This window comes from Pogona vitticeps, chromosome 3 (genome assembly GCF_051106095.1).
Source record: "Pogona vitticeps strain Pit_001003342236 chromosome 3, PviZW2.1, whole genome shotgun sequence".
NCBI lineage: Eukaryota > Metazoa > Chordata > Lepidosauria > Squamata > Agamidae > Pogona > Pogona vitticeps.
This window is the reverse complement of record NC_135785.1, coordinates 82,587,470-82,731,648: the sequence shown is the minus strand read 5'-3', so window position 1 is coordinate 82,731,648 and position 144,179 is coordinate 82,587,470. Positions and strand designations below refer to the sequence as shown.

The window sequence follows — 144,179 nt, the reverse complement described above, 5'->3', positions numbered from 1 at the left end:
GTGTAGTTATATCCTTAATTTTATTTTTTTGGACCAAAGATGTCTTAATTTTATTTGTATTAGGCTTTAATCCTTCTTTTGTCAATGCCTGTCCTAGGAATGTTATTTAGCAGATGTAAAACTGCATTGTCTTTATTCACTGTTAGATTCATTTCTAGAGTCTTGAATAAACCCTCTTAATAATGAATGGAAACGTATATGTGGAAGGATTTTCTGATTTGGCTACAGTGACACATGCTTTAGTTATATCCCACTTGGATTACTGTTAGCAGATTCTATGTGGGGCTGCCTTTGAAGACAGTTGGAACGCTTCAGCTGGTTCAAAATGCTCCCAGACTGCTGAGCGCCAGTTACAGGGAGCAAGTAATTCCCCTGCCACAACAGCTGCACTGACTACCAATCTATTTCTGGGCGCAATTCAAAGTGCTGGTTATTACCTATAAAGCTTTATGCAGTTTGGGTCCAGGCTAGCTGAAGGATCATATCTTCCTGTATAAGCCTTTCCAGCCCTTAAAATCTTCAGAGGAAGCCTTTCTCTTGGCCTCACTGCCATTGCAGGTATCTTTGATGGGGACGCGAGGGAGGGCCTTCTCTGTGGCTGCTCCCAGATTATGGAATATTAGTCTGGCAAATTAGTCTGGCCCTCCCCCTTTTATCCTTCTTCCAACAGTTAAAGATCTATCTCTTCAGGCAGGCTTTTAATAACTCTGATAGAGTCCCTGGATGCTGGGGGTTTTTTTGTTAGTTTGTTTTAGAAGTTTTAAAATGCTTTTTAATTATTATTGTATAACTAATTAATGATTTTTTAATTATTATTATATGCTTAATTGTTTTTTACCTTGCAATTTATTGTGTTTTTAGTGTGACTTACTTTTAGTACTGTGAGCTTGGATCTCCTCACTTTGGATCTCCTCACAGAGAGAAAGGCATCCTAGAAATTATATAGATTAATAAATAAATAACATTTGAGGCTCCCTAGTCAAAGTGGCCACTGGTGATGGCCCTGTTCTTATACCAACTGACCCCCTTTGGCTTATCTGGCTGCAGCAGGACTCCAAAACATGCTGGGAGCTGCCATTTTAATCTTCCACATAGTCCAGAGTTTGAAAAAGTTAATTTTTCAATTATGGTCCCGCAGCTAGTATGATCAATTATACAGTCCAAAAATAACTTTCCCAAGCATTTATTTATTTTATTTATTTATTTATTTATTTATTCAATTTATATGCCGCCCAAACTACCCAGAGGTCTCTGGGCGGCTTACAATAATTAAAATTCAATACAGCAAAAGATAAAATAATTAAAATACAATTAAAATACAATTAAAATTGCCATCAGACCCACAGCTAATATTATTTCAGTTAAAAGCCTTCTGGAACAGGAAGGTTTTGACCTGGCGCCGAAATGTCATCAGCGTCGGCGCCAGACGAATCTCAGTCGGGAGGGCATTCCATAGTCTGGGGGCAGCTGCCGAAAAGGCCCTTTGTCTACAAGCCGTCCCTCTTACCTCCTTAAGGGACGGCTCTTTCAAAAGGGCCCCCTGGCTAGATCTTAACTGCTGGGTAGGTTCATATGGAAGGAGGCGGTCCTTCAGGTATCCAGGGCCCAAGCCGTTTAGGGCTTTATATGTCAAAACAAGCACTTTGAATTGGGCCCGGGCAGCAACTGGTAGCCAATGTAACTTATACAGAATCGGCTTGATATGTTCCGTGGCAGCTGCACCACTCACCAGCCGCGCAGCTCGATTCTGGACCAGTTGCAATCGCCGGACCGTCTTCAAAGGCAGCCCCACGTAAAGCGCATTGCAGTAATCTATGCGGGATGTTACCAGTGCATGTGTGACTGTCATGAGACTCCGCTCGTCCAGGTAGGGCCGTAGCTGGTATAATTTCCGCAGCTGAAGGAAGGCGCCCCTGGCCACCGAGTCCACCTGGGCTTCCAGTGTTAGACTGGGGTCCAGGAGCACCCCCAAGCTGCGGACCCTGTCCCTTAGGGGGAGTGTAACCCCATTCAGGGCAGGGAAATGGCCCTCCAGCCTGTCCGGCGAAGCACCCACTAACAGCACTTCCGTCTTGTCTGGATTGAGTTTCAATTTATTAACCCTCATCCAGTCCATTATCAGGTCCAGACACGAGTTCAGCACAGAAACTGCCTCACCTGGATTGGTGGAAAACGAGAGGTAGAGCTGAGTATCGTCAGGATATTGCTGACTCCTCAGCCCAAACCTCCTGATGACCTCTCCCAGCGGTTTCATGTAGATGTTGAACAGCATGGGAGACCCCAGATTTCTGCCAGTGCCATTCTGAATTGCATCTGTGTGGAGGATACCTATCTATAATAACTAAAAAGAGGAAATGCTATTGATTTATATGTGTAGATGCAGATTTAGAAATCTTTACTAAAATAGGAATAGGAATAAATACACCATAGTGGGGATGATTGTTATGAAATGATATGCGTAGTCAGTCTGCTATCCAGGTGATAATGGTGGATAGGAAACTTTAACTCCCTGGTTTCTGGTGCTTCTTTATTTTTAAACCAGATCGAACAGCCTTTTAAACAGAGGACCTGGAGGCATGTGCTCTGACAGCCCTTCAAACAGAGGACTGTCCTCTGCCATATGAAGCACATGCCTGCTCCCAACACTAATTTTCCTAAAAGCCCCAGCTGCCACCCTCCATTTTTCCATCCTTAGGGAACTGCACAAAACTGCATACATTATGAGCTAAAGTAACCATTGGTGGAACTTGAGATAAGTTTACAGCATTCCACCAGGGTTAAATTTGTCCTGTTTTTCAGGCTTGTGTTTTGAGCGATAAGTATGCCATAAATTATCATAGAACTATAGAGCAAATCTCATTTAATGCAATTAATTGAGGGATACTTTTCTCTTAAGCCACTTAAGCTGATTGGATTCACAGACTGAAGAAAAAGGCAACCCAAATGATGAAAACTAGAAGGATCTGCCATTCAGATGTTGGTGAACTGCATCTCCTGCCACCAGCCCTTATCCACATTGCCAATAGTGTGGGATGGTGGCAGTTGCAATGACCACAACATCTGGATTAGCAGCATGGAAAGGCTGTTGCTGTCATGCCGTTCTTACAGGCTATCTAGAGGCTTCTGTATGTTGGAAACAGGGTTCTGTTTGGCTCATGCTGACTACTCTACAAAATAAATTCGAAATAAAACCTGTCCTTCACCTTCATCAGGTGTCATTCAAGACATTGCTGCTTTCTGACAGTAATATGGCATTCTTTGCATATTTTCAATGACTGATGTTTCCCTGATTAGTTTTAACTCTTCTTTCAGCTGAGTCAAATCCAGCTTTCTGTGTGATATGTTCTGCATAAAGACAGAACAGATCGAGAGATAAAATATCCAACACCTTTGCGTATTGAAAACCATTATGTTTCTCCATATTCTGATTTAATAGTAACTTGTCTTCTTCTGAAATCTTCAGTACTCTCCAATAGCCAGTGAGTACTTGCAATATGATCTTGAGCACTGTGGCAGAATACCCAGATCCCACCTGTCCATCATGTGGAGCTCTAGAGGTGGAGCCTATGGGAGGACTGGAGGGCGGAGTCAGAAGGACAGTTAGAGACAGTTGGGAGACTGAGAGTGAATGAGAGAGGAGAGGTTTTGAGAGTTTTATGAGGGAGATTGGAAAGTTGGTGCAATTGGTTGATGTGTTAAAGAATAGCTAAAGGATAGAAGTAAAATAAAATGGAAAGATAGTCATCAAATCTTTTTCCAGTGATTGATGTGAAGTAAAGAAATGTGTTAATATCCAAGTTTAATGAGTGCAACAGAATAAAACATCTATGAACCTACTTGTGTGATTCAACAACCAAAGAATAAATAATCAGTTATATTTGCAACATGTGTCTATGCAACATTATTGGGGGTGTGCGACAAGCATCTTTCATTTTTTTTAAAATCCAATTTAGATGTCAGGCATTTCTTATTCTATATGTATTAAAAGTCCTTGTTGCAACACCTTGAGCAATACTTTGCTTGCAAGGGAAATTACTCAATGGTCCTATATTTACTGCACTCCTTGGCACCTCCTTTCTTGGGGATGGTGATTATATTGAACATTTCCAGTCTATAGGACATTGTTTTGTTTTTCATATTTGTTGGCATATTCATGTTAGGTTTTGACAGATTCAATTTCTGTGACTTGAAATACAGTTATGTGAAAAAGAAAGTACACCCTCTTTGAATTCTATGTTTTTACATATCAGGACATAATAAAAATCATCTGGTCTTTAGCAGATCTGAAAATTAGGTAAATACAACCTCAGACAAATAACAACACATGATACATTACACCATGTCAAGATTTATTTAACAAAAATAAAGCCAAAATGGAGAAGCCGTGTGTGAAAAACAAATTACACTCTTACTGCTTCCATAGGAATTAAGAGGTTAAGTAGCAGCCAGATGCTGCTAAATATATGTCCTTGAGTTAAGTGATCATTAACAAGTGTGAACACCTCTATAAAAGCAGAAGTTTTAGCAGTTTGTTGGTTTGGAGCATTCAGGTCTGTGTTAACACAATGCCAAGGAGGAAACACATCCACAACAATTGTGGAGAAGCAATTGTTGCTGGCCATCAATCTGGGAAGGGTTAGAAGGCCATTTCCAAACAATTTAAAGTTCATCATTCTACAGTGAGGAAGATTATTCATAAGTGGAAAACATTCAGTACAGTTGCCAATCTTCCCAGGAGTAGATATCCAAGCAAATTCACCCCAAGGTCAGACCGTGCAGTGCTCAAAGAAATTGCAAAAAAACCCCAAGAGAGACTCTACAGTTCTCAGTATGTTAAATATTAAAGTTCATGATAGTACAATTAGAAAAAAACCCTGAAGAAATATGGTTGGTTTGGAATGGTTGCCAGGAGAAAGCCTCTTCTCTCTAAAAAAGAACATGGCAGCATGACTTAGGTTTGCCACATTGCATATGGACAAACCACAAGATTTCTGGAACAATATCTTTTGGACAGACAAAACCCAAGTCCAGATGTTTGGCCATAATGTGCAGCACCACATTTGGTGTAAACCAAACACAGCATATCAGCACAAACATCTCATACCAACTGTCAAGCACGGTGGTGGAAGGATGACAATTTCGGCTTGTTTTGCACCCACAGGACCTGGGCACCTTGCAGTCATTGAGTCAACCATGAACCCCTTTGTATATCTAAGTATTCTAGAGTCAAATGCGAGGCCATCTGTCCAACAGCTAAAGCTTGGCTGAAATTGGGTCATGCCACAGGACAATGATCCCAAGTACACCAGTAAATCTGTAACAGAATGGTTGAAAAAAAAAAAAGAATTGAGGTGCTGTAATGGCCCAGTCAAAGCCCAGACCTCAACCCTGTGGCAGGACCTTAAGAGAGCTGCTCATAAACAAATATCCACAAACCTCAATGAACTGAAGCAATTTTGTAAAGAAGAATTGGCCAAAATTCCTCTACCACAAGGTGAGAGACTTATAAAATCATACAGAAAACAATTACTTCAAGATATTGCTGCTAAAGCTGGTTCTACAATCTGTTGAATCATAAAGTGTATTTAGTTTTTTACACATAGCTTCTCCATTTTGGCTTTATTTATGTAAAATAAATCATGACATGCTGTAATACATGTTGTTCTTCTCAGGTTGTGTTTTTCAGACCTGCTAAGGACCAGATTATTTTTATTATATCCTGATATGTGAAACCATATTCAAAGACAGTGTATTTTCTTTTTCACATGACTGTAGGTATGCCATCTACCACTCGTAATTTATTTCTTCCCAGTGCTTTCAAATCAGCTTTCACTTTACTTTCTAGAATGACAGGTTCGTCATCATAGGATTCTTCTTCAAAGGGATCTTTTATCTTTTTATCTCTTCTGTATAGTTCTTCAGTATACTGTTTCCACCTTCTCTTTATTTTATCCTGTTCTGTGAGTGTGCTACCCTGTTGGTCTTTCAGCTTTCCTAATCTAGGTTTAAATTTCCCTTTGATTTCTCAAATCTTCTGGAAGAGAGCTCTTGTTTTTCCTCTTTTCTTATTCTATTTCTTTGCACAGGCCATTATAATAGTTCTCTTTTGGCTCTCTCTCTGTGAGAGAGACTCCAAAAAGCTGCATTTAGGTTTTTGACTCTATCACCTTTTTCTTCTGACTTGTCCTTAACAATGTTAAGTGTTTCTTCTGTCATCCATTTAGGTTTTTCTTTCCTTTTTTACCACAGGGATTGCCTTTTTGCATTTTTGCCTAGTAATATCTCTGGTTTCAGCCCACAGTTCTTCTGATTCATGGTCAATTGAGTTTGTTCTTCATGTGGACTCTAAATTAATAAAAATGTTTTTTAAATTAAATTTTCGCAGTAGGATTCTTTTAGTACTCTGCTTCAGCTTTACTCTGATTTTGGATATTAACAGTTCATAATTAGTTCTTCACTCTGCTCCTGGTCTTGTTTTGACGGAGAGGATACAGCTTCTCCATCTCCTGTTTACTATGTCATCTCCTATCTAGTCTATTTGACGTCTGTTTTGGCCATCTGGTGATCTCCATGCATATGGTCATCTATTTGGTGACTTTAACCATGTATTTGCTCTCAGCTTCTCTGACCTACTCAACCCCCCTCACCGTGTTAGGGGGTGCATCCAAGAAAGGGAGCCTTATACCTAGACATTGTTTAAAAAATTAATACTGTAATAGATAAGAGAGTTATTAGTATGCATGATAAAAGCCCTCTTATTGTTCAAACTTTAAAGAGAAGCTATTATATAAGAAAATTGATCTGTAGTTCCATCTCATTAATAACATTCTGCATTGTTTATCATTTCAGGACCATTTGGTATTTCCCTCTGATCTGTCTGCCCAAAACCACTTAGGAGAACCAGAAAGCTGTTAAACACTCTATACCTCCTGCTGAAAGGCAAAAAACAACAAGGGCAATGTGGTGCCTCGCTTAGCGATGTTAATCAGTGCAGCAAAAATCACCGCTAACTGAAAACATCGCTAAGCGATTTTTAAAAGCCCATACGAATGCATTGAAACCCCTTCAATGTGTTTCTATGGGCAAAAAACTTACCTTTAAGTGAAAATCCTCCATACGGTGGCCATTTTCTCTGCCCGGTATGCGAGGAATCCGTCCCAAAACACAGCGGACAGCTATGTTTTTTTCCGGCGGCCATTTTCGAACCGCCGATCAGCTGTAGGGAAAAGATCACTATGTGATAATTGGTAAGCGAAACAGCTTACCGATCATCGCAAAGCGATTTTTTCCTATTTAAAACATCGCAATGCGATCGCTTTTTTGATCGCAAATTCTTCATCGCTAAGCGGTTTCGTTGTTAAACGGGGCGCTCGTTAAGCGAGGCACCACTGTATATATTTGCAATATTAGAAAAAGTGGTGCTGCATATTTAGAGAGAAATATGAGTAATTATCAACATTAACATTCCATATTTAAATACAACATTTTGTTGGAAAATCAGTGATGATTCTGTGTAGATACATGAGAGAATGAGGTTCTATTTCCAGCAGGAAGAGTACAATTATAATCTTTCTCAAAGGCAACCCAGAAAGCTGCCTATTCAACTTTTACTCTCCTCCACTTTAATGACAGCACGGCTATCATGAATTCTGTGCTAAAAATAACCCTTTCCTTATGTAGCTCTGTGAAAAGCTGTCTCTGCATGTTTCTTCTGAACCTCGGGTATATGTAGACAATCTTTTATTAATGTACATAATTTCAGCTTGAATTCTATGCTGCATCTGGAGACCACTGGGAATCTCAGTCAAAACACACACACTATCTGATTAGCTTCTGATTAAAAATGCTTGTGGTGGAGAATCCTTTTTAAGTAAGACACATTTTGATCTCCCATCTATTCTAGACATTTTTTAAAAGCCTGCTAAAAATGCAGTAAATATGCCTGGAAAGTTTGCTGTAGGAGGATACCTGTTTCATTCCATTGTCCTTTCATCACTGTATATTTTCTTTTAGCTATTTTTTCCTGTTGTTTCACTGAAGTGGTAACAAAGAAATTTCTTCATCCTGTTGGAAAGTGGTCTTGTTTCTTGTTCAGAACTGGCCCTACCATTAGGCAGGGTGAGTTGATGGAGCAGAAGCTGAGAGTGAAGATCGATGGTACAGTTTTGGAAGATTGAGCTCTGTGTGACTCAGAGCTTCTTTTGCACCTATTAAGCTTTCCTGTTTTCCTTGGGCACAGTGAAGAATGTTGTCCCATCTCCAGTGCTGAGCTTAGATCTAGCTGCCAATTCAGTCGGCTTCTGTTTCAGAATGGGACACCATCTTGTTTTTCACCTTCGTCAATAAAATACCATGTGTGGGCCCTCTTCCTAACCTATACAACGTACTGCCTAGAAAGGCCAACTTCAAAACAAAAGCCTGTTGGGTGGTCCAAATCTCCACATGATGTGTCTCTCTCAGCCCGACATCTCTGTCTACCACCCATCCATGTCTGCATATTAATTGTCAAGAAAATACTGGTTTCAGAATCCTTCTGAAAAAGGCTTTTTGCATTCAGTGGGTTGGGAAGAGGAATCCAAAATCAGGCATCTGGGGAAAACGTTGTCTCTTGTGCTTCTAAATGGGGCATTTTATAATCTGAGTGGTGGCCTCAGCCTGCCATTTCAGGGTCGACACCGCTGAACTCTGTGATGGGCAAGCGATGCTTTAGCTCCAGCTGTGTGAAAAGGAATGCTGGTTTTTACTCTCATAATTTAGACAGAGATGACTCAGCAATCAATGCAGGACCAGAACACAGAACATTGGGGTTATAATCCTACTTTGCATTCTAAATTGCCACCATCCATCAATGTCATTCTAATCTCTGTGTCTGAAATCCAGTAAGTCACAACTAGAACAGAATCAAAGGATAGGTTTTGACTCTCCAAAATCTCACTGATTCAGTGGGCCTCCTCTAATTGTGACTTACCAATATATTTCAGCTTGTTTTAGCAGTGTGTTTCTGTTGTAGGGGAAATGTCCAGTGACTGCATGCTCAAATGCAACCCACACGAAGATGTTGTTGTAGAGTGTGTCTGAAAAACAAAAGTATGCCATGCTCCAGTGCCAATACTCTTGAGTCAGTTCGCATGAACCTTGACCTCAGACTCTCTTTGGTCTGCCACCACTGATCTGATTGTTCACTAGCCCGCAAGATAGCAGGATAACCTCAGGATAGGTCTCGGTAGTAAAAGAGGGGAGCTGGTCATGCACCTTGTTCCGTATGTCTTCTTAGCAGCACTAAATATGATCCAGAAGCAGTACAGGCAACATGAGGGATCAAGATAGCTATAAAAGGCAGAAACTGGGAATTTGATCCAATCTCCAGCTCAGCAATCCAATAATGTTTAATAAGGGGAAGATAGTTTGGGGTAGGCGCTGCGGATTAAACCGTAGAAGCCTCTGTGCTGCAAGGTCAGAAGACCAGCAGTTGTAAAATCGAATCAACTCGACGGAGTGAGCTCCCGTCGCTTGTCCCAGCTCCTGCCAACCTAGTAGTTTGAAAGTATGTAAAAATGCGAGTAGATAAAAAGGTACCATCTCGGTGGGAAGGTAAAGGTGTTCCATGTCTAATCACGCTGGCCACGTGACCATGGAAACTGTCTTTGGGACCAACGCTGGCTCTATGGTGTGGGAACCGGGAATGAGCATCGCCCCCTAGAGTTGGACACGACTGGACTAAATGTAAAGGGGAACCTTTACCTTTACCTAGTTTGGGATAGGTAGGAAAGATAGTCTGAGTCTGACATAGAGCAGTACCTAATTTGCTGTGATGGACCAGCCTCAAAAGCTCCTGGGGAAGGTGAGGGTGGGCTGCAGCAAAGAAGCAAATATGTTGCTTCCAGATTGTTATATGCAGTGAGGGGCTGCATATGGATGGATGTGACAGGATGCTTGTACCACATGAAAATGGCTGTTTCCAGTCACTATGAGGGACGTTCAAGCCTTTAGGATCATAGTGGCATTATGCATTATGATACTGGAGTTATTATTAAAATTTTATCCCACCCATCTGCCAAAAATGCCCCTTCAGGCTAACAGATTGCCATAAAATGTAATTTTAAAACAAAATCTTAATTAAAACAGCATCATTGTTACACAAGATCAAAAATGCCATAAACAATGAGAAAAAATAATGTTAATTACATTGGTGACATTTATGGATTAAGCTTCTTGGTGGTTCTGGATAGGTTTGTGGGAATGTTCAAACACCCTCACGAGCTCTGAACTTGCGTTTGAAACCAGAGCAATTAAACAGCCACACACTTTGACAAAGACCCCCAAGGAGCCTCCATTTTATGATGACTATCTCCTGTATATTCCTGTGATGGTTTTCAGATTTTCTCATGGCTTAAAGACAAGAACGAGGGGGAGTTCCACAAGGCCTTGAGATCTTGGAAATACTCACTCGAGAATATGTTTGCATTAATATTGTGCCAGGAATCTGGCTGGTTCCCTTTGAAGCATAATTCCCTGAAAAGTACTGTCTCAGTGGGTGCACTGTGGGACAATGCATGTTAGGGAGTGAGTAATCCAACAATCCCATTAATTAGCATAGGCAGCACATTTTTTCCTGCCCAGAACTGTATATCTGTGCTTTAGTACATCAGACATTCTCAATAACTGCTATCATACCTTTAGTTTTAGTACTTCTCTGTACATGATTTGAAATATTTCATTGCATGGTATATTTATTTTAACTCCCCAAAGATCATTGTTTTCCCAAATAAAGTTCCAGTATATTCTATAATAGTATTCTGGTATTTTGCCAGCTACAGTGAGAGTGTCCGCCCTTTGCCCTACCAGATGTTATAAACTTCAATCCACAGAAGCCTCAGCAAGCATAGCCAGTGATGAGGCATTATGGGAGATGTGGTACTCTCCAAAAACATCTGGATGGCCAAGGGTTTCCTACTGTTTAGTTTAAAAGTAAAAGAAAAATAAAATAATGTGCCTTTTCTATATACAACAGTAAGGAGTAAAACAAGCACTTTACTATTTCCTGTCTATAAATATGGAGTGGACTATTTGGCAACTACTACAATATATCACATTATTCTCATATAGGAAATTACCTGAAGCTGTCCTTCGTCTTGCATATGACACTACTTGTGCAGTTTAAAATCAAATATGGTTAAAGCCTACTGAACCATCATGAGAGGAGAGTTCTTCAGTTTAATTAGAAGTTGAGTGTGAACTGGTATTCATAGAAAGGTTGTGACTGGGGCAGGGGGGTGCCTGAAATTTCAGGATAAGGTTCCCCGCCCATCCCAGTCCACAAGCCATCCCTGGTTGTATTACAGTGTCACTATAGGAAGAAAGAAACAAAACCAGAATTAATGGACTCTGCCAACTGCTGACTTCAGGTTCTCCTTTTCTTGGCCAACGGGTCCAAGCAGGCTTGTGGATCACCAGTTACTACTGCAACAGTATCACAATACCCACTTTCTTCCCTTCTTGCCAAAAAACTATTCCGGAGGGATTCCCATACCCACAGAGCCTATTTTGGTGGTGTATGGAGGGCTGCACCTTCCATACACCACTTCACAGTACTGTGAGAGGGAGGATCACCATCTCACAGTACTGCTGAAAAAAGCAATTCCATCAGAAGAACTAACTCATCAGTTCTTGACCAATACAATACAGTATCTGTGACACTCAAATACGTACCCAGATGTCATATCAGTAGGAATTTTCAAACTGAAGCCAGAATGGTTACTTATAAACAATGCTATTTGCAATGTGAAAGAAAATGTAAACATTTTTATTTGGCAGTTTTCAAATAGGTGTGTAATGGAAAATTACAGTCCCACTCCCATCACCTAAGACAGATGGAATTCCACTACATATTTACATAGTGAGTGCAAATTAACAATTTAATTTGTTGTTCTTTAAAAAATGCAACTCCAAAGAAGCACTAATCTTGACATTTATGGATGAAGATACTTGTAGTATTTAATTCTAGCAATCTCAACTGTTAAAGGCATTCCGAAGACTGGAAGTAGAGAATCACTGTCATGCATTTAGTTCATTAAGTCTTTGTTATCAGTGGAGGAAGTCCCAGAACAGACTCAACCCTGTGTTGTTGTTTTTTCTGTGTAGGTGTGTTACACAGCACTTAAGTCAACAATTATATGTTTATAAATCACTGTGTTCCCTTTAAAACTTGATGCAAAGAGAAAATCCTTTTTGTCAACAGAGACATGTGTGAAAGATCTTGGTGCTTGTATATTTAATTCTTGAAACTTCACAAACTTGGCCTTTGCTGCATCCCAGAAATAGACTTGAGTAAAAGAATAATCACTTCCAAGAATAGCATACTGATAATTCTTTATCTGAAGAGGCTGAAATACCATAGATCCCCTTGATGGCATCCTTTGTAAATCCACAAATTTAGATCCTCCCCATTTCATGATTTTGGAATCACCAATGAATCTTGTTAGACAGACATAAGTGTCCTCTTTCACTGTGAAGTGCTTTACAGCATAAACATCTTCCATATCTGGAATATCAACTGGGTCAACAAAGTTGTTTGCTCCTTTGCTCCACTGATAGATGACAGGGTGCTGAGAACTGCTTGACAGGATCAAATGAGGCTTTCCATCTATTTCCAGGTACTCCACATCAGTATCTCTGTACCACTCATGCAAAGATTGGTCAGAATAAAATCCATTTCCATTCCATTTGTAGATTGTGGTGATGCCAGCTTTTGAACTGTCTGCTATTGCAAAGTAGGAATCTTTTCCAATGGTAAATGTTTCAATGTCATTGGGCTTTCTAATTTTGAGTATCTCAATGTCTTGAATTTTTATAAATTTATTGGCATGAATGTCTCTTTTGTAGATATGGGAGCCACCGAAGAGTTGTGCAACAATGATGTACAGGAGGTTGTCCACAATAACAGGTTTGCATACCACTATTGATATCCCTGCAGAAATAAAAGATAAAAGATAGCATCATTACCTGGTATTAGGATCAGGCAGCATGCAGTTCATGGAACTAAATTACCCATACCTGTAATATAGTCAAAATTCCTAAATGTCCCTTCTACATGGTCCCACTGAAGGAGGATACATTTTCCAGTAAAAGGCTGAGCGATAACCACATACTCATCATTCTGGTATGAGAAAGTGTCCACTGAGAGAGATTGATATGGCAGCTTTCGAAATACAACAAATTCTGAAAGAGTGCATACCAAAAAATGAAATTTATTCCGTTTCTGTAGTTCAGACGTCATATTAGTGGCAGATATTGGTAATGTTCTCAAATCCATTTGATTAAATTAGTCAATAGTTCAAAACAAGAGTTGATGTTTCATTAAGAAGCAAGTAGTTACTATTTTTAACCTGATTGCATATAATTTATTCAGTTTTTAATTACCCTACCCAATCTCAAACCATGTAATAAAGCTTCTGTCAATCTAAGAAAATGTTACTGTGTGGTCCTACCTTGCTTTTCCAAAAAAAGAGATGAAAATGAGATCATGAACAAAGTGTCATATTTTCCAATCAGCAAACAAAACACCAGCTTTTGCGCAATAAATCCCACATGATGAAAATAAAATGATACCAAGCACAAATGAGATGTAGAGGTAATGAGTGCTGCTGGGGGGGGGGGAACTATGTGTTCAGGAAAATGAACAAAATATGCAAAAAAGCGCTTTATTTCAAAATAATACTTAACAAGTCTTTCTGAAAAGTTCTCCTGCAAATGAAAAGCTTTTCAAGTTTTGAGTAAGAAATGTTTATCAGAAAAGGGGCAATCTGCATAATGGTTTCTATAACTGAACTGATAGTTATCCACGTTATTTAAATCCCAGCCATTAAAATCCCAGTACTGTAATTTAAATATCACACATTATTTAAATCTCAGTCACTTAAAGTATATGGATTCAAAATACACAGTTACTCTCATCTTCTGTTAATAACAGTTCTGTCACTCTGAAGATCAATGTATTTATTTTCATAATACTTTATCTACACTGTAGAATTGTGCTTTGAATTTTAAAAACGTGACCGAAGCATTAGTGCAGTAAATATCTTTAAAAGACTTACCTGTAATAATACAGTCAAATTCATTGGGGGATAGGTTGTTGATCTTGCGCTTCTTATACTCTGGTGGGCTTTCACAATAAATGTCTTCTATTGTTGCATTTGTTCTGCTCATCCATGCTACTAACCATTTCAGTTTGCAGTCACATTTGAATGCATTTCCTCTAAGGTCTCTGGGAATAAAATAGGGTGATTGGTTGGTGCATCAACAACAATCCACCTGCCCATTTTCATAGATCTTCATGAACCCAGATGTGTTCCTGGTTGCCACTGAAAATGTTCACTCCCACTAATTTAGGAGGGTTTCCTTGCTATTGCATTCTCTTGCATCTGTGCTTTGCCTTGCTATTTACTACAGCACTCAACCATTACTATGAAAGAGATTTCACGGCACATAGTATGTCTTAATTGTGGACTCTTCCTTTGGATACTTTGGATATTTTATGGACAACAAATGTCTACATCCTATCTGTTTTGAAAGTGTGCAAGTAAATCCCTGATTGTAGACCCAGTTTGGGTGTTCCATTCCATGCCTCTGTGTCTGTGCACATCCATGTGGATCAAAATGTGGACAGCAAGGAGCTGGGATTGGTGGAGGGGCCGGGCTGCCTCCAGCATTAGGCAAAGTGAGATGCCCCTTCAGCAGATTTTGGATGTCAGTAAACTATTAGCTAATTTTTTATTGTTGTTGTTCACCAGCAGAGGGAGAGATGCTTGTGGAGTTTTTGTTTGTTTGTTTGTTTGTTTGTTTCCTTCCTCGTGTTCCAGAGTAACTTGGTTTGCTTTAAGTACTTCATACTTTAACAAAAGTATAATCATTCCCTCTCACTGCAGGCACAGTGCTCTCATGCCAACAGAAATGGAGCCAAAATAAGACTATTAAGAAAGGAAAGGAACGTATCAGTATGCTCAGGATGACTTCAAGCTTAGCAAAAGTACAAACAATATTTTTAGAAGAACACCAAAAGGGGTCACTCCCCACAATATACAAAAATAGTTCAATGAGCATGCCTTGCTTTAGAGTCAAATCAGCCCTCTGCTGGCTTCCAGGAACATGATTCTCCCTCTTAGAAACCTCTTTTTAAAAAATGGCTGAGGCAGGGTGTTGGCGACTGGCAGAGGCAGCCTATGGGTACTTCAGTGCCCACCCTGCTGTAATTATTACTAGTGATCAACTGTCGCAGCTCTTCCAAATCATAATGTGAGAATTAAACAGCTTTCTTACACATTGGTTAATGAATCCAGTCCTTTGAATATGTCTTTGGGGAGCGTTTGGAGGTTATTGTTTGCAAGACTCCTGCAAGGGAGAAAAAGGGTTATTTAATTGTTAGTTGAAGATCATCCTTTCCTTTCACTTCTTGTCTGAGAAAATAACTTTGATTACAACTACAACAAACTACAACCTTTGTGAGTTTTTTTTTAAGGATTACTTTTCATAAAACCTTGTTTACAACATCACAGTGTTTCCACAGTTCCTTGTTAAAATGGTGCATCCACCATTTTTATTGCTCCTGGCCATTTCCTGCTCTTCAGAGTGACTGCAGGAAATGTTTCTTCTTTCTACGGTGTAACAGGGTAAATTACTTTACAGCTGCAATTATCAAGAGATAACTTCATAGCTTTTGTTTTAAAAAGCAAATAAAATTATCTTCTGATGACCAGTAAAGTAGATAATTATTTTAAGATTTAACTATAATGGTAACAAACTAATTTTGGAACTTTGGAATGATACGTAACTACAGTACTTATCACTTCTAAAAGTGAACTTCCATGCTTTGGGCAGGAAATCTAAAAAGAAAAACAATTCCGCTCTAATTAAATAGGGTGATATAGATTTTGAGGCTCCTAATAGCATATGCAAGAATTGATTTTGGACTCTCTCAATATTGGTGAGGTCAGCAGAACCCCAGATTTCTCCACCAAATATTTTTTGATGATGAAGAAGAATATTTATTGATTACAGTCAAGTGGCTAAAATATGCAAGAGCAAATAGAAGAGTGCACAACAGATAATTAATTGTGTACTAGTTATAATATATGGGGAGAATCAGTTACAGCATTTTTATAGCCATCCTTTGAACCGTTGGATCGTCTAGGGCAAACTGGTTTGGACAGGCTCTTTGGGTTTCAGGGAATCCTTCATACATATTTGTAAGCATTTGTAAACATTTCGTCCCTTCGGTTGGGACCACAAAGTTTCTCTACGCTCAACAATAAACCACCCTCATGCTAAAATCAATCAACCTCAGGAGACTATAAGGGACCTAAGGAGACTATAAGGGAGCGCTGTGCCATTGCTGCTGGACAAAATGTTGCTGCAGAGCATGTAATAAAGCAGAGCATGTAATAAAGGGAGTCTTGATTGGAAAGAAGTAGCTTGATGTAAAATTCATTGGGTCTCCCTTGGTATCTGAGAATAATTGGGCTCAAGAGGTTAGTGCGTAGATCTTGTAAAAAAGATAATACAGTAAAACATGGCCTACAGTTTCCACTTTGCCATCCTTACGTGGACACAGGCAATCCGAGATAGGTATATATTGAAATTTTCCCTCCATAAGCTTAGAGGGTAAAACATTAAGCCTTGCTAATGTGCAGGCTCTGCTGGTCTTTGTTGTCATTGTGCTAGTCAAATATGAGGATATTGTAAAGGCCTTATTAGTAACAACACTGTATTTGTCCAACAGGCTCATATGCTCTTGAAGATCTACAGTGGGGTCTCTACTTAAGAACGTCTCTACTTAAGAACAATCCAACTTAAGAACAGCTCCATTTGCTAAATTTTGATTCTACTTGAGAACAGAAATCCAAGATAAGAACAGGAAAAAAAACCTTTCCTGCTCTTTTTTTAAGGTCATCTTAGGTTAAAAAAATTCTCCCCCTAGTGGTAGAGTACGTATTAACCAGCTTTGCATTAGTTCCTATAGGAACTAATGCTTCAATGTACGAACGCACCTCTACGTAACAAAAAAAACCCAGCCAGAACGGATTAATTGGTTTTCAGTCCATTCCTGTGGGAAATTTTGCTTCAACTTAAGAACGTTTCAACTTAAGAACGCCATTCCAAAACGGATTAAGTTCTTAAGTAGAGGTTCCACTGTAGTTTCTATGGACGGAAAAGAGCAGATACGGATTAAATGGTTTTCAATGCATTCCTATGGGAAATGCAGATTCAACATAAGAACTTTTCAACTTGAGAACCACCTTCCAATACGGATTAAGTTCTTAAATAGAGACCCCACTGTATGTCTCAGGTTCTTTGCTTTGGCACCGGCATGCCCCATCACCAAGAGAGCATTGGTGGAAAAACCCATTTGCTTTATTTCTTTTGTGAGTTGGAGTTTTCAGCCTGATTGAAAGGAGTAAAAAAAGTGACATCTGTGCCAAGTCTTCAGAGGAGAAGATAAGCATTAGCCAGTAATTATACATAAGGACTTTGGTGTGTGCTCTCATTTTTCCCCACCAAATATTAGCGTTGGTATTACCTTTGCCTCTGAAAATATAATAGCATGAATGTAATCTGATAAACTCACTAATCTTAGTGTACCTTAATACAATCACAGCCAAATACCATCTGTAACTAAAGATATCTAAAGTGCTGGCTTAAAGTATCTGTGAAGATTCTCAGTCATCCAGGTAAAGTTATCTGAGTTGCCATGACTCAAGTTCCAGATACAGCTTATCATCATCAAAACCAATATTATTATTACTATTAAAAACAAAAATAAAAGAAGAGCTAACAAAAAAGAGAGAAGGAAGGAAACATTGACCCCACCTGCTCGGCCAGCATTAGCCCAGCAGTACTTTAGATTCGGCAGCCTTGAATTCTGACCACAACTTGGAAAACTCTCCTTTTTTCCACTTCCAACTCCCAGAATCCCCCAGCCAGCATAGCTTTTGGGTGATTCTGGGGAGTTGGAACTGAAAGAAACAACTTCTCCAGTCTCTGAGATTCTCCCTTCATGCTACACACAGAACTGTACTGCCATTTATCCTTATCTGTTTGTATTTTACTCATCAAAAACAAACAAACAAACAAACACTAGGTTGACAGAAAATGTAACAAAAACTAAACAATTTTAAAGACAATAAAATGTACAGTATATTGTACAGGTTGCATGTTGTATGAAAAATAAATATCTGCAAAACATGGCAATCTGAGGTAATAATTTAAATAATTTTAGTTGGAAATGGGTTGAGAAGTGTAGGCACCATTAATTGCCTTTTGAATATAATAAGATCAAATTCTAATTACAGATTTTTTTTTTAAAAAAAAGAAATGACTGCTTGGTCTTTTGTTCTATGGAAATGTTCGTTTGAGTGAAAGTAATGTATATATTTTCTCAGAAGCCAATCATCTGCCATGATTTCATAGCACACTTGAACAGCGTTATTATTAGTGATCAAAAATCTACTGTTATACTTTATATCAACACGATGCCATTTATTTAGACTTTCTTTTGACTTTATTTGTGTCTTTATAATAAATAAATAAAGTTTGAAGATTGTTTATATTTATAGGTGGTTTAGAGCTATACATTTCAACATATATGCAAAAGTTATTTTATAAAATAGCAATATGCACAAATTTGAATATATACAATGTCCATGGAATACACAATACATTGGACTATGCAGTAAAGGTTTGCAAGAATAGGCTCATTTTCAGGGTGCATCTAAAAGTACAAATTGTTGGAACATGTTCAGTTTTGAAAGGAGGGGCACTCACACAGTGGGTACCCCCAAGCTAATTGCCCTGTTCTGAGGCAGAGAGGGCTTCAGGAGCATGTGGTACCCCAAGACAACTTCAAAGACCACATGGGTTTATAATGAAGCAGGCAATCTCTTGGGTCTTGCATAATACAATCTACTGTGTAATGCAGTGTTAGTTTTTCCTGTGTTAGTTACTTTACTGAATAATTACAGTGGCTGTGCTGGCTAAAGAATTCTAGTAGTTATAGTCCAAAGAGTAATGGCCCCCAACTCAACAGGTGACTGTATCTGTCATCCAGGCAGAGATGCAGGAATGGGCAATGCGGCAGCCGCCATTTTGGGGCAGGCTGTCTTCTTCCCAGGAGGCAGTGTAGTGTCCCAGAGGGTCATGGGGCAGTGGCCGCTACAGCTAATCAGGTGGGCCAAGGGTGGGCATTACCTCCCACAGGTGGTCTGGATTGGAGGATTTGAATCCAAACCATCTCTGGGGTCTTAAATGATCAGGTCAGATGGGGAGTAGGGTCAGGAAGGTGTGTGACCCTCCCCGGTTAATTCCCTTTAAGGGGGTACGACAGAGAGACATTATGCGGCTCAGCTCAGGAGACCCTAGGGGTGCTGGAAGGGGCCACACAATGGCAGATTGAGGTTCACCTCATTTTCTGGTTACCTTGCTTACAACATCAATCAGCAGAGAGGGGAGCTAATGTTGATCCATCTTCCATGCTAACACCAGTACTAGTGGCAGCTGTTACCAATAAAGCTGTGGCCCATTTTACTTCCAATGCTTGTGGTTTGTGTGATTATTACATACTTGCCTGGGATCTCAGCCTTCCTGGCTTGGTCCACAAGTAACATTTTTTTAAAACTCTGGTTTAGCATCATATTCACAATCACAAGCAACAGCAGTAAGCTTTATGTCCACACACTCTCCTGTCTTCTTTGGCTGTATCCCGAAGGAAGATAAGAGGCATGTAAAGAGGCTACACCTATACCCAGGCTCTCTGGGAACTCATGACTTGGCAGGGTGGGTAGATGGGTGTTTTTCATGGGCATTTATCAGGGAAATTTGGGGAGGGGGAATGCTATGTCACAGTCTGAACAGGGGAAAGAAACATGGATATTAAAGCAGTGACCTGCAACATCTGTGAAATGTTTGTTTTTCTGCTTAACAATGTAGGAAGCTGCGCCTGCAACAAGTGTAAGCTGGTAGCCCTGCTATGCTCAAAGTGAGAGAAAGAACAAGAAAGCAGTCAGTCCCAGGCATGGAGATAATTGAGAAATACTAATGGGTGACACAGAGAAAGCAGAACTGCTCAACAACTACTTTGCCTGTGCCATCTCCCAAAATTAAAAAAAAAAGTGCTTGACCTACTAGCGCAGACTGAATAAAAGAGGAAGGCAGGGTCTGCTGCTCAAGATAAATAAAAAGGTGATACGGGAACATACGCCTACTTAAAATGAATTCAAGTCTCTTCAACCAGGTGAATTGCATCCAAGGGTAGTAAAAGAATTTACAGATCTAATATCAGGGCCTTTGTTTTTCAGAATTGTTAGAGAAGGGGAGATCCCTGAAGAAAAGACATAAACAAACAAACATCTCCCCATCTTCAAAGGGGAGGGAGAAGATTCAGGCGGCCACCAGCTTGGCAATGATACCTGGAAAGGTTCTAGAACAAATCATTGATGTCTAAGATCCAGCACAAGTTTCTCAAAAACAATCCATGCCAAACTATAGCATCACCAGCTTGGTAAATGGAATGCTGTGAAAAAAGTATATCTCAGTTTCAGCAAGGCTTCTGACAATGTCCTTTATATTTTTGTGGCCAAGCTGATAAAATGTGGGCTAGATAATACTATTGTCACAGTAATTTGTAGCCATATGCAGAGTGCTCACCAGTGTTTCCTCATCATCCTGGAGAAAAATGACAAATAGGATGCCACAAGATTCTGCCCTTGGCCCCGTGTTGTTCAATATCTTTATAAATGACTGAAATCAGGGAGGGAAGAGGATGTTTATAAAATTTTCAGATAACACCAAGCTGGGAGTGGTAGCTAACACTTTGTAAGAGGTAATCAGGATTCAAAACAACCTAAACAGATTGCAGAACTGGATCAAAATGAACAAAACAAGTTTCAACAAGGAAAAATGTAAAGTTCTGCATCTGAGCTAGAGAAAACAGATGCCTAAATATAAGATAGGTGACAGCTTGCTTGTCAGTAATATATGTGGAGAGGGTCTAGATGTTTTAGTTGACCACAAGCTAATAATGAAATAATAGTATGACATAGTAGCAAAAAAAGAGAGGATGAATACTGGGCTGTGTCAACAAAAATATAGACTTTGATAGTTCAGATCAAGGGAAATAATGATTCTGCTTTGGCCAGACCTCACCTGGAATACTGTGTCAAGTTCTGGGCACCACAATTTAAGAAGGATATTGACAAACTGATACAGTCCAGAGAACAACAACCAGGATAGTAAGAGGTCTAGAAACCACGTTGTATGACAAACACTTGTGAGAACTGGGTATGTTTAGCCAGAAGAAGAGAAGACCGAAAGGTGGATGGTAAGCACTTTCAAATATTTGTAGGGCTGTTATATGGAAGATGCAACACGTTTGTTTTTTGCAGATCCAGAAGGTAGGATCTGCACTAATGGATTTAAAATACAAGAAAGAAGATTTTACTAAGCATTACAAAAACATTTTCAACAGTAAGAGCTGTTTGACAATGGAATGGATTGCCTCAAAGGGTGATGGACTCTCTCTCAATGAAAGTTGTTAATCAGAGGTAGCTGCTTGTCAGGGTACTTCAGCTGTTGATTTCTTACTTTGTCAAGGGGTTGGGTCCAGTGACCAAAATTGTGGTGAACAATTATGCACCAGCTCAAAGTTACATTAGCATCAACCAAATTTTGTCCAATGACCCTTGGAGAGCTCTGTGTTCTAAACTAGCCACAGCTTCTTGCTATATGGTCTAAATTAAGGGAATGCTGGTTACTTTAAACTACAGTTTGTTAATAAGTCAGGATCACAAACAAACTGCAGTTTATTTATTTATTTATTGAGCTTATATGCCGCCCATTTAGACATAGTCTACTCTGGGCGGCTCACAAAACACGTAACTCTGGCTTCTTTGAATAATCTGTAGTTTAAAAAACTAATCAGAAGTTTAGTTTAAAAGTAGAAGTAAACATCACTAATCTGTTTTGATACCCTACCAGAATGAGACAAAGTGTTGCGTGTGCCTGACGATTACTGACTATAATTCATATAATACAAAACCACAGTTTAATGTGAAATCTAAAAGGTGATAGTATCTGCTTTCCTGCCATTTAATAAAAAATTCTATCATTTTAGTAAGTATATTTTGTAGAAATGTGTGCCTATATATTCAGGTGTAAGACATAATTTTAACTGACTACAGGTTCTGCTCCATAAGGATTCCATTAGATTTATCTAATCTTCTGGTCACTCAAAAGTGGCCAGAAGATTGGAAAAGATCAGTCTACATCCCAATCCCAATGAAGGGCAGTGCCAAAGAATGCGCCAACTACCGTACACTTGCACTCATTTGACACACTAGCAAGGTTATGCTCAAAATCCTCCAAGGCAGGCTTCAGCAGTATGTGGACCGAGAACTCCCAGAAGTACAAGCTGGATTATGAAGGGGCAGAAGAACTAGAGACCAAATTGCTAACATGCACTGGATAATGGAGAAAGCCAGAGAGTTCCAGAAAAACATCTACTTCTGCTTCATTGACTATGCAAAAGCCTTTGACAGTGTCAACCACAGCAAACTATGGCAAGTCCTTAAAGAAATGGGAGTGCCTTACCACCTTATCTATCTCCTGAGAAACCTATATGTGGGACAGGAAGCAACAGTTAGAACTGGATATGGAGCAACTGATTGGTTCAAAATTGGGAAAGGAGTACGACAAGGCTATATATTGTCCCCCGGCTTATTTAACTTATATGCAGAATACATCATGTGAAAGGCTGGACTGGATGAATCCCAAACTGGAATTAAGATTGCTGGAAGAAATATCAGTAACCTCAGATATGCAGATGATACCACTCTGATGGCAGAAAGTGAGGAGGAGGAGGAATTAAAGAATCTCTTATAATGGATAATGGGTTTTATTGTCCATTATTCACTTTTCTGAAATACAACATTAAGAGATTATGGAATAATAATCCCTTAGACACTTGCAAAATACACGCACCCTTGCAAAATACATTAGACACAATAATTCACATTTATCTCACTCTGGCTAAGGACAAGAGGATTCTTTCAAGGATGGTCAAAGCTTGGCCATTCCTAGTGGAATATTTAATGTTTTTCCTTTGATAGCAAAGCCTCAGCATATCACAAATTATTTTTGAAAGTTCTCTATCCTTGTAAGAAATTTGCCACAAAGTCATTATTTAGACAGTATTAGTTCACCATTTCTTTATGTGAAAATTGTTTCGTGGTTCTTTGGATCCTAGCTTTTAGTACTAAGGTTATTTACAAAACATATTTGGATTATTCACAATACATTAAACAAGTGCTTGTTTAATTACGTAATCAAGTTTTTAATGGCAAGACAGCTTTAAAAATGAGATTTGTTCACATTCAAACATTCGATATAATTGAGGTTGTAGTCCTATACACACTTGTCAAGAGCAAATACCATAGAACATAATGGGGCTTGATTTTAGTAGACAATGAATAAGGTCACACGGTATTTTATTTCTTTAAATAAGGCAGGCAGTAAAGAAGACCACTAGCACTTTTACTTACAGATGAATTAAAGATTTCAGTCCCCGGAAAGAGGTGTTTGAAAGAGACTTGATGTTATTGTTCTCTATAAACCTGTAATAGTCATAAAGGCAGTACAGTCAAATTAATGCGTATATGTCAAATATTCAACATCCTTAAGGAATCTTGTACTGTAAAATGTTGAACTCACAAATATTCTAGATGAGGAAGGCCCATGAAAGCATCACCACTAATGACATCAAATGTATTGGCTGTAAATAATCTATACAAAGAAACACAGGAGAGAAGAAAAATGTAACTTGGTCTTAGAACAAATGTGAAATCTTCCCTGATAGCTCAGATACACTTAAAAATGAAGAATTATAGATGCCAAAGGTTTTATTCCATGCCCTGCATAAAGGTCATATAAGTGAATGGGAAATGCAGACCATATTCTAGATCCTGAGTAGAGATGGCCATGAACCTTGGTTTGGAGGCTCGTGCCAGTTTGTATGCATGGCACCACAGGTGGTGCATGTTCCCTTTCCCCTTCTCCCCAGGTGTATCCCCCACTCACCAGCACCCACACACTCTCCTCCTCCTCTTCGGCTGTTCAGCCAGTCTCTGGCAGGAGCATGGGCTTCCCTGCCCCACCTCCTTGGCTGATCGCCAACTCAGACAAGAAGGCAGGACAGGCAACCTCATGCTCCTGCCAGAGACTGGTTGAACAGCCCACAAGGAGGAGGAGGGGAGCTTGCTTCAATGGAGGAGAGGGTCATTGGCTGGTGAGGCGGAGGAAGGGAACGCATGGCACCTGTGGTACTGCACATTCAAACTGGCACAAACCTCTGAACCGGGTCTCTACTCCTGCGCATGTAAATGGACATGGGTTCAAGTCTTAGGATACACTTTAGCAGTAATATCTAAACAGATGTTTATTTAAAGCAAAGCAGTTTTGCTGTGCTTTCTAGTAACAGCCAATATGCTGTACAAAGTTTTAGGGAATTAACTTTTTACTAGGTTGGGGACATGGTTGCTTCATGTGCAGTCAGACACAACCACCTTAACCTCTAGTACAGTGATGGGACAACTTTAACTAAACTATGATTCCTGAAATTAGCTTCTAGACAAATTTAAGTAAGCAATATAAATCTGACAAGTGCTTAGATGCAACTTAATTAAAAGTAGGCCTCAAAATCAAGACTTTATTTTCAAACCTTAAACATTTTAGCCTTTAAGCATAGTTGAAAAGTTATTTTTCTTCTAAATGTTTTTATCATGGCAGACATTGAGGATTGTGGTTTGAATGCTGAATGTTATATATTTGTTTTAATTCTAGGGTTCAATTTGTATAAAAATATTTCTGGATTTTTTAGAAATAGAAAGGAATGGCAGAAGTTTAGAAATGAAGCAGGGGAGTGTTTCCTTTTCAGTTTCTTGTACCATAAGGATTATGGACTGCTAGTTTAATAAAGTCTTGTTTATTGGAGCATCTTTCCCTAAGAACATCAGCCTGCGCCACTCAATCCTCATTGGCAATGCTCTTATGGGCTGCCACCCCAAGAGAAGCCAGGAAGACATCTATAAGAAACAGGGCCTTTTTTGTTGTGGGACCCTCCCTATGGAATGAATGGGTTTCTGGTTGAGCTGCAACTGGGCCCTCTTTCTCCCAGCCTTTAAGAGGATGCTCAACACTAGGTTGTTTGAAGAAGCCTTTAAAGGCTTCCTCTTTTAATGTTTTGTTATATTTATGCCGCTGTCTTGCCATCATCTGGGTTTGTTTAGTTTTATACTTAGATGTATTGATTCTTTTCTGATTAATTTGACTATTTTTTAATCTCAATTATTTGTTTTGTGATTACATTACTTTGTTTGTATTCCTTTGATATAATCTAGCCAGAGTAGTGCCAACAAGTCAACATTAAAAACTATCTTAACTCTAAGAAGGCATTCAGGGTTCCAAACAAGATTGTTAAAAGCCTTCAGGTATAACAACTACTATTCTCACCATCCCCACACTGTGTACCCAATGCGTATACCCTTATATAAGCCTATGAAATAAATAAACAAAAAACATTTCTGTCTTGCGTTTTTTAGTACAGGAGAGAAGTGAAGGGATGCCTGGCCTAACCACGAGGTTAATTAATAATGGAGGAGGAGCAACACCCTCACCTTTCTAAGCATGAAGTCTATAGAACATGGCATTCAGCCCTGATTTGCCATTAAATGCAAGAAGAAGAGTGGAGGATACCAGTCCCAGCCATTACCCCTGAAGTCCACTGCCAAGTATGATTTCAGTCATTTTCTTAGCAGAACTTTGCTTTCATTGCAACATGGCTGCAGTTGGATGGGGTGGCAGGAAAGAAATTGTTCTCACTCACTGGCTTTGCAGCTGTGATGCAATTCTGTTTGTGAGTTGTTATCAAGCAGGTCTACCAGTTCTGGAGACACTCACGGAAAACTAGGGGCCAAGTTCTCAATGTTTGTTCATTTATCCATTAAAAATCTTATGTATGTAACCCACTAACATACTGTACATACATTTTTGTGTATGTAGAAAGCTAGTGGAAAGAGCATCCCATTTATACTGAGATCTCTCAATATGGAGTTGGACCTTCTGAACCAGATCCTTGTTGTCTACTGCATTTCACAGCAGCTTATGGGGGACTGAAAATTGGTGTGACTGGAGTTGAGAGGAGGTTAACGTGGAGCTATACTGCACACAAGAAAACGTGTGTAGTATTTTGCTTCCCAGTCACTGGCACCACCTTAAGCATATAGTTGAAGTGTCATTATGAAAGTGTAAATGTAACCTTAGAGCTGGAAGGGATCCCAATGGATCATCAAGTCCAGTTCCTGTCACGGAGGCACAGTGAGGAATTGAATTCGTAGGCTCCGACTCCAGAGCCAGATGTCTAGAGCTGTTCTCTAGATTCTGTCAGGAGTTGCAGATCAAATACAACTAAAGATGTGGGTAAATAGCTGTTCTTTACCACATTTGGTATTGCACTCTGTTCTTCTTACAATATCCTCTGCCTTTTAATTTTCATCTTAGCCTCTTCCATATGCATTAGATTACAATTCCCTCATGCCCAGTAAGGGCAGCTGTTGGACACATTGTGTGAGGATGGTAGAGATTGACGTCCTTATGCTGTACTTGAAGATGGGAACCAAACTGGGATGGCAGTTTTACATGTTACTTTGGAAACACACTCCACTTCCTAGGACTCTGCCAGCTGATTCAAGAAGCAGATACATTTCCTTAAGAAATGGTTTCTTCATACCCTTCCATCTCCATTTGGCAAATTAGCATGCTTTTGTTTTCTACGTGGTCATTTAAGTATACTGCAGCTTTCTTTGTATGTTTGCAGCATGCAGCATGGGGAGATTTTCATGTCTGGAGGGGTAACGTTCTAATAGGAGGTCCTCAGACTTCAGGATGTTTTCTCAATAGGTCACAAGCAATTAAGAGTCTTCTCTGGACAGACGCACCACTGAAGATTCTAATGACAGCAACTATAACAGTGGGGGAGAGCCTATAGGTGTTAACTGGATGGCTATAGGCACCATCTGTCACCACTGGTTGTGTCGCCTGACGGGAATTGCAACGACATCTGGAAGGCCACATGTTTCCCACCCCTTCTTTACTCCAGAGTATTAAAAAAAAACTGTGACTGGAGAAACTGGACATATTTATCTTTCCATATTGTTGTAGTGCTTCTGTTGTCGAATTATACAGATAAAGGTAAAGGTTCCCCTTGACAATTTTTGTCCAGTCGTGTTCGACTCTAGGGGGCGGTGCTCATCCCCGTTTCCAAGCCATAGAGCCAGCGTTTGTCCGGAGACAATCTTCCGTGGTCACATGGCCAGTGCAACTTAGACACGGAACACTGTTACCTTCCCACCGAGGTGGTCCCTATTAATCTACTCGCATTTGCATGCTTTCGAACCGCTAGGTTGGTGGGAGCTGGGACAAGTGACGGGCGCTCACTCCGTTACGTGGATTCGATCTTATGACTGCTTGGTCTTCTGACGCTGCAGCACAGGCTTCTGCGGTTTAGCCCACAGCGCCACCACGTCCCTTATGAATTATACAGATACAGTACATGGAACAAAAATGTCTGCTTCTAAGGTTGCAAATGAGGTTCTGATACAGTATGTCAGTATCACAGCTGGATGCAAAGCATCCATGTATGTTAAAATGAAGAGGCTCCTCTTCCACCTACAAAAGGATCCTGAAGCAGTATGTTGCCTGTCAAGAAAAGGTGCCATGTCGCTGAAAAGCCTGCCTGAAATGAGCCACCCCTCATGCTGTATGTGCCATATAAGCCAGATCGGAGTGCAGGTGGTGTCACAGACCTAAATGGCGACTCCTGATGTGCTTTTCCTTCTGCAGGCACACAGACAACAACTGAGTGCAACAAATGGCAACCTACTCTTTTTCTCCAGGCACAGATGCTGTGTGGATTTTAGCCCTTTTTGTAAAAAGGCTCTTATTCTAAGAAAGCTTGTGTGGGATAATGTGTACAGGGACAACATAAAGGTTTCCATGGTAACTATATTTACTCATTTGTCCTGGATTCAAAACCTTACTTGGCTGTGCATGCCTTCTTATCAGCTCCCCTGACAGTCAACCAAAAAAAAAAAAAAAAAAAAAAAGGAGAAAGGGTCATAGCATCAACTCTCAGGGGATCAGGATCTCTGACCTAAACAGACCTAATGTTCAGACTGAATCCAGTGTTTTACATTCAAACACATTTGTGCACTGGACCAGTTCATACTGTATATGCCATGAGGATGTACACATATCTAATTTTCTATCCAAAAAATTGACTTGAAATGCTTTGTGACAGGTTTCTGAACTAGGTTTCTGTTGTGTTTGTGGGCCATACCGTTCTATGTGTTCTTTTCATAGCGTATAGATTTTTCTCTTCTGATTCAGAATTCACTTCTTAAGGAAATATATCAAGGTATACTTACTACATGAAATATCCATCATATTCTATTTTTATACATGCACTACTTTGCCGGGGAAGAATAGATCGATCTAACCTCTCCCCAAAGAAATATGAAACATCTACCTGAGTGTGTGATATGAGTTTTGTTTGAACAATTACCTTATTAAAATTTATGTCTTAATTCTGAAAAAATTGGCCAATCTGTTTAGTCAATAAGAACTCTAATAGACACTAGTAGCAAATTCTGAAAGTGTGGAAAATTCAATGGTGATGACCCATTATGATTTCCAGGCTTCTGAAACATACTTGATGCGACTAAGAAACAATGTAAGGGTACCATACCTCCCACAGCAAGAATCAGGCATCAAGATTTAACACAGCCAATTAATGCCAAATAAATATGTTAGTACTAATAATCTTGATTAAAAACCATGATATTTAATCACCCTAAAGAGGTACACCAAGATGCTTAAAAATAATCAACTAGGTATGGCACACCTTTAATTACCCTTACTGCAAACATTATTTTGTTACATAATAGGTCTGCACTAGCTATTCTTTATAAAACAAGCATCAAAGCCCATTATTTTAGCACTTTTAGAAAACACATGTTTCATAACAAGTTATCGTAATATAAATCTTTCTCACAGAAGTTGCAGAGATGGTGAGAAAATAAAACTCCGTTCTGGGATTTTTGTAAAAGCTGATCTCACAAAGGATCTGGAAGGAAAAAGAAAATAGACCTTACGTGAATATGAGCTCATAGAATAGACATTTATCAACCTGGTCTATGCCTTACAAGATCATTCCTTCTCATAGTCACCATGAATTCCATTTCTTTTTAAAGTAGAAGGATAAAAACAAACATTGCTGTGACAAGTTCCCCATCACTCACGAAAAAAAATACAGTAGAGAGATAAACGAGATGTCAACGGTGCATTCAGAAAAACAACATTTAACATCTCTCCACCCTCCCTCCCCAGTTAGGAGATTTTCATGACTGCAGGCATCGTTCAGCTTTCACTGAAAACCCCACACATGCTCATTTGATTTCAGACATAAATTAAAAGAACCAAATGCTTACAGCCCTTACAGGGAGGTAACATCAGGCGGAACGCTGCGCGGAATAGATTTGGCATTTTCACACAGAGCATTATCTTTGGTACAAGTACACCAAGCAGGACATGTTGTCTTTGCAGATCTGCTCTCTTCTGTCAGCAGCAACAGTACAGATAAAAGGCACAGGGAAGAAGTAATTCTTCTAGCGGCTTTGCTGGCATTTCCCATTCTTTTGATCCACTCTGGTTCCAGCTAGTTGAGAGAATAATATCCCAAAACATGAACAGGTTTTTCCCCCCTCTTTTATTCAGCCGCTGAATGTTTTGCTAAGAGACCAAGCAGTATTTCTCTGGTTTCCAGCCTGGTGTTTTTCCCCCTCTGCCTTCTTTCCTTCTGAATGTGTTTTGGTAGCTAGAAACCTGCAGCTGATCTGTATTTTCCTTTCAATTCACTCAGGCAATGTAGTGCTCAAAAGAGAGGGAGACCTGCGAGGTGCTGAGAGAGGGAGAGAGGGGGAGGGAGAGAGGTGGAGGAGGGGGGAATCCAACCAGCTGTAGAAGCAGAAAAGGACTTGCATCACCACAAAAAGAACACTTGAGCCCAACACAGCCTTAGGTTGCAAAGTGACGCAACAGAGAAAACACACGGCTTTCACTTTTCTTAGGGGAGGCCCCGTCTCTTGGTTCCAAAAATAGTATGGTATTATGCTGGTGGGTGGGTGCGTGGGCGTGCAGTGGAGTGTGCATGTGTTGAGGGGAGAGAACGGTCATCTTTCAACTAGATCCCTCCACTTGTGTGAAATTTCCTTTGGGAGTGGGGGCTCCAGCTTCTGTCCAGGGACAGCAGGAGCAGAGAAAGCTGCTCTCCTCCCTTGGCAAATGATGCCATCCAAAGTATCATTGTAAAAAAACAAAACAAAACACAAAACCCTTCAGTTGGCTTGTGTGTGGCCCCAGCTTTCATGACACAGGGTTGTGTCACTGCAAAAACAAACAGGCACACATGGAACCTATTCCCAAGAATGCCAACAACTGTCATTGTGATGAAAATACTCCTTTGCTCTCAGACAAAACACCCCACTGCATGCTTTTTAATCTTCTGTACATCTTAGTGTTGCTAATGAACAACAGACAGAGTTTAAAATAATCCATACTATGGGCCATTTATTTTTGGAAAGCATCTTATTGTGTGTAGTAGTTGTGTACTGCTCTGAAGAGTTGCCCTAGGATAAGATGCTCTCAACCCATACAGCGGAAGACTGGACATGCAGGTGGCTCTTAACTTCAGTAGTGGTAATGGGACAGGATCCTGCACTGTATCTGAGGTTAGCAAGCTAGCTTACAGAGTGTGGGACTGGCTGTCTGGTACAACCAGCATTGTCCTACAGCACCTTTACACTGTTTTGTGCAAACTTTCAGCACATGCCACTCGAGTCGGGTGTTTCACTCTGACTCATGAAAGGCCCAGTCTTGGTCATCCTTTGAAAGCAGTAAAAGAGAGAAGGGTTTTGTCTGTGTAAGAGTGAAGTCTCAGACTCTCTCTTTGAAGGCAAGGCTGATCCTTGAGCAAATAAAGAGAAGTGCTCCAGCATGCATTTCCATAACTTGGGAAGGAGGGATCTGTGTCAAGGATTAGGGGAAGCATTCCCAGATCAGAAGACAGTGCATCAAAAGAGAAGCAAATATGGCATAGTTTTTCTTGACTGTTAAGGACCATGAATGGAGGTGGCTTAAGAGTTGCTTTTATTGCACCAGTGTGAATCCAATTTTTCCAATTTCAGCAGAAGTGGTTCCTATCTTATCACTGAATTTAGATTTGCTTTAAATTCAAATCCCCTTCTCAGTTTATAACACTCCACATGCCTGGAAGGGTATATGAATCCCACAGATGTACTTAAATGTAAAATTCATGCCCCACAGGCTGAATATAATGAACAGAGGTCTGCCATATCTAAAGCTGAAAGAGGCAGATTTCTTCTCCAGGAGAAAACGCGGAAAGCTAAATGAGAGGTAGTCCCGTGATTCTTTTCATACTGACAGGGCTACCCCTCCTCATCATATTTTGTTTTTTAATTTTAGCCACGAGAGACTAAAATAAGGAATGGAGGATGAGCAAGTGAAGATCTCAACCTTGACTTTCCCTACATCTTTTCCTTCTTTGTAGGCTTTCCGTAGGCAGCTTGGTGACCATGATATGAACTGAATGCTGGATCAAGTGGGCCTTTGGTGTGATCCAGGAGGATTCTTCTTAGGCTCTTCTGAGAGGCTGGCATGTTTGAGCAGAGAACAGGGAAGGGAAGAGGCACAAACCTTTCCTCCTCCCTTGCCACATGAACTTGACATTGACTTCTTACGGCTGATCTTGCAGTGAGAAGGACATCTTGTGAAGATAAAATATGGAACTGCATCATGAATAGCTTGGCCCAGAGCTGCCATTGCTGCAACTAAGCTTGTAACTAAGCCTAGCTCATATAGATAAAAAAATTGTTCAGCTCTATCTCTACTTCTGTCCCTTTCCTCTGCTGTCCTCCCATATTCAGTCCTAAGCTTCTTGGGGCAGGGATCTTGGGGCATTTGAGAGAGGAGAAGGAGAACGGCATATACACTTAGTTTTTCCTATTTATGTCGGCTCTCAGAGATTTCCCTAAGATTCAATTTGGATGCATGATTATGATGAGAGAAAATAAATGGATCAATTGTATCTTTAGTATAACTCCATTAATTCAGATATTAGGAGCTAACAGTGGAGATTCCTGACTTCCAGCTGATAAAGGCAGGGAAGGGGCTTGGGGGCATGTGGTGTTTCCATGACTCAGATTAGTCCCCGGGGCTAGAAGTCCTTCTCTCAGCCTCTGAGGGGATTATTTTTCTTTGTAAGGATAAACTCTCTTGATACAGTTATGATTAGCAGTTTTGATGGGACATGGATTTTGAAAGAGATGTGCATTGCCAGGCACTACAGAATGAGATATAGCACCCATTAATAAGCTGAAAATCTAGCTCTTGTAAATCTTTTGTAAATGGGTCTCATCCTGCCTTGAATCCACCTCTGTCTCTGTGTTGATCAGCCTGAACTAGCCATGCGCAGATTACGGACAGCTGCATGCAGAAGAAATGAAAACGCCTCACTTCCCATTAGAAATCCCATTTTACACCATTCTGTGGGGCTACAGGGGTCATCTTAATATAGGCTACTGAGCTGAGGACAGGACAGCAATCAATACTGGAAACAGCCCTGATAATGTGGCAAGCCATCCTATAAGAAGTTTGAAGCACCGTCCTAGGCATGCAGAAGATGAACAGAGATGACCTTTGCCCATTCCGATCCCTCCACTCACTGGCCATCCCCCAGTTGTAGCAAATTTCACAGCTGGGAAGCAGCTGGCCTGATTCTATAAGGCAAGGCATTAGTAGGCTCTGGATGGCTGCCCTATTCACTTTCCTCTCACAGCAGTGCCACGGGAGGGAAACAGCTATCTCATGGCTTTTTAGAGCCAACCACTTCCCGAATGCCTTGCATTGAGGAGCCCTTTGAACAAAACATTATGGGCAGGGTGTCCCGGGAGATCTCGTGTTCCTTAGTGGCACAGCCAGTCTTCCAGAGCACCTGATCCATTGCCTTCTCAGGAAGATCCCTCAAAGCCAGACATTTGAGCCTGGCTGCTCTATAGAGAACAGTACTAGTCACTTTCTGCAGCTGGCACTGTCCTCCCCAGAGCTTCCCTGCTTTCTCTTTTAAGGCCAAATTAGATTCTTGTTCTATATTGGAAGTAGCAGTTCCTTAAGCATTAAAGGCAATATGGTTGTAATGTAATTGTAATCTCAGGAGATCTGCTGCTCTCCAGTAGCTTGAAAATAAGCTTGCTGGTTTAGTATGCATTCTGATTGTTCAGACATGGTACTTTGGGGATTGCCTGACTGAAACATTAATGTGCTTTCTTCTTCTAACAATGTGCTGTCTCTAGCATCTGACTGGACCCTTGCTGTCAGAGTGATACAAATAGCAGGTGACCATCTTTGGCTCTTGTAAAGTGAGTCTGTAGATCACATGCTCTACATGCAGAGGACTCATGATTCAATCTCTGGTATCTCCAGAGAGGGCTGAAAGAAACACCTGTTTGAAACTCCAAAGATCTGGACATGTGCCGTCAACTATAGTGGTCTAGATAGATTTAGGGCTGGAATTAATACATTGGCCTGGTGATCTTCATACCCAATACATTGGGTATGAAGATCATTATTTGGATCACTCTGAGTATGGTTTAGTTCAAATCAAATTACAGCATCCACACATGTTTTGACATGAGAAGAAAGGATGAGAAATCCCCTCCTTAATTTTCATCTTGGGATGAATCCCAAGAATTAAGATTCCCACAAGAAATATCAACAACCTCAGATATGCAGATGATACCACTCTGATAGCAGAAAGTGAGGAGGAATTAAAGAAGCTTGTAATGAGAGTGAAAGAAGAGAGTGTAAAAAATTGTCTGAAGCTCAACATAAAAAAAAACTAAGATCATGGCCACTGGTCCCATCACCTCCTGGCAAACAGAAGGGGAGGACATGGAGTCAGTGACAGATTTTACTTTCTTGGGCTCCGTGATCACTGCAGTTGGTGACAGCAGCCACAAAATTAAAAGATGCCTGCTTCTTGGGAGGAAAGTGATGACAAACCTAGACAGCATCCCAAAAAGCAGAGACATCACCTTGTCAACAAAGTCATAGTCAAAGCTATGGTTTTTCCAGTAGTGATGTATGGAAGTGAGAGCTAAACCACTGAAGAATTGATGCTTTTGCACTGTGGTGCTGGAGGAGACTCTTGAGAGTCCCCTGGACTGCAAAGAGAACAAACCTATCCATTCTGAAGAAAATCAACCCTGAGTGCTCACTGGAAGGACAGATCCTGAAGCTGAGGCTCCAGTACTTTGGCCATCTCATGAGAAGAGAAGACTCCCTGGAAAAGACCCTGATGTTAGGAAAGTGTGAAGGCAAGAGGAGAAGGGGATGACAGAGGATGAGATGGTGGGACAGTGTTATTGAAGCTACCAATATGAATTTGACCAAACTCTGGGAGGCAGTGGAAGACAGGAGGGCCTGGCGTGCTCTGGTCCATGGGGTCACAAAGAGTCGGGCACAATGACTAAACAAAATTTTTCATCTTTAAAAAATAAATTCCCTAACTGATGCAGCATAATTCTAATTCACCATTCTGTGAGGTACATATGCTATGCTAAGGTGATGCATAGCTATTTTAATATGCCACTTACTTTATTTAGCAAAAAAGTGAAAAAGAAAAGAAAAAGAAAGTCTCCACAGCTCACTGAATGATGACTGCGAGAAAAGGCAGGGAAGAGAGCGATGTTGATTCAATGGGCTCTGCCCCTCCACAAGGCGCCTCAGCCCCAGCAGAGGAGACAGGCAGGAAAACTAAGGAAGGGTTACTTGCCTTCTGTTTCCCCTCCTCAACTTTTTCCCATCATGCCAAAGCTGCTGCTGTGAGCTTGCCTTGCTGCTGTTGTACTCTGCTGCTGGCTCCTCATTTGTAAGTAAACTGCATACATTAACACATAAGTAAACTGGTGATCCACTTTGTTTGCAAGTCTCATAGCACAGGCATGGGCCCTGTGTGTCCGAAGGGAAAATACTATAACAGCAGGAAACATACAGTTCCCTTGACATGTAATTTCAGCCTAAGATTTGTTCCACAACTCCGTTGAAATATAGGGGAAGATTCCTTTAATGAAGTACAGTACACAAGCCCACATCAGTGTTAGGCAAATCATGAAGTTAATGGGGGGGGGCACTGCAAAATTAACGCTGATGACTAACATCCCTGCAATGAAGCCCCAGTGCATAGAACTCCTGGTTTTAATGCTTTGTTGCTTGGCAGGTAAGAGCTGCATTAAGCAAAACGTGTTTTCAAAATGAAAACAATGTTCTAATGAACATGGGAGGCAAGACATTCTTTCCCCTCTTGAGTGGCACTAATGATCCATTTTTAAAGTCACTAACAACTTGGCTGCAAATGGCCTTGGATTTTCTTTAAGTCTGTTCTCCACGTAGTCTGAGATGTATGATAACATTGAGATGTTCTGGGCATTTTCTATTTAACCCTCATCCCTCCGCCCCCTATTGCCACATACGCACATTCTCATGTCCACTCCTATGCTCCTCTTCCTATGTGCCTGCATAATACAATAGAATCTACTTTTCTTGTGTTGCATCTCCAGACCACAAAGTTAAAAACATGAGTCCCCCTTCCCGATTTAATCAAAGCCTGTATGTTAGCATGGTTTATGTTTATGTTAGGAACCAAAGAAATGGAGCTGACATTCCTATGCCTGCCAAGCTGGGTATCTGCTATCTGCTTTGTGTTGTCATCAATCTGTTCATAAGGCAGTGTGGGTTGTATGGCTTGTTAATGGCTCACTCAAGCTTCAGTTGTGGTAGCGGTCACTTCAATCACCGCAATCGTCTGGACTCCTTAGAGGAAAAACATGTTTGCCGTTATGGTCAGTCTCAAGGTGCTCGATCGCTTTCTCCTTTGGCCTTCTTTTCTTTCTGCTGGCAAAATGTGGATTGGTTTGACTGAATATTTATTCCCAGGGTTAGTTCACACTAGCAGCAGTTTGCCGGTGAGCCTCTTGTGACTGCCAAGAAGCTGCTGCCAGGCTCACATCTATGTAGCATTGTCATTTATCACCTAGACTCCAGGAGTGCTCACTGATCACAAAACTGAACTTTGCTTGCTCAGTTCAAAAATAGCCAATTCAAGGTTTACCAGTTTGAAGGCTGACCAGGTTGGCTTGTATCTAAATCTTGACTTAGAAATCCACATATTTATACAGTGGGGTCTCTACTTAAGAACGTCTCTACTTAAGAACAATCCAACTTAAGAACAGCTCCATTTGCTAAATTTTGTTTCTACTTGAGAACAGAAATCCAACATAAGAACAGGGAAAAAAAACCTTTCCTGCTCTTTTTTTAAGGTCATCTTAGGTTAAAAAAAAATTCTCCCCCTAGTGGTAGAGTACGTATTAACCAGCTGTGCATTAGTTCCTATGGGAACTAATGCTTCAATGTACGAACGCACCTCTACATAACAAAAACAAAAAAAACAAAAAAAAACAGCCAGAACGGATTAATTGGTTTTCAGTCCATTCCTATGGGAAATTTTGCTTCAACTTAAGAATGTTTCAACTTAAGAACACCATTCCAAAACGGATTAAGTTCTTAAGTAGAGGTTCCACTGTAGTTTCTATGGACGGAAAAGAGCAGATACGGATTAAATGGTTTTCAATGCATTCCTATGGGAAATGCACATTCAACATAAGAACTTTTCAACTTGAGAACCACCTTCCAATACGGATTAAGTTCTTAAGTAGAGACCCCACTGTACAGTACTTTCAGTTGACTATCGTTAGAAATCAATAGATGGTTCTACACTTTCCCCTGTTTGTCTGAACCAGATAACATGTGTAGGTACATGACCTGTTAGGATTGTGTGTGACAGGTTACAGACAAACAAAGGGGTGTTAGTACTATGCACCTTTAATTTTAAATATTCATTGGCTTGCTAAAAGAAGCCACTACTTTTCCTATTTCTCTGTAGAATAGGATTAGATAGGTGTAGGGAGTTCTGTGTGTGAAAAACTTGTACATCTAGGGATTTCCAAAAAAGGATATGCTTATTCTACTAGTGTTCCCCCCCTCGCAATGATTATGCAAATAGCATGTGAATGGAGGAGGGCCTAGCTGAGAAAATCTGCAAAATAGCAGAAGGCTGGATGCAGACATTTAGATGGAAGAGGGAGTATTCAAATTTGGGGTATATATGAAATGATTTGTTTGCCCTTACTGTCTTCCATCTGTTTGGGGAGAATTTGTATGCAGGCAAGAAGCCAGTAGCAATGCAGTTAAAAACATTAAGAGTTCTTTTGTTCTCCACTCAATTGGCATCTAAGTCACAGAAAGTGTACTTGATGACTGTCAAGTATATATCAGCAGAGTTAGGACCTGAACATTAGTTATGGCCCAAGCAAGTACACAATGCTAATTATTTTAATCAGCACATATCAAGTTGTAATTTGTCCTGTAATGACTTCTGTGATAAGCCTGAAACTGGAGCCATCTATGTGACTGCCTCATTCTCCCTAATGGTAGGTCCGTGGTTCACATAGCTTGATATCAGGTCAGGAAAAAAAAAAGAAATTTCCTACATTGACCATTCGCCAGACACATTTTCAGCAAACCAGCAGCTTTTCATTCTACAGTTTCTACAACTCGTATGAATATTCATTCTTTTCAATTCCAGAGGCAACAGCAGTGATTTTAAAAGGCGGTTGCATGGAGGGGTGTAATGGTTTTTTAAATGTCTTACAAATGAATATTAATGCAATCCTTCTGTATATTACAACACTTTGTCATCCATAAATAATATGGGGGCCACCACTAGAATGAACCTGGCCCTAATACATGATTATTTAAAGCTAGCTAGCAGTAGTTTAAGGATTAGGGCAATTGTTTCATTCCTTTGGAAAGCTGTGATTTGTTATTTTCTGAAAAAGCACATTGAACAGCCAGGTTTGCCACTGAGTAGAGATATAGTATGTATTCTTATATTCCACCAGCTGTCCAGCAAAAAAAAGATACCTAGCTGGCCAATTATAGCTTTATTCAGGCATAAAACTGAGGACAGGGCTAAATGGATGTTGGGTGTGTAGAGTGCATTTAAGCACCATCTAGCCACCTCTTCTCCACACCCAGAACTCATCCAGGCCTTAATGTGAAGTTCTTAAAAGGAGGTGTTAAGCGTATTTGGCTCAATGCACACAGAGGCCTTCTGTGACTGCAAGTGTTTTCTGCTGCCTGAAAAATCTGTGAATGTTCCAAGTTGAACTGCACTTACAGACCTTGCTTCAGAATGTAATGGTCTTCTGGCAAAGGTTTGAGCAACTTACAGATGGGGACAGTTATGTGTATGCTCATTCCCCACCACTTTTTAGCCCTCTCTATGGCTTCAGGTATAATGCCTGAGTAGGCCTTATATGTTATAGATAGCCTGTCAATAAAAGAAGGAATTCCTTGTATGTGATTTTTATAGCAGGGGCTTTTTCTACAATTTGTAGCCGGCTGAATAGTTCAGTGAGGTAGAGGACCTTGTCACGGAGCCAAGAGTTGAGAGTTTGATTCCCCAGTCTTCCTTGAAGAACAGCTAGCCTGTGTACTCTTGGGCAAGTTACATTGTCCCAGAGTACCCCCAGAAGAAAGGATACTAAACCACTTCTGAATATGCTACATCTTTAAAAGCTTGGAAAGGGTTACAATAATTCATTTGATGGCATGTAACACTAATTCAATTCATTTTCATAATTTGAAAATTAAGAAGATTTTCCCCCCTCTTGTGTTCTATTTTGTGCTGCAAGAATTTTTTTCCCTTTGCAAACCTGGTTTGTCAGAGACCAAAAACACTGACTCCCCAGCCTAATGTACTTTCAGTTTTAAAGACAGGTTATCTGTAATGTATAATGTGGCCCTGAGTTTACAGTCCAGTCCAATTTTGTAGGTAGAGGCCAACCATTATGCTAAACTAAAACCCAGGTATAAACCCAGGCTAAGAATAATGATCAGGGAATCTGAGTTTAGAGCATAAGATCCTATGAAAGTCATGCTGGATTTTGTACACTCTGTTTGCTAAATTTGAATTTTTCCCCTGTATTCGTCTTGCATTTTGCTGCTCTCACTGTGACGGCTAGGTGGCTACTGTAGCCTGGCAACGAGAAGAATGCAGTCATGTGCGTTCTGCAAAACCTATTAAGATTTAAGCTACCACCTCACATCATGAATGTGAGCGTTTGCCATATTCCAGCCACTTTGATGAAAGCACCTTGACATACTTGGGTTCCTTGCTTCTTGTCTCCAGCAGGGTGGTCTGAAACAGCCATTAGAAACAGAAGAAGGCAAAATTAGGCCAGACTACGCTTTAGAGACACGGCCTTGCTTCCTTCAGTATTTAATTGCAGCCTCTTTGCCTGGAAAAGAAGCTGCAGGATTCCTTCAGTCCAAGAACAATGTCATAAAAGTAGCAATGTCTAGGTTTGAGACGTACAGTTTTCTACTTAGTTCCGATCTCAATCCACCTGAGTTTATAGATAGATAAATTATATAAAAAACTTAAAGAATAAAATCAGAACACAGAAAAGCTTTTTTAAAAGACTTAGAATCATTTTATAGGATGCCGGGACTTTTAATACCAGATAATCATATTTCTAAGTTCTGAATAAAATGGCCATTGCTTGTTTGGCAAGTGTAAAACCTGAGCTACATAAAACAGTAGACTATTACGTACTTGACTCTGCTGCTGAAATTTCAAGCTCTCATGGCACAGATAGGCTACTCCCCCATCTTGCCAATCAGTTGCCTCAGGAGCTTGTTTGTTGCTGAGCACCAGCACCAGCTGGGCAGAATCACATGCCTCTAATATCGACCTTCGCAATCAGCAGAACTGAAAGGAGGAATGATGTGCTGGGAGGCAGAAGGCAGAAAGCCAACGAGAGGCTGCCATTCTGCCAGACCTTCTGCCTTCACCATGCTTCCTAGCAAGCTGACATATGGCTTTTCATTTACCATCTTGAATATATAAATGACTCCAAACTGAAAAGGAAGCCTTGTATAATATGAAATCCATTTCATGCATCAGTCTTAATTAGCCAAGATCAGACAGGCTTATCACATCATACTAGTTGTGCTTCTGTTTAAGAAATGAAGGATCTTTAAATATTGTACTATTTAAAAATCTATTTGTCAGACCGGTTTCACATTAAAATAATAATAATGGAACTGAGTACAGGTACGTGTTAGATTCTGAGCAACCCTACCTGTTCTGACTACTTCCAAAAGTAACTGGGATTAGTCTGTATGTACAGACAAAATTTCTTTTGGCAATTGATTTGAATATTTGCCAACTGAACTATTTTTACAACACCAGCAGAGCAAATGGACACATCAAGGCAAGAAACACAGCCAAAATATACCTTCGTATATTATACATGGTTACACTCACTTTATTAGAAATATTTTTTCCAGGGCTTCCAACTCTTCAACTGTTATTCTGCCTTTTCACAAACTAATTTATTCACTGAATTTTAAAAAATATGCAAATGTGTATTATCAACACTGATGTTGGTTGTGGGGGGCTGTTCTTGAAGCAAGTGTGAGATATATTCAGAGGATGAAAAGATTACTCTTAACTAACATGTTAATGCTACATCATCAAAGCAAATCAATTCATTAACATTAAAACGTTAAAAGGACTTCTAAAATTAATTTGTATATGAGAAGTTCTAGAAGTATTATTATTAGTTTAATTTTTAAAAAATATAAATATATATATATAAAACAAAGGTAACATTCAATTAATGCAGAATGCTAATGGTTACATAATGTTATTGGCATGTAACGATTAAAACAAGAAATATTAAAATCATTGTTTGGAAATTTAGCAAATTATTTTTCTATCGTTTATTTTTAAACCATAATTAGATTTCTCTTCCATAAAATGATAACGTTCATAAGCTGAACCTGTGCAAGGATGCTCTTGGCCCAGCTGCTAAGTATCCAGAAGCTATTCCCAAACTAAGAACAAATCCAAACTATAAAAATGATTTTTCATAGTGTGAGCTGGTCCCATTCTAGACTGGCCTTCTGACTAACCAAAAGTACCTTTGACTTTCTTAGATTAAGTCTCCTTTTGATTTTAAATGTTCGTTCACAAACACCAATGTTCCACCCAACCCTGGAATTTGACAGAGAAGGAAACTGATGGTATGGCAAATTGGTAGTGTCCAACACTAGCACCCTAGACGACAACACCTCTGTTTTATATATCTGTGGAACAAGACGGGGACCATGGTAGGTCTCTGTGGAATTCCAAAGGTCAGTGGCCTCTGTATAGAAATTTCTGTTGCATTTCTCAGAAAATATTGTATTTTGTGTTTGAAAAGCAGAAACATCAATTTCTCCCTGTTTGAATACATTTTTGTTCAAGTATTTGCATATCATCGTGAGTCTTGTGGCACCTTAAAAGCAATAAAATCCAAACCCAACAAGAACAAAAATGAAAGTGTCTGGAAGCTAGCTTCCAGATTTGAAAAATGATTCTTTTGTGTTGCTGCTCTCTGTGTATGGACTATTTTGAAGGTGCATCATAGCGCTGGAGTCTTCCTGGAGAAGTAATGGACTGTTTTTTGAATTGTTGGGTTTTTTGACCAGGATTTTTTTCCCCCCAAGGGACTGAGGGCTGTAAAAATAGCCTTGCAGTCACATGTAGCCTTTGTGCCCCACTTTGCCAACCGTGCCTTTAAGACTGGTTGGTTTGGAGTTGCTTTAAGCTGCTGTAGACAAGCAGCTACCTTGTTAAATGAATAATATGGATACTGTTCAGTGAAAACATCTACTGGTATAGAAGTGAGACCTGGAAAATCTGTGTTCTTGTTTGGATGTGTCTGTGAAACAACTGTGTTGGCCTGCACATCAAGGTGACTAGTGAGAGAATGAACAGGGTTCAGGACTGACACCTTAGAGCCCACAAATAGAATGCTACATTTTAAAAGGAACTTGCGGCAATATGCACTACTTCTCAGAAGCCAGGTTGTTTTTATGATTGCTCTAGTTGTGCAAGGAGTTTGTTGCATTGTGCATATGAATATATTGCATTTCCCTCATCAATACATCTGTATATTCAGGGAATGCAAACAGCAAAAAAATAAAATAAAAATAAAAATAAAAGAAAAAGAAAAGAAAAAAAGAACATTCCCTCTGCTGTTTAGGATTGATAGGACAGTGGCACAAAACTGGAAAGCTCCATCAAAATAACTCTAAAATGAGTTTAAAATAAGTTCTGAAAAAAAACGCTAGTTATTACATGTTACACCTAAGTAACACGGATGTTATTTGTTACATCTAAAAGCAGCTGTGCAATTACGAGATATATTACTCATCCTGCCTTCCCCAAATCCTAGTTTTACAGGGAAGTGTGTTACTTCCGAACTTGGGTTAGAACAAAGTGAACTAAGTGCAATTTTCCAGATTTGGTTTACAGTTTCCAGAACACCTTCCCATTGGCTGTGCTGGCTAGAAGGACTGCCTTAGAAGCTTCCCATCACCATTACTATGCACCAAGCACAGTGACAGAAACAGATTTTTTGACATGAGAATTTGGCTTGTGAACCTTGGCTAAAATTCTGAATCCACATTTATAGGGCTACTCTTCAGAATGCCAAGTTTGTCCTAACTGAGGCTTTGTTTTACTTCAGCCACAATAAACAAAACAAACACTTTAATTCCAGCCCGATTACCATTCCTACGGGTGCAAGGGCCAAGATCCATCATGAGAAAAAAAAAAGAAATATTGATTTCTTTCTGCCTTAGCTGGGTGGAAAGGGAGGATAGGGGTGGGTGGGAGATTTGATTTTTGAGTATTCTTGAGGCTAATAGTCCATCAGAATGACTCAGACCACTGCTAATGTTTAGACATTTTTTACTATGGGTGGTCCTCGTTTGCCTTTTGATTTGCACTGGCAGAATTCCTGGATACCACCACTACTCGTACTCTGTCTCTCTCCTGCCGTGACAAAGCAGTGTTAGGAAGTTACTTGCTTAAAAGATATTAGTTCTAGTTTCTGTAACTAACTACATTTACTTTCTCATTTTCCTGGAAATACCTAACATAGTTACCTTTTTAGTTGCTATCTCTGGAACCCAGATTCAAACATTATGAGATATAGGTTTGTAGTGTAAAACCAATCTAGTCTACATTGTTTTTCTTTCTTTCTTTTTTTCATTAGCCACTAAAGCACACGTGATCGCATGAAATAGCACTTCAACCACTCCTTAACTATAAAGATGACTAAGACATAGCCTGGATCCATTTCAGTTGGGGTTCAGGCTACACCATGGAACTTAAACAGTGTTGCTTGCCCTGATGTTGATCTCCTGAGGGAGGCAAATAGGGGGAGTGTAACCCTGCTGGTCCTCCTGGATCTTTCAGCGGCCTTTTATACCTTGACTGCTGTATCTTTCTGAGATGGCTTTCGAATTTAGGACTTGGGGTTATGTTCTTCAATGGCTCCCGTCCTTCCTTGAGGGTCAGTCTAAAATGGTACAGCTTGGCAATGAGATGTCCACTGCTTGAGACCTTAATTATGGGGTCCCTCAGAGAGCTGCTGTTTCCCCTTTTAATAGCTATGTGAAGCCACTGGGATAAGTTATATGGAGATCTGGAGTTCCTTGTCATAAATATGTGGGGGGATGCAGCTCTGTCTCTCCTCTTCTTCATCTGCAGGTGATGTTGTACAGGTACTTGAGTGCTGACTACTGTCAATATGGACTGGGCCAATAACCTGAAACTGGATCCAGATAAGACAGATATCCTACTGCTGGAGGATTGTCAAATTGGTTAAAGAGATATTTACTTGGCCTTGATGGTGTCACATTCCCCCTAAAGCAGTGGTCCCCAACCTTGGGCCTCCAGAGGTTCTTGGACTTCAACTCCCAGAAATCCTGGCCAACAGAGGTGGTGGTGAAGGCTTCTGGGAGTTGTAGTCCAAGAACATCTGGTGGCCCAAGGTTGGGGACCACTGCCCTAAAGGACTTGGCTCTAAGCATAGGAGTACTCTTGGACCCAGCTCTCTCTGTGGAGGCACAAATATCTGCTGTGATCATGAGTGTTCTTTATCAACTTTGGTTGAGTGCCCTACCTGGATAGGAAATGCCTAACAACAGTGGCTCATGCATTGGTAATCTCTAAAATAGACTACAGTAATGCTCTCTACAGAGGGCTACCCTTGAAGTCAGTACAGAAACTGCAGCAGGTCCAAAAATGTGGCTGCTAGACTGATTACAGGTACCAGCTGATTTAAACACATATTCCCAGGCTTGGCACACCTTCATTGCTCCCTGTTAGTTTCCATACTCAATTCAAGGCACTGGTCATGACCTATAAAGCCCTTAAAAGTTTAGGACCCTGATAATTTTTGGAACGTCTCTCCCACAAATTAGCTACCTGTCCCACCTGCTCCTCACAGTCCTTGATGTAAAGAACTGTGACACCTACGCAAGTAAAAAAGATTTAACACCAGGAACATGCTTTCTTGGTTGTGGTCCCTTCTCTCTGGAATACGTTTCTTACAGAGGCTTGTCAGGCACCATCCATCTCAGTTTTTAGGAAATTAATAAAATTGGAATTATATAAAGTTGCCTTTTATTATTTAACCATTGACCTGAAATGGTCAGAGGTTTAAAAATGCTTGTTCTATTTAAATGCTATTTAAGTTAGTGATGGTTTGTTGTATTTTATTTTATTTATTGTATATTGTAATCTTGTATTATTCGATTGTAATGATTACTTGATGTGTTGTGAACTGCCAGAGAATGCTTACACTAATGGGGTGGTGTAGAAGTTGAAATAGAAAATAAAATAAATAAATACAAATTCCATGTAGAATTTCACTTACAAGAAAAAAAGAAAAAAACTTCACTTCCTGATTCAATTATAATGTAAATCTCTTATGCCTTAGTTATATTGCATAAATATATCAACCAAAAGTAGCTAGTTATTTGGAGAGCTTGGAAATACTACATTAAAATTAGCATTTTAATAATGCCCAAAAACATTTTTATGTTTAAAAATAACATTTAGAAAAGTAATGTTAACAGAAGATTCACTCAACTCACACTGTACCTCCCCAAAATAAGAGCCTGTACAGTACTTATCTTTATAAACTAGTTTATACTAGGTAGCTGAAACTTGATCCTATAAAATGCACATAGATTATGTTACCTAAAACCCTAGCCAAAGCACCCTAGCCAAATTGGCCAATGTTCTTTTGTGAGGAACATGCTTCTTGATTCAACAGCCTTTGGAGAAATTTCTGATCATTAAAAGTGAGGCATGTGTCATGCAAGTTACTATGATGCTGGTTGTTGTAGGTTGTGGTTCTGGTGTTCTGAGTTCTAACTCCAGTCCTCTGAAGATGCCGGCCACAGAGACTGGCAAAACGTTAGGAAGAAAAAACTCCAGAACACAGCCAAACAGCCTGAAAAACCTACAACAACCATCGGATCCCGGCCGTGAAAGCCTTCGAGAATACATATTATGATGCTGTTTGAATACAAAAGGGCAACGAAGGCTGGTGCTTTCACACAATTTGACTGAGCAGAAGAAATGTCATTAGTATTAGCTTTCTAAGTCCTGAAGGAAGAACCAATAATTCAAAAATATTGTAAATATAAGAATACTGAACTAATTAAAAAAAACCTATTATAGTCACAGAATAGTTTAATAGAACACATGTCGACAAAGGATAAAAGTTTTATTTTGAAAGCTGTTTCTTGCCTAATGGAATACCTATGTGTTACTAATTATTTGGCAACAATAGGGAATCATGTTAAAACATGGATTCAGTTAATCTCTAGCAGTAGTTTCTAACCTTGGGTCCCCAGTTTTTCTTGGACTACAACTCCCAGAAATCCTGGCCAGCAGAGATGGTGGTGAAGGCTTCTGGGAGTTTTAGTCCAAGAACATCTGGGGACTCAAGGCTGGGGACCCCTGATCTATAGTGTTGAATTCTATGCCTGTTTGGAAACTGCTATTATCACTGCACACAAGTGCAATGATGTTGTGCAGAAGAGCAAATCAACATTTTACATGGCAACTGTAAAAAGGAGGGCAGCCTAAACAAAAAAAGGATAACTTTAAACTGGATTTTGGATCGGGACCAAATTTGTCACAGATACACCAGATAGTCTGCTCTTGCTCTATGCCAGACTTGTGAATAGCCATGACAATTGCTTTGTGTTTGGGTGAGAAGTGATTAATTGATGAAAAAATGAGTCAGCTTCTGGGATTTGTCCCCTGATTGGTGTTATTTTGTGAATGGTTGGGTAGACCATCTCGAATGCTGCCATTGGTGTTGTCAACATTCAGCTGCCCTTTGCTATGTAAAGCTTGGCATCCTTTCTCCTGCTGGTAACACAGGCAAAAACAATATGCAACAATATTGGGCCATTTCCTAAGATTTTGAATCATGGATACATAAACACAATATCCCACATTTATAAACTGGAGCTTGTTTTTTTTTAAAGAATTGTATCCTGTCGTAGACTGTCCTTTCACAATACAAGAAGTTGTGTTAACAGAAAAAGATGTGCAGTAGGAAATGAGTTCTGTAGATACCTGTGAATGTCTTCATATTCTTTTACAAAGGAAAATATGCACAGGATCCTCGTGGCACAGTGGTTCAACTGCTGTACTGCAGCCAAAACTGTGCTCACGACCTGGGGTTCAATCCCAGGTAGCTGGCTCAAGGTTGACTCAGCCTTCTATCCTTCCGAGGTCGGTAAAATGAGTACCCAGCTTGCTGGGGAGGCAATGTGTAGCCTGCATAATTAACTTGTAAACCGACCAGAGAGTGCTTGAAGCACTATGGGGCGGTATATAAGCACCACACTTTGCTTTTTTTGATCATTATTACTTCAGAACTACTAATTCCTGCTTTCTTCTGCTTTCTGCTGATGAAAAATATCCTAAAAATGGAAAATGTAATTCTTCCTGTTATTTTTCTAAGTAACTTTGGACTCACCTGCATGGATATTTCATCTGGAGATCTCCACCTTTCTGGTTGCTAATTCTTGGATTACCTGAAGAATATGGCTTGGTCTGGTGCTAGAAATTAGATACACATCCCAGTATTCCATGACCTGACATGCCAGTTAAGTCCAGTAGCACCAAACTCTTTTACCTGAAGAGCATCTATAACTATCTATAATAGAAACTGTGCTCGGTTGGGCTTCATATTTTAGTAATCCATTCTGAGTATACCATTAAGCCCTGATATCGTACTTAGTCCGGTGGAAAAGTCATCCTTGTTAGGCTACGAGGTCATTTTGTGATAGGCGCTAAAGGGTTTCTGAAATTTTTGCTGTTCTATCTAGAAATGAAGGTGCTGGATACTATTTTTATCCCCATGATATGTGCTTTATCCTAACAGAATGTAACTTCAAACGCCAAAGAAGCCTGATCTGTAGGATCTTCATGTCTAGTTGTTAATTCCTTGTACTACCAACATCTTATTTTCTTGGATCCAAGAGACATCCTTTGTCTTCTGACCAAGGATGGAGAGGACCAAGTCCATCATTAGGCAAGGTGAGTTTGTTGCCTCTGTTGGCGTATGCTCAGAAGTGCCAAAAAGGTGTTGGAGGAGAGAACTGTGTGTTCTGTACACAATAATCCAGTTGCGTCTTTCAGGTCCAGTAAAGATTGCCATGCCATTACAAAGTCTGAATAAAAATGAATTGTCAGTCCACTTAGCTTTTGTACATTGCAGTTTTGAGATGAAGAAAGTACATTTCTTTCTTCATCTGAGGCAGCAAAATGTCTTGAGTCAGCTCAGGAGCTTGGGGAAAATTGATGTAATGCCAGTCTTAGGCTGTTCAACTAGTTAGGATAGTACAAGCTTTCTCTTCCTAAAGCAGAGACTGAAAGTAAAACTTGACTGGACCTAAGGTGAAGCCTCAGACACCTTCTTCTCACAGAGTGTGAGGCATAAATATCACCATTCAGAAGTAGCACCTTTAAAGAAATTAATAAAAACGTCTGCTATATTTTCCAGAGATACAAACAGGATCATGTGCGATCCTATTTTTGGCCACAGAATGATGGGCAATTTAAGAGTGCTCTAAGAGGGTTGTGACTATATAATTCGGACACCTCAAGTATTATTACATCCTATTTGCAATTTGGGAATAATGATGCTTACCTACTTCATGGGGCTGTTGTAAGGATTACTGAGATAAACTATATAATAGTAGAACATACTTAGCCCCGTTTAACTCAGTAAGGCTTACCTGTGAATAAATCTACCTAGGTTTGTAGTGAAAAGGATTTTAAATTATTGTTAGAGACATTATATAACTGCTATCTGATATAACAATTTAATAAATGGCATCCTGTATAATGTGTTTTGCATTGTAGAATGAAAATACAGTAGCTACTCCCCTGATCGTCTATGGCATGTAAAGATATTTTGCATGCAACTGGGTAGGGAGCCTTTGGAAATGAAAGTTCTTTTGTTATTTGTTTACCACAAATGAGTAAACGAGTTAGTGAACAAGTACTGGGAATGCTCAAAACTCTTGAGCTAATGTCGGGAACTGTTACCTTATATTGATTGTTTTTATTATGTGTTTGTGAGCCGCCCAGAGTAGACTATGTCTAAATCGGTGGCATATAAACTCAATAAATAAATAAATAAATAAATAAATAAATTGAGGGCTTATTTGCACGAATTTTTAATATTTTTAATCTGCTATGAAAAGCAGGAAGAGTAATTGTTGTGCATGGTTCAGTGCTGAGGAATCTAACCACAAGTAGCTTAGAACTAAGATGGTTATAGAGGTAAGTAATACACAGCATCTGAAGTATGATAAAATTAATTATAAAAAATTAAAATATGCTGCATCTGAAGTAGAATAAAATTGATTATAAAAAATTAAAATACAACTCATATTATTTTCATTATTTGGTAGTCAGTGCTGTCTTCTTTCTAACAGAAACTCCATTTCAGTCTGGCTGGTATGCAATATTAATAAATTATGTCTCAGCATAAAACTACTCAAGACACTTACAAGTAAGTGAAAAATGGAGTTTCACTAATTCATTTTACTTGGCTGCACTGAGTGAACTATTTACAGCCTTCTGTGTTCACATGATGATCCCGAATTAATAGAATCAATTTGGGTCAAATAATGCTGAAGACTAATTCATTTTGCAAATGATAAGAATGAAAATAATATTTGGGTAATGATACTAAATATTTCTATTGGACTTTAATTAAATTTGTACTAGTGTCATTTGCAATTATGAATTGTATTGCATTAGCTCCAATTGAAAAACAATAACTGTTAGAATACTGTATACCTACATATTTTGAACATAGTACATGGTACATATGGTAGCCTAGTAAACATTGTACTTCAGAAGATGAGCACTAGAGGCAGGGAATGTTTTTTGCTTCCTCTTCCTGGTTCTTAATGTATAATGTGGTTTTTATTGGTTTATTTCATAATCTATAACGGCCAAAATCCTACTGTGGGTTTATACCACCGTAAACATAATCATAGCAGTAAATTGCTTCTGACTGAGCTGACAATCACATTCACTATTGCATGGTAGTTGTGTGACTTAATGCACAAGTAGGAATGTGAGGAACAACTTCTGTGATTTATGCAATTGTATATATGCTGTAACTCTACAACAGAATTCTGGTCAGGATGTCTATATGAATATATAACCTCACTGATCCTGTGAAATAAAATAAATAGCTGTTTCGGTTTGTGCCAAGTGCTCCCAGAACAGTTTAAGGACTGATTACATGGTCTTTAACAATATACAGTAGGAGCCTTGTATCCCCAGGATTGATATCTGTGGTTTCATTTATCCATGGCTTGCCACAGCCCTTCATAAAGCATACCAGCCCCCTCCTTGTGGCCTTTGTCCAGCCCCCTTGTATGTTGAATATAGGTTTTCCTCATACCCCTAATTTCAGGAATCCATGGTAGATTGTGGAACCAAGCCCCCATGAATATGGGGGTCCTACTGTAGACATAAAGCAGGTCCAGTTATCTAAGGCAGCTCCTTGCCTCATACTGCAGTTTTTCTCTCAGGTTCCCCATTGAACTACCTGTGCACAGTCTACTTTGGGACCATGCAGTAAAAGATTAGTCCTGACAAACATACAGTATTTCAAGTAACTTCTCATCCTAGCCATTATGAAATCTTTTAATCACAGAACCCAATAGGTGTTCTTCAACCTTTATTTACATGATAGGGCCCTAGCCATCTTTGTCATCCTTTCCTACACATACTGTTTGCCAATATCTGTCTACTATGGTGACTAGTAACGGACATACTACTTAGGTCTGACCAAAGCAGAATAAAGCTTTGGTATTTTTTAAATGAAAGACATACATTCCTAATGTAAGTTTCTCAGGAAATAATCACATTTCTTACCAACAATAGTAAGAACTGATAAGGTCACTATAGAATCTGGCAGTTGCTCCTTTGTGCAATGAACAATTGTAAACAGTTTTTCCCGTTGCAGGCTCAGAATGTGACATGCTCATCCAGTTGCTGGAATTATTAAAATAGACTGCTAGTTCCTTGGGAGTGGATTTTTTTAAACTGGCTTTTATTGGGTAGTATGTATAAATTATTTATTTTGAATTATTTAAATAATTAACTTCTACAATGTCATTTTTGCAAGTGCTACATTCAGTCTTTTAAAGAGTCAGATCCAAGATGCAGTGAAATATTAGATGCAGAATTGTATCGGTGTGTGACACAGATGTGAGATTAAATTTCAAGAGAACTATGAATGGATAAATGTTTTCTCCATAGCTCTGGCTTTTTTTTTTATTTTTGCAGATCATTAGCTCTGAAACATTTTGAACACAACTATGGTTCTTTGAGGTTGTCTCTTGGATCATAGGAAACTGTAAATATCCCTGTCTGGATGGAGAGACCAGCCCTCAGAGGAGATTTATTGTGAAAACCTCTGTGTTGGCTTCCCTCCCAACAGATTGTGTGTTGTGGTGGCAGGGGAAGAAGCAGTTGTGAATCCATTCCCTGCTCCACCACTAGTAATATTCTAATGGCACGAAATGACAAAAACTCTCTCAAGTTTGTGTAATGTATTTCTTTCCCACTGATCACAATGGGAGAAAAGGAAGAAGGGGAAGGCATGAGGGGAAGCGAGGAGAAGGCTTGATAGGGTATAGGATGGTTTGGAAGCTCCAATACTGGAATTCGCCATCCCAGAAACAAGGGTTGCTTTCTTATCAATTAATGCCTTATAGATTTTACAGGCATGGAAGCAATATTCTATGATTAATGAATTTCATAATTGAAAAAAAGATTTTAATCACAAATAAATTCAGAGTTGGGTGTGTGTTTTTTGCATACCCTTTCCTTAGCATTGATGTATTATACTGTATGTGTAAGAAAACAGGATCACTTTTTTTGGAATCTGGAAACAATTATTATGTAAGCTGCAGTTTGGTTTAGAAAACACCATGAAAATAAAATTATAAAAATCTCTCATGAGTCTCGGGACAAATATAAAGACCCCTCCCTCATTTGATAATAGAAATTTTTCCCAGACTAGCATTAACGTATTTGTTGTATACTCTAAAGTGTAGAACATCAGCCAGGCTTGAAGATCTATAATCAAAGAGCTTCTGAGAAATACAACAGTTAAATAAGAACTATATCATCAGCGGTCCAGATATTGTTCCTTTAATTTTCAATAAAGAACTGTTAAGATATATAACTGGGCTAAACAATCCATAAAAGTACATACTGTGTTTCCCCGAAAATAAGACAGGGTCTTATATTAATTTTTGTTCCCCCCCCCCAAAAAAAAGCATTAGGGCTTACCAGTATTTTCAGGAGATGTTTTATTTTTTTCATGTAGAACAATCTACATTTGTTCAATACAGTCATATCATTTTCTGGTTGCTGCACAATGGTGGAGGGCAGGGTTTCAGTTAACTGGGGCTTATTTTCAGGTAGGGCTTACATTACGAGCATCCTGAAAAATCATCCTAAATCATCAGGTTAGGTCTTTTTTTCGAGGAAACAGGGTATTAACAGAAGTGAAATATATAGTGGTCTCATTTGGAACCTGGCTTGGAGATACAACCAGTAGAAAAATCCTAAACAAGAGACTACAATGATATAATACACTTCTCAAGCACTAGGATGGAACATCTTACCCCCAGAGTCACATTGTGCAGCAGACTCCTCTATCTGTATAACTAGATGTACCTGTATACAGTACATTCTATGACATCAACACCTTAAGAGTTGTACATGATGTCCCCAACTTTCAGCCAATGGCCACGTATATGCTGTTGTTGTTTTTTCTTTTAAACAGATAAAAACTGTGCAGGACTAAAACTGTACTGACAAATCTATTGCATTTAACCACTGGGATATTTTTACCCATCCAATGTAACATATTGGTTAGCCAGAATCCTATTGGTCAGTTATACTGGTGGTAAGTGCAGTGGCATAAATGGCACCGAGGCATTTCCATGATCACCTACATTTCCACTAGTGAACAAGCTGCCACTTATATCCCTTATTGTGTTCCAGTCATGCACAGTAAAGGACACAGGCAGCAACCCAGTACTTTGCAGAAATTCGCCACTGTGATGAACAATAATTCCATTTACATCACTACTGCTATAATTTATGAATAGGGTTCTGATCATTGAGACAAAAAAAAATCAAAATTGGTCAGCTGAGAATCTTAAATAACATGCTCTCATTGTTGAAATATAACATTTGTTTTGAGTGTATTTATCTTGTCTGAAAGAGAGACTTAGGTTCCTTGTGCAATCCTTTCTGTATACTTTAAGATATTCAATACTGTGGAAATTTATGTGGGGTTTCATGCTGCCTCAAATCTCTTCGAAGAGGATGCTACTTGCATTCAGTGAGGGGGGATTTGGCTTTCCTGCTCTCACTTTATATCCTCAAATCTATTTGCTAGTTTATACTAATTACTGTGTCTCACAGTTAACTATCCACCCTGAGCCCTGTTGGAATCTTCCTGTCTGGCACCACTCTTTAAGTGGATGGCTTTGGAATCTGTACATGTTAAAACATACTGTTTCCCCCCGACAATCCCAGTAGTAAGACCAATTAATTCAATATGGTGATGGTGTTTTTGCCATTTGCTAACTAGAGATAGTTATGAATTGCCAGCCTCAGCTGAATTACAACTGCAGCATCTGATCTAAATTTGATCCAGCAGCACCAAGTGCCTCAAAATCTCCTGTATTCTTAGAATTGCTTATTGATAGTTCAGGAAAAGACACCTACATTATTTGTCTATAAATATTTGTTGTCAGTTAATAAATATGATGCACAAGGCCTTGCGGATTAATAGATTAGGCAAATAGATTGTTTTGTTACCTAATGAATGGAAGATAGCCAGTATACTTGATGTATCTATGGATCTCATGACTTCTCCAGCAAAAAGTCATATTTAGAATATATTGGAATCACAATACCTTTTTAGGAAAGGCCTCAGCGAGTCATATAAGTACCGTCACTCCAATTTTCCTGATGCATCTCTCAGACATATGTTATGGTCATGTCCAGTAATGAAATCATTTTGGGGGAAAATGTATAACTTGTACTAATTCTATTGTGGACCACCCTTTGATCCTCATTGATGATTAGTTGCCTGCTTCTTGGAGATGAGGCAATAGTCAGCATAAATGGATGCATGGTATATAGATGATGGATAGCTTTTCAGACATTTGGAAACCTTTTATAGGTTATACATAATTTTTTTTTCTTTTGAAAATATGCTTCTAGTTTTATTGTATTTCCTTCTCAGCTGGTGTGTGTGTGTGTGCGCGCGCGCGCGCTCATGCTCTGGTTGACCCCATTCAGGGTGAGCCTAGAATTTTTAGTGGGTTCAGAAAATACAAGATACAGTACATGCAGTATACCCTAAACTTAACTATCATCCTAACCGTAACCTACAATACTTTGTCATTTCGTAAAGTCAGAAAATACTCCACAACACAGTGCAAGGTTTTAATTATTTTTTCCATCCTGGATGAAGAGTAAATCTTCCGAGTCACAGAAATTCCATTCAGATGCCAGGGCTCCATCCAAGAGTCATGAGATTTGTAGTTTCGTAAATTCAATGCTTTGTATTTGGGAAATGCGCATCTTTCCCAACTCCTCACTGATGAAAGGGCAGATACCCAAGTCATAAAAAACTTGAAAAACACCTGGTTTATATATTTTCAAACAGGAACAGTGCTATGTATGAAATAACCTAAATTCTTTGGAAATGGAGAGTACCACCATTTTAAGAAAATAAACGGTATGGGGCTTCTACATAACCTTTGAATGTAATTTTTGCTACCAGCTCCTTTCTTTTTTGGTTTGGATTGAGAAACTGTTCTATGAAATGCAAAAACTATGCACCACTTTGGACTGTTAATTGATACTAATAAAGTCATTCTTACACATCGCATGTATGTTTTCCTAAACCATTGACCACTGGCCAGCTGTTTGTGTGTGTGCGCGTGTGCACGCCCAACATGTTTTTTTTTTTTTTTTTTGATAAAACAGTACTTTTCCTCTAGACAAGTAGTTTCAGGTTCAGGTTTTAGGATAGAATTTAGTCAAATTCCTACACTGCCAGCAGAGTTATTCAGTGGGTAACCTGCGATGTAATTGTGTATCAGGAATTTGTTGTATAATTCGTCAGCCTTCAAGCTACATTTGTATGTGTTTTTATGGGAAAGTACGTAGGTTTATTTCAGATATCACAGAATCATGCACGAATAGAAGGAACGCTGCATCTGTTTTAATTCATATTCCAAGGGTAGGTAGATGAACAAACAAGCCATAAAACGATCAGCACATAAAGACACAGGCTAAAGATCACATCAAATTAATCCCATTGAACTAGGGGTTAGTCCCAAATCGAAGACTATAATTTTAATTGTGACTGTTATCAAGGAACAATTTCGAGCGATTCGGTTCACCGGAGGTCAAAGGAAGAACTCGGCTCCCTGAGAGATGCTGGCTCTCTTGCGCTTTCCTACCCATAGGAAAAATGCTCTCCCATTTCGCCGTTTTAAGAAGAAAAAAAAAGGAAGTTGTCAACTCCATGCGGACAAAACGCGAGCTTCTGCAGCGCGGCCCTTAAAGGCCCGTGCTACAGTTTCCGACAGGGCCCTTTTGGCTGAAGGACGCCACGGACGTGAAGCTTCGGCGCACCGGTTCTTTCTTCCAAGGAAAGAAGGAAGCTGCCAGATTAGGACGGGAAAGGTTGGTTTAGGATGGAACCCCCCGAGATGAAGCTCTCTAGTGCTGTAAGTAGGCAGCCTTTCCATGGGAGTGGGGGGGGGAAGCAAGGGAGAAGATAGAGCAAGGCCGAGGCTGTCGCCTAGCGACCGGTAGCTTCCATGGCGCCCCCGGTCTTCTGGTGGAGAAGGACTGGATAGTCTTTGGACGGATTAACAATAAATAATTAAATCGTCTGATTTTAAAAAAGATGGGAGTAGAGGTTCGCCGGGGGTGGTGTATGTATAAAGCTCCTTCATTTGCATGAAGCTTTGTTTCCTGCTTGTGCTTTTCTCATCAAATCTTCTTTGCACTTAATACTTGACGCGCCTTTTTATTTTGTAGTAATAAATCCCGGGGGAAGCGTCAGTGGAGACACCTACAAATATGTATTTTCTGATGATTTATCTCACACAGGTTTTGAGTTCTCAGTGTTCTAGATGAAATTCACTGGGTTGTCCGACTGCCTCTCCTTGTAATCTACCTCACGGGGCTCTTGTGAGATTAAAATAGTCATAATGTCATGTATGCCTCTGAACATCTTGGAGGAAAGCAGGATTCAACAGTTGGAAAACAAATGCATTGCGTTTAATCCCCACACACACACACACACACACACTTTCTACTCTGCCAAAGACCACATTCCTACCTACATAATCCAGGGGTGTCAGGTATTGTATTTTCTCATCCTCACTAGACCTCTGGCATTTGCCTGAACATAGACATACTTAAAACTGCAGGTAGCTGAATTGTGTATGAGATTCCTTATACATGTACTGTACATATTGAAATCCATAAGCTACTTAGAAGACTGTAAAATAGGGAACCCTACCTTATCAGGGCTGTCATTGGCATTTAGGCTTTTAAGACACTTCCATGGTCATCTCAAGTAGATTTTAAGAAAACCCTGCATGCCTCCCTCCCATACTGTATGGCTCTTGTTAGCTCTTTGATCATAGTGTGACATTTTCCTAATGATGTATGATTTATCTAAGACAGTGGCTGGAATCCTGTTGCACAGTTGTACAGATGCCGTGACTTTTTGTAGACGTTATCTGTTGCATACTGAGTTGTGCAACTCAGCATGCAACAGAAAATGCCTACAGAGATTTCTTTATTTATGGCAATTTGTGTCTAAAAGTTACACCATTTTCATAACTGCAACAGGATTTCGGCCACTGACATACCATCAGGGGAAGAAATGTTTGATTCCTTGAAAAGAAACTCTAGCTGAATGATAGACTCTCTATAAGTATTATGTAACCATTAAAACAGTCTTCTGTATCCATTCTACTTAACAAATTCCAGATTTTCATGCTGAAGTGTTTTTATAATTATGGACATATCTGAAACAGATCAGAGTATGAGAAAGGGAGCTGGCTGGATAGCTCAGTGGTTTAAGTAACTACTATGTTTCCCTGAAAATAAGACAGGGTCTTATATTAATTTTTGCTCCAAAAATGCATTAGGGCTTATTTTCAGGGGATGTTTTATTTTTTTCATGTACAACAATCTACATTTATTCAAATACAGTCATGTCATCTTCTGGTTGCTGCACAATACTGCACAATGGTGGAGGGTGGGGTTTCACTTAATTCGGGCTTATTTTTGGGTTAGGGCATATACAGTATTATGAGCATCCGGAAAAATCATACTAGGCCTTATGTTCAGGTTAGGTCTTATTTTCAGGGAAACAGGGTAGCTATGGAGCCAGAGGTTCAATTTCCCTCTGTCCAAAATTGCTTCTCATTTATTAAGCGTGGTGTAGGTAAGGATTTTGGAAGTACATTTAATGTTATATTTCTTATTTTACAGGAATGTATTTGATTCTGTTTTCTCTCTATCTTTTTCCCTTCAGATCCTTGGCCATGGGGGCTATGATTCTGATTTTAGTGATGATGAAACAGGTGGGCAACCAGGCCAGTGGAAAAACAGGTAAGCCTTTGAACTAGTAGTTTCATAAAAGCTATCCTGTGTGCTCAAGTAACAGACTGTTTTTGCTTCTTTCTCTCTGCAGCTTGATAGAGTGTGCTATCTCCAAGGAGCAGTGGGTGGGGAAAACGGGGCAGGGGGGGGGGAAGCTCTACATATTCATCTAGTGGCTTAATGCCATCTCGGATCTTACAGTTCTGCACTTCACCTCTTTTAAGAACAATCCTGAAAGCTGGTTGGCTTCTTTGTTTGTCTCTTCTTCTGCCCTGTTTCTGCTGCCTCTCAGCAGGATTCATTAATCTATTGAACAAAAGATCAAAGCAGACAAGGCCAGGTGGTAGTAGGTTGTGAGGACAAAGACCACCTACTGAAAGGAAAAGAAATGCTGATGTTGTTTGATTATTATTTAATATTTCCCTTTCTTTATGGCAATAATCTTTTACTTACAATGTATTTGTATTTATTAAAAAATTATTTATTTAAAATATTGTTACCCACCATTCTCCTTAAAAAGGACCCAAGGTGGCTTACATGATTAAAAGCCAATATTTAAAAGCTAAAAACAGCAAGTATACAAATATTTTAAAAAGAATCAAATACCACATTTCCAGTGCTAAAGATGGCTTACATGAACAATGACGATAAAAATAAAAATTAAAAAAAATTAACCAGCAAAATCTTCAAGAATAAAACAATAAACTTAAGCTGCCTGCTTGCGTCAGGAGAGCTGAATCAAAGAAGAATGGTTATAGGATATGTATTAGGCCACAGCAATGATGTTTGTGCCAAGTGTTCCAAGTACTAATAGACTGCATTTTTCTACATACTAGATTGGACCAACCCAAAGAGAATGTCTGCTTTTTGCATAAGATATCAAATGTCCTGTCTCAGCTATGTAAATAGTGCATACATACCTTGTTTTAAAGAAAAACATGTTTTTCCCTAACAGTGCACTTACAAATACAGAAGCAGTAGCAATGTAGACTATGTGTCTGTGTGCATATAGACATGTCTGAGGGGGGGCACACATGGCTCACCCCAGTCTAAGGAGTTTCTCGAGCATATACCTGCCTGGAAGGTGGTCTGTCTGGCCTCAAAAGCAGTTCTTTTGCTCCTAGTTTAAGTACTCCTAGTTTTTCAGTGGTGGTAAAGTGTTCTGCACATGCTCATCAATCTTACTATAATTACAGTTGTACAGGGTTCAGTCGAGGCAAGCATTAGCTTACAATAAGCCCCCATATGGAAAATGTAACACTTAAATAAAAGGTGTGACATTTCAGCAAACATTAATATGAGATTTCTGTCCGTTGTGGTCACAGGGTTACACACAGGCTTAGTCATATGAGAATAGATCTACTATCAAAGCTAAGTAGAAATACAAGCCACAAAGTTTTCCTGGGAATTTTGGAAAAATCCCAGGTATGTTACAGTAATACAGCAACCAGATTGAGCTCTTCTATGAATGCATCTGCTTGTGTTTGTTATGTTTAGCTTCTAATATTGGCTTCCTTTAATGCAGTGGTGGACAAGCTTTTATTAGACTGCAGCTTCCAGCACTCTTCATAGTTGGCTACTCTGGCTGAGACTGATGGGAGTTGCAGTGCAACAAAATCTGCAGGGTTGCATTTCCCTACTTTTGTTTTACTATATACTGTTTACATATAGATATATTTATCTCTTTCCTAACTGCTGATTACAGAGTTTATCATATCAAAATGATTGTGTCTTTCTCATAGGAAGTAGAATCTGTGATAAGAACAGTTTATTAGTCAACCAACCATACTACTGAGAAATCTAAATATTGGATTCTTGTACTATGAAGATAATGAGGAATGGAAAGATTGCTATATGCACAACTGAATTATAAGCACACACAGTACAAAATACAGTGGTGCCTCGCATAACGATGTTAATTGGTTCCATTAAAAACATCATTATGTGAAAACATCGTTAAGCGAAACACCATTTCCCATAGGAATGCATTGAAAACTGGTTAATCCATTCCAATAGGAGCCTATTCAATACATTTCAATGGTTAAAAAAAACCCACCAAAAATTCAAAAAGACTCAGAACGAAGCCAAATTACTTTAACGAAGGTTTTATTAGGTGCACTAACGATTCCAAGCATTTTAAACATTTTTTAAACATTTTAGAATATTTTTAAAATAGCGAAAACAGGGCTGTCAAAAAAAAACGTTAAGCGAAACAGGGGACCTAAAACTGTCATCGTTAAGTGAAGCAAGGTCCCAAACATCGTTATGCGAAAATCCCCCATAGGAAACATCGTTAGGTGAGGCGGCAAAATTTCCAGCAAAGGCCATCGTTATGCGAATTCATCGTTGAGCGAGGCACTCGTTAAGCGAGGCACCACTGTAAGGACAGAAGAAAGTTAATCCAATCCCCAGTTTTTAAAAAGTACATATTTGTGCCAGGTACTTTTTTCCCCCAAAGTTTGGGCTGGCTGACAGTTATAACAATTAAGCATAACATGAATTAGGCAGAGGTTGGGAGTTGAATTCCCCATTGTGCGTCCCAGAAAAGCTAGCCTGTATGGCTTTGAACAGTCTGAGGGTACCTGCAGAAGAAGAGAATGCTAAACTACTACTGAGTACTGACTTCCTAGAAAACCCTGGAAAGAATTGACTTGATAGCATTGTTCTACTTGGTTTGGTTATTCAAGATTATGTAGAACACTGGTTCTTAACCTTGGGTTACTCAGGAGTTTTGGACTGCCACTCCCAGAAGCCTTCACCACCAGCTGTGCTGACTAGGGTTTCTGGGAGTTGCAGTTCAAAAGCATCCGAGTAACAAAGGTTAAGAACCACTGATGTAGAATATATTTTCTAACCAGTCTCTGATCAGCCTAGTGAGCAAACCCCGATACAAATATAATTTGGCTCAGCAAAATATGTGAACATCATTCATTTGCTGTATTGCATGTCGCTTTCTAGGGTTTCTGCTAATCTTTTCCTTTCATGGCCTGTATTATCCAGAGCTCTGGTTTCACAACTTAGTATATAGAGTACATTTTGATTCCCAGTAGGATCATTGTTCACTAACTTCCTGATCCTGATGCAAATTGTGTCCATAGGTAATCTTGTCAATTTCAGTTTATTGAAGCGATCATGTACCTGTAACAAAGGCATTGACAAACTGGTCCTGGAGAGGAGCACCAGTTAAATTCTCACTTGCTAATTCCAAAACAAAAATGGAATATAGAGTAAACAGCAATTCTGACTACGAGATCTGCTTGCGGTATACTTTGACAGTTGTGGAACTTGGTTGCAATACGTTTCTTGTTTATCCTTCAGCATTTGGGAGGCATTTCTTGTATTTATGACAGTTCTTACAAGTAATTAATTGTTTGCTTTTTTCTTTTCCATTATGAATAACAAGCAATGAAGATGCATTACTTAAAAAGCCCTTCCAGAAGGAGAAGAAGAGCAAGTTGGCCCATAGACAGGTGGCGGCAGATGAATGGGACAGGTACTTTGTTACATGTACAAAATACTTTCAGAACATCATGACATGTGTGCCACAAAAAATTAGAATAGTGTTTTCTTTCCTTAGGGAAGAAGCAAGAAATCGGAGATTTCATTTAATAGCAATGGATGCTGTATCCTTTAAATATGTAAACCTTTCTGTTTCTTTTGATTGCGAGTCGTGGGAAGCTGAAATGTTTTCTAACTGGATTTTGAATGTTTCCTCACGTGCAGGGAGAAACACATTAGGGGCAGCTGGCAGTATGTGGAATATGGTTTGTCCTTGTGGATGTAAATTATTTCAGCCAAGGATCGATCGGAATTGTTGGTTGTTTCTTAGTGGTGGTTTTAAAGTGTAGCAAATATGAAAAAATAAGTGTTCTTAAAATACAGTGGAAACTCAACTTATGAACGTCCATACCTATGAACATTTCGACTTATGAATGGCTCCGTTCGGAAAAATTTGCATTGACTTGCGAACGGAGCCTTGAACTACGAACGAAAAAAAGGCAGGGGAAAAGGGTGGGAAATTCAAATTTCCCCTGCCTTTTTTTCATTTAATTCAAACTGTTGGTGGCGAAGAGGCTGCTCTTTCGCCCCAACGGTTAGGAAAAGGGATCTCCAGGAGGTCTCCGATGGTGGCGGGGGACCCTGGGAGGTCTCCCAGGGCTTTCTCGCCGCCATTGGAGACCTCCTGGGGGTCGCCTGCTGCCATGATTGGCACCTTCGGAGGTCTCCGGAGGCCTCCTGGGGGTCCAATCGTGGCGGCGGGGGACCCCCAGGAGGTATCCGATGGCAGCGGGGAAGCCCTGGGAGACCTCCTGGGGGTCCCCTGCTGCCGTGATCGAGGCAGCAGTCACCCAGCGCAGGGAGGCTTGAACTGGCCGGGCACTTGCCTGCTTGCTCCCGGCCACAGCGGAGGTAGCGGAGTGCCGAGAGGCTTGAGCTGGCCGAGTTTCTTCAGCTGCTCGCCTCCCGGCTCACCTCCTGCTCGCTCCTCGCCACCCTCTGCCATTGGAATTTCCCGCCATCGGCCCACGGTGGGTGGCCCGGAGCAAGTGGAAGACAAGCTGGGAGGCAAGCGGCTAGGCTCAGGCCTCCCAGCGGCAGCGGTCATAGCAGCAGTGGAAGCCCGGGTGGCTTCGGATGGGTAAGGTGCTACTTCTTAAAAAACAGTTCCGGGTGGGTTTTGGAGGGTGGGTTTGGACTGGGGGGGGGTTATGTTTCTGTGCTGTGTTGTCTTGTTTTTGTATTTGTGTATGTATGTGTTTTTTGCATCCCAGCATATTTGGTGGAGTTGCATTTGGTGTTTTATTCTTAATTTCTTAATATATTTACCTCCTTACAGTCTTCATGTGTATGTGCGTCTTTTAATATGATTTCTGTGTCTTATTTCAACACTTTGACTATTTATGCTTCTCTTTATTGTTACTTTAGGGCTCTAAATACTGTATAAGATGATTAGGTTGGTTCTTGTTCTTCTGGAAATTGGGTCCTTTAAAATAGGAAATGCTCCTAGCTCCGACTGAGTTGGACAAGTGGAAGAGGTGGCACTTTTCTACCTTCTTGGTAGAATTTGTTTGTTTAGAAGGGGAGATGGGCAGATTCGCAAAATGTATTTGAGAGAATTCCCATCAACTGCTGGCCTTGGCAAGCGGTGTAACTTAACCATCATTTCCAGTAAACTTAACTTTAGAATCTTTTTCTGTTGCTGTTTCTCATATCATCAAAGTGTCTTTTTAAAGTGTTTAGACCAGCTAACGACACCCATCAATCACAGTGACAGATCATCTCTCCCCCTTATCACAACAATACACTGACAGCAAAAACACACTGATCACCATAATCACCCAATTTCCTGAAAAGGACAACAGCTGTTGCCACAGCTATAAATACTCAACTATCCAACAAACTGCAACAGAGCACAGACAGAGTTCTGACGCCTGTCCTCTGAAGATGCCGGCCACAGAGACTGGCAAAACGTTAGGAAGAAAAACCTTAAGAACATGGCCAAACAGCCTGGAAAACCCACAACAACCATCGGATCCCTGCCATGAAAGTCTTCGGGAATACATTGTCTTTTTAAAGTCTGATATTTATGAGTTGATGTCCATGTGAGCATCTGTTTATGAGAAATGGTACAAACGAGTTCCTTAACTCTGTCAGTATGCAAGACATAAGAAATTTGTGAATGACTATATTTTATACTACGGTGGTAACAAGGAAGACTTCAGACGTTCAGGGTGAGTACAGAAATTAGAGTGGCCTGCTTCCAAAAGGTACTAATTTTATTTACAAAGAATTGAAAGCATTTCAAAATGAAATCAATGGAGCATACTTCTGTGTAAACATTTACAGGTTTAGACTGCACATAAATACTGCATGTTCAAGACTGCTTCTCACATTTCAGCTTACTTGTTCAAAGCTGAGTTAGCTTGCAAAAAAGAACAACTTGCAAAGCAAGATGAAATAGAATATGCACTTCTCTGATACAGAGATGTAGGTTACAAGAAAATATGTTTAATGTAGCCCTTGATAGTTTATGGCCAGGATATACTTTGGTGTGTAAAACATTAGTAATTTGGATTACGCATACAATGTGACAATTTTATGTTTCAGTTTATTTAATTATTTTTACAATTTGGAACTAAAAATCTCAGGATATAAATGAGTTGGCAGGCTTGAGTTTATGGTTCAAAAGCTAGATGCAAAAGGGTAACATGTTCACTGTAGTACCTAAATTTATCATAAGGGATGGCAGCTAATACTACGTAAAGCAGAAGAGTTGTATTTCCTGAAGTGTTCAAGGCAGCCTAGGAACATCTCTCTTTTATTCCCCTCCCCTCACAGGAAGTTAAATGACAAAATACCATGTCCTTCCTGGAAAATCTGAACATGAATTTCTGTAAAATGAATGTGTGTAATAGTTACACACACATTCTGTTACCTTGTTCAGTTATAAAGCTGAATACTGAATGGCCATAGTTGCAGTTGCTAGAATTGTGTGATTAGTTCCACTTGCCCCAGGGCTATTTTCTCCTGGGGGAGTTTAAAAAGTAACAGTTGCAGTCACTACAATCATATGATTAGCTGGGCTGTTTTTTTTCCTAGGGGAGTTTTTTAAAAAAAAGTTATATCTTGTGGTAGAGTGGTGATGTCCCTTGTTAAAAGCTCTACTGCATTTATGGAAGTCCCTGGGTATACCTAAAAAGTGCAGAAATTCTGTGCCTGGCTTGGATTTCCACAGAGGTAGAAGTTATGCTTGCCTTTTATCCAGTGGCTAAAATGCTCTGCCATACTTGGGCAAATGGGATAACCTTTGGAGACATATTGCCCCAAATTCAGAAACCAGTGGTTCCCAAACTTTTTAGAGTCGCAGCCCCCTTTAAAAATTGCCAAGTAACCTGTGGCCCCAGCCTCAATGGGATAAAAAGGCTTTCATTGTCGTTCCTCAACATGGCAACGCTATCAATGCTGCTGCTGCTCACCCTCCTGCTTCTCCTGCTGCCAGCTTTGCCCTCAAAATTAAGAAGGGATCAGGCCGAGAGAGGTTAAAGGTAGGGAGAAGAGAAGACAAAGGACTTCAGAGATGGGCTAGAGCAGTGTTCCCCAACCTTGGGCCTCCATATGTTCTTGGACTACAACTCCCAGAAGCCTTCACCACCACCTCTACTGGCCAGGATTTCTGGGAGATGAAGTCCAAGAACATCTGGAGGCCCAAGGTTGGGGACCACTGGGCTAGAGGGTGGAAGGACATTGCGGTACCCAGGGAGAGGGCAAAACCTTCACAGAGAGAAGATCCCGCTCAGAAAACGGTGCAAAGCTTTCCATGCACCCACTGTAGAAGAGGCAGGCCATTTCTTTTTGTGTCCCTTTCATGGAAGTTTGTTATGGGAGATAGTTCTTTCGCTCCCCCTTTCCTCCCCTTCTTTAGGCTGTCCCAAAGTGAGGCATCTTAGTTAAAATCACTTTCTTGCAGAAGCGTCAGCAATTATATCTTTCCACTGGCATTTTTTTTTGTAAAAAAATAGTCTGGGTCATCATTTCTCAGAAAGTAGAGAATTCTTTCCTTCCCAAAGGGCCTGTTTCTCATACCTATACATACATGCCTACTTTAATATACCATTCTAAAAGGTCAAGGAAGAAATCATTTCACAAGGCTCCAGCACATATAAGGTGACCTGCAGCCCTGTAAAAAACACTTTACAGTGCCCTTGTGAGTCCCGACCCCTAAGTCTGGAAACACTGCTCTAGATATTATTAGTTGCACCCTGTCATATAACACAGTATGCAACTAATAATGTGATTTTTAAAATTCAAGCCAGTTTACCTCCAAAAATTATACAGTGGTGCCTCGCAAGACGAATTTAATTCGTTCCGCGGTTAATGTTGTCTTGCGAAAAATTCGTCTTGTGAAACGCGTTTTCCCATAGGAATGCATTGAAATTTAATTAATACGTTCCTATGGGCAAAAAAAAGTCAGAACAAAATCAAATTGGGTTTACAAAGGGTTTATTAAGTGCTCTTTAAAGCCATACATATTGTGCAGATGATTTCAAAAATTGCAATGAAAAACTTTTTAAACATCATAGAAAAACATTTAAAAATCAGCAAACATGAGGCAGGAACAAAAAACGGAAAACATTTGTATTGCGAAGCACGCCCATAGGAACATTTGTTTCTCGAGTCATCAACCCCCATTGCCAAAACCATTTGTCTTGTGAGTTTTTTTGTCCTGCGGGGCATTTGTTTTGCGAGGCACCACTGTATTATTTGTGCTACCCCAGTATAAGTAGGTATATGAGTGAGCACTGTGCTATCTTTTAGCCCCACTTCAATTGCTATAAATCCTAGCAATTCTTACTGGCACTTGTCCTGTGGCATACTGGGGAGCTTGCCCAAGCTTTAGCCCCATTTGACACTTTGTTTGACTGGCTGGCTCCAAAGGGATGTTGTTTATTGGATCTCTGGATCATGAAAGCCTAGTATAGAGAAGCTCATGTCACTCACGGTCCTCTCCACTGTTCTCCAATTTTTGTTTCCAACTTTAAACCCAATTCCTGTCAGCTGGGACCAAATTAATGTACTTTATTGACACACTGTTGGCGTTGCTGGGAAATCCAACAAGTATTGTCACCCAAAATGATCAATTTGTCTTGTGCAGATGATTAGGAAGATAGATGAACTATAAATATTTCCAGAATGAGGTAAACGGCTGGCCTCAGACATTTTATAACCAGCCAAAAACCTGTTAGCTGGACAGCTTGAGGGTTGTGACTGACCACTGATGCCTTCCCTGTCTCCATCCCCTCTCCACTGAGGTGCAGAATGCCTTGCCCTCCCAATTTCATCATAAGGGTGAGGGCCTATGGTATATATTAGCCCTTTGTGTTTTCCATGCATTTATTTCCCATTTTTGACACAAACCCATTTGGAAAAGTGGAATATCACATATCTTAAAGGGATTCTGAAGAAAAATGAAAGCTGTATTATCTTTCTGTTTTTTAAAAAATCCATTTGACATCTAGATATAAATATGCCTTCCCTTTTTTTCAGAGTAAATGACAAGACAGATCTTGATATTGTAAGAGAAAACCACAGATTCCTATGGAGAGAAGAAGATGAAGCTGACATGAATTGGTAACTTGGGCTGTGATAAAGCTCATTTATTTCTCCCTTTCACTTACTGTTAATGTGAGTTATTTACAAAATAAATTGGCTTGGAAATGTCATGAATTGCTGATTAAAAATAACATATTTTAAAGAAGTCTACAAAACCTCTCCAGATCATTTTGAATCTGTTCCACAACTCAAGCCCATATGTGTCTGCTCAGAAATAATAGCCACGGGCTTCAATAGACTTAACTATCAAACGTCCTCTGCCTGCTTGTCTGGAAGTAATTAAAACACAGTGGGATTTGCATCTAAGTATATGTCTATAGGATTGTGCTGTTAATGCATCTTGGACGTAAAGTTGGATAATACCTTTATTAGGTCATCAATTTTTTAAAAAGAAAAAGGAAAATGCTTTCAGATTCTCTGGGAAGCAGAGGTGGGGGAACAACAAAAATTCATTCTGGCCAAATGCCATGAGAGTTATAGTTTACTTAAGCTGCAAAACAGACTGTGTTGGAGGTGTTGTATCAGGTTGAAGGAATGGCTCTTGTGCTGGCATGGAGCAAAAGTACCAAATACTGTGGCAGTTCCCATATCAATCAAACTAGAGATTAAATGTAGGTGATGCACTAGGCAAAACAGTCAATTGAAGCTGAATTACGGCTTTTCAGTCTGTTTTGATGTATTTCTCATGTTTCAGGTTAATTCTATTGAATTAATCCCTTTTCTCTAACATTCTACTTCAACTTGTCATTGTAAAAGAAAACAACGAAACCTATTAGTATTTCTGCCTTTCCAATGTCAGCTTGCATAAATGTCTGTTATTTACCCTCATTTGTGTTATTTGGTCAGACTAACAGATAATACTGTGTTGTTTCAGGGAGAAGAGGCTTAGCAAGAAATACTATGATAAATTGTTTAAAGAATATTGTATAGCAGATTTGAGTAAATACAAAGAAAACAAGGTATATGCTTTAATGAAATGTTGTGTCTATAGTGAAAACTAAATTTAATCTCTTTAAATCCATGTGTGCTCTTGAGCAAACCTTATGCAGATAAAAATATCTGGTATCCTGAATCCCCCCTCCCCCGACGGTCTACAATGAGTATTTTTGAGTTGCCATTCCCTGAATGTGGCTCAACAAGTATTTTGAAGAACACTTCCCATAATTTCTCACAGTTAACCAAACAGTTAGAGGGCTCTATGTTGGAGGGAGCTGCTTAAGAGAAGTGTAGGAGGTAGACTTTTTTATTAATAGAATGTTGTTATTCTATTAATTCTAATTTTTTATCTATTATTATTTATTGCTAACTTCCAGATGGTTATGGTAAAGAGTAACTATCCATATTCATGTAGTCATTGTACATAGGAATCCCCCCCCCCCCATATCTGCTGGGGATTAGTTCCAATTCCTGCCTGCAGATATTGAAAACTGTGAACACTATGATGGATAATGGTGAACACTATATAGAAAGCATGATAGAAAGAAGGAAATACCCCAGAAAAAAATTATTTTCACATGCATTACCAGAAGTGGTCATTAGAGGAAGCCAGAGACCATGCTATGTAAGCTTCACTAATACTGTAACTATTCATAGCACAGTCTCTGGCCCCCTCTAGTTGCTGGTTCTGGTAATACCTGTGAAAATATTTTTTCTGGATTTGTTTCTTTAAATATTTTTAATATTTTCAGACCATGGATAAGTGAAACTGTGGATAATGATCCTGTGGATACAGGGCCCCTACTGTATTTAGATAATAATAAATGTCCACGGATTTATCTCCAATGGGTTTCTCAGAATCAGAGCAGTTCAGATGTTACTTCCTTGTCTGTACACTTGATGAGTTCAGAAGATGATGTTGCCTCGCATGTTTACTTTCTGCTATTCCCAGAGAGGTCTCCTTGTGAAAAGAGCCTCATTGGAAGTGAGAAATGAGTGTTCTGGCTGAGTATGCTGTTCCTACCAGTGGCCATCCAGAGAGGGCTGAATGCAACAGCTTCCCTCACTTCTTATATCCTAGCATCTAGTATGTGCTGCGTCTCAGCTTGGACATTCTGTTTATTTATCTCAGATAGTACCTATTCATAGATCCATCCCCAGTAATTTTGTCTAACCCCCTTATAGTCACCTAAACGAGTAGCTATAGTCATATCCTGTGAAATTCAATATGTTAATTGCTCATTTTGTGAAGAGATGCACTCTTAATCAATGTCAGTTGTTCACCCTCCATCTTCTTATAGGACAAGGAATTTATCAATTTCACTTGAGGAAATAATCTGCTCTTATAATCACCTGTGACACTGGAGGTGACAGGGAGTGGCTGAGAGCCTTCCTGAAAGCCCAGACAATCCAGCTAGGGACCTCTGCTCTTGGAACTGTGAGGTTGCAATTCTAAAGCTTAGCAGGTGTGGGGCATCTCTCAGTGTTAGTGGCGGACTAATGTCTGCTATGAGAAATGTCCTTTCTCATTGCTTAGTCTTCTTTTTGGAGAAGACACATGTTTCAATTATGAACAAAATGGAACCATGCAGGAACTCCACATCCTTTGCATTTGGTCAGTTTTGCATGCTTGTGAACATCCATTTTTCATTCAGTAACAGTTGAAAACCTAAATCTCTTCAAACGAAACTTTAAAATGGCCCTATGTGCTTAGACGCTTCTTCTTTTTCACACTGTGGGCTGCCTGACTTGTTGCATTTGGTATCTCAGCAGTCTTCATGCACCCGGGATCGAATTTTTGTGGGTTTCCTGAATATGTAGGTGCAAAGTCATTAATGCATGCTTTTAATATTTCTAACAGTTTGGTTTCAGATGGAGGCATGAGAAAGAAGTGATTTCAGGAAAAGGTAAGATTTCTTTTCTTTTTTTAATATATTACGATTTGGATCATAACTGCTGTGAGTGGCATTTCTCTGTTTATGGGAAAGGGCTTGCCCCTTGTTCTGGGGCATTATTAGGCATTAAGAGTTTTCCCTCAGTGACCAGATGTGCCTTTCTGCTTGTGCAGGGGGCCTGTATAGCTGTGTCCTGTCTTTTTTTACTTGTCAGTAACATCATTAGTGAAAACCTGGACTTTCCACTCTATTGCTTTCTGTCTGCAGAGGAGAGTTTTCTTCTTGTGAGTTGCTAGTAATTAGCATTCTTGTGTGTATGGAGAGCACACGCACAAGTAGGAGCCTCTCCTCTGTTCACATGTTGCCTTCCATGTGAAGAAGGCAATGATCTTGAAGGCAGGGGCTAGGGGCAGACCATGTTTTCCAAAGAGACAGCCTGTCTGGGCAGCAGAGTAACCAGGAGCCTCCATTATCCTGCAGTCACATTCATTCCTCTGGATTTGGTCTCCCTCCTGAAAGGGAGGGGGGGTTCATTGCAATACTGCAAAAGCATGACTAATAGTTGGCATCCTGGGAACTCTGGGTATAGGGATTGCTTAGTTCAGTGTTATCTCTAGTCCAATTCACATGGATAACTTTATTACTGATAGGATATGGCCACACTTACTTTTGTTCTAATCATGCAATGAGTTTATTAATATATGTATTAGGCATGTATTTATTGTAGTCTTGAATTTTTTAAAAAACCTCTTCACAGAGTGCTATCATGATCATTGCCATTGGTTTAGATCAATAATATAGTTCACCACTAAGGGGCGCAAGTATTCAACATTATTATAAGATTCCTCTACATGCAGTTGTTTACTCTTTTGCTGAGCTTGTTTTTGTGACTTGCCTTTTGTGTCTTTTCACCAGCATTCTCAAACTAGACAAATGTCTATATCTTAGCTGTACCCATATCTTCTTATTAGTCTGGGAACCCCCTACTAGTCTGCTTTTTAGCTATGAAAACATACACAAGTATACCAGTTTGAAGTCAGTTTTTCAGTATGTGTGTCACAGATAATCAAATTACTATCTTAGCTACTTTTACTAATCTTAGCTAATTTTAATATCTTAACTGTATTTGCTACATCGTAATAAAATAAGCCATGTTTTCTCTACAAAGCCAGTAGATTTTGATAATATGTATATTCAAAAACTGATTGAGAAAATAAAAGATTTTACTAATCTAGTATTGTTAAAATGTGATATGTGGAGATATTACTACATTTTATCCTTGCAGCAGCTGCTTTGTTAGGTCTTGCTGAGTGAGTTAACTGCATTAAGATAGCCTAGTGAACATACGTCTAAACATGAATTTGAATTCTCTTCCACACTAAAAACTAGGCTTATCAAGATGTGGACCACTGATTGGTGTGTTGGTTTAACATAATAAAACATGTTATGCCTGTATTTCTCATATGTTATGCTTACATTACTTCCAGATGCTTTTCCATCTGTGTTTGATACTTACCGTAGTACAGGGAAAAATCGAAAGGCAATTCAAGTTAGAAGTCCTAAAGTAGGATCTTCCAGATATACCAGTTGCAGCAGCATGAACATAATTCTGAAATCAAAGAGAAGGGTGTGCCATACCAAGCCATGAGTCAAACAGAGAGAGCAGGTTGTGGCACACTACAAGTGATGCCTAAAATATGCAAGATCATTTCCCAGTCTGATCGGAGAGAAGATTCCTTCTTAAGACTGAAAGTTCAGTCATATTTTTAATTGAAGTATACCATCTTACTAGGTTTCCCCCAAGGGTTGTTCTTTGCAACAGTTGATCAGATCCAGTGGTAGGATATATCTGTTTTTTGTTTTAAAAGTAACTTAACTATCTTCTTATCGTGTCATATTGAGTAAGAGTTCTTTTGTGTCCGAAAACCAGCCTGTTGATAATATTTATTTATTTTATTGCCTCATGCTGACAGATTGAAATCACAATGCAATCCTGATTCACAATAACTAGTTTTGGCACAATTATGGCATTTTTTATGTGCAGTAAAAATAACACATTTACTGCGGCGTACAAAAATAAAAGCCTGTATCTTACAATAGATACTCAAAACAAGAGACTCTCTTTCACAGTTGTTTCTTTTAATGAAGATTTATGGAGTCTCTTTTAATAAAATTGAAGAAGCACATAAGCATCATCAGCAGGAGTTCTTTGCTCTTTGGTTCAAGCTTTAAAATTACAATTGGTTTGACACTGCAGGACTGAAGTATCTGAGGACACTGTCAATCCATTGGTTAGCAGCTTAGGCAGAACATTCTGAGGTTAATCTTTCAAAAACAGTACTGGAGGTGAGCCTATTAATACAGATCGTTACCACTAGGCATGTGGATGTTTCCCTCTCTGAGATGGTGCACATTGCTTCTGCTCTATGCCGCATCAGGAGCAAACCTGTATAAATGAAAGCATATATAAAGTATATGAATTTCACTTAATAGGACCTGCTTAATTAAGGCTGTTGCACTTTGTGCTTATTCTACTGCTGAAGCAAAGTTCAATATTGTAAAGCAAGGAGTGATAATAGTAGGGAGAATTATGGATGCCCTGCAAGAGTTCCAGACTTTTGGTTTAAATATCAGCCCCTTTGCGACACTGGGTGGAGTTGGTGTTCAAGCTGAAGGGAGGAAAATAAAACGTCCTTTGAACAGCGTGAAGTAATCATCTGGATCAAGGGCATGACTGCAGTATCTGTATTAATACTAAGTAAAGGAGTGTTTAAAGGAGTTAATTATTTGCATATTTATATGTATCATTGTGATTTTGAATAGTATTTTAGATTTTGAAACATAAAATGATATGTGTAGGATACATTCCAGGACAGCTGCCAGTCTTGCCTAGGCAAATAATCACGTAGAAACTAGATATAGCCTCATAACATGTGCTTTGATCATTAAATGTTCTATACATTCCTATTTTGTCCTGTCTTCCCTTATTTGTAGAAAATGTTGGAGAGATTAGATCTGATTTGTACTAAACTATTCTGTTAAACTGTTCTTCTTAATTGTAAATATTGTGCAATGTTAAGCAAATACCGCAGTGATACCTTTCGTTGCCAGTAACTTACTTGTGACATGTTATTTTCCAGCTTTTCATCAATGTGCCATAGATAGAGAACACAGGAGTTCCCTATTAATTAATGAATTTAATGCTGGTTTATGTTTTTGACCTTTCTCCAGGTCAATTTTCTTGTGGGAATAAGCACTGTGATGAGAAAGAAGGCTTGAAGAGCTGGGAGGTGAATTTTGGTTATGTGGAACATGGTGAAAAGAAAAATGCACTTGTTAAATTAAGTGAGTTCATGTAGTTAGCTCTATTATTATCATAATCTGTGTTTGTAATGTTAGGGTTTACACAGTATAGAATAGCAGATATTTTTAAAACCCTATATAAAAGAAATTTTAAAGAGTGTGTTCACAGAAAGAGTTCTAGCTTTGTTTTAAAATATATTGTTGCTCAGCCATGGGTTTCTGTAGATTGTGTATAGCACCCGTGTCAGCATTATTTTCCTTCTTTGGGGGAGACATTCAGCCGTGGTCACTGTGTTGACGGCAAGAAAAGCCAGAGTGAGGAAAGATTTGGGTGGTTTTTTAAAATAATAGGTAAAGGTAAAGGTTCCCCTTGACAATTTTTGTCCAGTCATGTTCGACTCTAGGAGGTGGTGCTCATCCCTGTTTCCAAGCCATAGAGCCAGCGTTTTGTCCGAAGACAATCTTCGGTGGTCACATGGCCAGCGCGACTTAGACACGGAACGCTGTTACCTTCCCACCGAGGTGGTCCCTATTTATCTACTTGCATTTGCATACTTTCAAACCGCTAGGTTGGCAGGAGCAGGGACAAGCGATGGGTGCTCACTCCGTCGTGTGGATTTGATCTTATGACTGCTGGTCTTCTGACCCTGCAGCACAGGCTTCTGCGGTTTAGCCTGCAGCGCCACCACGTCCCTACTTTTTAAAATAACATTGAAGTCTATACTGTATTAGCTTATTGTAAAACCTGTCAGAATCCATGCGTTAGTCATGGGTGTGGGGAGTTTTAGGTATCCAGCTGCAGAGCCAGAGTTTGGGAGTTTGATCCCACACTGGGTCTCCTGGGAGTAGAACCATCCTGTGAGGCCTTGGGCAGGCTTCAGAGACCCAGGATGCCTTGAAAATCCTGAAGAAGGTTCCCATGATAGAATTCACTTGATGGCACATGATGATGATGATTAGTATTAGTATTAGTATTAGTATTATTAGTAATAATAATAATAATAATAATAATAATAATAATAATAATAATAATAATAATAATAATAATAATAATAATAATATTGACAGTGTTGATACATGAGATTCAGTTTTATATGTTGCAGTCACAGAAGAGTGAAGAGGAATGGCTTTTTAAAGAGATTATCACTACCAAGCAATTACTTGAATAGCATAATATCTGTCCCTCTCCCTTTGTCTCTCTTTCTTTTTTTGTTTTTAAGGGCTTTGTCCAGAATGCTCCTACAAATTAAACTTTCATCACAGGTAACATATTGTTTGGAAGAACAGTCATTATATATGTGTCTTTTTATGCTGTCTCTCTACCCATGAATTGTAGTCTTATTTCTGTGAATAAAAAAGGAGATATTAAACCAAAAGATAATAGAATATGTATTAGTTTTCACTTGTTAATGGGATACTGTCACTGGTCTAGTTCTATAGAAATATTACATATGCATTATTAAAATTTGAATCACAAAATAGCATTTAAAATAGGCTAATCTGTGGTTGCAGGTCTAAATTTGTAAAAAGCCACCTTCTCGCATGGTTCCCAGTCTTTTTTGAGACATATTTGAGTTAAATTAAAATGTGACTTTTTATGAAGGTAGCAGGATTTTTTCAAACCTCTGCCTTTTATTAATTCAAATAAAAAACTGTGCTTTTCAAATACAAAATAAACGCATCATATAGTTCATCTTTAAAACTAAAAAAAGTGTGATTTTTTTATAATTTTGTAAATACTCTTCTTTTTATAATCCTGTTTCTATGTAAAGAACTATGGATTAAATGAGATATTAGCAAAAAAGCATGCCAAAAGATAATTCTGTAAGTCAGAAGAAAGATTGTTAAGGACAGACAAAAGGTAAAAGTAATAGGTGAATCAGGATCAAAATATTGAATGCAAATTTATGGCAACTATCATGTAGAGACAAAGATGTTGTTACAATAATCAATACCAAGAACTGGAAGAGAACAACAACGACAAAAAGAAAAACAATCCAAGTGATTTCTTCCATGAGATGCAAGAAATGAAAGGAAAGAAAGAAAGGGATAATTTCAACATAGATTAGGAATGCTGTAAGATCATCAGGGAAACACATTATTGGATTATGATAAAATACAGAGAAGGTAGAAACAGTGTACTGAAGAAGTACACAGAAGAGATGCAAGGATAACAGATTCCTTTAAAGAATAAACCTGTAATGAACCTGTAATTCTAGAAAGTGAAGTGAAAGTTTCTCACAAATTGCTTGGAAGCAATAATCACAAGAAGTAGATGGGACAGAAATATTTTAGGCTACAGACACTTCAAAAATTCTTACAAAAATATGCTAATAAATACGGAAAACTAAACGGGGACACAGATTGGAACCATTCAATATGCATTCCACTTCCCAGGAAAAATATACCAAGGAGTGCAGTAAGTACAGTATAAGACCATTGCATGCATTTCCCATAGAAACAAAGTGATAATGTGTTACAGCCAAGACCTCTACCCTTTATAGAATGAGAAATGCCTGATGTTTGGATTTTAAAAATGAAGAAGCACTAGAGGTCATATAGCAGACATACATTGGCTACTGGAGCATACCAGAGAATTCTAGAAGAAATCAATCTATGTGTTATAGGCTCCAGCAAAATTTTTGGCTATGTAGAACATTGAAATTTATGGTGTGTTCTAAAAGAAATTACAGTGCCTTGACACACTTGTCCTGACACGTAGTCTGTACTCTGGACAAGAAGCTAGTGTTAGGACAGAATATGGAGGATCAGAATGGTATACAGAAAGCTGAACTAGATTCAGATGGTGGTGGACTGAAAATTAATAGAATAAACATCAATAATTTAAGATATGCAGATGATACCATATTGCTATCAGAAACACCAATGGCTTCAAATGACACCTAATGAAGGTGAAAGAAGAAAGCACAAGAGCAGGACTGCAGTTGAACACTAAGACAACAAAAATCATGACTACAGAAGAAAAATGTAACTTTACTATGTGTTGAAGAAACTGAAATTGTTTAAGATTTTGTATACCTTTGTTTAATCATTAAGCCCAAACAGGGTGAAACTAGACTGCTGAATTATCCTGGCCTGGATTGGATTTTGTTGTGCTCAACAGGGTTTCTTGAGGTATGGTATGTCATTTGGGGCAGTTCTTGAAAGGATCAACTATAGCACACCTCAGGCAAACCTGTTTAGCATGATCAAGACTGATCTTCTTTCCCTTTAGAGGCAACTGTTTGGTTGTTCTTTTGGTGAAGGTGTTTAATGATCTTAAGAAATGGAAACGTTTATTTCTACTAGCATTTGGAGGGGAAGGGAGAGGAAGTTTGCATTTCTTTTAAATTATTGCTAATGTATCAGGGAAGCTTTTTTTAAAGCCCTTTCAAAGCATCTCTTACACATTAGTAACAATTTAAAAGAAATGCAAACTTCTTTTCTCTTCCCTTCCAATAATCTTGTACATGCTTGAACCAAACCAAAATGAAATGATTTTACCCACACTAGCACCTGGTAGGGACCCCCAAAAGTAGACATTGATCAGGAGTAGGCTGGTACATGATGTGGTGGCCAGAATAAGGAGCAAACTAGCTGGTCCCCATATCAGATCAAACTGCAAGACAGATGCTGGTCTGATCACACCCAGAGACTGCATCAAGAATTCACAAGAAGAGGGCAACGATGAAGGCACTAGAAAAGGTCATCAAATGTGAGGATGGATCACTGGAAACCAGGGCCAAGATAATCAACATGATTGTATTTCCAGTTACCACGTGTGGATGTGAAAGCTGGACAGTGAAGAAACGCAACAGGAAAAAGATTGATTCTTTCAAATATGCTGCTGGAGGAGTGCTTTTTGGATACCCTAGACAGGCAGAAAGACAAATAACTGTGTCCTAAATCAAATCAAGCCTGAAGTCTCTAGGGGCAGAAATTGAAAAAAAAAAGGGGGGGGGACTGTTGCACATCACAAGAAGACAAGATTTGATGAAAAAGATAATGCTGGTGTTGGGTAAAGAGGAAAGTCAGTTACAAGATGGATTGACTCTGTAATGTAAGTGAGAGCCTTGAGTTTGCAAGAGCTGAGCAGGGCTGTTAATGATAGGTCATTTTGGAGGTCATTCTGGAGGTCATTCATTTATAGGTTTGCCATAAGTTGGAGGCTCCTTGATGGCACATAACAGCAACAACAAATGTCTATGTATTGCAGCTGAATTGACAAACAGGTTGGAATTTTAACATTCATTTCTGTTTATAAAGGAGAAAGGAAGTCAAGCCAACAAAAAAGAGAAAGAACACAGAACAAAGCTCCAAAATGTTGAAATGTAAGAGGTCAAAACTATTTTCATCCCACAGACACAAGTCTAAGAAAAAGGAGAGTGCTGAAGGTAAAAGATCTCCCAGAATTTAAACTAAGTGTGTATAATCTTTTTTAGCCACCCAAGGTAACAGGTTCAGAGGTTTGGAGCAATGAGTACTCATAGATACATGCTCATGCAAATATACATACATAGTAAATGTCCCAATCATATCCTTTCCCTATAGGCATGGAAAACCTTCTCCCCATCCTAGTAATCCTGGAACAAGTTACTCTTCCTCACTTATAATGGGAAATTGATGGGGGACTTATTTGGCAGCACTGGAGCTGGGGGCTCCAGAAGGTGGTCACCTGTAAAACATGGCTGGTCTATGCAGCCCCTATGTTAGATTATATACTTCTGGTTTAAGGAAAGTTTATTTTTAAATTTTAACTTGAACAACGATTGACTCTGTAACTAGCATAAACATTATATTTATTGAAAAATTGTTTGCTGAATCAAACCTGACAAATTTTTTGTGTGTGTGGTTTATGTTTCATAGTGAAAGAAAGATAAAATGTGGATGGTAGCAGCAAGGGGAAGGAGTTGGGAAGGCCCTAAATAGTTCTGTTTAAAACCAAATTTTGGGTTTGGGAGCTGATTTAAGCACTTACCTGGATTAGGATTACACGTGGTTGAGGTGATCTGCATACAGTGACAAATGTGGTTCAGTTGGGCAAGAGAAATGCTTGTCATCTGGACGTCCAGTATTATGGATTAATTCAAAGTAAGTCGTTCTTGAAGCAGACTTACTGAAATCAGTAAGATTTAACTTAGTCAGATGTTTTATGCATTTCAGTGAGTCTACTGAAATGCATTATTTGGATATGACTCATTTTGGCTTTAGCCCTATATCCAAACCTGATGTGTATTGCTGGAAATATTTTGAATGTTAGCAAGATTTCTTATAAACAGCGAGAGTTACTCATTAATAAAAAAAGTACAGATTATATTATTTTTTAAAAAGTGTTTATTTTGAAGTTTGCTAGTTACATTCAAGGATTTTCTAGCATTGTGCTTCAGTCTCATAAAATATGAGTAGCAGTAAATAAATTTCAAACATTTGTCATGATTTATGAACATGCATGAGTGGATACAAGTGTGACTAATTATTTGTAAATATGGCCTCTTTTCAGATCAAGTATCCTCAGAAGAATTTGACAGTACTGATCAAGGTAAATAAGTATAGTTTAATATTTAAGGGGGAAATCCCAAATATCTTAATGCCAATACACTTGTTTCAGAAGGTGTTTCTGTTTAATAGTGATTCTTGTTTTAAAACATGTAAAAGAGGCCATAAACCTTGAAGTTTGAACGGGATGATTGGTTACCATTCTTCGAAAAAAATGTCACAGATTTTGAAGGGCAAATATTACAGCAGTATACTATAAAATCTAATCAAGAACTTGCTAATAACTATGCAATAAGTTCTATGTGAGCTTGTGTTCTTCAGAAAACAGCTTCCACCCTGCCCTGCAACTGCAGTAGAAGCTGGTTTTCAAAACCAGATTGTGGCCTGAAATATGAACCTCTATTTTTTTAAAATATGATTTTTTGTAATCATGAGTGTTGTGGGAGAGAAAAAGAACAATAATAGAATAATGGGGCTGGAAGAGGCCTATAAAGCTATCATGTCCAACTGAAATACTGTTGTACGCCAAAAGACTGTGATTTGTATCCCAGTTACAGAGGTAAACCCAATTAGAGTAGATCTTTTTGTATTATTGATATTTATATAAGTTCTGAGTAGTTGAATTTAGGACCACTAAATATACTATGCCATAGTTACAAGATGCAATTCAGCACTGACTGGCTTAATTGTACATTGCTTTCAGCAGGCTTGGAGTGTAACTATGCTAGATAGCTGAATATGTTAGATATTTGGCTACAAATCCAGAGGTTGAGAATTTGATTCCTCACTGTGCCTCCCAGGAGAAGAGACAGCATGTGTGACCTTTAGCCTTTGTATTCAGGATGCTCCAGAACTTTGTTGTTGTTGTTGTTCAGTCGTGTTGGACTCTTTGTGACCCCATGGACCAGAGCACACCAGGCCCCCCTGTCCTCCACTGCCTCCCAGAGTTGAGTCAAATTCATGTTGGTAGCTTTGATGACATTGTCCAACCATCTCATCCTCTGTTGTCCCCTTCTCCTCTTGCCTTCACACTTTCCCAACGTCAGGGTCTTTTCCAGGGAGTCTTCTCTTCTCATGAGATGGCCAAAGTATTGGAGCCTCAGCTTCAGGATCTGTCCTTCCAGTGAGCACTCAGGGTTGATTTCCTTTAGAATGGATAGGTTTGTTCTCCTTGCAGTCCAGGGGACACTCAAGAGCCTTCTCCAGCACCACAATTCAAAAGCATCAATTATTCAGCGGTCAACCTTCTTTATGGGCCAGCTCTCACTTCCATACATCTCTACAGGAAAAACCATAGCTTTGAATATGCGAACTCTTGTTGACAAGGTGATGTCTCTGCTTTTTAAGATGCTGTCTAGGTTTGTCATCGCTTTCCTCCCAAGAAGCAGGTATCTTTTAATTTTGTGGCTGCTGTCACCAACTGCAGCGATCATGGAGCCAAAAAAGTAACATCTGTCACTGCCTCCATATGTTACCCTTCTGTTTGCCAGGATGTGATGTGACCAGTGGACATGATCTTGGTTTTTTTGATGTTGAGCTTCAGACCGTTTTTTGCACTCTCCTCTTTCACCCTCATTAAGAGGTTCTTTTAGTTCCTCCTCAGTTTCTGCTATCAGAGTTGTATCATCTGCATATTGGAGCTTGTTGATATTTCTTTCGGCAATCTTAATTCCGATTTGGGATTCCTCCAGTCCGGCCTTTTGCATGATGTATTGTGCATATAAGTTAAATAAGCCGGGGGACAATATACAGCCTTGTCGTACTCCTTTCCCAATTTTGAACCAATCAGTTGTTCCATATCCAGTTCTAACTGTTGCTTCCTGTCCCACATATAGGTTTCTCAGGAGATAGATAAGGTGGTCAGGCACTCCCATTTCTTTAAGGACTTGCCATAGTTTGCTGTGGTTGACACAGTCAAAGGCTTTTGTATAGTTAAGGAAGCATGAGTAAATGTTTTTCTGGAACTCTCTGGCGTTCTCCATAATCCAGCGCATGTTAGCAATTTGGTCTCTAGTTCCTCTGCCCCTTCGAAATCCAGCTTGTACTTCTGGGAGTTCTCGGTCCACATACTGCTTAATCCTACCTTTTAGGATTTTGAGCATAACCTTGCTAGCGTGTGAAATGAGTGCAATTGTATGGTAGTTGGCGCATTCTTTGGCACTGCCCTTCTTTGGGATTCGGATATAGACTGATCTTTTCCAGTCCTCTGGCCTCTGTTGAGTTTTCCAAACTTGCTGGCATATTGAATGTAGCACCTTAACAGCGTCATCTTTTAAGACTTTAAATAGTTCAACTGGAATGCCATCATCTCTACTGTCCTTGTTGTTAGCCATGCTTTCTAAGGCCCACTTGGCTTCACTCTCCAAGATATCTGGCTCAGGGTCAGCAACCACACTATCTGGGTTGTCCGGGATATCCAAATCTTTCTGGTCTCATTCCTCTGTTATTCTTGCCACCTCTTCTTGATATATTCTGTTTCTGTTAGGTCCCTCCCATTTTTGTCCTTTATCATGTCCATCTTTGCACAAAATGTTTCTTTAATATCTCCAATTTTCCTGAACAAATCTCTGGTTTTTCCTTTTATATTATTTTCCTCTATTTCTTTGCATTGTTCATTTAAGAAGGCCCTCTTTTCTCTCCTTTCTATTCTTTGGAAGTCTGCATTCAATTTTCTGTAACTTCCCCTATCTCCCTTGTATTTTGTTTCCCTTATCTTCTCTGCTATTTATAAGGGCTCATTGGACAGCCACTTTGCTTTCTTGCATTTCCTTTTTTTGGGGATGGTTTTTGTTGCTGCCTCCTGTACAGTGTTACGAGCCTCTATCCAAAGTTCTTCAGGCACTCTGTCCACCAAGTCTAGTTCCTTAAATCTGTTCTTCACTTCCACTGTGTGTTCATAAGGGATTTGATTTAGATTATACCTGACTAGCCCAGTGGTTTTTCCTCCTTTCTTCAGTTTAAACTTGAGTTTTGCTATAAGAAGCTGATGATCAGAGCCACAATCAGCTCCAGGTCTTGTTTTTGCTGACTGTATAGAGCTTCTCCATCTTTGGCTGCAGAGAACATAATCAATCTGTTTTCGGTATTGCCCATCTGGTGATTTCCATGTGTAGAGTTGCCTCTTGTGTTGTTGGAAAAGAGTGCTTGTGATGACCAGCTTGTTCTCTTGACAAAACTCTATTCCACCTTGTCCTGCTTTGTTTTGAATTTGAAGACCAAACTTACCTGTTGTTCCTTTTATGTCTACTTTAGCATTCCAATCCCCTATAATGAGAAAAACATCTTTCTTTGGTGTCAGTTCTAAAAGGTGTTATAAGTCTTCATAAAATTAGTCAATTTCATTCTCCTTAGCATTGGTGGTTGGTGCATAAACATGGATTACTGTGATGTTGAAAGGTCTGCCTTGTGTTCGTATTGAAATCATTCTATCATTTTTGAGATTATATACCATTATAGCTTTTCCCTTTCTTTTGTTGACTATGAGGGCTACTCCATTCCTTCTGTGGGATTCTTGCCCACAGTAGTAGATATGATAAGCATCTGAGTTGAATTCGCCCATTCCTATCCATTTTAGTTCACTGACGCCCAGGATGTCAGTGTTTATTCTTGTCATCTCCTGTTTGACCACATCCAGCTTCCCAAGGTTCATAGATCTTACATTCCAGGTTCCTATGCAGTATTTTTCTTTGCAGTATCAGACTTTCCTTTCACTTCCAGGCATGTCCACAGCTGAGTGTCATTTTGGCTTTGGTCCAAACACTTCATTAGCTCTGGAGCTACTTGTACTTGTCCTCTGCTCTTCCTCAGTAACATGTTGGACGCCTTCCGACCTGAGGGTTCCATCTTCCAGCATCGTATCTTTTAGCCTTTTGCTTCTGTTCATGGGGTATTCTTGGCAAAGATACTGGAGTGGCTTGCCAATTCCTACTCCAGGTGGATTGCATTTAGCCAGAACTCTCCACTATGACCTGTCCATCTTGGGTGTCCCTGCACGGCATAGCCCATAGCTTCTCTGAGTTACTCAAGCCCCTTGGCCACGACAAGGCAGCAATCCAAACTACAGAATGGCAAACTGCTTCTGAGTATTCTCTGTCTAGAGAACCATGGCAAGGGTTGCCATAAGTTAGAATTCACTTGAAAGTGCATAATTATTAATTATCTCTGTGCCAAGATATGACAGTAGATGCTTCTTCCTAAATTTGTTCAAATTTAATAAATAGTGTATGTCCACAAAACTTTGAGTAGTTGGTTCAATACTACAGAGATCTTAAGAAATGTATTTTAAGTTTGAGTGTGCAATTGTTAAGAATCATTTTTAAAGGTTTGGATTTCAGGTACTTCTCTGGTCATAATATGGGTATATTCTTAGTTGAAACATGCTTGCATACCTCCTTTGTTGACAAAAATAAACAAGTTTTCATGAGTATTCTCTTTACCATGTTCTGTAATAATTCTGACAACCACTAGGCATGTTCACATTAATCTTCCTATACAATGCCAGAAAACAGCCTCATGTTCCCAGGCAACGTTCTGCACCAAATAATATGAAATATTACAGCATCATAGTCCAACTTTAGGTGCATTGTGTTTTTTTGTTTAAAAAATAGTTACATATTAGACCAAAATGTGGATGGGGAGGCATATTTTATATATATAAAAATATGCCTCCCCATCCTTACCTCCCCATCCACATTTTGGTCTAATATGATTTACTATAAGTGGACATAAATATGGAATAGAGCATATCTTCTGGATTCTTAAAAAGTACACTGTATAGGTGGAAAGAGCTAACTAATGTATGTAATATGTAAAGCTTTTATTGTTATTGTTTCTATTATGCCTCCTACAGCTGATGGAGCAGACTCTTGTTTTACAAAGTCTTACACGTTATTTGCATAGGAAAAAAGGCAGAACTCCAAAAAAAGAACAGGATTGGGAAAAAAAAGAAACAGACTCATTCAATGTATTTCCCTGAAACAAAGTAATAAACTATTCACTGAATATAGATAGAATCTTTTCTGGCATGTTCCTAATTCTTTTAGATAGAGACTTGGAACATCAGCTGTACTGACTTTGGAACCCACTACCTGAATGCTTTCAGGCCTTATGTACAGTGTTTATGAAATAACTATATTAATCAGTGTAATCTAGCATAATTTTAAATGTGTTCATTCTTAAAAGAAACATAATAATCTTTAGTGACCACATTGTTTAACAGATTCAGACAATGGTGATCAGCAAGATGGCCCCTCAGAGGCTGATTATTGGAAGGGTCCTCCACAAGACGCAGAAGAAAAAACACAGTAAGTCATTATATCTAATAGCTTTTCAGTTTCACAGTGATTGTGATTTTGTATCTACCGGTATGTACACAGAGATCCACATACAGGAAGTATAGGCATGATTTTTTAAAAAAATTCTCTGGATTGAAAACATTCCTAAAAACAGTCATGTTGGACAAGAGCAAAGACCTATCTTGTTGAACAGTCTTCTGTTTGCATTATTCTCGAACTGATGCCAGTGGACAGTCTGTCAGCAGGACATAAGCGCAACAACACCCTTTTGCTTGCGTGTCCCAGCAACAGGTATACAGAGGCATTGTGTCTCTGATGCTGGAGATTAAATACATTGCTGTGCCCCAGGTTCAGGTTAGTAGCTCAGAAGATATGAACAGTAAAACTCCAAATAAAATAAGGAACACTACGAACAAGCCTTATATTAACCTAATTCTATGTGTTCCCTTAAGGTGCTACTGTTTATACAAGCAGAATGACTAATTAGTGCAGGTATGGGGAAAGTCACCTAAATGATCATTTAACCTCTAATGAAAATAGGCATAATTATAGTAATAAAAAGTTGGCTGACTCTTTGAGCCTAAATGTCTCTACTCTGAACTATATTTCATTGCTTTTATAGGTACTTACCTTTTAGGAAGTATGTTCAGATGTATAGATAACGTCACGATTGCTACATTTTAAATTTACTACTGTATTTGTGTTTTTTTCCCTATTTCCCAGAAGAGAAATTCAAATTGTTGACATATTTTCCCTTATTAGCATACATAAAGTTTTTTTTTAGTTTTAAAACAAACAAAGGTGGTCAATTCATGGAGTTAAAATTCCATCAATCCAGGACTGCCCATGGTGATCTAAAGTGAGATTTTTGTTAGAGGACACTGTTGAGTTTCGGTTGCTGTGCTGCTTTATGGCAGACTTTCCTCTTCATGAAGGAAGGTTTTTCTTGTGTGCAAGGAACTCAGATCTTAACACTTGAAAAGCTCATTTAAATATATATGCATAAGTGTTTTATCTAGGTAGAAGATATATTAGTTATGGTGAAATAGTTCTCTCCTCAGACAATTTGTTGTTTTAGTATACTATTTCTGAATAGAAAAGTAAACCAGCCAAGCTGATACTATATTACATTTATTTAGTTTATATTTTGCATACAAGGAAATTATCATTCCAAAAAGGCAAAAAAGTTCAGTTAGCAAAATATATTAAACCACATTCTAAAAGCTAAAGAATGTAAAATAATATACATATAAAAATATAAAATTTAAATAATACTGTAATAATTATATTGGATTAAACATTTTCTAATTTGATATGCAAAAAGAGGTTCTTTTACCCAAAAAATTAACCTAACAGAAAAAAAGTTATGAATTTACCATGTTAGCAATTTCTTCTCTCCTCCCCCTTTCTGAAATGGGTTGCATTTATATGGTTTTCTTCCATCAACACATTGAACATCTACTTGCAATACTGTCTTGTCAGTACTAGCTTACCAACTTGCAATGCTAATTTCTGTCGACATTATACTATAGTTGACACTAAGGTGATTGTGCAGCAGCAATTTCTAAACAATTCTTCTATGATACCTGCTGTTAATCAAAATATCCCTATCTTGCATAGCATATGATTTTGTGTGGCGTAATACATTATCTGACCTTGCATAATTATCTGACCTGATGCAGAAACTTCAAATGGTGCAAAATGCGGCAGCCAGGCTCCTTAGTGGGGTGAGGAAATATCAGCATATCTCCCCCACCCTGACTGCTTTGCACTGGTTGCCCATTCGTTTCCACATTGATTTCAAAGTATTAATGATGACGTATAAAGCCCTAAACGGTTTGGGACCTCGATATCTGGCAGATCGCCTTCTCCCACCCAGGTCTACCCGAATCACTCGACAAAGCCAGCAGGGATGGCTGAGGGGCCTTGCACCGAGAGAGGTCCGGAAGGAAAGAACAAGAAACCGGGCCTTCTCGGCAGTGGCCCCTCGGCTGTGGAACACTCTCCCAACGGAAATCGATCTGGCTCCCTCGCTGGGTGTTTTTAAAAGCCATTTAAAAACTTGGCTCTTTAGGCAGGCCTTCCCTCCAGTCAATTAATTGATATTTATTCTCAATTATTCTATCTTGATAATGTGTGTATATATCAGTTAGTGGGTTTTTATCATTATGTATGTTATGTTATTTTATTGTATTTTATTTCTCATGTAAGCCGCCCCAACTAGACTTTGTCTAGAGGGGCGGGGTATATGTCCAACTAAAGTAAAGTAAAAGTAAAATAAATAATGTTCTTCTCTACTAGTAGATGCATAAACATTATTTATGAGAAACTTCAATATAAACAGGCAGATAATATCCATCTGCTTGCTAGTCATTTTTGTTGTTTAGTCATTAAGTCGTGTCCGACTCTTCGTGACCCCGTGGACCAGAGCACGCCAGGCCCTCCTGTCTTCCACTGCCTCCTGGGGTTTGGTCAAATTCATGTTGGTAGCTTTGATGACACTGTCCAACCATCCCATCCTCTGTCGTCCCCTTCTCCTCTTGCCTTCACATTTTTCCAACATCAGGGTCTTTTCAGGGAGCCTTCTCATGAGATGGCCAAAGTACTGGAGCCTCAGCTTAGGATCTGTCTTTCCAGTGAGCACTCAGGGTTGATTTCTTTCAGAATGGATAGGTTTGTTCTCTTTGCAGTCCAGGGGACTCTCAAGAGTCTCCTCCAGCACCACAGTTCAAAAGCATCGATTCTTCGGTGATCAGCCTTCTTTATGGTCCAGCTCTCACTTCCATACATCACTACTGAAAAAACCATAGCTTTTCATACAAAGTAGGAAAATATAAAGTTTATATGCTTCCCTTTTTATCAAACTCATATAGATCCATCAAAAAATACAAGAAAATATTCACTTTTATCTAGTGGAAAATTGAGTGTTTTTGTTTCCAAAAGCAAACTTTAACATCACCAAAACCTAACATTAGTCATTAAAAAGACATTTAAGTAAAAGATTAGATTAAAGATTCTAGTTTTGAAGGAAGCTCTGAGAGCAAATGGCATGTGTTATCGTGGTTCATGTCATTTCTGCTAGTGGCAATTTTGTGGTTACTCTTTCGCAGTTGAGGTGGCTTTTTGTAATTCAAGTTGGCATCCCTAACTGGCACTTTTTGGATGTCTAGAACTATAAATCCCACAATTCAGCCCCTGGCTAGGATGGCATGATTTCCACTAGAGGAAAACAGGAAAGTACCAGTTTAGAGACAGCTGCCCTACTGGGTGAATGTTTGTCACTGATTTACATCTTTTTTTCCACCCAATTTCCCAGCAAAACTGAGGTTGTTTACTCACTCTTCAAACACCATGGATTGTCTTCCTGAACTGTAAAGGTTAATAAAGAATGATGTTTGTGTTCCCATTAAAAGATACGAAGCCAGTGCCATACTGAAGTTCAACAATAAGTGACCACAGGGATCAGTCAGCAAATCAAGAGTGAAGAATTCATGATTAGAAATATTTTGGTACCTCTGAATTTATGCAGAACATTTTTCTGCAGATTAGGCAGATGGTTCATAGTGGTCAAATGGAAGCCTGGTTCCCCATTGAAATTAGGGAGTGCCATGTAGATGAAGTAAGAAATGCCTCATTCCTGTTATGCAGAAATGTTCAAATGCTCTGATCCATCAGTTCCTTTGTGCATGTGGACTTGGAGTCTTTGACACAAGAAATGTATCCCCTACATCTCCCTCTTAACCCCTTTTCTTTCTTGTTTGTTCCCTTTATTCCCGTTCTGTGAGGGATTTATCTGTACAAATTTAGCTGATTAATTCAGTGCCCCCCTTACACACACACACACACACAGACACACACACTTCACATACATTGCCTCCTCCCCCCACTGTTGTTCTTACCATGACCAACTCTGTCTTCTTCTTACTTTTTCTGTGTCTAATCTATTAAAATGTCTTTATGTTGTAATTTTTGACCCAATTTTTAAATTATTTGGGATCAGGCTAAGTCCCTGTTCTGAATTAAGTCCTTATTTTTTGCTTTTTGTTAAAATTGGGGCAAAAATTGAAAGAATGGCCTAATTTATTAAAAATCTTTGGTGTATGAGTATATGTGTGGGTTATTCGACATCAACACATATCACATTCAGGAAACCAATAAATACATCAAATAAACAAATTACAAATAAAATAAAGTATAAAATAAGTGAACACATTATCCTTTGGATCTATTATCTCTTCATCACATTCTTCCCATGGGTTCTCACTGTTTGTTTTCAAGGTTGTTGTTTCCCCCCCGCACCTTTGATATGTGTATTTGCGCTAACAAAATTGTCACTGCACTGTTTGCTGTCTTTGTTTACATAATCTCTTCAGTGGCACCATGATAATGATGTGTAGTCATACACTAATGCAGCAATAAATCTAAATAAACCTATTCTTTTCCAGCCCGGCACCTTCCTATAAGACAGTGGTTCCCAGCCTTGGGTAACCCAGGTATTCTTCGACTGTATCTCCCAGAAACCCCAGGCAGCACAGCTGGTGTTGAAGACTTCTGGGAATTGCAGTCCAAGAACACCCAAGGTTGGGGCGCAGTGCTATAACACATGGGACATATACTAAAAAAGGTCCTTGATGCCTGTGAATGAAAGTGGCAGCATATTCTTGGAGTGTTTCTTAATATGACTTGCTTTTATTTTGCAGGGATGAAGAATTTGATGAGTACTTTCAAGACTTGTTTCTTTGAAATGTGGAGAGCTAGCTCATTTCTTCATTAAGTGTCAGTGTCTGTGAATAAACATGTTAAAATTATAAATAAGTTGTGTGACATACATAAGTTGTGTCACACAATTTGGCAAAATTGGCAAAAGGCCACAAAATTGTGCATTAATGTGGCTTAAACATGTTTTGCATAAAATATGATGCATCGAGATGTAGAAGTGTGCAACTAGAGTAGAAAAACCAGAGTTCTCCACTCCTGCCACTCCCAACAATGCTGCTGAATGAACGGAGATGTGCTGTGGGGAGGGAGGTCCCTGAAAATGAGGTAGAGAGAACTTCTATGATCAGTGCTCTTCTATCAGTGGAAGCTGTCAACCAGAAAATCGGCAGGATACAGGATTGCTACCCTTGATATAAACAGACATATTTAGGATGGTAGTCTTAGTGTAGTAACACTATATTTAGTGGCTGACAGAGCATGCATTTAAAAAAAAAAAGGTTTGCTTTATCACATGGAATATTTGAAGTTAATTGTCTTGAAATAGTGGGCCACTTGGATCGTCTTAGTTGGGGCCAATTGATAATTCTATTGTTATATGCTGACAACTGAATGAGATTACAAGTTACTTTTATCACACCGTGCTTCACAAATATATGGAATTGTTAAGATCTGCAATAAAACAGTGTACTGTGCCTAACCCCTTAACAAGAGTGTGCTTTGTCAGGGTGTCAGCCAGCCAGCTAGCTAGCTATTTCCTGTGATAGTGATCCTGTAAGGCAAAAGGAGCTAAAAAAAGAGCAATTCACTCTTGCTCTGATTTCCCATTATTCATCACTAGCTAACACTCAACAGTCCATGATTTCCAGCCTTTATGTATGCTCTACCTCATTAAGCAGGTTGTGGAAATATGCATGCTCCCTTTTATTTCTTTTCCACATTTTAATATAGTTTTTTAAAATTCTGGATACCTTGGGTTTCAGCATAAGTTGATATTCCCTTTTTAGCTCTAATTCTTTTGGCAGTCACTCAGATTGGTCATTTGAGAGAACAATCTTTGATCAGACATGACATTTGAGCATCCATATGGCTAAAACTTCTGAAGGATAGATGTTAAAGAGTGAGTTGATAATAATCTTTGAATTGTTTTGATAAGAATCTTTAAATATTTTCTAACTAAAACAGTGTTTTCTTAACAAAACTGGGTTTTCTAGCCTTTTTTCCTGACTAGAAGTCCTGTCATTCTTATAATGAAGTGATGCATTAATGTGATAGTATGCCACTTTTTATTTTAATAAACAAGGGTAATGTACATGTGGTTTAGGCATTATCCATGGTTTCTGATTCCTCAGCAGAGCATGAACAGTAATCTTGGTTTAGAATATATTCCTAAACATGCAGCATGCCAAGAACACAGCATTTCAGTCTCTGCCTTGTTAAACTACATCATAATAAAAATCCATTTGACTTTAGATTTCTTAATAAATAGTATCCCCCCTCCCCAAAAAAAAACAACAACAACAATGATATTGTTTGGACTCAGAAGAGGGCAAAGTCAGATGGAAAGTTTTCATAAAATATTGATTTGAATGAAATTGATACATGATCCAACTTGGGGGGGGGACAGAAATATGCCTGCCATATTAAATTGTATATGTCATATAATGAAGACTTGAAGTTTAAAAAATAGTCTTAATTGAAAGTACTCACATTATACTCATTGACATGTTATCACAAACGATAGCTTGGATGGGTATCAATACATTTCTATTTACATTTAAAGATATTTAAAATAATTACATTTTCCACAGTTAACATGTACAGAAGGAATGGCAGTGTAAAGATAAATACTGAAGTTGCCCTTGGATAGCAGTGAAAGATAGACTTCTGTGTGTGAAGGGTTCTTTAGGTAAGATGGTGGATTTAAAGGTTAATTCTTTGTCATCTTGCAAGCTTCACAGGGAGTTAAATCCAATAAGCAGCCATCAGTTGACATCTGTGTAACTTGTTTCATGGGGCTCTGGAAGTGCCATTGCTATTTCTGCTGTTTAAAACAATGTAAAATGTCTATATATGTTAATATATAGCTTTCTTGTACATCTTCATGAAACAGTTATAAAAATTGTACAGTACATCTTCAATACATTGATTTTTGTTTAATACAAAGTATATTATTAACAATAAACTCAGTATTTCCTTCTTCTACCTATACTTAATACAGAAAAATATATTTAAATCTTTTTATGGCATTTTAAAAATCTGCATAAAATATTTGGCCCAGGAGTCAAGGATAGAACAAAGCAGAAATTTAATGGAACACTATTGCTGGTATACTGTCGCCAAAAGATGGAGCAGAAGGGCAGTGTCTCCTCCCTCTGCCCCCCCCCCCCAGTACTTTGGCAGGCTCCACATCACTGGCCCATTCTGGAACTGAAATTGGTCATGCAGCCTGTCATACAACAGGAAGCCTGCCAGAACAGTGTGGAGAATGCTTGTGTGATTGCTCTTCCATTCTGCTTTTAGGCAATAGAATACTGGCCTATATAATTAGGATGCTCCTGCATATTATCAATATTCTGTATATATGTTTTCATAGCAGTAGTAGCAGCACATGGGAGCAGGAATACTACAGTTCTATTTATATCTCTGCTGTAAAGGTAACCTGCTACTATTTGAAGATAAGGGGGAGGGAGCAGCAGGCCGATAATGCAGTCTTGTCAGTGCCAACTTAAAAGTTAAGTCCCATTGCATTCATTTGGGTTCAAATCTGAAGAATGTTATAAGAGTACTGTGTTTAGGAAGCATTTGCTACTGAAATACAGTAGTTGAGTATTATCATAGCATATTTTGAAAAATTACTGCAATCTTTTGTAAGTAAAGCCCTAGCGTACAGCAGGTAAGTGTCTGTCTAGATGAAGCATCTTTCCCTTGTCCTAGAGTCTCAAGCAGATTGGGGAAGTACCCAGGAATATAAAAATAAACCAGTCTGAAGCCTGAGAGAAAAATTTTTCCCTCCATTATGGAATACTTACTTGGATTTCATGAGAAGTGGGTTTCAAATGTAACCACCATTTCAGATGGCCATATGTGTAAACATGCTTAAATGGAAATAATACCTATTGAAATCAAAGGAACCTAATTCCAGAGAAAGGCCACATTTCTCCAGTCCATACATATACAACCCCTGTGTACTCACTTGGAGTTCACCAGTTAGTAGTTACTAGTTTGACTTGCATGACTTGAAACTTCTTTTTGAAGGAAATAAAAATTACCAAATATAAAGAGACAATTATATTTGGAGCATCTACTTACCAAACTAAGAACTGGTATTCAGGACTTGGTTGGGTATGTTTTGATGTCTGAGTACTTCTCCTAATTGAGTGAGTATTTCTCCTAAATCAAGGATTGAATTGTGTATTGGTGGTAGGACTGTTTTTGGAGGGAATTCTTTTTCAAGGCCACTTTCCATTTTAAAAGCTAGCCTTGGTGTCTTAAACCAGTATGTATGGTTTGCTACGTAAACAGATTTGCTTCTCATACTACCTTTTCAACAGGAGAGCTGTGCTACAGAAATAATATGAGAAATACTGAGCCATGTGGGAGGAGCTTATTCTGCAAGTTTTCAGTTGTCCCGAAAAGAAGAGAAATAATAGTCTGGGGATGAACTGAAGTGTGGGTTCCACCCACGTGGTCTTGCACTTCCCATGGTACAACCTATGTTCAAAAGCAATATGAGTGACAGAACACAATTCATGCACAGATGATCCTCTGTTCATTTCAGTGGTTATAATAAATCCACCTTTTTGGAAGAAAATCGGGCATCTTTTGAGGGTGGGAGAGCCCTTGTGTTTGCACTTAGGCTTTTACACCCACAAACAATAAACTAGTAAAAATTAGGTTGAACTTCAAAATAATTACAAAGAAAATATTTTTGAGAGAACAATCAGACTAGCTTAAGAAATAGCACACTAAAAGTTTAGTTGTCCAGTTTGCCATAAAACAACTTTTTCATCACCTGTTATTTATGGAAATGGTTGAAAACATAAGTTAGTTAACATTGTTTAATCCCATCTTTGTCTCTGTGGAGTCAAAAGGGTCTCTTTAAAAAGCATTTTCAAACATCTAAACATTCAAACATTTAATAGAGTCATTTATGTCTTTTTTTGATCAACACGGTCAATTCTAAAAGCTACATTTGTACATTTCCTTTATTATATCAAGACTATTATTAAACCTTACTCACATAATCATCTGGCATTCAATTGCATCTATCCCAACACTTTAGGCACAAGGCAAAAGCCTTACTCAGATTTTCTAAATCTTTTTCACAAGGTGAGGAGTGTGATGGCTCTGAGCAAGAGAATCTCATCTGTCTGCTAGAGACTCTCCATATGAACTGGAAAATCAGAGATGTGGCTTGCACCGAGACCTTAAGTAGATAAAAAGACATTGCTTTACAGAGCCATTGTTTTTTGTGCAAGCAAAGCAACAGCAGAGTGGGCACAGTTGCCTATTGTCAAGCCTGATGTTCCAATATCAATATAGACAATATGGGTGGAAATCTTAACATGGATTGCATTATTTTGGTTCCTTACTCATATACTGTACTAGGGTAAATAGAGTGTAGTGGTTAGGGTGCCTGACTAGGACGCAGGAGACCTGGTTTCAAATCCTCCTTGGTCATGAAATTGATTGGGTGAGTCATCCACTCTCAACCTGACCTACTTTACACAGTTGTTACGAGGATAAAGTGCAAACGAGGCAAGCCATATATTAGAAGAACAGTGGGATATAAAAGTACTGTAATAAATAACTAACACTTATAATTGGCCTGGGGGTCAGTATGGCCAATAACGTCTTGTGCTAGAAACTCAGTTCTCTGCCTTCTTGTGGAGATATGGGTGTACTATTTGAATGACTTCTATGCCGTGGGGTAAGGGTATACTATCTGGATGAATTCTGTGACATCTTGTAGAGATAGGTAAGGGTGTACTATCTGGATGTATTCAAAGCTTATTGTGGGGTACACACTTTCAGTGGTTTAGGCATTTCAATACAAATTTACTGCTAATAATATGGAATAGTCCTGCTTCACAATGTCCTGTGCTCTCAGTGGATCACTTCCTCTTTGGCTGATTTGTGGTTCCTTCCCTCCAAACCCTCAGCGACCACATAAGAGTGCTGGCAGATCCCATAGGAGAGCAGTAAGTAGTCGTTGAGTCATCACTACTATCTGGGGATAAAAATAACCCATGTTATATGAGAAGTTTTATTATGATGTTTCTTAATGGTATTTCTTAGTCTAGTCTGATTGTTGATCCCCAAAAAAGCACAACTGTTTTAAAGTTTCCATGTATTTTCCACTATCTTTTCTGTACTACAGCATCTGTATGTGCGTGCTCAAGAAGCCTCTTTGTAGGCACAGATTTTATGCTAGAATTACAGCTTCTAAAGTGACATATGCTACATTTTTATTGATTACAGTTCAGGGGGAGAATATAAATCATTTCATCTAATCATAATGTAAAACCTATTGCTATGCTGTTAGTAATGTTGAGGTTACAAGTTGTGCAACATATAGCTTATCATATGAAATTGGTTGAAAGTAGTGTAAAAATCATGGTTTCCTGACAGGTTGCAGTTTTAATACATTAAGTAAAAAAAATGCCATGTATAAATTGAGAATGACAGCAGCCAAGACTCAAGAAATGAACCCATAATCCACTTTGACAAATTATTCTCAGGTTACATTCCATTCGTTCTTCATCATTTGTCACTTTCCATTGGGCATTGTCACATTTAATTCCATTAGAAACGGCAGCAGTGTAAGGATTAGTTTATGCTTTACAGAAATCCTTGGGCTCAGTGAAGATCTTCATATATTCTACTGTAGTAGAAATGTAGTCCTTGACCGTTTAGTGTCACTGGAGTCAATTATAAAATTGTACATGTTTTTGATTTGCCTTCTCCACCTCCTCCACCGCCGCCACCTCCTCCTCCTCCTCCTGCTGCTTCAGCTAATGAATGACAGAAAAATAAGTGTTAGTAAGTTGAGCTGTAGATTTATTTAATGACATTCTTCAGGCACTTCACAGCATAAAAAGCACATGTGTTTGACCTTTTGAAAGCTCAAAACCATTTAGGTAATGGTGCATTCTTTGATGAGTAATCAAATCATGGTACGATACAGAAAGTAAAAAACTTTTCAAAGGACAAACACAAACTGAACCACTCATACTGGAAAGTTTCAGTAACCAGGTATACCCAACTGCACACACATTGTATTTGATGAAAAGTTTTGGAATAAAAGATTAAAGCCATAGATTAGTAAAATCCTCTAGACTATCTGAGAGGAAGACTGTGAGCTTTCTTTGTTCTAAGTATGGATGATGATAAAAACAAAAACAACTTTAATCAGTCTGAAAAATTAACTGGCTATTTTTTTAAAGACTGAAGTAGTTTTTCTTGTTCTATTTTCTTTCAAATGATTCCACAGGTTTTTATTTTTAATAATTCTTCTCTTGTGGGTAAATTGTTGCTTTCTGGCTCATTCAAATTTAACATACCAACATTAGAGTTAGAACTTACATTTGAAAGCTGTGGATCATCATGTTACTAGGTTATTTTCGACCCTTTCCACCTGCATTGAAACATGTCACATGATCAGTGGCCTACCTCCTGGAATTGTTCCAAATAAGTAACAGCATGATATTCAAAATACTGATTTTAATTTAGTAACATATCATCCTGTTTATTTTCTGTTCTGAACTTTCCACTGCAGTGGTTCAGCAAATGTATTTTGTTTTATTTTGAAAATCAACAATTTACAGTGTATAACACAGCAGGACAGGTAGGAGGTCTAAAAAGTGTAATACGATCTTTGATGCAAGTCATACCAGCCTAAGCATGAGCGATAGACCTCATGGAGATTTGTGATTTGAGATTGTGCCATTGCAATAATAATAATAATATTAACTCACACATGTATTTACACAAAGTTTTGATTATACTATGAAATTATTAGCTCACTGATCTGCTTCATTTTATACCATATTTTTTCACTGTAGCAGCACATATTTATTACAGTGATACACTGTAATATTATGGTGAGACAATTATGTTGTAAGCAATCATAACATAAATTTTATAGATATTTTAACTATATATCAAATTATATTATATTATACCGTCAGAATCATGGCACAGTGGTTAAACTGCAGTACTGTAGGCAAGACACTGCTCACAACCTGAGTTTGATCACAATAGGCTTAGGCAGCCGGCTGAGGTTGACTCAGCCTTCCATCCTTCCAAGGTCAGTAAACTGAGTACTCCGATTCCTTCGTGGGAATATGTAGGGGAAAAATATGTAAGCTGTCCAGAGAGTGCTTTAAACACTATGGGGCAGTATGTATGCAGCACGCTTTGTTTTAGCTTTGAAGGAAATGCTATTTCCCAGTACCGTTTTTGGGATCTACTTTTAAAAGATGTTTTAGGAACATGGCTGTTTCAAAATTAATATTAAAAAAGTTTCATGTCACAAGGTTTATTAACAACATAATGTCTCGGAAGCAGTTCATGTCGTTCTGCCAACTCCTGCGACGTTGCTGGAACCAGTTGTATTGGCTCTTGCCTTTCCATTGGACCATTTCAGCAACGTGGAGAGGGGGGATCTGCTGCTTGGGTAACACAGCCTATCCTTCATATTACTTTACCCAGGCTTCATGCTCTGGACACTTCTCGATACAGAGCACGTTACCATAGTCTCTCGAGACTGAAGGATGCCTATGAGGATGAATGTCTAGTTCTTGTTTTTTTAAAAAGGAAAGAAACTGAGGAGGGAAGACAGGAAAAGGAAAAACTAAGACATCACGTGGCTTATGTAAATTGATACGCAGTGGCAGATTCCATGCTGCAAGTTATGGGGATATGGACTTCAAAGCCTGCCAGTATCACAGTGCTTTTACAGTCTATCAGAATCAAATCGATAGAGAACTTTCCCTTTCAGAATATTGGAACCTTAAGCCAGCCAATGAATGAAATGATTAGGAATACATTCATGTTATCAGAAGGAAACTGTTCTTCACAGAATAGAAAATGAATGTATGACATTCTGTGCCACAAGATACATGGACACAGCCATTTGCTTCTTCAGCTTTGGAAGAGGATAAGCCAAATTATCCTAGACGTTAAGGTTACCAGTAGTTAGTGAATATAAAGAAACCTTGGGAAACTTTTTGTTCTTTGGAAAAATGTGCTAAAGTTGACATATACAAACGTTAAAAACAGCAGGTTATTAAAAGGTACAATGATTAAAAATCTGCCCAAGTCATATAAAATTTGGAGAGAGTGTTTCTTTTAGACCCTAAGATTTCCCCAAGGATGGTGGCATTTTCCAGAGCAGGAAGAAAGGGAACATTTACTTCTAATTTAAGAGAAGAATTAGATAGCATCTTATAATGGGCTACCAGCATAATAAGTGGCCTTGATCTAACTCAAGTGATGTAGAAACGTGGTGTCAACATATAAGAACTTGAACAGGGATGTGTATTTGAATGCAGTTAGAAGTATGCATTCCATACAAACAATGGTGGGATGTTCATTAGAATGAGGCTACAAATACAGTATATATCTAATTCAGAGTAGTGGAGTATAGATAAACTGATTCCTTCGGATCAATATTTGTTTTGAGTTCCAAATTTAGTGAAAATTCTGTTTACTTATATGGCTCTCCTTAGCTGAATTGGGCTGTTTGCTTTTTTTATGAGACTCACTAGCAGCTGGAGAATAATCAAGTCTAGAAAGCAAATCATGAATGTGAGCATGTAGTTACAGCTGGTGTAATACTTCCAGCAGCTTTTTCTATTGTTTCTGGAAAGGGTATTCTTGGTTTTGGCCTAAGCTTTGGGAAAGGAACAGCAAGAAAGCAAAACGTATGAAAAAGAAACAAGACAAAACAAAAGATCCAGACTTTAACACTAGTGAAAACAGCACAAAATGCCACAGATTCAATCAGTAATATTATTTTCTTAAGCTAGCTCTGGGGGGGGGGGGGAATTAAGCTGTAGATTTTGTCCTTCAGTATTTTAATTTAACATTTAGTGCTGAGTTGGAAAGAGTTGGCTACTTGAAGGTAGTTTAACAGAGACTAAAGGTCCAGTTACTTTGCTGATTTGTATCAATTTCAGTACAGATGTATTTTAAATCAATTTTCAGTCATGTGGTTTTTGTATTGCTGTGCACGTTCACAGCAATGTTATTTCTCTGATATAAAGTAGAGGCTTAAAATCGCTTCAGGAAACTACAGCTACGGTTTTAAATTGCTTCATTAATTAACATGTTTGCAGATAGCAGAATTTCCATTTTCCCTAATACCGGCGTTTCACCAACAATTATAATCTTCTATTTCCCATTTGTGTTCAATCTTGTGCATTATTCAGTTTTTAGGCATCCTTTGGAATGCATGCATTTCTCTTTAAAAAAAAAATTAAGTGACATAGTGACATTACTTCCGAAACCCACAACTGCTCACAAAGGCAATATTTAATATGACAGGGACATTCACATTAACCGAAGCGATTAATAAAGAATTGATTTTCATAAGTGTGTTAAATTAAAAAGCCTCCACAGGCTCTTTGAAAAGAAAAACATCACTTTTCACTGTCCCATTAAATATACTATATCAAGACTGCAGTCCTGTACCTGCTTGCCTGAGAGACATGAACAGGATTGCACTGTCAGTCAGTTATCTTTCTATAGTTTTGTTGTTGTTTCTGAGTATATTTCCTTAACTACAAGGTAGCTTTCTTGTGAAACGAAGAGCTATTTCTATTTATAAAAGAGCTGGTTATTCAAAGGAAAGGGAAGTGGGGTTGTTTTGGCCATTACCCCTTCTGTCCTATGTCACAACCCCTTCTTATGCTGTTCTGGGAATCCGCCAAATCTCAAGAGCAGATCTATAGGAGGGAAACCTTTGGCTCCATCCTCTTCCGCAGGTGGGCAATTCCATGAGCAGAAGGACCATTGGGTTCAGGCAACTATGCTGTGTCTTCACTTACCATTAAGTACAGTTTAGTGGAATTTTTCCTTGAATACCAACTTCAGCAAAAAGTCTCAAAATGACAGAGGTACGTCGATATATCTGCCAGAGTTGCTGCATAGATATACTTCAACATTTTGAATAAAAAATACAACTAACCTTTCTTGGCAGCCTCTTCCTCCCGTCTTTTCTTTTCTTCCTCAATAGCTTTCATCTTTTCCTCATATATATCAGCTCGTGACTTCCATTCCACCCGATTATTTTGAAGACCATCGAACATTGGTGTGATTTCTTTGTGGAATCTTGAAAATTCCTAAATAAATAGTTGAGATCCATAAAATGTACTTGCATGCTTTAAAAAATCATGCATTTGTACTAGTCATACAGACCACCACCTCCAACTCTTGTCTGTGCAACTGCCCCCCACAATGTACTCTAGGGGCAAATATGGGATTGGGAATTCAATATAGCTAGTGCTTTCTTTAATGGAGGACATCTGGCTAGACATCTGGCAGCAGAGTAAGCATTCTCAGACACTCATAAGCATGTGGACTTAAATTTATAATCTTAATTCCTTATTTCTAAAAATTGCTCTGCATTGTAAATACTGGATAATAAAATGGTGGATCCTTCATCTTACCTTGTAGACAAAGGTGCACACAAAATCAATGAAGCCAACTTGAAGCTTGGGCAGTTCCTCACTCTTATTCCTGTCCATCATTGGCTATAAAGGTATTGGGAAAATATTAAGTGGAAAGTCTAGAAGCATGATCAGTTAGCTGAAAGCAACGCTGTATAATGTAATGAAACACTTACAATTGGCTGTTGCTGTAAAACAGTTCGTTCAAGGTCACCTTGCTCCCAGAATTCATTTGCCACCATGATGGCAACCTGGAATGATAAGAAGGCTGTGCAGGAACTTCAAACTAGAACAGGCAACATGCAGTATTGCTCCTTTTCTTTATGACTATATATTTGAAACTATTCTGAATGGCACATTCCCATGATTGCCTTTTGTTTCAGAGGCTGATACAATTATAAATGATGGCCAGGATACTGTATTGTTCATGGAGTAACCATAGTGTGATTATGGTTTGACTTTTACACCTATTATGTAGGCACCTGTCCATGATGTACAAGTCCTGGTGCTACATCTCAGAAGGCTATCACAGAGCTGATACAGAAAAAAACAGTAAAAATTTTCCAGGAGTTGATACCTCACCCTAAATCTCTTTTTCTACTTTTAACAAAGGAACCAAGAAAAAAAATCGAAGTAAGAAAAGCAGAATAGCTACACAATGCTTTTTGATAGGTGGTATTATGAGCCTTGCATCTGGAAGCAGCACATGTACATCTGAATACTGGTAATCCTGGTACAGCAAGCAGAATAGCTTCATCCTTCATTTCCTACCAAAGGACTGGACGACTTTGATTTTTTTATGTTCTGCGAGAGAGATCTGCAGAATCATCATTAGCCTGTTGCAAACAATGCTTGGTCTATGTCTGGATGACAGTCTCTTTTAACACTGGCCATGTTGGATGAGGGGATGGGAACTGTAGGTCAAAATATTTGGATTTTGGACAAAATCCAAATATGGACAATGATCTGATTCAGGATGACTGCTCTTATATTCTTGGGAGTTTTTAAAATACTGTATGTTGATTTTGGTTGCTATCAGTGGCTTTGGACATATAGTTAAAAACACGGAAACAAATATGGAAATGAAATGAGGTAAACATCTCCAGATATAGATTTTAACATCAAATGTATTCTTTCTTTAAAAAGCATTATATTTTGCACAGATATTTTGTGTAATCTATGTTCTAGGTTATCCTAGAATAATCAAATAATGGAATAGGAAGAGGCTTTTCAGGCTATCAAGGTTTCCAGTCCCCTGACCATTATTGCAGCCATCCTCTGAATTTGTTCCAGTTTGTCACCATCCTTAAAGTGCAGTGTCTAGAAATGGACAAAGTAATCAAGATGAAACCTAACTGGTGCTGAATAGAAGGGAACTAGTATTTCACATGGTCTAGCAGCGGAGGCAGACCTTTCTCGGCTTGAGTGCCCAAAATGAGGGTGTGGGGAAGAAACTAGTGGCTGCTGTACCGCCCAGAAGACCAGAACCGGAACAGGAAGTGGCAGTTTCAGGGGGAATCATGGGGATGGACAGGGAAATAAAGGGGGAATCATGGGGACGGACAGGAAGTTAAAGGACCCAGAACAGAAAGAGAAAGGGGGAATCCCATCTGCAGACACTTCAAAAGGTTTGTTTCCATAAGGATGGCTGGGCGGGCGCTCACTCATGTGCCAAACGAAAGGGCTTTGCATGCCAGATGTGGCACGCGTGCCATAGGTTTGCCATCACTGAATAGTCTATATAGACTAAAATAGCATTTGCCCTTTTTGCAACTGCATCACAATGTAGACTCATATTCAGATTGTAAACTGAACAATTCCAGTATGCTCGCCAAGTATCTTCAATGTGCATTGTTACTTCTTCTGAGCTGCAGAACTCTGCACTTATCCCTGTTAAATGTCATTCTGTTGTTTTCAGCCTATCAGTATCTTTTGGAATGTTGTTCCTTCCAGCTATTCCAACCAATTTTGTGTCATTCACAGATTAGGTAAGGATACCCTGCACCTCTTCATCCAAGTAATTAATAAACATGTTGAAGAGCACTGCGCCCAAGACTGAGCTTTGTAGTACCTCACTTTTTATCTCTTCCCAGCTTGAGAAGGAGCCACTGATAAGCACTGTCAGAATACAATTCTGTAGCCAACTGCTTATGATAGTAGTTCTGTCTAGCTCACACCACAGCTTGTTTATCAGAGTAATCTCATGAGGCTGAAGTCAAGATATATTACCTCTGCCGCATTCCCACAGTTTACCAGGGAGGTTATACTTGACTCTGAAGATACTCACCTTACTTTGTACCTCCCAAGGTTTAGTGATAGCAGATAAATCACAGCCAGTCATCATCATAGCCCTTGGAATTGAAAAAAAAAAATTTAGAAAAAGAAGTGAAAGAAAATTCTGTACTGAAGAATAAATAAATTAATGAAATTAAATTTGAACCTACATGATTATTTCCTTTTTAGTTGGGTCCATGGATATATATTTAATTGCATCCTCTTCTTTTTCCATTTTTTCAATTGCATCTACTATCTTTTGAAACATAGTCCTTTTCCTGTGAAGATATTAAACTTATAAAGATGCATACACAGTCTCTCTTATAGCCTCCTTGGGCATTTTAGTTTCTGGGAGACCAACAATAGGGTTCTGAAGCCAAATAACAAGGGACCTGAATGTCAAACTAAATTCTAAGGCTCAACATTAAGAAAGTTCTGATTAATAGTGAAAGTTGAAGTTTATCATAGTATAATTCTAACTGTAGTTATATCCTGATGGCTGCATGATGTTTGGAAAATCTGGCTGAAGTTTCCAACTGAACTATACTAACAGTATTCTAGCATCATAAACAAATAAACAACACCAGGGTTTAGTTGTCTTGTTCCTTGTATGCAATGTTGCACTAGTGCTCAGGAACTCATATGACATTAGTTTGAGTCTACAATGTCTGGTACACTTGAATAGCATTTTCGATGTGAGACATAGGCAATACAAAATTAAAAATCAGATTATCAGGAGAAAAATAATAAATGTATGGCTTTTAAAAATGTTTTTATTGACGTTTAAATTATTTTTTATACGTAGCAGGGTCAAGAAATGAGACATTCTGTACAGAAAAAAATAAAATTATAAATCTGCAGCTGGTGGCAGGTGAAATTTAAATTTGTATGAGAAGCTAATATGTCAGCAGGAAAGAATTTAGCACTTACTTGAAATACAAAGCCAAATCAGTTGCTATGATTGCCACTTCAAATAAATGTAAAACAGTTTCAAATTGGCGCTTATTTAGATTCTGGAAGATGTTTAAACTCTGCAAAATGAAGGGGTATTTTTGCAAATCAGTCGTGCTTACAGAAATTTTTCAATTTTTTCTTATTATATTACTAGATATCTACTTCAAGGTCATCTACTTTAATACTTGTCCAAATGATCTAAATTAGAAAGTATTTTCCCAAAGAACCCGCAATCAAAACATCCAATGATGTGGACAGCACTTGATTCTACTGTATAGCTGTGGTTAACAGACCTATTTTACGCATAAAATAAGTAGTAAAAAATGGACACCAACCTCATCCTGTAGCAATGTTTTACTGTACTCTAAATGGTGCCTTTCTAAAATAGAAGAGCCATGAAGTCTTGCCAGTGGAGCTGCTGACCTGTTGAAATATAATTGTACAGTTTTTCAATTTTTATTCAATTTTTTTTCCTGAATCTTGACCCACTACAAAGTAGAGTGCATCCATACCCACTTGCTTTCAATCAATAGGAAACCAGTTTTAAAGCTTTGAATACCAACTGGAAGTCCTTTTCTGACTTCAAACTCTGTCATTAGAAATGCACATGGTCAGGCCATTGCCAAGGGCCCAGGAGCTCAAAAGAGCCCATTGCCAAATCTCTAAGATACATTTCCTAATCATAATAGGCAGGTACCATCTGTTATAGCTGTTCACTTCATCACTCTGGAACAGCTCTCCCTCGCCCACTAAAAATTGTGTATACTTGGGATTTTGAATGGGAGCAGTGCCGGCACTTGCAGCAGTCACCCACCAATGCCCAATGCTCAGGCCCTGCGCTTGCAGTGTTAAGAGGGCCACCATGGTCAGAGCCATGAGCTTTCTTTGCTCCCATTTGAAAATGCCAAGGCCGCCTGCTTAGAAAAACAAAATTGGTGCTAGTGACAAACAGTGAGTGAGAACATGGAGGGGTCTGGCTGTGGGAAGAATTTTGGCAGCGGCAGCTGGAGTAAGGAGGTCAGAAATTTTGGGGGGAAGGGAAGGAAATTTGATGGTGCTAGGCAGATGTTTGGGTTTGGCAGAGACGTCCAGAAGTTTCCCAGGAGTGAGTGAGGAAGGCAACAGCAGTACCGTGCCTCATGGCACACAGAAATCTGTGGCAGACCAGCCTGTGAGTGAAAGTTCTCCACCAGTAACAGCTGCTGAAAATCATCAAGGGCAGCCCACTATGTTACACCTGTTGTACTCTCTGAAAAAGTGAAAAAAAGAAAATGCTACCTTTGCCAACAGCTCATTTGACAAATTTGAAAAGCTCTAGGGCATAAGAAAAGGCCAGGTTTGTACCTACCAGCTGCAACACTATAGCCATTTATAAAGGAATACTGTTTTTTTTGACAGGATTTATTTTGTTTCAGAGAAGTGAATGGTGTCCATTGATTTCCATAAGACCCATGGCTGCATTAATGAAACCACTGAGGTAAAGCAGAATCTGCTCCTCCTAATCTGTGACATACAGGTTATCAGTGTTAAGAAGCAGCAGCAGCAGCAGGTTTTAAACCACCACAGATTGTAGTCTACAATTTCCCATAATCAGTGGGGCTCATTCACTTTAATGAGAGAAAGAAGTCAGCCGTTCTCCCCCTCATAATGCATGATTCTGAGGTCATTCAACAAAAGCAGTAAGTGGGAGATTCAGGGCAGAAAAGAAAATGATCGGCCCCACACTACTTCATTAACGTATGGACTTCAATGCTGCAAGATGTGATGCAAAAGGGATTAGACAAATCTGTAGACAAGAAAGTTTCTCAGCTGCTACTGGCTATGATAGCTATATTAAACCATTAAGATGTGAAGCAGTGGGCCACTAAAGTCATGTTGCTCTAGAGAGCAACAACACAACAGGACAAATACAATCACACCCAGAGCACAAGATTCCTAGCAGCACCGACCTAGTGGCCAGTGGAAAATCAGATTATAGATGAGATAAATCCGAGATCAGATCGAACAGGAGCATTTTTTCCTGTTCTAATTGGTTTTGCTTTCCTTACAGCAGTGGTGAAGGACCCGAGGCTCTGTAGCTGAATTTCACCCATCCGGGAACTGAATCTGTCCTTCTGGATTTCTCCTTTGCCCATACAGTACCACTCTTTAGTAGTTTCCTAGGTTTAATAGAATTTTTTTAAAAAATTCTAAATCAATCGTTCCCAAACATGGCCCCCCAGATGTTCTTGATCAGGGCTTCTGTGATGTTCTAATAATTCAAGAACATTGGTGACTCCAATTTTGGGAGCAGTTTTCTAAATGACTGAATCTTCTGTTGTTCGTATTGGCCATTGGAACCTTCTAATTTAAGCTTATCTGTGGCCCAGTTTCTCTGCAACTGAATTTAACTTTCTGACTGAAAAAGATTTCTTCTGTAGAAAGGGGAAGTCCACATAAAATTCACACAGAACTGTTTTTGAAAATCATATTGTTTCCTACTACAGTATCATGAAGTAATATTTCCTTCACTTAACAACCCAGATATTTGACATGTACATATTAGTAGGTGCCACTTACTTCATTTGATAAAGGTTATTGGTTCCTCTGTGATCAATGTCATGACAGAAAGCTGCAGCTACCATAGCAAAAGCTTCCAGGTCAGTATAATATTTCTTTATTTTGCCTGTCTGTATATATATATAAAAAAGATTATTTTTCATTTTCATATCTTCAAGTACTTATTACATTTATTTTATAACATACTATGGTGAAAAGCAAGCACAGGCATACTGTAGGTCCAGAATAAACAGACTATACCATCAAGAGAGTAAACATGGTTTGCCCAACGTTGAATCCATGTCGCCAGTTGTGGTAAGTGATGTCACGATACCCTTTTCTGACAGTATACATCCACCTTGTGAGCACCTGTACAAAGCAAAAAAAGCAGACAAAAAATCCTCGAAACCATGTTTAATTCTCTATGCTGTTACACTGTGTGGATAACACTGTTCTAATAAAGTTGGAAGATTGATTTCTAAAAATTGGTTTCTACTAGCTGTCCACCTGAAGGTGGGTTTAACATTAGGATGTTTGAATCTAGAAGAGAAAAGACTTCCCTGATTTTCACCACAAAGCTTGTTCTGACAGGTCCATATCAGTTAGGGAGTTTTCTTTTTCACACAGAAATCTGAACATATTTTTTCCAAATGTATAAAATTTTGTGCACGTTTTTCAAATATATGCATTTCTGTCACTGACTAAAGCACATTTGCATTCATTTTCCAAATTTTCTGTGCGAATTTTTGAAAACTTGTGGGTAAGGCACAAATCACATCCCTAAGCTGTAAATATATATTTCCAGCTAAAATTGTATGGGTCCTGGTGGGTACAAATCTATAAGCTCATATAAAAATGCAGAGATAATGGATGTGTCACTTATCCCTAATGAGGATTCTTTTCATCCTCAGATGGACCCTTAGGTGTATCGCAGACTAGGACATTATTGCATCTGAGGCAAAAGCATTGCACATATCATACCCTCTCCCTTTGATTTACCCCCAAGCCCAACATTGAAACAGAACACTATCCACTCAGAGATTCTCCTACACAAATGCAGTGAAAATTATCATGAGTTGCACCTAAGCGCATTGTTGCATAGCTCCTATTCTTCTCCCCAGGACTGGCACAGATGCATTTCTTATACAGTACAGTACTCAGGCCCAATGTCGGATTGCCTCCTTTTGTCTTATGATAGTATAGACTCTGGCAAGCATCATACATTAACTAAAGGCATAGATGTCAGATGCAGCAAAACCTGTGACTCAGAGTTGGAAGATATGGATGAATTATAACTGAAATAGCCACAGACAAGATCCATGAACTCTCCACATGTGTCATGAGCACAGAATTGAGGACGCAAGTGAACATTTGATTGTTTAACCCACCTCTATATAAAACAAAGGAAAATCAATCTAACCTCTGCTGGTACTTTGAATTTTTCCACGACATTTATCTCAAAGAACAGTCTTATCCCACACTTGATCAAGTCAAATTCTGTTACGGGGAAGTCACTGAAGCGAAATTCATAAAGTTCTACATCCTGTGGCTGAGGCAGTTCCTCTTTCTGTTAGGAAAAAAAATCACCTCAGTGTGGTATGGAACACAAACTAAGAAGGAACTGTTTCCTAATATTTAACTTCAGCTTCACCAATAAATTGGAATAAATGCTTTGTACAGTCATGTGAAGAAGAAAGTACACCCTGTTTGCATTCTATGGTTTTACATATCAAGACATAATAAAAATCATCTGATCCTTAGCAGGTCTGAAAATTAGGTAAATACAAACTCTGATGAACAACAACACATGGCATATTACACCGTTTTAAAAAAAGCCAAAATGGAGAAGTAATGTGCTAAAAATTAAGTACATTCTTACTGCTTCCATAGCAATTAAGAGACTAAACAGCCAAGTGCTGCTAACCAAATGCCCTTGAGTAAAATGATCATCAGCAAGTGTGACCACCTTTATAAAAGCTGAAGTTTTAGCAGTTTGCTGATCTGTAACATGCTGTTCTGCAGCATTCAGATTTGTTGGTCTGGAACGATACCATTGCTGACACATCAGCAATGGTGGTTGAGAAGGTATTGTTGCTATCCATCAATCTGGGAAGGGTCAGAAGGCTATTTCCAAACAATTTAAAGCCCATCATTCTACAGTGAGGAAGGTTATTCACAAGTGGAAAGCATTAAAGAAAGTTGTTAATCTTCCTAGGAGTGGATGTCCAAGCAAATTCAATACCCAGAGAAATTGCAACACCCCCCTCCCCCGAGAATTACATCTCAGACTCAACAGGCCACAGTTAGCATGCTAAATATCAACGTTCATGACAATACAATTAGAAAAAGATTGAACAAGTATGGTTTGTTTCTCTCTAAAATGTCTTTTGGACAGACAAAACCAAAGTCCAGATGTTTGGCCATAATGTGCACCACCACGTTTGGTGTAAACCAAACACAGCATATCAGCACAAACATCTCATACCAACTGTCAAGCACAGTGGCAGAGGGATGATGATTTGGGCTTGTTTTGTACCCTCAGGACGTGGGCACCTCATAGTCGTTGAGTTGACCCTGAACTTCTCTGGGTACCAAAGTATTCTAGAATCAAATGCAAGGCCTTCTGTCTCAGCTTGGCTGAAATTGGGTCACGCAACAGGACAATGATCCCCAGCGCACCAGCAAATCTGTAACAGAATGGCTGAAAAAAAAAAAGAATCAAGGTGTTGCAATGGCCCAGTCAAAGTCCAGACCTCACCTGACTGAAATGCTGTAGTGGGACCTTAAGAGAGCTGTGCATAAACAAATGTTCACAAACATCAATGAACTGAAGCAACGTTTTAAGGAAGAGCGGGACAAAACTCCTCCACAATGATGTGAGAGACTAATAAAGTCATACAGAAAACGATTACTTCAGTTTAATGCTGCTAAAGGTAGTTCTACAAACTATTGAATCATAAGGTATACTTAGTTTTTCCACACATGGATTCTCCATTTTGGCTTTTTTATGTAAAGTAAATCATGAAACAGTGTAATATGTTGTGTGTTGTTCATCTGGAGTTGTATTTGCCTAATTTTAGAACCTACTAAGGACCGGATGATTGTTATTATGTCCATAGAATAGAGAGTGTACTTACTTTTTCACATGACTGTATATGCAAATCCTCTTGTGTTTCAAGAAGTATTTCTAGAAAACAGAGCATTGCTCACATAAAATATAGCATTGCACACTACTTCCAAGCTATTTTTAAAGGGGAAATGCAAGCAATGCATTTGTAGCATTATGATTCTTGGTGTGTTTGTGCTGGTTTGCCTGTATAGATTAGACATAAAAACTTGCAAAGACAGTTTACCAGACATGCATTATTCCTTCCCAGTTGTCAGCTTCTGTATCCAAACAAAAACTAGAATCACTAGAGTCACCTTCTTTTTCATAGCAGCTGATTTGGCATCTATCAGATTGTTGTTCAGCATTGTAAGCAAAACCCAGTGACAAATGTAATTACTACTGTATAGTATGGATAACATGTGACATACACAATACACTTGGTGTTTTCAGCCGCTCAGTCCTGCAGCCCTCACTAGTGCTGAAAATATGCTCCAGTGCTTAGTAGAAATGTGAGTGGGGAAGGGAAATTGCATCCCCTCTTATGATGGAGCAGAAATTCATTATAGGTATTATCACAATGCCATTATTATTACAGTGGTAGTGGTGATGAAATAGCAGCTGGGCTCCCTCTGATATTTGTTCTCATCCCAAGTCAAGGGCAAGCATCAGTTCCTCCCAAAGCAAGGGCAGTTTTAAGAAGCAACACCTGCTTTATCCCATTAGCAGGCTGGGATTCCAGGCTCTTTAAGAGGATAAAGCTGTGTTATGTGACAGCGCACGAGAGATCAGACTGTAAATTCAGATGGCCTCCTGTACTGGGAATAGATTTGCATTCATTTCTAAAAGATTTCACTCACATGAAACCTCAGTGGGGAAAAAGTGAGATATCTTGGTTCTCTGATGGGGGGATAAACAATATAAATGGAGTCCAGTGGATTCAAAGGTAAACTTTTCAAAAGTCCAAAATATAAATAAAAGGAATATATTCGGTGACAAAAACAACTTACTCCTCTTCATATACATCACATAAGGACTCAGTTTTTCAAAAGTGAGTTTAAGTTGGATCTTGTGCCCTGTGTCCCCAAAAATAAGACCTAACCTGAAGCTAAGCCCTAGTATGATTTTTCAGGATGCTCGTAATATAAGCCCTACCCCAAAATAAGCCCCAGTTAAGTGAAATCTTGCCCTCCACCATTGTGTAGCATTGTGCAGCAACCAGATGAAATGACTGAATAAATGTAGATTGTTGAACTCGGAAAAAAATCTCCTGAAAACAAGCCCTAATGTATTTTTTGGAGCAAAAATTATTTTGGGGAAACACGGTAATGTGGATTAGGTTCCATGTAATATGCAGATCAACAAGGATTTTTGATTCCCAGTTGTTTATTGATAGTAATGACAAAGAGATTTCCCAGTCTACCCTAATTATATTAAAATTAAGAAAGTTTAGGGCAATTCAATAGGAGTGTGCAGAAGAAGTTTGTGTGTGAAGTAATGTTGAGTTCCATTCAATTCTAATTCTCAAAATATATTTCTAGGGTCAGGAATTAATTAATGCTGAATGTGTCTGTCTTCAGAAAAGCTTCAGCAGATAGATCTTAGGGTTGTAGGAATAACTTCTAGCCTGAAGTTGGTCTATGCCTGCACACTCCACTAGGGAAAATGACATTGTTAAATTGATAGCTTTCCTCTTTCCAAAATTCTCTTCTCCCCATGCCATCCTCACATTATTCATTGCCTTACTCTCATACCACATACTTGGCAAGTGCTGGTGAGGAAATCCACATCATGAAATCCAGACACATACATGCATACAACATTTACACAATGCAGAAGGAAAAAATTCAATGTGAGATTTCCATGTTCAGTGGCAACCCTATGCCTCCTAAAAATACATGTGTCCCCCCCTTAACCCGTAAGCTGTTCCAAACATGTCTCATTGATGTGTGTCTGAGAAACATCTGGAGCTACAAAGCAACAAATGGATCAGGAATTATTCTGTCATGTTCTGCTTTTCATGACTAGCCAAAAAGAGGGAAAAGGAAGAAAAAGTATCAGATAGATAGATAGATAGATAGATAGATAGATAGATAGATAGATAGATAGATAGATAGATAGATAGATAGATAGATAGATAGATAGATAGATAGATAGATAGATAGATAGATAGATGAAGTTATTCTAAATCAGTGGTTGAGTCCTTTGAGTCCTCATATGTTCTTGGATTAGAACTCCAAGAAGGCTTCACCACTAGGTATGCTGGCCAGGATTTCTGAGAACTGTAGTCTAAGAGCATCTGAGGACCCAGGGTTGAAAACCACTGTTCTAGATAATTCATTCAGAAAAGATTATCATGTAAAGGGGAAAAAAGAGAAAAAATCATTCCAGAATGTCCTGACAACATGAAAACATATTGTGTACATGTCAAAACAAAGCAACTTTAAAACTACCTTTCTCACTGTTTTTTTTTTTAAAAATTTAATAGCACTTCCTTGAATTTAATAAGAGTACTTCAACATGTGGTCTGACCTGTTTATCTTTGCATAAACAGCACCAATGAACTATTACAGCTAAGCTCTATGTTACAGAAATCCAATTACTGTTCCAGAGATGATTTCACCATAACTTCATAACAGAACAGCCACACTCACAAATTAAGGCAGTGTTTACCTCTTAATGACCACCCACTAAGCAAGGCAAGTTCGTTTGCAAACTATGGGAGGTGTGAAAAGCTGTTGTGACAAATCCGATGTTTTTAGCACTTAAGGAATTCTCTACTTACTTACCAAAATCCTGATTAAATCTTTTTCATTACAGTCTTCAATTGATTCTACCTTCAGTTTTTCTTTATATTTCTAGCAACAGAAAGTAGATGGAAAAAAAAAACAAGTTCAATTGATCGTACAGTAAGAGTCCATCTTCTCTTCAGTTGAGTTGGACAGACACTCACCAATATGCTCTGGATTTCAGCAGGTGTTGCCTTTGTTTGGTACATGAGCATTTCCTGAGCAATGTCTTTCCTGTTCTCAAGTTTATTCATTTTGTCATAGGTGTCAGTATTTAGAACAGACCATCCAAGGAACTGTGTGAGCATCTGAATGAGTGGAAAGAAACAGAAGATTTTAGGTATGATATTTATTTAGAGTTTGGATATATCAGCTTTCTAAAACCTACAAGTAAAAAATGGCCATGTGAGTAAAGAGGTGTTGGTGTTTAGTCGTTGTGTCCAGCTCTTCGTGACCCCATGGACCAGAGCACGCCAGGCCCTCCTGTCTTCCACTGCCTCCCGGAGTTTGGTCAAATTCATGTTGGTAGGTTTGATGACACTGTCCAACCATCTCGTCCTCGATCGTCCCATTCTCCTCTTGCCTTCACGTTTTCCCAACATCACGGTCTTTTCCAGTAGAGAGCTATTTTTTTGTAATTCTGATTTTATTTAATAAAAATCCACAGATTAAAATAACTCAGGTTTCTAGGCCTATTCAGGATAAAAAAGAATTTATTTTCCTGGGGCTTGACTGAACTCAGCAATGTTATTCAGCTTTGAGCTTACTTCAGTAATCTGCTCATCATTTTCATCAAAAGGTCTGCCATCTTTCCTGTTGTAAAATGTAGCCACGCCAACTATTTCTTCCTTTTTGTTAACAATTGGTAAAGACAAGACATTTTTAACAAGCCAGCCTGTTTCATCGAAAGCTTCTTTCTGCATAAAAGGAAGAGAAAAGGCAATGTCACACCCTAGTTAAAAAGAATGTTTGCTATAAATTGCAAAACCAATATGTGTGCCCAGATGTATTCTCGAAGGCTTTCATGGCTGGGATCTGATGGTTGTTGTGGGTTTTTCGGGCTCTTTGGTCATGTTCTGAAGGTTGTATGCCCAGACTTATATAAAAGAAGTGCTTAAGTGATGTTATCTTTATCTTGTTGAAAAAGAAAGGTGTTACCTGGAAAGTGAAATAATCATCTGCAGGTGCATTCATCATATTGCAAATCTAGAGAGAGGGAAATATTCAATAAAGAGATGCTCTTACATTTAAATGCTTGAATTTATAGCAGCTGATCCAATTAAAGTATTCTGTTTCATGGTGCTTCTAGATTAGATCCTAGTAACATTAACTGCAGCTCTTAGTACTTCTCAACCAGCATGGTCATTTTCCATGGCCTATTCTAGACAGAATCACTTTGAATGATGGTTTACAAAAAAAAAATATGTAGTATACATAAGCTTAACAGGTCAGTTTATAGAGTTACCTGTGTAACAGTTTTAATCTCAAAACATAACTGAGCATCTTATTAAGGAGTGAAAATTGAGGTTATTTAATGTGATCTTCAAATTAACTAAGGCTGTGGAGCCAGAGGTTGGTAGCTAGATTCTGCACTATGAGGAGGACAGCCAACCCTATGGTTGCCGTAAATCAGAACTCACATCAAGGGAAATTGTTGTTGTTGTTGTTTTAAGAAACACCACGTATAGTCTATATTATAAAAACATCGACTGGTATTATATAAAAGATACAAGTTTTAACCAAAAACCTAAGTATCTGTTAAATATCGGTGCAGTATGTATGCTGTTCCTAATATTGCCCTTTTTTGTAGCTCTGATGGTGTGATTTCTGAGATCTGCAACTGCTTATAGTACTGTGTGAAATGATAGTGTTCCTAAGGCCCCAATGACTACAGGGACCACTGAAGAGTGTTTCTTCCAGAGGTGAGATGTTTTGATTGCCAGGTCTCTGTACTTTGTCAGTTTTTCCAATTTTTTATTTTCAACATTGGCATCTCCTGGAATTGCAATGTCACTGATCCAGACATTTCTTCATTCTATTACTGCTATGTCTGGTGTATTATGATCAAAGTGTATAGAATCTTTGGTTATTTTGAAAGTGTGTGCTTTTTCTATATTGTTTCAAGTGTCCATCATATCTTTCAATTTTCTTTGCAGCAGCTGTTACCCGTTGTTTTAATTCTTCCATAGTTTCAACAATCATTTTCCTTTCTAGGTCATATATTTTGTATAGCTTGGCTTTTACCTTTTCATTTTATGTTTTGAATCTTTCAAGTATTTTAAGTTGCTAATGTCTGCACACAATTTGTTTATTTTTCTTTCCAGCCGAATTTTCCATTTTGGAGAGTTGCGAGTTTTCTGGGGATTTTGCAGCTTGTAACTAAGTTCCATGGTTATTATGGTAGCTCTGCTATACATGAGCTGCTTTATTTCCTTTAGTCTGTTGGTTGGGATTGTTCTGATTACCACATTTGCATCTGTCAGTAGATGTTGTTTACTTAATAATAATAATAATAATAATAATAATAATAATAATAATAATAATAATAATAATAATAATCATCATCATCATCATCATCATCATCATCATCATCATCATCATCATCATCATCATCATCATCATCATCTAAAGGGAGCATTTATTTATTTATACTTTGCCCATTTAGTGAGCATGCCACTACTCTGGGCAGCTTACAAAATATTATAAAACATACGGCTAAAATATAAAAAGCATATAAAACATATTAAACGAAAACAAAGAAAACCCTATCTCTCCCCCCCCCATAAAATCACCAGTCTGGGTATTACTGGTTTCTGTTTGATGGTGCAACAATCTGAATTATTGTTTTTATTATAAGCAGAATATACTTACTCTAACTAGTTTATTCAAGTAGAATAACCCCTATAGGTTATTGAAACTGATTTCCAAGAACAATTGTTTTATTTAAAGAATATATAAACACACATAATGCAAAGAAGCTGTAGTAAAAAGCGAAAGTTGAAACTTACAAATCCATTTTCTGCGACATATGTTGGCAGCCCACTAGCCAGACACCAGTGGTCTGCGGGTGGTGACCTTGAGGAAGACAGTGAGATAAAATGAGCATTTTTAAATCAAACAAACACAACTAACTACTGTGTAATAATCTTGTGATGGGCACTCACGGAATGACTTTGATTTCTTCTTTTCCATGTAAAATGTAATCAATTATCTTATAAAAGTTGATTTCCTGAATGCAAAGGGAGACAGCAATGTAATAATGTATAAGCATATAGTATTTTAAAAACTCTGGAGATTTGGACAAATAAAATAATTCTACTCACTCGGCCATCTGGTGTTTTGGGACCTTTGTAAGGCTCTGCTTCTCCCAGCAAAATTGGCCATTCATCATAGAATTCCTGGAAGCAATTACATATAAATTAGCTAGATATTCCACTAACAGCTTGGAAATAAACAATTAAATGATAAATAACTTACAATTATTTCCTTTTGTCAATAACAGAGATATAAAAAACATCACAATATGACTGTAACTTAATGAAGGGTTACTTCCTTGCTTTTGAAAAGCCATTGTAACATTTCAGGTTACTGTATTTTTAGAGGCAAGTGGATGTGATCTCACTAAACTGTGGATAAGAATTATGATGTTCTTTAGCCACTGGTTCACACCATGCCTTATGTTCAGTAGTGATCGCCAAGGCAACAAAAAAGGTAAATGGGAGGAGAGTGTATTTTGCACCACAGCCCAGCAATGTGCAGCACTTAAAATTTCAGAAAGGTAACTGTCCATTTTGACAACTTTATGAAATGCGAGTGTAGTTTACTACTTATTAAAATGACCAGACACAGTAACTATATGCGAACAAGGGTAACTAACTCTCAGTGTAACAAGTCTCTTTTAGAAATTACTTCCCAAGCTGCGGAGAGGCTCTTGGAACAAGGCTTTAGAAGTCACCAGGACAATTTTAAAAAGAGAATTGGCTGATGATCTCATACACAGCTAGGCTGCCTCTGTTATTAGATTAAGGTAGCATCATTGTATACATGATATTGTAGTTGTCCTATATTGTACTACGGAAGCAGCAGAAATATTTGCAGTGAAGGGACAGATAGTGTTTCTGGATGGGTGGCTTGGTTCTACTTGTTAGGTTTTTGAAAGAGAAATAGCATGAAGATTTTAAGTGTATTTTAGCTGATGAAATCTGTCGTGTTGATTTTAAAGGAATTAACATGCAAAGAAGCAAGTTTAGCAATCCAGTTATACTTAATTTTCCATTTATCGTTCAGTTACAATTTCTATGTGAATACTGTAGTTCCTTTCCTTCAAGTAAAGCCATGGAAGTAGCAGGGAGAGAGTTAGTTACGTTATTTTTTAAAAATAAATAAAGTTATAGTGACCTTTCCTTTGGTCATGTCCAGCAGACCAACAGAATATCTTTCACAATTTAAGAACATTCGGACAGTGTACAGCGCTTTGTGAAACTGCCGCTCTATATCTGTAAGTTCTTCAAATACCTTGTTGGCCGACAATAAAAGCATCTGACAGAGAGAAACAGAGAGACATACTATTCAAATGTTCGGTAACAGGAGCAGAAATGGGAGCATTTGTGACCAAACACAGACACTATATGTGAACAAATATGGCATAATCAATAAATCTGCCGCAACACGTTTACATTTACTAGAGAGACTGTGAAATGACAATGGTGGTGATACTTATTACCCCAACAACAATAACAACATTTAAATGGTCACACAAACACTGATATTCCCTGGGCAACTCACAAAAGATAAAGCACTGATTTACAACAATAAAGTGCAGCAGCAGCAGCAGCAACAAAAATAAATTAAAGCATAAATGTTCTTGTTAGCAGCAAAGATGACAAAACTAGATAATAAAGAAGAACATACGAAAAGCTATGGTGGATTAAGACCAAAGCCCTGTCCAGCCCCACCACGTTCTGTTTAGGTTATGGCCAATCAGTTGCTTACAAGAGGCCCATCAGTGGGACCTCGGTGTGCTGGCATTCCCTGCCTTGTGCTCCCCTGTAGCTGATGGGGCATACTTCCTCTGATACTTTAGCCAATAGATAAGCCATACGGACTTGTAGCTACAGGTGGCCTTTTCAGGTTTTTTTTTTAAATAAGGGAAGAAAGGAATCTCTTTTTTGGGTGGTGGTGGTGGTGGTGTTTTTTCTTTCAAAATCACATTCCGAAGACATAAAAACAGTGGACCAAAATTTACAGTTTTAAGACCACAGTTTCCAAAAGACTGGGAGACTTCCTGGTGACCAGATTCTCATCAAGAAGGGGCAAAGCAAGATAGGCAGGAGAGGAAATTTCTCTATATGATGATGTGGGCTTGATGTTGATGCCAATACATGGGGCCCTCTGAAGAAGATCTCGCAATATATGCAAGCACCAAGGGTAGAGAGTACAGGTATGTACTAGGGCTTTCACTAACTCTGGTTTTAACTTAAGCTCATAAACAATCCTGTACCTGGCTTTTTCTGTATTCAATATTGTACATGTCTGATGTGTGGTATTGTCTTACAGCAACTGAAAGAAAATTCATGTATTTGGAAAAGACCTGCAGTGGAAGAAAAAAGAAGTTAAACAAGATTGAATCTTTTCAGTGAGACAATTAAGCATGTGATGGTCTTGCTCCTCTTAAAGTCAATGAGTAACTTTTTTTTTCCATGCAAAAGCAGAAACAAGATAGAAGTCTTGTGGCATGTTTAAAATTGGTAGATGTATCTCAGTGTGAACTTTCATGTATTACATTCCACTTCTTCAGATACACATCACATTTCATACTTGCATCTCACTCTTCCCTGACAAAGACAAACCACTTACACAACTTCTCTCATGGGCCCCTTTTCAAGTAAGGCTAGACCTTGCTTGAGTCTTCTGACATGCTCCCATCTAGACCTCCATGTTGCATTGGGCATTAACTGTCTTCCCTGTGGTCTTGTTAATCTTCTAATAATTCACCTAGGAGAAAGCCTATCGAATTCAATAAGGTCAGAGCCTTGAAGAGTTAGTTTCCCCTAACTACAACTCCCAGAATCCTCTAGTCAGTATATTCACTAACCACGCTGACTTAGAGTTGCCAGGTCAAGGACATCCCACTCCCTAAGATTTCTGCTACCCTTGTTCCTTGCTATTTGGGCCTGGGCGCTGGGCATCACTGAGACCTGACAACTGTAATGCTAACTGGGCAGTGTTGGGAGTTTTAATTTAAAGTGCCATTTTTCTAAGTTCTGAATAGGTCTTTCTTCTGAGTAGATAAGTACAGTACAGGATTTGCATGGTGAATCTGAACATGATGACAAAATTGGGTGGTATCAGGTGATCCACAGCCCCTTGTGTATTACTTCTTATGGTTAAGAAGATCACTGGGTTCTTTTAAAAATATTTCACTACTTACCTCTTCATCCTCTTTGGAGAATTCAGTGGCATTTTTCTTGTTAAGGGCCATGACCACAGCAAGCACTTCCTTGCCTTTTAGAATTGGAGTTGCCAGCATGTTGATGGTGGTATAGCCAGTTTGTTTATCCACAAAGTCAGAAAAATGATTATTCTGAAACAAATAGGAGCACTTCATTAGCTTTCCAAATACGATTACAAGCAAGTAGAGGACCAAGTAATTAGTGGGAGGGCAAAGTAGGAAGAAGAAAAGAACACTGTAGCTTCAGTTGGTATGACTGATGCCCACAAGTTAATGGATACGGCCTTGGCTCCTTTTAAGGAGAAAGGTGGACTAAAATTATTTTGAGTGAATTAATGACTGAATGAATTAATTAATAAAGCATCATCAGCCTGCATGAAAGAGCCCAAGCTATAGGTTTGTCATCTTGTACGTAATCAACTATTCTGCAAAAATGGGACAAAAATCATGAGATAGCTTGCAGTGACATTTAATCTGCCTTACTGTACTATGAGTGGGTGGTTGATCTAGATGATACCTGAAAGCAGGGGGATCTGTTAACTCCCTGACTGTCACCGTGACTGAGACGAAGTCTCCACATCTGCAACCTTAATTGCCAAAAGGTGAGCCATTTCTTTGAATCAATCAATTTTGACCATATAAATTGCAGGTCTGTGGGCTTTGAATCAACCCAGCAGCAGATCTATTCCATTGTGCTGGCCACCTCTTTAAAGTGTCCAATTTGGCCCTAAAGGTCTGAAACAATGAAATCCTGCCTGGAAACTAGAAGAGCTATAGCTGAATATTTCCAATAAGCTGATATAGACAAAAAGGCAAGCCAGTCTGAGAAACCTTCTGTTTGTAGACCTATTCCAAACAAAGTGGACAAGTGACAAATTCTTTGCTGGAAGGATATTAACAGGCCAAAGGTTGACGATGTAACTCACCTAAGGGACACCTATAGGTTACTGACAGCACACAGTTACAATATGAAATCTTGCTAATGTTTCGAATACATGATTCTAGTAAAGCTGTGCGTCTAAGGAATCAGACTTGCAAATGAAACCCAGGTTTATCTTCCACTGACCAGTTACAGAACAAAGCAAGCTAAACTTTTTGAGTTGAGAAAAGCTCTTGCTGTGACAATCATACACATTCAACAGTTAAGAAATATCATCCTCTAATAATGTGTAATCTGTAACATGTAGCTTGACCCTTAGACTCTAGGTCAGTAGAACGCTGTATTCCCTTTATCCTTTGAAATTGCCATGGGAACCTAAAGAGGTTGCAGTTCCCCAAACCCTGGGATGATTCTATTGGTTTCAATTGGCTGGACTGCCAGGTATATTAGTTCTGTGTGTATATCACCTGATTTCTCTTCATGTCACTGTTTTTCAAGTTATGTCTTTGAAAGAGGGTTATTTTTTTATTTTTTTGGCATGGGCCCTTTTTTTTCAGAATTTTTCTGGGAATGCTTGGCAATGAGTAGCATTAGTTTTTCTCCTTCTCTCTGTTTTAATTTGTACAATTAGCAAATTAAACTGTTTTCAGCAGCCACCTGCCATATTATCCAATGACAGTTAATTAAACAAATGGCAGCTTCCCCCAGAGTCCCCAGAGAGTCACAGCATTCAATGGCAATAAATTCACAAAAACAAATAAAAACAAAAATAAGAGTAAAATAAAAGTATAAAGTTTTGAGGGAAAAGAGACATAGCTGTCTATTTTAAGTACCCCCAAACCTTTTGAAACAGTACACCTCCCCTTAATCAAACCCCATATTTTACCCACCATAACTCTAGTTTATTATCCTGACTAATAATATATGCTGTCACATAAATTATTTACATTCATTGCACAATTAATTGAAACTTCTAATATTTGCTAGCATGCATTCATTTACTACTTTGTGATAGTTACAGACAAAAGGAGCATGGACTGTTTGCCAAACTATAATCAGACTAAAAGAATGGACAAGTATATATTAGAAGGCTTGAACAAGGAAAGGTGTGTACAAGTGGAACTTCTTTTGGAGTATGAACTGAATTTTTACACTTTGCTTTGCTTGCTCAAATACACAAGCATATGCCAATTGAACCCATCACATAACTTCCTTCCAAGCTTCCTGTGGTGTAAGAGCCACTTTTAAAGACCTAACAGCTCATTCCTCTACACGTTAGTTTCAGTGCATTCAACTGTGTTTACCTCTGTCTAATGGATTTAGGATTGTGGTACAAAGCCCATTCACATCACTGGAATTAAATCTGGTTAAATCCCAGCATTTCCACACGTTAGTACCTGGTGAATCAGGCTAAAGCTTCAAGTTGCATGACGTGGTTGCCAGCATAACAGGTTACGGCCGATAGTCTAGTTTGCTGAGACCCCTACAAGCCATTCTTTCTTTCATGATCTCAGAACTTTCACATCCCCAAAGTTGCATTACCTGCCCCTTCATCCTCTGTACCTTCTGTCAATAAAAGTTCCTATGAAGCCAGAGCTTTCCTTTCCTTCTCCCAGAATCCCCCCATCAACACAATTAATGTTCAGGCTGCCTATGGGATCCATGGGAGGGGAGAGGATGCTTGGCCCCCAGAATCCTGAATTTATTAATTATTTTACTGTATACAGACAGATATATCATGTGCATACGGCAGTGTGCACTGGGTATGTAAATAATGTTAACATTCACCATACAGCTTCCTCCCTATGGGAAAAAAAATCCTGCTAAAATCCTTGATGTTGGCCAAGTAATTTTGTAGAACTGTACTTCAAAAAGCTAACATATCCCAGTTCTTTCCACAGCTGCACTGGAAGCCCATGACCCTGTTTGCCCTGGACCTCACAAACACTGTATTCAATCCATTTTTGAATGCCTGAGAAAACAAAGACTCCAAACAGAACTCATGAGGACATTGTCCTGTCCTACTTCCATATAGGTTCCCATCAGATAACTTCCCAGATATTTTGCCCCTTTCCCTCCTTTGCTTTCATGCTGTTACTTTAAATCATTTTACCCCAAGGTGACACCTCCTTGACTATTTGGACTTTGCTTCTTATCATTCCAGACAGTTGGAGATTAGTGAATCTGATTTCATGTAGGCAGGGGATTCTTTCTGGGTTTTAGCTTTTAATTTTAACCAAAACTATCCAAGTTGCTGGACGCCATTGCCAAAACAGGCCGAGCACTGTGGATAAGTCCTTTGACTTGAGAATGGATTTACCACACCTGCAAAATGGCAGCCACTAGCTTTCTGTGCCCTTGAATACTGCCTTTGCCAGTAGGGGTGTTGGGAGTTGTAGTCCAAAACATCTGGGGAACATGAGGTTAAAGAAAGCTAGTATGAAAATATACATGCAATATAATTAAAAATATGGATAACTTGAAGAATCTCTACATTTTGCTTTGATAGGAGAAGGCACATTAAGGGTGGGAAAATCAAATTTTCTAGATGTTCTTGGATTATAGCACCAACATTCCTTACCATTGGTTAGGCTGGCTCAGAGAGATGGGAGTTGAACATACTCTGTCCACTCCAATTTATATAAATGCTGATTTGTGTTCAAAAATATGTAATTCTTCATACTGAAAATTAAAGTCTGTCTTCTACCAAGTTATGCATTACCACTAGTATTCATAATCATACATTTCTCTTTCAGAATATCATTTACAGGAGATGGTCCAACCTTCACCTTATACATGCATTTGGAGAGTAGCATCAAAAAGCAATACCTAAGTATTTCTCAAGAGTTGTGAGAATTATAGCATAAGAAGTTATTTTGAAAACACATTAGAAACAATTACTGTGCAAAGAGTTAATCTGCTGTTGCAATGTATACTTCTTTAACATAAAACTGTAAGAATCATTACTGAAAAATATAAGACTTGGTAGAAGCTGCTTACATCATCCCTGGCATCAATGAAGATTATAATGACCAATTCCTGTTGCACCCAGATGCATTCAACATGTCTGTCCACCAGCTGGAGAAAAAAAATTACTTCATTCCCCCGCCCCCATGGAAGCTTGGAAAATAATGATAACTAGAGAAAAATATGCATCAGCCTCTCTGCAAGGAGAAGCTGGGGTGGACTCAAACTAATTAGGCAAATTAGCCTGGAATATTCCTCACCATCTTCAGAGATGGGCATAGGTTTAGGTTTTCTGAAAGAAGATTTAACTGGCTTGGCTTTCTGCAGGAAATCCTATGGTTTCCCCTAGAATTTATTGCTTATATATCCGACGACGTATAGGTCTCTGAATAATAATCTTATACTCAGTGAAAAATTACTTGTCAATAAACCGTACGTCACAGAAAGGCTATAACAGAAAACTGTATTCCTCTCAAGAGAGCATTGGAGCTTTTGAAAGTTTTGATCACTAATACAGTATATGCCACATTTAAATTGCATATCTGCATATGTCAGTCATATCCTCTGTTCATTCCGATTTCAAATGGATCTTTCTTTTAATGCACAGATAATATGCATACAAACTTCTTCAAATAATAATTAATAAGAAAGGAAAAGGAAGCAGCTACGTTAATTCATAGCAACAAATCCAGATATACAGATGGGCAATGTCTTTATTAGGATCAACTATAAATTCACAAAATATGCAAGTGTTCAGGTTGTCCAGATAGCTTTATCAGCTTACATAGTAAGACACTGGGAAAATGTTTCACACCATAGCCTGATGAAGAGTTCTGGGCAACTTTAAAGCTTGCCTATTTTGTCCATGTATAGTAAATTAATCCTAATAAAGATACTGTCCAACCTGTGGATTAAGAAACAATGACACAGGTGAATCTAAAAGCAGAAGAATGTCAGCAGGACATCCTTCAAGTCACTGTTCATTAAAATAGGGGTTCCCAACCTTGGATAACTCAGGTGTTCTTAGACTGCAATTATTAGAAGCTTTCACCACTAGCGGTGCTAGCCAGGCTTTCTGGGAGCTGCATTTCACAAACACCTGGGTTACCCAAGGTTGGGAACTACTACACTAGAACATTGGAGAAGCCTTACTAAATCAGAACAAATATCCCTTTTGTCCGCCATTTTGTTTCCAACAATGGCCAGAGTTTCTGAATAATATGGTGAACTCTCTGATTGAAATAGTCTCTGCAAATGGCAGCTTTGCTCACCACTGCCGATGTTTGCATTCCAAATTAGCCACATGTAAAGTGAGGCGTAGCAAGCAAGGCTACAGCTTGTGGCAGATTGTTTAAATGATTCACCATGATAAGAAGAGCGTGGAAGGATGATCATAAACATGGGGATTTTAGGAACTGGTGATTTGAGTTTATTAAATTATTACCATTTATTTAAAGTATGTATTGGTGTGTGTTTTTTACCACTGGGGCTGCCAAAGTGGTATGCAATAACATATAGAAAGACATTATTTAAGAATAGATTTTAAACCACTTTAAAATCCATTTAAAATATCAACAACATTGTTTAAGGACAGACTAAAAGCCGTTTGAAAAAAAATTATTTTAAGTTAAAGTTAATATGTATTCAAAAATGAAGCAGAGCATATCACACTTTCCCACCAGTATTCAGGGTGTGAATGATGTGTCATCCCACACACATTGCTGTTTGAAAAGAAACGCTCCCTACTTTGTAAAAACCAAGCAGTATAGCACACTGTGTTGTTTTGTTATTTAACCAAACAAAATGTATTTCGTTCCTGAGAGCTTATAAGCACACCTCCCCCTTCCTAACAGTAAAAATGCAGTCACAATAAACTAAACAAATAACACCCTTCACTCTTTTAATGATAACTATGGTTGGCTGCCCAAGATGGCTGCTTTACACTACCTAATTGTCGGTCTGAACCTTGCTACCATTCCAATAAAACCAGACAAAACATGCAATATCTTGTATTAAGATCACCTTAGTGAATCTGCACTCCACTTACTTTATGTCAGCCCAACAGCAGCAACAATTGCTTTTAAAATTCATGACAGACAAAAGTATATAGCATAAAAGCCGCTGAAATCTAATTTTGGATTAACCTTTTTTAAAACGTGGGTGCTGAAAATGATAAGAATATCATTTCAAGAATTCTAAATGCACTGCGTATCTGTGAATCAATGCATAAGAAAATGAACAAAAGAGATTAATTTTCACTGCAGCAAAGTTTACAGACATTTTGTCATGAGGAATCTTGCATTTATTTATTTATTTATTTATTTATTTATTTATTTATTTATTTATTTATTTATTTATTTATTTATTTATTTATTTGCTGCCTTTCTCGTAAGGATCCAAAGTGGCTTACAGTATCAAAAGAAACAAAGTAAAATGCTAAACTGTACAGTAACGATCCCACTGCAAGCCTGATCCAACACATTTTGTTGCTGGAAGCGAAAAACAAGATGCTTCTCCTCTCTGGCCTGTGACATGTACAAAAGCCAGTCAGTTGGATACTGCAACTTCTTTCAGTGCTGCTAGAGAGGATTAAATCCCACCTCCACTGCACCTGAAAAGAGCGGGGCAGTTGGTCTGTGCGACCATAGCAGGCTACATAGCACCGACAAAACACTTCTAAAAGCAGGAAGACTGTCTTTAATCTAGAGCAGGCTTGTCCAACCTGCGGCCCGAGGGCCGCATGTGGCCCAGGTTGGCTCATAATGCGGCCCAGTGCAATTTTTTATTTTTAAAGAAATTCCAAAGTTTCAAGTTACACTGCCGGCGCTTGCAGCTGGAATGCGGCTGGGGCACGTCCCAACGGTAGAGGGGAGAGGGAAGGAAGGAAGGAGAGGGAGGGGAGGGGAGAGGGGGGCTGTGTGACTACATTGTGCCATCCCCATCAATAGGTGGACCCCCTCCCGGCCCCATAAAGCCACTGGAGCCGCAGCTGGCAGCCTCTGCTGTCTGAGATCGCAGCTGCCGGTAAGCGTGCTTGGAGTGGGGCTAGGGCTGCCCCCCCATGCAGCCCAAACCAAATTTATGTGTGGCCCAAACCAAATTTTCATCTTCTAATGTGGCCCAGGGAAGGTGAAAGGTTGGACACCCCTGATCTAGAGTTTCTGTTGAGCAGCTCAGCACATGAACTTCGGGCTCACAGATGGCAATCTGTAGAGGAGAATAGGCAGTGAGGGAGACTTAAGGTGAGTATGAGCAACCCCCCCCCCAAAAAAAAACACAACCCACCACATGTTTCCCTGACCCAACAGGACATCATGTCAGATACAAACTGTACTTAAATGTCTCTGTGCAAGGTTAATGTCACATGTTGGGCTTGAGTTTTTAGATTCCTTCTATTGCATAGTGTCCCCATTAATCTCCTTAATACAAAGTGTGTGCTTGCACTTGGAGTTGAATTCAAGAATATATTGGAATGGAGACAAAATTCTAGGAATTCTGGTGTGCTGAAACAGTAGCCAACTAGGCAAATATTTCTCTATTTGTTTCTCCAAAACCCCTCTTCCAAAGATCCCAAGCATGTTATCTTCAAAATGACAAGCAATTATTTATCTCAGACTTAAGACTGCAACACAATGGCAATGCTGGCTGGAGGACTCTGAGAGCTTTAGTCCAAAAATGCAGTATTGCCTGAACAGAGAGCAGCAGGGAAATCATGTAACATCCTCCCTCCTCTCCAGCAGGATCTTCATTATATTCCCATTATCACATTGTCTGCAAGAATGCTCTCACACAATTGGTCATGCAATATGAAGCCTACTGGAGCAGAGAAGACGCTTATGCCATTTTGCTTCAGCTTCAGATTTAGGTGACAGGAACCTAACATTTAAAATTTTATTTATTTTTTAAAAATTTCTTCCTTTCTGCAATGCTCAGACCAGGAAATATCTCATTGAACAACTATAGAACAATGTCTGAGAATCAGCCTATTTTCAACCTCTTGACACTTGGTTGGCACTCTGTGGGGAAAACACTGCAGGAAGATGAGACGGTTGTGAAGATAATTGATGTCACAGAAGTGGGCCATTGGGATGTTACAAGAATAGGCTAGAAGAAGTTTGAGAGAAGAAGCTTCAAGGCTAGCTATTTTTTGTAGCAAGCATGAAACTGATCAGGCATAAAGTTCCCAGAATCCAAGTGGCTAACTGGGTAATATGGCTAGGGCACAAAACATTTTTTGGCTTCTTGGCAGGTGGAAAAATATATCAAATGGTTAACAATTCACCTGTCTAATGCTGGAAGCCTGATATGCAGGTCTTTATGTGAGGGCTAAAAATACAAGTAAACAACTCCTTTTGCCACCAACTGTTGTGGAGATCCCCTTTCTGCTCTAAAGACACAGAAAACCAGTGAGAAATTTCTTCCTTAGCCTCTTGATGTAGACATTGCTTACATAATGCATTTCTTTAGGCCCATGAAAACTTAGCCACTCTTGGTTTAAGTTTTTTTTAAAAAAATAAGGAATGATGGATAAAAGTAAAAGTAGCCATTTAAAAACATAACAGCTGAAATTGAGTAGTAAACCGAAACTTGAATCAATGGAATTTATGAAGGAGTTGACTCACCTAATCCCTTCTGATTCAATGCACATACTTTAGTTGCAATTTACTACTGGATTTCAGGCACCACATCCAACTTAAAAATAAGAGCTTGGATGTTTCTTGGACAAGTCCTAGAATTCCCTTAGCCAGGATGGTCGTGTAGATTGCTTTCCACTCCACTCATAACACTACAGATCTCCCAAGCAAAAAGAAAAGAAAAAATTTAAAAAGACAAAAACGTTGTGGCACCTTAAAAGCTAACTGCTACCTTAAAATATAATGTGAGCTTTCGTGGATGAGTCCACTTCTTCAGTCCATGAAAGCTCACATTAAAACATAACAGTTACTCTTCCAGTGGCCACAATGTTTTTGTCTTTTTAAAAATTATTTTGTGTTTGCCTGATATGCCAGCACAGATTAATATGGCAACTGCTTCTAAAATGTCTCAAGGTGGGCTATTCCCCTTCTGTTAAACATAATAGATGAACGTGATGATTTCCCTCTCAGATTTTAGGTATATCTCAACATGCCTTTTAGATATTACTTATGTCAAATAATAACACTCACGCAAAGTGGCCATCTGCCAGATTTGATTAGGTGCTAAAATGTAACTAGGGAGGAACAAAATGCAGAGTGTGAGCAATGTGGCTGAAGAGAGGGACAAACTTTTGTTCATTGTCACGATGTCCCTCCCTGCCAAAAATTCCAGATGGGAAACATTTAGCATTGGCTAAAAAAAAAAAATCATCATAATCATTGCCATCATCATCAACAACCACCACCTTCATCTCAATCTTGTTCTTAAACAGACTTTCATGCCCACAATTTTCCTAAACAATGAGGAGCTTCACAACAGTTTTAATGGGCTCAGAAAGGGAAGGGAGTTTAGGAAATGTACTGTATACTGTGGACACCAGCTTTCCTGGTGCCTGAAGTGGGAAGAGAAGTACTACCATTGCCCCTGCTCCTTGCTTCTTCCCTGCTGGTGCATGGAAGCAATAAAAGTGGGGAAGAAGAAGAAGAAGAAGAAGAAGAAGAAGAAGAAGAAGAAGAAGAGAGTGCAGTAGCCATGAATTGTTTCAAATTCAGCCTTCACATTCAGATCTCAGATGCTGCATAGCTAGCTGTTTCCCTGAGGCTCATGCCTTTAGAACCAAGGCATTATGGGAGGACCCTCCAATGCCAAAGACTAAGTCATCATGCTCTGAAAGTGCCCAGGCAGCCAGCAGTGATTCAAAACAACCTCCTCCTCCTGCTGTCACTACTGTCACCATTGTCTTCTTCCTTGATATGTTCCTGTGGAGTAGTGACGGGAGGCATACGTAGCAGGGGACCAGACAGCCAGAAGTGGATAGCTGCAGCTCTGATGCCACCCCAAGCTCTCTGCTGCTGGAGGTGATGGCTGAGTCGCATATTTGCCTGAGACACTGAGCCACAGATGGCTCAATGATTTACGTGGTGATACTTGTTAAGTTAAAACTTCCACACTTTCCAGCATTCCTTTAGATGCCACATTAAGTTCAAATAGAAGTCAGCATTATAGCTCACAAATTTATGTATCTTCCAGCAACCAAATTCCAACAAATACTTGACTTGTTGCACAGTTGTTTGAGCCAGTGGAAGTAAACTTAGATACTGTTCTAGGTAGCTTACACTATCTGAATGAAGGCAGTGAAAGGGTACCACCAACAGCCCCTACAGTTTTGTTGTGTGTGTGGGAGGCCTCTCAGAGCCCAAAACAAGTAAGCCACACAGACACACTCCAGAAATGGTTCCAAAGGTCTAAGTTCACCGTCTACAGGTCTCTAGGGCCACAATCAGCCAAGTTTAAGAGCAAAGATATGGGTGTGGATTGGTTGAGGCTTTCCAAAAATGGTAGACACAGAGCAAATTGAGTCCTCCAAGGTGCTAGAGCTTGGTATGGCCTCATGCGCTCTCAGAGTTCTACAGTAAGAATTTCTCAGAAAGCAGGTGTGGGGACCCTCCAGCCCAGAGGTCAGGGGACTTTTTTACCTTTTACACCCCCCAAAAATTTATATACACCGACATTACCCCCTTGATTTGAAAGGAAGTAAATCATACATTATTTGAATTCAAAATATTATTGAATCTACACAGGCTGTGTACCGAACCATCATCGGTATCAATGGCTGCCAGGCTATGTATTGAACTAGCAGGATGCATCAAATTTAATAAATATGTGCACTATTTTTGCTGGAACACATTGCACTCCAGCCATGGGGTGGTATAGGGAGTAGTAATGTGTCCAGCATGCCTAGCAAGTTGCATTAATTTTTGCTAGCTTGCAGAGGATTTAATAATCATCAATGGCTGCCAGAGTGGTGCTAGCAATGATGTGCTTGCTAGAGACAGCCAATGCAGAGTTGGGGGGGGTGTTTCCAATCACTTTAGTCATTCTCTGTGTGGTGTGCAAAAAGGAACAAACCAGGTTAAAGGTCATGTCACCCACCCTGGTGCCACAGCCCAATATCAAAGCACCAGTGCACTAATTTTTTATCATCATCAATGGAAAACTCAGCAGTGGCCAGAGGATTGGAAAAGATAAGACTACATCCCAATCCCAAAGAAGGGCAGTGCCAAAGAATGCTCCAACTACCATACAATTGCACTCATCTCACACGCTAGCAAGATTATGCTCAAAATCCTACAAGGTAGGCTTCAGCAGTATGTGGACTGACAACTCCCAGTACAAGCTGGATTTCGAAGGGGCAGAGGAACTAGAGACCAAATTGCTAACATGTGCTGGATTATGGAGAAAGCCAGAGAGTTCCAGAAAAACATCTACTTCTGCTTCATTGACTATGGAAAAGCCTTTGACTGTGTGGACCACAGTGAACGATGGCAAGTCCTTAAAGAAATGGGAGTGCCTGACCACCTTATCTATCTCCTGAGAAATCTATATGTGGGACAGGAAGCAACAGTTAGAACTGGATATGGAACAACTGATTGGTTCAAAATTGGGAAAGGAGTATGACAAGGCTGTATATTGTCTCCCTACTTATTTAACTTATATGCACATCATACAAAAGGCCGAACTGGAGGAATCCCAAGCCGGAATTAAGATTGCTGGAAGATATATCAACAAGCTCCGATATGCAGATGATACCATTCTGATGGCTGAAAGTGAGGAGGAATTAAAGAAGCTCTTAATGAGGGTGAAAGAGGAGAGCGCAAAAATGGTCTGAAGCTCAACATCAAAAAACCGAAGATCATGGCCAATGGTCCCATCACCTCCTTGCAAATAAAAGGAGAAAATCTGGAGGCAGTGACAGATTTTACTTTCTTGGGCTCCATGATCACTGCAGATGGGGACAGCAGCCACGAAATTAAAAGACGCCTACTTCTTGGGAGGAAAGCAATGACAAACTTATTATGACTTGACAGAAAGATAAGTAAAGCAAATTAAGTGTGAGCTTTTACTAGAAGCTAAAATAACCAAACAAAGGGTACTGTATTATAGTGGCATCATAAGAAGACAAGCTCACTGGAAAAGGCAGCAATGCAAGAAAAAGTGCAATGCAGTAGGAAAAGAGGAAGACTGCACATGAGATGAATTGACTCAATAAAGAAACCCACAGTCTTTTGTTTGGTGCTGCAGTCAAAGTAGGACCAGGGGCAGAAATACTGGGATTCAGATTTTGGGAATAAACTATGATACTCTTGTGTGTTTTGAGGATGAGAAATAGAGAAATGTGATTGCTACACACTTCAGGCTCCTGTTGTTCTCAGAAGAAACTGCAGAGCTAAATGCAATGGAGATTAAATTTTAGAAGTTTCCTTTTTTCATGGTTTTATGAAAAAGTCAAGTCTCTCTCTCTCTCTCTCTCTCTGACGCACGCATACACACAAACCCTTCTTCCCTTAATTTTCAGCAATTAGTTGCTTCAGTTCAGTACTGTATGTCTATTTCCTCTCATTACATCTTAAAAAGCTTCATGAAGCCACAATTTCCCCCCCTTAATTCAAGCCTTCTGTCCTCCTTGCCTGTTCCTTTTTTCATATGTTTGAGTCACCCAGTGTCTCTCTCTCTCTTTCACACACACACACACACATACACCCTCCCTCCCTCCCTCAATTTTCTACATACTGTACATTTAAACAAGCTGATGAAGCCACCCATTGCTGTCTCGCACCTTCCTTCCCTCCTTAACTGGAGCTTTCCCTCCTCTTGCAGTCATTCACAAGCTGGATTGACTGCCTGGGGCTGTTCTACAGCTGTAACCAATCAAGCCACCTTATCTCCGATCTCTAAAAGAACTCAGGATTTACAGTACAAGTGCTGCAACCAAGGAAGGAGGGAGAGGTGGCTTCCAGTTTGAGGTTCGGTTGCAGGGGGTGGGAGTGGGGGGGTAGCGCTCTGCTCATTACCCCCAAGATTTTCATTTTTACCTCATTTGGGCTAATTAACCCCTGTTCCCCAACCACTGCTCCAGCCTATCAGATCCAACCTCCTGCTTCTTCTGCTGATGTCTACAATCAGCAATAAAAGAAGATTCAGAGGTACCGAATCTTTAAATATCCTCAAAGAACCGAGCTGGGCTTTGCAGGCAGAAAAGCTACAGGATAGACTGAGCTAAGCATTGGAGGCAGGCTGGCCATTCCATGGAACTGAGCTGTCCTTGTCCTTGGCAGCCTGGGAGCTGGGATAGCTCAACAGACTGAAGCCAAGGATTGGAGGTTGGCACCGCTGTGTACCTCCTGGGAGAGGGGGCAACTGAAATAACCCAGAGCTTGTGCGACTTGATGGGGTTATACACCTTGCCATCTATGGGACCTTTGAGAAATTGCATAGTCCTAGAGGGCCAACCACTTTATATCCTGGTAGGGTCACCGTAACAAAATAACTTCCTGTGATTGCTTCTCTGCAATGTTGTTCATTCTTGAGGACAGTCTTATTAAAATCAGGGAATACAGCAAAAGCAATAACTAGTACGGAAATACAGAAGCAGGATTCTTCTTTATGCACAGTCTAAGAGTAAACCATTTGAGCTGTATTTGAGAAGTCTGGTGACTTCATTATTAATTCAGAGAGAGAGAGCAAATTTGCCAGCTATAAGAAGTGAGGAATGCTGTTTAATCATTACAATCATTGGCTTTTCTTCAGCAATTTGGATCACCTGTCTGATCTTGGGATCCTACCCTTTGGTGGGGCAACCCCAGGTGAAAGATGGTCCTCAGCAATGTGCAGATTATGCTTCCCAAGCATTGTGCCACTGATGTGCCCATCTGCAGCTGCACCATTTAGGGCTGCCTCCTCAGAAGGCTTACCCCTCCATGATGGCACATGCCTATGGCAGCCAAACAGCCGCATGGCACCAATCAGTAGTTGGCAACTATTACTTAAATTTACCAGAACGTAATGACTTGAAACACCCAAAGTAGCATTAGCTAGGGAACTAGAAGTACAGGTTGGTGATTCGGAGGCAACAGCATAAGAGTAGTCCAAGGGGGCAAAAGGCTGGTACAGTGGCCACAGGTCCTCTTTTCTGTGAGGACAGCTCTACATTTGAAGGGGAAATGGACAACAATCTTCCTTCTGAGGATGTCTTCCACTGGAAGGTTTGTTCATTTCAAGTGTGATCAAGAACCAGAAAAGAAGGCATAATGGACTCTGGAGCGGCCCATGTAAATTTAGCAGCAACACGTGGGTGGAAGACTTAGCACATGTAGGAGTCACCCAGTCACTTTCTTCTTGCACCTGAGGAAGACACACTGTAATTCTGTCTAAATTATCGATATTATTTTTAATTTTGCATATCTAAATACAAACTAGCATATGCAGTTTAATGCAAATTGGTGTCCTCCTTTCCCCTCGTTTTTGGTCATGTGTAAGTGGACACTCTTAAGTGGGGAGGGTTCAATACATGTCTGACCAAGCCAGCTGCTGACTCTGGAACTCCTCTTTGGTTTTAAGGTTGTTCTAATGCTAGAGCAGGCATAAATCCTTCCTCCTTTGCTAATCCTAACAACCCTGACAACCTTTCACTAATCTCAACAACCTGGGCAACTTTCGGTGAATCTTAACCCTCAGAAATATCCCTTTCAGCACTGTTTCCATAATCCCCTTCCAGCCCCCCCCCCCCCAAATCAGTTTAATATTCGCCATTCAGTTCCAGACAGACTTCTGAGTTAATACCATCATAGTTGGGGAAAAGCTGACCTTTTTCCTTTCAAGTGACAAAGGCTGGAATTGACATGTTGAATTCCAAATCTTATTCAATATTATTTCATTGACAATATTCATTTTAGAATTTAATTTCTAGGAAAACAGTCCACTTTTAATCAATAAACAATTGCAAAATTTGGCATATGCATTACTCAAAAGATTAAAGATGAAGAAACTACTACATAGGCATATGTTCTTATCTGCATGATTGGTTATGTATTAAGACTGACAAGTCATTCCAACACAGTGTCTCCAACTTCCCAAATCTTGTTTTCCCTTGCTTGGATCATTCAGCAGTTCAAAAAAAGCCAGGATTAGCAAGTCCAGTGGAGAAAACAGACAAGTTTTTGCATAATACTGAAATGTTGTCGTCGTCATCATTGTTCTGTGCCATCAAGTAAGAACCAACTTATAGCAATGCTAACAGGGCTTCCAAGGTAAGTGCAATATTTAAGGAATGGTTTTACCAGTTCCAGTGAGTTTTCATGGCTGATCAGAGATTCGACCCGTTCTCCAGAATCCTAGTCCATCACTGTATCCAGTACACCACACTGGGGATTCATACTGACATGCCTACAGCAGCCAAACACTTGCATGGCACCAATCCACTGAAATATACTGAATTCACTGAAATATACACATATTTTAAAAACAGTGCTTAATAATGTTCACTATACAAAAAAGGAAGTGATATGTTCACCAGAATTGGAATGAGGGCAAGCACTATTTAAAGAACAAAAAAACTGGCACTGAAGAGATACACATTTAATACTCAAACATCACACTTCCTTCCTGATAATTACTAAAATATTACTTCAAATATATGAATAGATTATACTGCAGTACACTTGTTTTTCTAAGGAATCGATTGCAGCAACCTGTTTTGGTTTTGTTGATGATGTGTGCCCTCATGTTGCTTCTGAGTTAGGGAAACCCTTGAAAGGGTTTTCAAGCTACACAATATGTTTAAAGAGTTATTTATCATCCTCTCCAGTGATTTTCCATGGCTGAATAGGAGTTTGAATCCACAGCTCCTAAGCCCAAGTCTGACACCTCATTCACTATACCATACTGTACGTACACCTTCACATTTGCTTGCTGTGCTAGAAGATACCAAATACCAAAGCATACAAATAATACCACAGCTTACAAATTCTTGCAACTGGCTTCCTATTCTAGGATGAAACTTGTTGTTGTTGTTGTTTAGTCGTTAAATTGTGTCCAACTCTTTGTGACCCCATGGACCAGAGCACGCCGGGCCCTCCTGTCTTCCACTGCCTCCCGGAGTTGGGTCAAATTCATGTTGGTAGCTTCGATGGCACTGTCCAACCATCTCATCCTCTGTCGTCCCCTTCTCCTCTTGCCTTCACACTTTCCCAACATCAAGGTCTTTTTCAAGGAGTCTTCTCTTCTCATGAGATGGCCAAAGTATTGGAGCCTCAGCTTCAGGATCTGTCCTTCTACTGAGCACTCAGGGTTGATTTCTTTCAGAATGGATAGGTTTGTTCTCCATGCAGTCCAGGGGACTCTCAAGAGTCTCCTCCAGCACCACAATTCAAAAGCATCAGTTCTTTGGTGGTCAGCCTTCTTTATGGTCCAGCGCTCACTTCCATACATCGCTACTGGGAAAACCATAGCTTTGACTATGTGGACCTTTGTTGGCAAGGTGATGTCTCTGCTTTTTAAGATGCTGTCGAGGTTTGTCATCGCTTTTCTCCCAAGAAGCAGGAGTCTTTTAATTTTGTGGCTGCTGTCTCCAACTGCAGTGATCATGGAGCCCAAGAAAGTAAAATCTGTCACTTCCTCCATATTTTCCCCTTCTATTTGCCAGGAGGTGATGGGACCAGTGGCCATGATCTTGGGTTTTTTGATGTTGAGTTCAAACCATTTTTGCGCTCTCCTCTTTCACCCTCATTAAGAGGTTCCTTAATTCCTCCTCACTTTCTGCCATCAGAGTGGTATCATCTGCATGTCGGAGGTTGTTGATATTTTTTCCTGCAATCTTAATTCCAGTTTGGGATTCATCCAGTCCGGCCTTTTGCATGATGTATTGTGCATATAAGTTAAATAAGCTAGGGGACAATATACAGCCTTGTCGCACTTGTTTCCCAATTTGTTTGTTTCCTCACACTTCCACTGTGTATTCATAAGGGATTTGGTTTAGATTATACCTGACTAGCCCAGTGGTTTTTCCTCCTTTCTTCAGTTTTAGCTTGAGTTTTGCTATAAGAAGCTGATGATCAGAGCCACAATCAGTTCCGGATCTTGTTTTTGCTGACTGTACAGAGCTTCTCCATCTTTGGCTGCAGAGTACATAATCAATCTGATTTTGGTATTGCCCATCTGGCGATGTCCATGTGTAGAGTTGCCTCTTGTGTTGTTGGAAAAGAGTGTTTGTGATTACCAGCTTGTTCTCTTGACAAAACTCTATTAGCCTTTGTTTTGAACTCCAAAGCCAAATGTACCTGTTGTTCTTTTTATCTCTTGACTCCTTATTTTAGTGTTCCATTCCCCTGTAATGAGAAGAATATTTTCCTTTGGTGTCATTTCTAGAAGATGTTGTAAGTCTTCATAGAACTGGTCAATTTCACTCTCTTCAGCATCGGTGATTGGTGCATAAACTTGGATTATTGTGATGTTGAAAGGTCTGACTTGGATTCGTATTGAAATCATTCTATCACTTTTGAGATTGGATCCCAGTACAGCTTTTCCCACTCTTTTGTTGACTATAAGGGCTACTCCATTTCTTCTACGGGATTCTTGCCCACAATAGTAGATATGATAATTTTCTGAATTGAATTCACCCATTCCTGTCCATTTTAGTTCACTGATGCCCAGGATGACAATGTTTATTCTTGCCATCTCCTGTTTGACCACGTCCAACTTACCGAGGTTAACAGATCTTACATTCCAGGTTCCCATGCAATATTTTTCTTTGCATCATCGGACTTTCCTTTCACTTCCAGGCATGTCTGCAGCTGAGCTAACCACCTCATTAGCTCTGGAGCTATTTAATTAATTAATTAATTTATTATTAGATTTTTATCCTGCACCTTCTAGACAAAGTCTATTCAGGGTGGCTTACATAAAATCATTCATACTACTTGTACTTGTCCTCTGCTCTTCCTCAGTATCATGTTGGACGCCTTCTGACCTGAGGGGCTCATTTTCCAGCATCATATCTTTTAGCCTTTTGTTTCTGTCCATGGAGTTTTCTTGGCAAAGCTACTGGAGTGGCTTGCCAGTTCCTGCTCCAGGTGGATCATGATTAGTCGGAACTCTCCACTATGACCTGTCCATCTTGGGTGTCCCTGCATGGCATAGCCTGTAGATTCTCTAAATTACTCAAGCCCCTTGGCCACGACAAGGCAGCAATCCGTGAAGGACATGAAACTACCCATAGTCATTTACTGCCCTGGTGCAGTGAAGTCGATTTACTTATTTGAATAAAAAAAAAGTACAACTTATTTTTGTTACTTAAAACTTCCATTTGTCTTATAATGTATTAGGTCAGTGGGCATGCTTGCCTTTCTGTTTTTTGGTACTATTAAATCCAGGATTAAACACTATTAGCTCCTGTGATCAACAGGTCTGTTTTCCCACTAATCCTGGTTGGGGGAAGGGAACAGATGCTGTTTCTAAGCTAATTAATGAGGGTCTAGCTCTTCCCCTCTGCTTTAATCTTCTGAACTATTAGGGTAAGGTGCTTCCTCACGTTTCTTGGTAATTCTCCAGGTTTTAAGGAGATAACTCTAGGACAAACAAGTACTGAAAGGGCGGAGTCTTGGTGTTTTTTTTTTTTTAAAAAGTGACATCCAGCCCATTCTTGTTTCAAAAGAATGCTGTTGAATTGCACAAAATCAATGAATACAATTAACAATCATGTACACCCAGGTGGGCAAAATGAAACCCCTGCTTGTCAACTCTTATCCGTTTGTGCCAACTCAGCCAGTGGTGAGGAATGCCAGGAGCTGCAGTCCAGCAACCATCAGAAGGCTGCCTTTTTGTCCATATAGATAAAAAAACTATTCTTTACACATTTATGCAACCAAATATAGTCAGAACTATCCATACATATGAAGAACAGATCAGCAAAGGAAAAGCAGGCCGTGGGAAATACAAAGAGAAGTATGAGGAATGTCAAATGTGCCCACTATAGACTTGGCCTACCTAGTGTCTCCAAATTTGAAAATTATCATATACCACACAAAATAGTATCTTGCCACCAAAAGCTTATGCTACAACAGCACATTTGTGTCCAAGGATCTCCTACCAACTCTCCTCAGACTGATGAAGCTAGTTGGACGGGTAGCGAAACGTTTCAACCTAATAAGAAAGAAGTCCAGTTGCCACGACTCACCTTCCAGATAACCTCACCTGGATGACTGAGACTCTTCACAGATTTGTGTCCAAAGTTTATCATGTACATTATTCTAAAGGTTTAAGGTTCTACTCTGCAATTAATTTTGTCAGGGGACGAAAAAAGCAAAAACGGTCCAGGAGGGACATGACTTCAGGTATCCTCCTGACAAATCCTGTTGCCATGGTCACCCATTTTCCCAACTTTTCTTCACTCTGGACTGGAGGCAAGGGTGTAGATACCTGGAAACAGACAGTGAGTGGGCTTAAGGATGGCTAGTTGTAAACTCCCCATTTAAGAAAAGGAAACCAGGTGAGCTAAACTGGTTGGTGGCCTTTTAAAATGCACTGATGTGAGTGAAGATGAAAATTCCCTTCTCAAGAAAGATTTCATAAAAGAAGTACAATTTCTTTCTGCACATAAACAATTGTAGCAACTTTGTAGGCTGTCTTCGAAAAATGCATGAAGATACTAGCATAAGTGAAGGCACATCCACTTTCCTTAAAGAAAATGCACTGTCAGTTGCTTAGAGACTACTGTCCCTTTAAGAATAACCTTAAAGGATTTTCAGGAGAAGCACTAAGGACTCCTAATATAATTAACCCACAGCAATGGATATGTTACTGATTAAAGGGCAGTATCTGCAGCCCTCCCTTAGGTAAATGTCCCAGTGACGTCAAACAGAGTTTTGACTGTAGAACAAGGTCTTTGATGAGGCGGGACCTTCCACGTTTGTTTTTCAAACTTGCAAAATAAAGCTAGCAATGAATGGTAGAACATAAGACAGTGCTCTTAAATGCCCGATGCTAAACAAAATTTCCCCAAGTGAAAAACAGTGGGGGTGACGTTCAACTCTAGATTTTTAAGAATTCCTGTGGGTGGCACAGATTTAAATCACAACCGTGACTATTTATATACATGGAAGCTATTGTTGTTGTTTTTTTTTTTCTCGTTAAGTTGTGTCCAGCTCTTCGTGATCCCATGGACCAGAGCACGCCAGGCCCTCCTGTTTTCCACTGCCTCCCAGAGTTTGGTCAAATTCAAGTTGGTAGCTTCAGTGACACTGTTCTACCATCTCGTCCCTGGAAACAGGCAGTGAGTGGGCTTAAGGAGGGCTAGTTGTAAACTCCCCATTTAAGAAAAGGAAACCAGGTGAGCTAAACTGATTGGTGGCCCTTTAAAATGCACTGATGTGAAAGAAGATAAGAATGACCTTCTCAAGAAAGATTTCATGAAAGAAGTATAATGGAAGCTATTACCCTATTTAAAATTTTTAATTTTCCAGAAAGTGTCATTTACTAGCATTTCCCTGTTTTATTTTTCTGGATATCACATGTATTGTCAGCAATGATTTTGGTTTACCAAAGCAATATTTGTTTAAGGAAAAAAGTTTTTAAAATGTTGTGTAAGTGTAGTGCTAACAAATACAATTTACACAAAACACACACCTAACATTCTTTCTGATGCACAAAGAATGGTGAGACAGAACTACTCAAAGCAAAGTAGTTTTAAATCCTACTAATTCTAATTAAATATATCTCTATATATAAATGTAACAAGTCCTAAATTATATATTTAGGACTTGTTGCATTTATATATATATCGTCATTGTCGTTTAGTCGTTTAGTTGTGTCCGACTCTTCGTGACCCCATGAACCAGAGCACGCCAGGCCCTCCTATCTTCCACTGCCTCCCGGAGTTGTGTCAAATTCATGTTGGTTTAGATGAAGCTGTAATATGAAATTTATTTTACAAAATAGAGTAAACAGATTATTCAGGAGGAGATTTTTCTAACAATTTTAGCCTGACTATTATTTTTTGTAGCTGGCTGGCTAGCTCAGTGTTTTAGCTACCTGGCTGTGGAGCCAGAGGTTAGGAGTTCAATTCCTCACTGTGCCTGCTGAAGAAGAGCCAACCTGTGTGGCCTTGGGCAAAGCTAAATAGTCCCAGGGTGTCCCCAGAAGAAGGGAAACCTGAGTATTCTCTAACTGGAAAACCCTGAAAAGGGTGACCATAAATCAGAATTGACTCGATGGCACACAGTCATCATAATCAACAATAACAAAATGCATGTGATCTACTATCAAGTCAGTTTTGATTTATGGTGACTGTATTAGGATTTTCAAGGTTTGATTTATGGTGACTGTATTAGGATTTTCAAGGTTCATGAGATATTGAAGGGATAGTTGTACCACTGCCATGAACACCCAGGATTTGAATCAAAGCCTCCTGAGTCCTAGTCTGATATACTGCCCACTACACTGCACAACCATTCATTATTCTTGAAGTGACTCTGAATTTCCTATATGGTAATGGCTTGGTTCTGCTTGGGAAAGGTCACAGGAAGATATAATTGTTATGAAGTTTTTCATAAGCTTATGTTTTTTATATCAAGATTGTTTTAACAAAATATAAGATTGAAAGCCAGATTACAAATTAAGACAAATTCATATTTACTACTATATTTTCACTTCATATATAATTTTTTTTAAAACCTACCTGAACTGATACAGAGATATCAGACACACAGGAGAAGCCATGTTTATCTCCTGATGGCCAATTACTAAACCAAACCCCATGAATTTGCAAAATGCAGACTGAGGCAAGCTTGCTTTAGAAGAAACGGTCTTTCACCTCTTAAGAGAGCTCTGCTTCTAATGTCGTGATAACTGTATCATCTAGTTCAGCCTATTATATATATAAATATATAAACACAAATATATAAACTCTCTCTCTCTCTCTCTCTCTCTCTCTCTCTCTCACACACACACACACACACACACACACACACACACACACACACACACACACACACACACACACACACACACACACACACACACACACACACTTGATGAAGTGGGCAGCACTTCACAGAAACATACACCAAATAAAAGATGTTCATTCTTAAGATTACACAAAACTCTATGTTACTTTTGGTTAACTGGGGGCTGTTGTTCAAATTTTCCCTAGAACAAAAGGTTGACTGCCACAGTGGAAGTCTGAACACTTCAATCATTTCATCCTTTTTTTCTTCACCTTGCAGAATTCTTTGTGAATCATACATGGTGTCTTCTGATTGACAGTTGAGAAACAGCCAGATCTTGCAATTCCAAGAAGAGAACAAAACCAGTAAGGGATTGCATTCTGTTTGGTAGTTCACAAGAGGTGCACAGGATTTAGAGACATTCCTTTTTTTTGAACTACCCTTCCCAGAATCCCCTAACTGGTTGAGGACATTATGGAAGTTGTAGCCCTAAAAGTAACATTTTGAAGCTCTAGATGTTTTCTTACATTGAGGCTTTGACATTCTCACCAGCTGTTTGTGTGAATTCATGATTATGGTCACAGCAGGACAGAAATTGGGAGAGACATTTGTCATTCAGACTTGCATTACCCACTGGCATAAAGTTGAGGCAAAGCAGGTTTAAGTCTCATGTGAAAATTCCTTTATTCCTGTGCAGAACAAATTGATTGGCTATCAAATGTTTACATTCTATTGTATAAATCAGTGGCACACAACGTAAGAAATAAACAAGTTAAAGCTCCTTTTGAAATTGTCTACAAATCTGGGCCAGATCACACATTAAGGCAAATGTGTATTTACTCCTTGTAAAACATTATCTTTCTATGCATGCAGATCTTTCAGTACTGCATGTTTGAGTCACCAGTTATGCAAACAAAGCCATACTATTTCCCAGCTGACCAACTCACAACAAAACAAAACAAAGCCGCCATCCTCAAATGAGGAATGGGGCAAGACTGCATTAGAATAAATGAACAATGTATTTTTTTTCTTATAGATGCACAGTTTCAGTGTCTTGCCTAGTTTCATCAGGATGCTGTTTCTATTCACATGGCATGCTTGAATATTTTTAGCAAACTTATTTTATGTGACAGGATGGCTGGGAAACCTCAAAGGCCACTGAACCAATGGAAGAAAGTAAAAAGAACCCACTGCCTCGAAGCCGAACAAGCACATCTTTTGGAAGTGTTTTAAAATCTGAAGTTGGATTTGGTTATTAAGACATAGGCCCATCTCTCTTGCCTCCCTGAACCTCATGAACAAATAGAGATACCAACAAGGGGATACTGTGCTATTGGTAATATAATGCTAAAGACAGACAGAGGATTGGACCCACATTAATTTACTTGTGCTTTAGTCTCATTTAAATAAAATAGCCAGGCTTGCAATGAATGATTTAAATGCCATTAAATTCAATAGGACTCGTGACTTAGTGCTGATTCCGATGGGCATTTATTTGTCTTGCTATTTTGATGCATAATGAGGTCAGGTTGATTCACTCTTTTTTCCCGGTGACAATACAACATAATTGCTAGAATATACCAATTTGCCCCCATAGCACTACATTTTTGTGTGGGTTGGTATACTGTAGTTTAATCTGTTTCCAGCGTGTGTGATGGCTGTGAATGAACTGAAATCAAGTCTTGCAGTTGTCAAGTTGTGGTATCATGAAGTGGCTTAATAAGTAAGCCACTTCAGGATATTGGCAGATTCAATGCTTTTCTTGCTTCTCTGTAAAAGCAAATGTTTTTCACTCTACTAGACCGTTGCTGTTGTGCTGAATTACTTAGATTAATTTTAAAAAATTCTTTGCATGAGATGCTGATTGAAACCACCGCTGCAGGTAGTTTTTCAATCAGCACTACACAAAAGGCAAAGAGAAAATAATAATCTAAGTGTTTCAGTGCATCAGCAGTTTAGCACAGCCAAAAATCCATAATTTTGCTTCCCCCTCAACAGAGGAGTAGGGGAAATCTTCATTTGACAGCAGAAGGAGCTAGAAGGTCGCTTGAGGTTGATATGGCCTTTGGACATAAAGATTCTGCCAAATGGCATATTGCTGCTCCTCCCAACCTCAAGCAACTTTATTTAGACAGGATAGCACCAGCCCATACCAAAAGGGCTAGTATAGTTGTGCCCTTAACCTAGATCTGATCCAAATACTGTATTTCATCCTATATACTTCAATCAGTGATCTCTGGGGGCTAAGTGCCATTTTCAGGTATCTTGGTAGCCTGAGAATAAGGGGTAGAAACAAAGGAGCTAATCTGCATTTTTTTAAAAAAATATTTAATGCAGTGGTTATACTGTACATTGTAAAGATTGTTACAAGGGTTTTTATAAATGGAAAATAGGTTTGTCAGAAAAAGGAGGTTGTCCAAAAAGCACTCTTGCATCCCATAGTAGCCAATTTTGCCATTTGAAATGCTGAAGGGAATAACACACACACACAAAATTGGCTCTGAGGGCTTCATGTAGTCCACAGGCCACACAGTCCTTACTCTGCCTTACCCAAATGCAATCTGCCTAGCAGATTTTTCCTGCCACATGGAAATTTACAGGAGTTGCTGTTTACTTTCTATGCTTATAGCATAACTGTAACAATGAGCAAATAGAATTCAAAATTGATATTTAGCCTATGAACATTTGAACACTCACTACTGTTTGGACACTCTGTCCCCAGGTTTGCACCAATATTCATACAAGATAAGTACAGAATCTGGGAATTTGTTGATTTAGTGCACTTGGTTTAAATCCTTCAGATTTATGTGTTCTCCTATATTACCACCACCCTTCTTCATTTCCAGCAATATACCCATATGTAGAAGAAACAATCCTGTCAGCACTTCATTAAATGGTTTAAAGGATGGACTACACCCATACTCCATATCTGGAGAAAGGACTTTACCCATTCCCAGACACAGAAAAGCTCACCACTTACCTTTTTTACATCTGGAATGTTAAATAGTTTCTTGGTATGAGCAACCCAACCCACTATCCCAATGTCCAGAGGAAAAACAACTTCTTTCTCAGGAGGCACCAGGTTGTTTTCATATTTGGAGGTAGCTGTGACATCAAGGAGCCGACTAGCTACCTCTGGAATACCGTTGCGAGATCGGTAAATAAACATACTACACCGATCGGCTGCCAACAGCTGGGCCAACCTCTGCAGGACTTTATGCACAATCTTCTCCATATCGGTGGTTTCTTGCTGGATTTCCAACAACAACTCCAAAAGCAGCTGACATTCCTCAAGCTTTGTCATCTCCGTGAAGGAGACGCCATCCTTCACATCCCCAGGGCTGACTTTGAAGACGCTTCCCACAGCTTCGAGGCGCAGTTTTCGGTCATAATACTCCTTGGCAAATTGTGGGTTGTTCTCCAGGTATTTCTCAACTTCTGCTTTATTGATCTCACCCATTCTGCTTGGCTCCGCCTTGGCAAGTTTTTCCTTTTCCTTTTCAAACCTGCATTACCGTTGCGCTGGCCGCGATGGCACCCCAACGTTTTCCTTTCCTGTTACTGGGGAAATGGTACCTTGTGCATTCTGTATCTCCCATAGGAATCGCCCTGCAGGCTTCCTCTGTGGCTTTCCAACCTTCTAAAACCCTTGAGGTATGACAGCAGTCGACTGGCTTAGTGTGTTCTTAGCAAAAGATCTAGCAGGCTGCTAATTAAAGAGATGTCAGGACACTAAACCCTTGAGCGCTCTTAGCTCATAAATCCAAAGGGATACATTCTAGCATGATAAATGAACACTGCAATCTATACATCACTCAAGAGTTTAAAAATGACACACGTTTGAGGGTGTGTATATATACATATATATTCTCACTTCCTTTTATAAGGTTTTTCTCTTTATGCTTTGTTCATATGCAGGATTTCCATTGACGTGCAAAGCAGGGAATTCTTAAGCCTGCTTCCCTCCTCATCGATGTGTAGATAAGCACTTCACAAACGAGCACGTGCATTCTCATGCACATGCCCAAATCCTCTTCATTATCAGTGATACGTATTTCTTGAGTATCCCGAAGCATCTTGGGAAGCCACTTGATGGCTGGACATACTTTCCTCTCCATGAACTGGGTGATACTAAGCCTCAGATCTCTATGGTAGAAGCACAAAGATATAAAATGGATCACATGCTGAAATCCCTGCACAAATGTTCATAGGCTGCACTTAGTGAGCCTCAGTGTCTCTCTCAGAGAAGGCAGTAAAATAGTTTGGACTACAATCCTGATATGCATTTTGGATTTTCTGCTTTTATTGAAATGAATTCTGATCAAGGTTTACTCATAGATTTACTCTGACATGCGTCTGCTCGGAGTTTTATTAAGTTTTATTGGTTAGATTGGGACGTAGTCATGCTTACAGTAGGCTGCCTGAAATGAATGGGATATAAGTTAACTGTGGGTAGCTTTTTACATGGATTTAAGTGGATGTACTATAAGCACGATCAAGTCTGGAGCTAACCTATTGAGCTTAATTAGAATTTACTTCTGCATACACATATGTTGGAATGGGCTACGTGATTTGTTTCAGCAAAACTAGAGAAAGCCTTTCCAAGGTTTTCTAGGTAGAGAGTCCTCCGAAGTGCATTATCATTCCCTTCTTCTGGGAGCACCCTGGGACTGCTGATTGCCAAGGTCACATAGGCTGCCTCTGCCTCCAGGAGGAACAGTGGAGAAGACAACCTCAGACCACTGAGCTATCCAGCCAGCTAGCACTTTTACAACACAGTGTCACATAATAACACAGTTCTTCCATTTAAAGACTTTTTCCATTTTAAATACAGTACAACGTAAATTTATTACTTATATTACATGTTTTCAGGGGGGTTTTTTGCTATTAGTCACTGTGACTCTCTGAGTGAGCAACAATATGGTCAATTAGTTAGAGCCGAAGGAGTGTCTACTCTTTCACATTTTTATTGTAAGGTTTTCAAGGGTATTTAAGGAAGTGTTACATTAATCATACCACAGTAAAGCCTCTTTTCTTAAATCCCATCTGATGTGTATCGAACATAGTGCCAGTTAACACTCACATTACAAACCTAGTACTTCACCTTTAGCAAGTTTTAGCTCAGATAGGGGGAAAGTCCTCCCATTAGGTCAGGGTGGGGGCGATAGGTGGGTGTGGGTGTGATCACCTCAAGCAAAAAAGGTGCTACAAAGTGTGGGGCTAGCCGTTTTCCTATGGTAAAAAAACCAAAGCTGTGCATCTCAGGTAGCTTGACCTGCACTCAACTAAGCTAGCTAACCATCCTTCACATCTGGTGACGTCCTGATGCTGTTCCATCACCAGTGTCCTGCTAAGGCCTACCTGCTGATCTGGTTGTTTGTGGTAGATGAAATAATGGGGCATTCTCTATTTGCCCCAGGCACAAAAATGTCTTGGGGTAGCCCTGAGTTGTCAGACCAT

At 39.1% G+C, this 144,179-nt stretch overlaps 3 protein-coding genes and 2 long non-coding RNA genes across 9 annotated transcripts in view; 2 read left to right on the top strand and 3 right to left on the bottom strand.

Moving 5' to 3' along the window:
• Positions 1 to 1,181, bottom strand: part of LOC144588411 (uncharacterized) — a 19,360-nt gene extending 18,179 nt beyond the window's left edge. The window contains exon 1 of the long non-coding RNA XR_013543958.1: positions 1 to 1,181. This exon is cut by the window's left edge and continues 11,968 nt beyond it. This is a non-coding gene — a long non-coding RNA (uncharacterized LOC144588411).
• A 10,606-nt stretch (positions 1,182 to 11,787) lies between these two features.
• On the bottom strand, positions 11,788 to 30,892 carry LGI1 (leucine rich glioma inactivated 1). Of its 3 annotated transcripts, none has more exons than XM_020782981.3 (8): positions 29,595 to 30,892; positions 29,150 to 29,221; positions 23,755 to 23,826; positions 23,586 to 23,657; positions 15,316 to 15,387; positions 14,094 to 14,263; positions 13,054 to 13,218; positions 11,788 to 12,967 (listed from the first exon to the last, which is right to left on the bottom strand). In XM_020782981.3, exons 1-8 carry the CDS (start codon positions 29,786 to 29,788, stop codon positions 12,147 to 12,149), a joined length of 1,638 nt encoding a protein of 545 aa, XP_020638640.1. In that variant the 5' UTR covers positions 29,789 to 30,892; the 3' UTR covers positions 11,788 to 12,146. The 3 variants fall into 3 exon arrangements, with proteins under 3 accessions (XP_020638640.1, XP_020638642.1, XP_020638641.1); XM_020782983.3 differs by having other exon boundaries at positions 29,586 to 30,239; XM_020782982.3 differs by lacking the exon at positions 13,054 to 13,218.
• A 16,219-nt stretch (positions 30,893 to 47,111) lies between these two features.
• Positions 47,112 to 90,357, top strand: LOC110073565 (protein FRA10AC1 homolog). The gene is made up of 14 exons (XM_072995322.2): positions 47,112 to 55,524; positions 57,354 to 57,430; positions 60,825 to 60,914; positions 60,999 to 61,044; positions 63,077 to 63,153; positions 66,467 to 66,550; positions 67,407 to 67,491; positions 69,330 to 69,375; positions 72,595 to 72,708; positions 73,887 to 73,929; positions 76,933 to 77,060; positions 78,167 to 78,205; positions 83,381 to 83,465; positions 88,157 to 90,357. The coding sequence occupies exons 1-14, from the start codon at positions 55,492 to 55,494 to the stop codon at positions 88,197 to 88,199; spliced, it is 990 nt and encodes a 329-aa protein (XP_072851423.2). The 5' UTR covers positions 47,112 to 55,491; the 3' UTR covers positions 88,200 to 90,357.
• A 3,007-nt stretch (positions 90,358 to 93,364) lies between these two features.
• On the bottom strand, positions 93,365 to 143,564 carry PDE6C (phosphodiesterase 6C). Of its 2 annotated transcripts, XM_072995321.2 has the most exons (22): positions 141,700 to 143,564; positions 116,940 to 117,092; positions 116,010 to 116,099; positions 114,908 to 115,048; positions 113,833 to 113,907; positions 113,674 to 113,738; positions 113,518 to 113,584; positions 111,668 to 111,715; positions 111,277 to 111,426; positions 110,674 to 110,817; positions 110,510 to 110,578; positions 106,035 to 106,181; positions 104,876 to 104,983; positions 104,636 to 104,745; positions 102,412 to 102,499; positions 102,053 to 102,153; positions 101,293 to 101,400; positions 101,136 to 101,199; positions 99,025 to 99,099; positions 98,849 to 98,932; positions 98,368 to 98,521; positions 93,365 to 94,180 (listed from the first exon to the last, which is right to left on the bottom strand). In XM_072995321.2, exons 1-22 carry the CDS (start codon positions 142,177 to 142,179, stop codon positions 94,107 to 94,109), a joined length of 2,595 nt encoding a protein of 864 aa, XP_072851422.2. In that variant the 5' UTR covers positions 142,180 to 143,564; the 3' UTR covers positions 93,365 to 94,106. The 2 variants fall into 2 exon arrangements, with proteins under 2 accessions (XP_072851422.2, XP_020638545.3); XM_020782886.3 differs by lacking the exon at positions 93,365 to 94,180 and having other exon boundaries at positions 96,091 to 98,521.
• On the top strand, positions 106,176 to 120,550 carry LOC110073560 (uncharacterized). 2 transcript variants are annotated; one of them, XR_012085547.2, is made up of 4 exons: positions 106,176 to 107,547; positions 110,774 to 110,849; positions 112,320 to 112,431; positions 116,066 to 120,550. It is a non-coding gene; the product is annotated as an uncharacterized LOC110073560 (long non-coding RNA). The 2 variants fall into 2 exon arrangements; XR_012085546.2 differs by having other exon boundaries at positions 106,176 to 107,575.
• Positions 143,565 to 144,179: the final 615 nt, after the last annotated feature.

Coding starts and splice junctions, on each gene's coding strand:
- LOC110073565 (XM_072995322.2), top strand. CDS start 55,492: ATGGAACCCCCCGAGATGAAGCTCTCTAGTGCT. Junction 55,525..57,353: donor AGATGAAGCTCTCTAGTGCT/GTAAGTAGGCAG, acceptor TTTTCCCTTCAG/ATCCTTGGCCATGGGGGCTA. Junction 78,206..83,380: donor ATTTGACAGTACTGATCAAG/GTAAATAAGTAT, acceptor ATTGTTTAACAG/ATTCAGACAATGGTGATCAG.
- PDE6C (XM_072995321.2), bottom strand. CDS start 142,179: ATGGGTGAGATCAATAAAGCAGAAGTTGAGAAATACCTGGAGAACAAC. Junction 111,716..113,517: donor ATGTCGCAGAAAATGGATTT/GTAAGTTTCAAC, acceptor CCCTCTCTCTAG/ATTTGCAATATGATGAATGC. Junction 110,579..110,673: donor CTGAAATCCAGAGCATATTG/GTGAGTGTCTGT, acceptor TTCTGTTGCTAG/AAATATAAAGAAAAACTGAA.
- LGI1 (XM_020782981.3), bottom strand. CDS start 29,788: ATGGGAAATGCCAGCAAAGCCGCTAGAAGAATTACTTCTTCCCTGTGC. Junction 23,827..29,149: donor TCACCATCTCTGCAACTTCT/GTGAGAAAGATT, acceptor TTCTTTGTATAG/ATTATTTACAGCCAATACAT. Junction 15,388..23,585: donor CTGAAATCTTTAATTCATCT/GTAAGTAAAAGT, acceptor TCTCCCTTGCAG/GAGTCTTGCAAACAATAACC.